General features: G+C 38.0%; 8 protein-coding genes across 8 annotated transcripts in view; 5 read left to right on the forward strand and 3 right to left on the reverse strand.

The window, feature by feature from the left end:
- The window catches only part of gnat2 (guanine nucleotide binding protein (G protein), alpha transducing activity polypeptide 2), a 9,980-nt gene extending 9,710 nt beyond the window's left edge, over positions 1-270 (reverse strand). The window contains exon 1 of the mRNA XM_062998376.1: positions 153-270. Coding sequence (XP_062854446.1) covers positions 153-270 — 118 coding nt within the window. The remainder of the gene's footprint in view (positions 1-152) is intronic.
- An 8,699-nt stretch (positions 271-8,969) lies between these two features.
- On the forward strand, positions 8,970-52,972 carry ampd2b (adenosine monophosphate deaminase 2b). Its single transcript, XM_062998978.1, has 18 exons — positions 8,970-9,115; positions 33,447-33,568; positions 36,998-37,128; positions 37,405-37,473; positions 37,564-37,672; positions 39,031-39,217; positions 39,941-40,082; positions 40,169-40,258; positions 41,371-41,500; positions 42,540-42,734; positions 43,426-43,557; positions 43,698-43,861; positions 47,036-47,162; positions 47,966-48,129; positions 49,774-49,894; positions 50,701-50,874; positions 51,113-51,223; positions 52,021-52,972. Exons 1-18 carry the CDS (start codon positions 9,031-9,033, stop codon positions 52,234-52,236), a joined length of 2,469 nt encoding a protein of 822 aa, XP_062855048.1. The 5' UTR covers positions 8,970-9,030; the 3' UTR covers positions 52,237-52,972.
- A 3,783-nt stretch (positions 52,973-56,755) lies between these two features.
- Positions 56,756-61,086, forward strand: LOC134317661 (glutathione S-transferase Mu 3-like). Its single transcript, XM_062998377.1, has 8 exons — positions 56,756-56,836; positions 58,024-58,099; positions 58,199-58,263; positions 58,768-58,849; positions 58,935-59,032; positions 59,134-59,229; positions 59,357-59,467; positions 60,791-61,086. Exons 1-8 carry the CDS (start codon positions 56,801-56,803, stop codon positions 60,884-60,886), a joined length of 660 nt encoding a protein of 219 aa, XP_062854447.1. The 5' UTR covers positions 56,756-56,800; the 3' UTR covers positions 60,887-61,086.
- Positions 61,087-61,838: 752 nt separating this feature from the next.
- LOC134317662 (glutathione S-transferase Mu 3-like) lies at positions 61,839-67,262 on the forward strand. The gene is made up of 8 exons (XM_062998378.1): positions 61,839-61,932; positions 63,934-64,009; positions 64,100-64,164; positions 64,744-64,825; positions 64,911-65,008; positions 65,110-65,205; positions 65,358-65,468; positions 66,769-67,262. The coding sequence occupies exons 1-8, from the start codon at positions 61,897-61,899 to the stop codon at positions 66,862-66,864; spliced, it is 660 nt and encodes a 219-aa protein (XP_062854448.1). The 5' UTR covers positions 61,839-61,896; the 3' UTR covers positions 66,865-67,262.
- A 1,334-nt stretch (positions 67,263-68,596) lies between these two features.
- eps8l3b (EPS8 signaling adaptor L3b) lies at positions 68,597-87,647 on the reverse strand. Its single transcript, XM_062998379.1, has 19 exons — positions 87,628-87,647; positions 86,670-86,737; positions 86,524-86,588; positions 85,118-85,276; positions 84,706-84,855; positions 83,512-83,603; positions 83,141-83,271; positions 82,461-82,591; positions 82,235-82,358; positions 80,566-80,636; positions 79,322-79,396; positions 79,092-79,237; positions 75,854-76,025; positions 74,416-74,444; positions 74,155-74,248; positions 72,942-73,046; positions 72,716-72,801; positions 70,020-70,152; positions 68,597-68,931 (listed from the first exon to the last, which is right to left on the reverse strand). Exons 2-19 carry the CDS (start codon positions 86,719-86,721, stop codon positions 68,893-68,895), a joined length of 1,854 nt encoding a protein of 617 aa, XP_062854449.1. The 5' UTR covers positions 86,722-86,737; positions 87,628-87,647; the 3' UTR covers positions 68,597-68,892.
- Positions 87,648-92,177: 4,530 nt separating this feature from the next.
- On the reverse strand, positions 92,178-101,491 carry atp5pb (ATP synthase peripheral stalk-membrane subunit b). Its single transcript, XM_062998380.1, has 7 exons — positions 101,367-101,491; positions 99,271-99,307; positions 98,923-99,068; positions 97,991-98,154; positions 96,994-97,119; positions 96,597-96,776; positions 92,178-92,384 (listed from the first exon to the last, which is right to left on the reverse strand). The coding sequence occupies exons 1-7, from the start codon at positions 101,392-101,394 to the stop codon at positions 92,307-92,309; spliced, it is 759 nt and encodes a 252-aa protein (XP_062854450.1). The 5' UTR covers positions 101,395-101,491; the 3' UTR covers positions 92,178-92,306.
- A 3,489-nt stretch (positions 101,492-104,980) lies between these two features.
- Positions 104,981-115,357, forward strand: LOC134317996 (TRAF3-interacting JNK-activating modulator). The gene is made up of 13 exons (XM_062998741.1): positions 104,981-105,298; positions 106,945-107,050; positions 107,151-107,217; positions 107,309-107,336; positions 107,462-107,491; positions 108,952-109,047; positions 110,264-110,335; positions 110,509-110,649; positions 110,744-110,881; positions 112,627-112,762; positions 113,088-113,227; positions 114,503-114,628; positions 115,006-115,357. The coding sequence occupies exons 1-13, from the start codon at positions 104,981-104,983 to the stop codon at positions 115,204-115,206; spliced, it is 1,599 nt and encodes a 532-aa protein (XP_062854811.1). The 3' UTR covers positions 115,207-115,357.
- A 2,718-nt stretch (positions 115,358-118,075) lies between these two features.
- On the forward strand, positions 118,076-121,684 carry dnase1l1l (deoxyribonuclease I-like 1-like). Its single transcript, XM_062998381.1, has 8 exons — positions 118,076-118,216; positions 118,777-118,865; positions 118,946-119,023; positions 119,525-119,655; positions 120,301-120,413; positions 120,484-120,641; positions 121,425-121,521; positions 121,607-121,684. Exons 1-8 carry the CDS (start codon positions 118,076-118,078, stop codon positions 121,682-121,684), a joined length of 885 nt encoding a protein of 294 aa, XP_062854451.1.
- Positions 121,685-127,890: the final 6,206 nt, after the last annotated feature.

Below are 127,890 nucleotides of genomic sequence, written 5' to 3' on the forward strand. Positions count from 1 at the left end.
TTCCAGAAAGCAAATAATGCAAGTAAATTTGGTTTTGGTTGTTATTTAGTTTTATTATTATATAGTCCAAGAGCCATTTGCAAATCAAACACTTAATGGGGTCAAAGTGATAGTCTGCTGATCCTTACTAATTAGAAATGTAGAGCCCTTACCCAGCAGCAGCAGCTTGACCGTCTTTGATTCCTTATCTGCATCTTCCTGGAGTTGCTTCTCCAGCTCTTTGGACCTCTTGGCCATTTCTTTGTCCTCTGCACTTGCTCCGCTACCCATGTCTGGCTTGTTTCCCCTTTCGGTTTAACTCCTAGAGGCCAGAAATTTTGCAGAATGGCCCGGTTTTGCCCTCTGGACCACCTGTCAAAGGGAGAGCTCAGTGAGCTTTTCGTTCACTGCTTTAGGTGTGGTTGCCGTTTCCCTGACTTCTCCTGAGATGGATGATCAGATAGAAGGTAGAAGCCCAAACAGTATGTCTATCCTCTCTAATGCTTCCTGCCAGGCCTAATACTTTAGTTCAGGATTGGGGAGGGTTTTGCTGACCTTCTGATCTCAACCAGCCAATCCAATTAGCTAATAAGGACAGTGGTGAAGTCTTTAAAATAGGAAAAAATATGATTTTGTTTGATGGTTTTTACAGGCCAATGAACTTGATGTCGTTTCAATAAACATTTGTTTTATATAACATCCAATCTGTAGTCTTCAGAACTACAGAGGTCCTAAAAAGGTGCATGTAGGTAAAGGTAGTATCACATCCTGAAGGATTTAAAAGATGGAAGAATTGTCTTTAATATCAGGATTGACCATTATTATTGTAAGGAGAAAATGTCCTGGAAGGCAGTTCAACTTGATTGCCCTCATTAAAAGCCTAAACCATTTTAGCTTAGCTCAGATTCTAAAAGGAGGTAAATTTAAATGTGGCTCATGTGTGCTGCACCTTACTTTTATATCTATTGCAGCTACAGCAAGGAATCAGGGTCAAGTATTATGTGATGAAGTACATGGGAGGTAAAGGATTTACAGGGTGTTAATTTACCAGAACTAAAGGTGCGGCATGGTCACACTAAACTTTGAGATGAGCTGACGTTAGACACACCAATAAATACCCTTTTCTTACCAATGTAAACAAGACAACTTGAAACAATGTTAATTAATTGCTGAAGCAGCATCAGATCTTTTCCCAGAATAGCACTTTTACTGGACTCCAATAAAACCATGCTAAGAAGCCTCATCTATCTTTCTTCCCACTCTCCCTACACTAGCAAGTCTACTCTTACTGAAGAGTGACTTCTTAGGAAATGTTGAGACATGCACTATAAGGACAGGGTATTGGGACACCCCTTCTAATTATTGAATGCATGTGTTACAGCCACAACAATTGCTAATGGGTGTAAAAAATCATTTTTAAAGGAAATTATATGCTTTGCAGCAACAGATTAGAAAGGTTATTTCATGTGTCCAGCATTACAGTGTCACTGTGCACAAAGCAAGGTCTAAAAAGAGGAAAAGCTTGGTTTGAAGAAACCCCAGTGGCCTCAAAGAGCCCTGACCTCAGTCCCACTACACAGCTTTGGACAAAACTGGAACATCAACTAAGGCTTTCCTAACCAGCTTCAATACCCAGTCATAACAATACTCTTTTGACTAAATGGGCACCAGTTCCCAAAGACAAATATTATGATAAGCCTTTCCAGAGGAGTGACTACTGTTGTAGCTAAACAGATCAGATAGAAGTCACTCTGTTGTACTATTTTTTGTTTTTGAAACGGGATGTCTATTGGTCAGGTGTCTAAATACTTTTGGCCAACATAACATTTGGACCACCTTGTTTGGCTAAAAATAGCTGTGACTGTCCTAAAAAGATATAATGGTGTGTTGTGTGAAATGGACTAATGCTGAGGACATCTTTTTAAATAAAAAGTTAAAGATGAGGAGGTTTTTGGAGTAACTCAGAATCCTGAATACAGGATTCATCTTAATGTTGCATGACTCCTGATATACACTGGAGATTCTGGCCATTAAGACAATGGGACTGGCGGTTTACATTTGCTCAGAACCGCTAAGTGGGCCACTGTGCTGCAAACACACCATGTGCGCAATGCCATTCAGCCTACAGTTGATAACTGTCGGAGTCCATCCCCAACTGCCCCCCTGGGAAAGATACCATCATATTTTTTTTTTATTTTGGAAACCAGTGCTGCAATTACTAGCAGCAAGAAAATCCTCCAGGCAGTTAAAATGTGCCAAGTAATCCCATTTAAAAGAGCTGGCATTTATCTTTCTGGACCACCATACGAGTCATCATTGGGGCCTTTTTTCAGGCATCATGGATTGCATTCTTAAACCGTGCCCGTGCAGAAATTGTCAACAAGGCCATGGCTTTTCATTTAAACTTCAGAAATGAATCCAGAGAAAGATGTGGCTTATGTATGTATGCCCTTTGTGATGCCCCTTTATTTCTTTCCAGGCTTGGGACCGGCACTGAGAGTGCAATTGTGTCCCCCAATGGCTAGGCCAGTAGCACCTCTGGAATTTGAACCCTGGATCACCATATCTCAGCAGTAGTGGACTAGCATACTTTACTGCTGTTCTACCCAAGTGATCTATGTATTTTTCAATAATAGTTTATTAATGGTCCATGGCCAGCAGCTGCTTATATCACAATATTAGGTAAGTCTCATGTCTATTAGTGATCACATTTGCTGTTCAAAGTGTGGTATTTTTCAAATTTCAAATGTACTAGGATATACATTTAGTAGTATAGAAATGTTATTTATGATGTAACATCAAATGTGACATATGATGATGGGCAGTGAAACCTAAGGCATCATTTTGTCCTGAACAGAGGGGTAAATACAATAAAGGGCTGATTAAATCTAGTTGCAGCTTTTAACAAATGCATATGAAGTTGAACATATGTTGCCTTCCATTTGATTTCGGAGTCTCTTTACTTTCTTCTTGTGACGGGCAGTTTGGAGGCATTTTCTCTGAGTGTGAGATAAAGCATTGTCACTTTCTATAAGCATTTTCTTATTGCCTAAGGCAGGCTGCTGGGGCTTCAAAACCCTAAATGACTCCAACAGGAACAGAACAAACTAACTATCCTTCTCTCTCACACAATTAATCTCTTTAAGGTCTCTCCACCCCAACCCTGCATCTTGCACCACATCAAGGCTGCTGAGCTGTTGACAAGATTATCCGGCAAGTCCAATGTTGCGAAGAGAGAGCCAAACAGGCTTTGAAGACAGATGGTTTTTGGTACCTTCCTCATTTGAGTTAGTACTTTGAGAGGCCACTTAAACAAAAACATAGAGGAAATATATGTTATAATAATTAAGTTAATTTGACCATATTAACATACCTTAATACTAGTGTGACAAAACATGCTAAATTTACTATGTTACAGTTAGAGTAAGGTTAGTGTTTATGAGGATGAAGTAAAAGAACAGAGAAATGATTTGCTTTATTCTTTTGGATATAATTTTATGTATTATAATTATTACCACACACAGACATCCTATAGTTAAACCAAATAATTGTATGGTAAAATAATGTAATTGCTCTGTAATTTATTTTCTGTTTAAAAAAAATAATTTTACTTCTTTTGTAGAACACTACTATACTAATATTTTGTCAAATTAGTGCACTGCTAACAGTATACTCGCACATTAATTAGAACATAGAATGCACTTTGGGCTGCAGCATGCCCACCTGTTGTAACCAAATGTGAGCTCATATAGCTGGTGTGAAATTATGCCTCTCAAGTGCAAAAACATAGCTTGATAAAATTGCCAAGCTTTGCAATGCAGTTAAAGTAGACTGTAGTGTAACATTAAAGGGAACATTAGCATTCTGCTGTTTACATTCACAGTAAATACTGTATGTGCCATCAAACTGGCAGCTAGTCATGAAAATATGAACACAAGAAATTATTTTAAAGCTAAGCACTGTGGTATCACTTATAAAAAAGGAAACAAACAGGACACCAGATGATTGAAAACAGTGCAGATAACGGAATGCTACATCTGTTTTTGAAGCATTCATGTTTTGCATGTGTTACAGATTAAACTTCTCTGGCATTAAACAGGAGCAGGTTTTTAGAAAGTTTAAGGTATTAGCTGCAATTGTTGCTTTATGATACATCCTTATTGTGATGACCAGCTTATAATTGCTTCCAGTATCTCCTCAAACCAACTTTTTTTTTAATTGTTAATACTTTTCTCACTCAAATTTAAACAACAATTCCGGTTCAGAAAGTAGTAGTTAGAGAAACAGTAGACACTGATTGACCCAGTTACTTTTAAAAGTCTGAAACTAGGCTAAACAGGTCTTTTGCTTTATAGCATTACTGAGTTTCTCCTGCACCAACACTATGTAACATCCAACAGTGACCTCTATTGGCTTCAGCTCTAGCTTACCAACCTTATGGTAGAAATCAAAAACCAAAGAACTGAACATAAGGCATGTAATACACCGATCAGCCATAACATTAAAACCATCTCCTTGTTTCTATACTCACTGTCCATTTTATCAGATCCACTTACCATATAGAAGCACTTTGAAGTTGTCCAATTACTGACTGTAGTCCGTCTATTTCTCTACATACTTTTTAGCCTGCTTTTACCCTGTTCTTCAATGGTCAGGAGCCCCACAGAGCAGGTATTATTTAGATGGTGGTGGTGTGTTGGTGTATGTTGTGCTGGTATGAGTGGATCAGACACAGCAGCGCTGTTGGAGATTTTAAATACTGTGTCCACTTACTGTCCACTGTATTAGACACTCCTACCTAGTTGGTCCACCTCGTAAATGTAAAGTCAGAGACAATCGCTCATCTATTGATATTTTTTAGGTTGGTGGACTATTCTCAGTCCAGCAGTGACAGTGAGGTGTTTAAAAACTCCAGCAGCGCTGCTGTGTCTTATCCACTCATACCAGCACAACACACACTAACACACCACCACCATGTCAGTGTCACTGCAGTGCTGAGAATGATCCACCACCCAAATAATACCTGCTCTGAAGTGGTCCTGGGAGAGTCCTGACCATTGAAGAACAGCATGAAAGAGGGCTAACAAAGCATTCAGAGAAACAGATGGAGTAATTGTAGAACTACAAAGTGCTCCTATATGGTAAGTTGAGCTGATAAAATGGACAGTGAGTGTAGAAACAAGGAGGTGGTTTTAATGTTATGGCTGATCAGTGTATGTACCACACATATACTTAGCTGGCATGGTTTATGTGCACTCCTTCAGAAGATAAGAAAGTTTGCCTGTGGTATTTTATATCAGGATGTTACTAGCAGGACCTTCAATTGTTCTTCCATTACTCTAATATGTAGCGCCAACCCTTAATGAGGTGCTTTCAACGTTGGAGAGGTGTTAGCGACTGGCCTGCTAGTACACAGCTCCATACGCAGAAGGGTCTGGTAACACTGTGTTGTGACACATTTCCCCATTAACATTGTTTAAATTATCTGAAATTTTTGCAACAGTAGTTTATCGGTTGGTCTGTATCAGACAATGTAGCCTTTATTATGGTCAACAATGTCTCTGTGGTGATTTGTAACTCCTCAGATGATCATGATCACCGTCAATAGATAATCGCCACAGCTGCCCTTGTTCCCTTTTTCTCTAAAATTCTTAAATTATTTGTATACGTAATTAGGTTTCGAAGTCTGTTTTTTGACTGTGAAAGCCTAACATTTAATAAAGAAAAAATATACAAAAATTAATAACGAAAACTGTACTTGTGTTACATAAAATGCTACCTAATTGAACTTATTTTCCCAATAAGAAATATGTCGTCAGAATTGGAAAATAATGCACAAAATGTTGATTCCTGGTAAACTAACTAGGTTAAAGTGATACTTAGTATCGAAAAGGCTAAATATCGCATATTATTGTGTGCTATTATAACATGTCCTTATTTTTTTCCTTATTGTATCTTCCACAAGAGGGAGCCACACGTTTACAATCTCAAACATGCCCAGACATGTTATCCAGATCAGTATTCAAAAACTACCAAATACACTGATCAACCATAACATTAAAACCACCTCCTTGTTTCTACACTCACTGTAGAAACATTTTATCAGCCCCACTTATATACACCATATAGGGGTTGGACAATAAAACTGAAACACCTGGTTTTAGACCACAATAATTTATTAGTATGGTGTAGGGCCTCCTTTTGCGGCCAATACAGCGTCAATTCGTCTTGGAAATGACATATACAAGTCCTGCACAGTGGTCAGAGGGATTTTAAGCCATTCTTCTTGCAGGATAGTGGCCAGGTCACTACGTGATGCTGGTGGAGGAAAACGTTTCCTGACTCGCTTCTCCAAAACACCCCAAAGTGGCTCAGTAATATTTAGATCTGGTGACTGTGCAGGCCATGGGAGATGTTCAACTTCACTTTCATGTTCATCAAACCAATCTTTCACCAGTCTTGCTGTGTGTATTGGTGCATTGTCATCCTGATACACGGCACCGCCTTCAGGATACAATGTTTGAACCATTGGATGCACATGGTCCTCCAGAATGGTTCGGTAGTCCTTGGCAGTGACGCGCCCATCTAGCACAAGTATTGGGCCAAGGGAATGCCATGATATGGCAGCCCAAACCATCACTGATCCACCCCCATGCTTCACTCTGGGCATGCAACAGTCTGGGTGGTACGCTTCTTTGGGGCTTCTCCACACCGTAACTCTCCCGGATGTGGGGAAAACAGTAAAGGTGGACTAATCAGAGAACAATACATGTTTCACATTGTCCACAGCCCAAGATTTGCGCTCCTTGCACCATTGAAACCGACATTTGGCATTGGCACGAGTGACCAAAGGTTTGGCTATAGCAGCCCGGCCGTGTATATTGACCCTGTGGAGCTCCCGACGGACAGTTCTGGTGGAAACAGGAGAGTTGAGGTGCACATTTAATTCTGCCATGATTTGGGCAGCCGTGGTTTTATGTTTTTTGGATACAATCCGGGTTAGCACCCGAACATCCCTTTCAGACAGCTTCCTCTTGCGTCCACAGTTAATCCTGTTGGATGTGGTTTGTCCTTCTTGGTGGTATGCTGACATTACCCTGGATACCGTGGCTCTTGATACATCACAAAGACTTGCTGTCTTGGTCACAGATGCGCCAGCAAGACGTGCACCAACAATTTGTCCTCTTTTGAACTGTGGTATGTCACCCATAATGTTGTGTGCATTGCAATATTTTGAGCAAAACTGTGCTCTTACCCTGCTAATTGAACCTTCACACTCTGCTCTTACTGGTGCAATGTGCAATTAATGAAGATTGGCCACCAGACTGGTCCAATTTAGCCATGAAACCTCCCACACTAAAATGACAGGTGTTTCAGTTTCATTGTCCAACCCCTGTAGAAGCACTTTGTAGTTCTACAATTACTGACTGTAGTCCATCTGTTTCTCTGCATGTTTTTAACCTTCTTTCACCCTGTTCTCCATGGGTCAGGATCCCAACAGGACCACCACAGAGCAGGTATTATTTAGGTGGAGGATCATTCTCAGCACTGCAATGACACTGACATGGTGGTGGTGTGTTAGTGTGTGTTGTGCTGGTATGAGTGGATCAGACACAGCAGCGCTGATGGAGTTTTTAAATACCGTGTCCACTCTATCAGACACTCCTACCTAGTTGGTCCACCTTGTAAATGTAAAGTCAGAAACATTTGCTCACCTATTGCTGCTGTTTGAGCTGGTCATCTTCTAGACCTTCATCAGTGGTCACAGGATGCTGCCCACAGGACGCTATTGGCTGGATATTTTTGGTTGGTGGGTTGGTCTCAGTCCAGCAGTGACAGTGAGGTGTTTAAAAACTGCAGCAGCGCTGCTGTGTCTTATCCACTCATACCGGCACAACACACACTAACACACCACCACTATGTCAGCGTCCTGACCATTGAAGAACAGCATGAAAGGGGGCTAACAAAGTATGTACAGAAACAGATGGACTACAGTCAGTAATTGTAGAACTACAAAGTGCTCCTATATGGTAAGTGTAGCTGATAAACAGTTATTGTAGAAACAAGATGGTGGTTTTCATGTTATGGCTGATCGGTGTATATAGCAACATAGTGGCTAAATAGCTATACAAAAACATACTGTACATGTACTATGAAAGTTTGCTTATGTTCAGTCAGTAGCAACAGACTGAACATACATTTTTGAGCAGTGATGGGAAATTTGACACTATTGGCAAAGTCAAGTTCAGTAAACACATTCCTCAACTACCCACTAGAGACCATTTAAAATCAAACCACATTCTGCATGTTTAAGGGAAGTGAAAAGAACCAAGAGAAAACCCACTAAAGCGTGGGGGAAAGACAGAATGGGGATCAAATCTAGGTCTGTAGAACCTATGTTGGTGTGCAACACCGTTCATACTAGCTGTACAATATGTCTACTCTGTCAGATTGTTCATGTGCTAGTTGCCCTGAAGGTCTATAATGAAAGGCTCTGGTTTGACAGAAAGCTTTCTGACCTTATTAGTTTAAATATTAAATCAGAGGGTCACCCATTCCATTTACAGCACCAACATAATAGACCAGTGCGACACTACTAGCTAACAGATATTTGCTTTCAGCCATGAACCAACCTCCCCCTTCCTGTGGCTGCAGTAAGAGCAACGTTCACTGTCATTTCTTTTTTGCGTCACTGCTGCCTTTTCTTGTTGCCGTACTCCACGCATTGCGCCATCATGGAGCATGCTGCTTTCATATGCCACTCTTATTCCTCACAATCAGTAACGTGCCACTCTGACACCACGGTTGTCAAGGAAACAGAGGAGTGACCGTCTGTAACAGGCTTCGATTGGGTAATATAAAAAGGTGGAGCTTGAAGCCCCGTCGCAATTCAGGAATAGGGGAACTCTCTCACTTTGGAACACCCCCTTACCGCCACTACCCTTTTTACTGCACTGCAATTCCCTGCAGACCTCTCACTCTGCCTGTCTTCCTCACCGAGGGTTCCTGTGTCAGCACTTCTTCGTTTCTGCATACAGACAAGGGGGTGAAATGTCGTCCAAGCCACAGGCAGGGAAACAGAAACCCACGTCCCCCTTCAGGAAGAGAGGGAGCCTGCAGTATGCAGCCAGCACAGGTAAGACTTGCTGCTTCTAGCACAGATGAATGGCGCATGCCATGTCTTAAAAATATTTTATAGACGCATTGACACTATTCAGATATACAGACTGGAAGAAAAACAGGAAACTGCATTTATAAGCTTTTTTTCCCCTCAAACTGAGTGTTCTATAATAGACTTCTGCAGCAGATCCTCTCCGGTTTATTATGACAAGTAAAAAACCTGTTGATTGGAGTACAAGCTATTTTATTTGGGATCTACGAGGCAATTGTTTTCTTAGCCAGTATGCATATTTCTTACACTAAATCTACAAAGAAAACTGGAAGTATTTGGTTTCAAATTGAGAGATGAGCACACCTTTGAACTGTAAATCAAAAAAAGAAACAATGCGGTAGAAATTTGCCATTTATTTATTTTTACTAACCACTTCATCCTGATCAGGGTCACTGTCTGATGGGGACAGGGTAGGGACACTCCCTTGATAGGGGGCTCTTCAATCACAGGACGTCATTCACACCTTTGTTTACTCACTCACTTCAGGAGACAGTCGACCGAATGGCATATTTTGACAGGTAGGAGGAATCCTTAAAGAAATATAGACAGAAAAAAAACATCTCACAAACAGTGAGTGAAGGTGAGAATCCAACCCAGTTTTCAGGACCCATGTTACTGTGTGGCCAATCCACAAGCCATTGGTTTGTGTGGAGCATGGCATATTGTCCTTGTGATTGCATACTCCAGTTCCTTCTATTTCAAAGCCATGCCAGTATAGGTTGATTGGCCTGTATATTGCCACCAGATGTGATTGAATGTATATTAGCTTACATTGGACTGGTTTACTGGCAAGGTTCCTGAGTATTTCCAGGATATACGTATATCAACCTTACCAAGAAGAAGAGGGTACTAACGGAACATTTTGGTAGCCCCGTGAGAAACAACACTTTTTTTTGTTTTTAATATGTGATGCTGTTGAGTACTGCTGTGGCAAATCTAGACATTTAATCAACCAGAGAAAACCTTCCTCTTTAATGACTACTTGACAAACGTTTAATTGTTATATTATTGCTATTTTGTATGGGAGCTTGGGTGGTGCAGCAGTAAAACATGCTAGCCCACTATTGCTGAGATCCAGAGCTCGAATCTCAGTGCTGTTCCAAGCCAGATATGCAGACCAGGGCAACTGAAAAAAACTGAGGAAAAAATGGTGCTGTGGATGTGGCATGATGGTCTTATTTTATGTATTTTTAATGACAGAAAAATAGGCAACTCTGGCACTGTTCAAGATCCTTTCAGCCTCAATGGTCACCAAATGCTGCATGGTGCATGACTGATATTTAAAACGTAGTTGACTAATCTCCATTGTTAGTAGTGGAAGCAAAAATTAAGTATAGATATAATAAAATTATTTTCAGAACCACAGTTAATGTCTTCACCTGTTACAGAGTATTTTGACCTGCTGCTCTTAACCGTCGTCCTGAATTTTTTGCTGCTGTTTTTGCCACTAAAATTTGTAAGATTTTCCACAATTGGACATCATCCAGTCAACAGCTTCCCATAGTGGATCATTTCTGACTTATCAGTCTTACTTGTTGAATACTATGTGAACGTTAACAAGAGCAGGTTAAGGAGGAGGGGTGCAAGCTAACATATCTGTTGATGCATGCTCAATAATCCAGGTACACAAATCCACAAAGTTGAATCAGTTCATCTGGACATACAGTGGTGTTAAAAAAAATAGCAGTCCAACACCATTAACCTGATAAATCACTGTTTTTAGTAGAAGTGATATTTCTGCATAGCAAAAAATTTACTTGAAAGTGTAGTAGAGTAATGAAAACAAAACAAACCCAACAATTAGAACATGTATGCCACTCATTATGAGTAATCGAAGCATTGATTGAAAGGGGGTTGTTCAAAATAATAGCAGTGAGGAGTTCAATTGGTGAAGTCATTAATTATGCAGAAGAACGGGTGTCAATTTTGGCCCTTATTTAATGTAGGAGGGTGGCAAATGTTGCACAGGTTGGTCATAGCGCATTTCCTTCTGAAATACTGGGTAAAATGGGTTGTTCCAAGCATTGTTCTGATGAACAGCGTACTTTGATTAAAAAGTTGATTGTAGAGGGAAAAAACATACAGAAAAGTGCAGCAAACTATAGGCTGCTCAGCTAAAATGATCTCAAATGCCTTGAAGTGACAACCAACACCTGAAAGATGCGGAAGGAAGTGTGGAACTACTGTTCAAAAGGATCGAAGAATAGCCAGAATGGCAAAGGTTCAGCCAATGATCACCTCCAGAAAGATCAAGGAACATCTGAAGTTACCAGTGAGTACAGAAGATGATTAAGTGAAGCCAATTTACCAGCAAGAACTCCTTGCAAAGTCCCGTTGTTAAGAAACAGACGTGTCCTGAATGGGTTAAAATTTGCCAAAGAACACATTGACTGGTCCAAAGAGAAATGGCTTAACATTTTGTGGACTGGTGAAAGCAAAATTGTTCTTTATGGGTCTAGTGGCCATAGACAGTATGTCAGACGACCCCCGATCACTGAATTCAAGCCCAAGTTCACTGTGAAGACAGTAAAGCATGGTGGTACAAAATGATGATGGGGATGTTTTTATACCATGGTGTTACGCCTAGTTATCTCATACGAGGGATCATGGATCAGTTTAAATATATCAGAACACTTGAGGAGATCATGTTGCCCTATGTCGAAAAAGAAATGTCCTTAAAATGGGTGTTTCAACATGACAATGACCCAAAACATCTTGATTACTGACAAACAAGATTGAGGTAATAGAGTGGCCAGCCCAATCCCCTGAATTCAATCCCATAGAGAACTTGTCTTCTGACATCTGAAACATGTTTTTTTGAGGCAAAACCCAAAAATGCAGAAGAACTGTGGTACGTAGTCTGATCATCCTGGACTGGAATACCTGTTCAGAGGTGCCAGAAGTTGGTCGACTCCATGCAACACAGATCTTACAAACAATTGTTATATTAAATATTAGTTCAGTAATTTAAAGTAAAGTGAAACCTCAAAAAAATTTTCATGTTATAGATAATTTTTTTTGTTTTTTTAAGAAAAATGCTGGCACTGCTATTTTTTTGAACAACCTAATATTCATTTTTCTTAATTTTCTGTAAAGGATGAACGCAAACTGGCTATATTTTAATAATGTTTTGATTTAGAATTGAAAGTGTAGTATTTTCAATGCATTTGCATTTATGGAAATAAAAGTTATTATAATGATTTTGTGCTTTATTCGGTTTTTTGAAATCACTGCTATTTTTTTGAACACTACTGTAAGTTTGTTGTAGAGATACGTTTCGTCACTCAATCCGAATTACTTCTTCAGTCTGAGCTGGTGTTGAATACCCCAACCTTATATGCAGTTGATTTGCATAACAATGGAACTGGTGATCAGGTCCATATGAAATTCACAATGACCATTAATTACAATGGCCATGTGTGTCTTTCACACATGATTGGGGTAACGCAGATCCGAAATGCTCCCTGCAGAAAACAGTTCTAGAAACACACAATTCTGCCATGCAGGAACTGCTGACCATCATTTTAAGATAAACAAGTAAACATTGCGTAATGTTTACATAAGACACAGCTTCCAGACACCAAAGCAGTTTCTTTTATAACACATCTATTCTTTGCATCTCCTATTGTAGCAATCACAAAAGCAGACTTCTTCTTCTTGACAACACTTGATTTAGGGCGGCACAGTGGCTAAGTAGCACTGTCGCCTCACAGCAAGAAGGTCCTGGGTTCGATCCCCAGGTGGGGCAGTCCGGTCTGTGTGGAGTTTGCATGTTCTCCCCGTGCCTGCGTGGGTTTACTCCAAGTGCTCCGGTTTCCTCCCACAGTCCACAAACATGCAAGTGAGGTGAATTGGAGACACTAAATTGTCCATGACTGTGTTCGATATGACCTTGAGAAGTGATGAACCTTGTGTAACGAGTAACTACCGTGTGTCTGTCATGAATGTAACCAAAGAGTGTAAAACATGACGTTAAAATCCTAATAAACAAACAACACTTGATTTATACATGCTGCATAATGCAGTCAGCTACTGGCCATAAAAAATCTATTCAACAAAAGCCATTCTGCTCCCAGAGGAAACCTAAAAAGCGGATTTATTATTTTAACCAGAGCATCAAGTTTCTGCAGATGAGAATTATCTGACTATTTTGCACTGCTGGTATTGAATTAAAATGATTATCTAAGCCATTAACCAAAGTATGTGGGCTGTTTTTGTTTAACAAGGGAAGTAAAATCTGCTGATTTAATAACTTATTTGATTATAAGGGAAGAAAATGAGACAACATTTCTTTTGTTTTTTTAAAAGTGGAAGTTTTGTAAAGGTTTGTTACAACGAGTTGTCTAAAACAGTGAGTAGAAAACAAGTACACTACATTTTTAAAATATATTTTTACCTCATAATCTAGATTTAATTCAAACGTTCCCACAATTTCTTTTGATTTTAAACTAAATATGAACAAAAGTATGTATGTATATCCATATATATATATATATATATCACCAAAAAAGTTTTACAGACCAGAAATGAAACATGATAATAGTTTGATGTAGGGATGCATCGATACCATTTTTTCCCAACCGAGTACGAGTACAAGTACATGTATTTTTGTACTCGCCGATACCGATACCTAACAGTTGCTTGGGTTGCCATCACTAATTGTAAAAAAAAAAAAACACCGCACAGACATCATTGAGAAAGCTTCTGACAAGCTAACGTTAACGTTCATTAATAAACGCACGTAATTAACGTTGTGTACATCATACATGCGATGCGATTCTGCTGATTGAAATATTTACTTTAAAAGGATAATACAGTCCGATCCCACCTGAGCCGATTCTATCAGCACATACATTCGTGGTTCACCTCGGTAAATCGTAAACGACTCTGAGTCGGCTCCCGCTCTGTGGTAATAACCAGTATAATTAAGCCTGAGCTTTATAATGTAAGTGAGTCACACAAAATGTTCTGTAGTATTTGGTGTTTATTTACAACCGCATCATTCATTATAACAGTAAACACGGAGAGATGACTGAGAAAAGAAACTTACGCTGCGCTTAAAATGAGTCGACTCCTGAATCACTTGTATCGACACTGTGAACAGAGTATTGAACACAAACACGCTGCTTTTGTAACCGGTTATCTTCACTGTTAGCTCTATTTTGAAGGGTTTTTTTTTTCAAACGGAACTAAATAACATTAAACGTGCGTGTGAGCGTGGTCAGTGAGAATAATTCAATCTGTCTCCCGTGGGTGAAAAATGAATTGCTTTAGTTTTAGAAGTAAAAAAAATCTCGCAATGTCACCCCCCCAGACAAGCACTGCCGCCCCACAGGTTGAAAATCCCTGCGTTAACGCAGCAACGTGCACTAGGTACAAGGTATCGGATGTTTAGTATCGGAGCCTCGTTTGCGAGTACGAGTACGAGTTAATGAGCGCGGTATCGGGCTAATACCCGATACTAGTATCGGTACTCATGCATCTCTAGTTTGATGCATTAAAATTTATTACAGAGATTTCTATAATAGAAAGCACAAGCTTCAACTATTTCTATAGCTGCATTTCTACCATTTATACATATACACATTAAAACCACCTCCTTAATTCTACACACTGTAGAGTCTATCAGCTCCACTTAACAAATAGAAGCACTTCGTAGTTCTACAATTACTGACTGTAGTCCATCTGTTTTTCTGCATGCTTTGTTAGCCCCCTTTTATGCTGTTCTTCAATGGTCAGGACCCTACAGAGTAGGTATTATTTGGGTGGTGGATTATTTTCAGCACTGCAGTGACACTGACATAGTGGTGGTGTGTTAGTGTGTGTTGTGCTGGTATGAGTGGATACGTTTTTAAACACCTCACTGTCACTGCTGGACTGAGAATAGTCCACCAACCAAAAATATCCAGCCAACAGCGCCCCGTGGGCAGCATCTTGTGACCACTGATGAAGGTCTAGAAGATGACCAACTCAAACAGCAGCAATAGATGAGCGATTGTCTCTGACTTTACATCTACAAGGTGGACCAACTAACTAGGAGTGTCTAATATAGAGGACAGCGAGTGGATACAGTATTTAAAAACTCCAGCAGCACTGCTGTGTCTGATCCACTCATACCAGCACAACACACACTAACACACCACCACCATGTCAGTGTCACTGCAGTGCTGAGAATCATCCACCACCTAAATAATACCTGCTCTGTGGTGGTCCTGTGGGGGTCCTGACCATTGAAGAACAGCATGAAAGAGGGCTAACAAAGCATGCAGAGAAACAGATGGACTACAGTCAGTAGTTGTAAAACTACAAAGTGCTTCTATATGGTAAGTGGAGCTGATAAAATGGACAGTGAGTGCAGAAACAAGGAGGTGGTTTTAATGTTATGGCTGATTGGTGTATATTGCTATATTGCTTGCCTGATAAGCTAAAAAAAAAAAAAAGCTATTAAACAAAGCAAGTGCATTGTTTTTGTTTTAGATGGAAATAATTTCTGCCAATTTGATACATATTTGATTAAAGTTTTTGTTGAAATACAGTCAGAAAAAACAAGTAATCATCCATTTTCTAGTTGTTTTCCTTTGCTTGTGTGCAGTTTCCACCCACTTCTTTCACACCAGAAAGTGGTTGGTTCTAACAGAGAGCCAAAATGCTACATAAATTGGATTTGAGTCAGGACCTAGAGTGAAGAAAAAATGTTAATCTAAGGCTTTGGGTTTTTCCCATCATTTTTCCCTCATCATTTTGAATTGGAAGTTTCTGGGCACAACCTTTAACATTACAAGAGTCGGTCGTCAAAATTGGGCATCAAGGCAAGAAAGACCTTTAAATCTTTTCTGCAGAGACAGAAGAGCCTGTCGGACAGATAATCATCCCTGCAGCACTACATGAATCAAACGTTTATAGCAAAGTAGCAAGACAGAAGCCACTGCTGAGTAAAAGGCATATGACGGCTTGCTTGGAGTTTGCTAAATGGCATGTAAAGGAAACGTGAGGAAAAAGATTTAGTGGTCTGATGAGATGAAGATTTAACTCTTTTTGGCAGAACAGCAAACACTGTGTCTACCAAAAACAGGCTCTGCATATGACCCGGCTAATACCATCCCTATAGTCAAAGATGGTGGCAGCATCATGCTATTGAGGTGCTTCTCAGTGACGGGGACAGTGGGACTGGTAAGAATTCAGAGATGGGTAAATACAGTTAAGAAAAGTCCAGATTGCAAACTGGGGCAACTGTCTAACAGCCAAAACAACTCTGTGACTTAAAGACAAGTTTCGAAATGGTGTTAAGTGGCCTAACCAAAGCCTAGACTTAAACCCCATTAACATCTGTAGAGAGGCTTGAGGATGGCAGGTCACAGATGGTTGCTATCTAATCTGATGGAGCTTGAAAGGATCTGGCATGAAGAATGGGATAAACTGCCCAAATCCAGATGTGCAGCTGTAGTTGCTGTCAAAGATGCTTCTACCAATGTTTAAATAAAGGGTCTGAATATTTTTGTGAATTAGATTTCAGTTTTTAATTTTATATAATTCATATATAATCCATATATAGTAGATTGAATAAAATGTTGATTATATTTATAAGAGTATTAAATGTACCTAGCTGGTACTGAAACATTTGAACATTTTCATAAAATAACTCTGCACTTAAAGAACTCCAGAAATTTTCAGAAGCTCTTAGTCATACATCGCCCACTTAACAAGCACAAATTATGCAGTGATTGCTTCGTGGGAGGACCCTCCCCGCTGTGTGATAACAGCATGGTTAGCCTGACAGCATAATGGCCTCATTACTGTCTACACAAAATACACAAAGTAGAACACACACTGCAATGAGAAACATTTGGATTTAATAGTGACTCAGACTAAGCAGAGTCCATTAGTCGTGAAAAGTGCATTCAGACTGCTCTCTAATTGCTTAATGTTTTTATTTATTTATTTGTTTATTTTTTTATTTTCACTGCAGACTTTCCAGCTAAATATTAGATTAAATTAATATATTACACAACCTGACTTTTTTTTTGTTGCTTTTTTTCCCAATTTTCCACACCCTGATCAACGCATTATTCCTTGTCTCTGTGCAGGCGCCATCAATAAGCCAGCAGAGGTTGTAATTGCATCAGTTATAAGGTCAGCCAATCGTTGTTCATGTAGGCGCCCAACCTGCCGGATGGCAGAGCTGAGTTTTGAACCGACAAGTTCGAAATGCCAGCTCTGGTGTGCTAGCGTGTCTTACCGCTGCACCACCAGAGCGCCGTCATTTTTTTTCCTTAATTTTTTTTTACTGACCACTTCATCCTGTTTACTGGACGGACACCAAGGCAGTAAACCCTAGACAAAGGGTCAATTCACTAAAGAACACCACACACGTTTACTTACACTCACACTTAGTGATAATTTGGATCAGCCATTTACCTGGATGTTTTCTGGGAAAAACCTAGTAGTACCCAGTGGAAAAAAACCCTAGTAAACATCGGAAAAAATATGCACAAGGAAGACTGAATGCTCAAAATAATAGAGTAAATATCCACAGTGTACTCCTGCCCTGGGCTATTTTATCTTGGTGGTGCCAGACCCACCCCGGCCCCGTTAATGATGAAGTAGTTACAGTATATTACCCTGGTACAATATAGTATTGTAAAATGACATGTCTGAGGAACAACACACACAGGGCTCTTTTGTAAATGTTATAAATCATAGATATGAGGATATACTATGTAGTATAAAAGTGAACTGGTTAATATTTAATAGTTTTACACCCCATTTCCGGGAAAAGTTGGGACGTTTTGTAAAATGCAGCAAAAACAAGAATGTGTGATTTGTTCATTCTCGTGAACCTTTACTCACCTGGCAAATGTACAAAGATTTCCCATGTGTTATTCACCAACTTGATTATACTTTAAATATCAACAAATGTAAAACTTGAATGCCTGCACTTGCAACCCATTCAAACAAAGTTGGGAAAGAATGATATTTACCACAGTTTCTTTTCTATTAATGACAGTTTTTATTTGTTTGAGAACTAAAGATACTAACTGTTGCAGATTTGCAAGTGGAATATGTGCTTGATACAAAACATCAGCTGCTCAACAGCCTGTGATGACTGTTGTCTGATTCTCCTCTTCATACTGCACCAAACATTTTTATTAGGAGAAAGATCTGGGCTGCAGGCAGGCCAGTCAAGCACAAACTCTCTCTGTGTATGAAGCCATGCTGTTGTAGCACATGCAGAATGAGGCCTGGCCTCTTCTTGCTAAACTAATTATGGATTTCTTTAAGGGAGATACACTGATAAGGCATAACATTATGACCTCCTCCTTGTTTCTACACTCACTGTCCATTTTATCAGCTCCACTTACCATGTAGAAGCACTTTGTAGTTCTGCAATTACTGACTGTAGTCCATCTGTTTCTCTACATACTTTTTTAGCCTGCTTTTACCCTGTTCTTCAATGGTCAGGACCCCCACAGGACCACTACAGAGCAGGTATTATTTGAGTGGTGGATCATTCTCAGCACTGCAGTGACACTGACATGGTGGTGGTGTGTTAGTGTGTGTTGTGCTGGTATGAGTGGATAAGACACAGCCATGCTGCTGGAGTTTTTAAACACCTCACTGTCACTGCTGGACTGAGAATAGTCCACCAACCAAAAATATCCAGCCAACAGCGCCCCGTGGGCAGCATCTTGTGACCACTGATGAAGGTCTAGAAGATGACCAACTTAAACAAAATGTTGTCAGCTCATCATCTAAAACTTAATCCCAGCAAGACAGAGATGTTGCTCATTCCCGGAGATCAATCTCCAACCCAGGACCTAGTCATTTCTCTTGATGACTCCCAGATCAGACCATCTAATAAGGTAAGAAGCCTTGGTGTTGTCCTGGATAACCAGCTGACCTTCTCTCCTTATATAGCCAACATGACAAGATCGTGCCGGTTCCTCCTGTACAACATCAGAAAGATTCGGCCATTTCTGTCCAGGAAAGCTACCCAGATTATGGTCCAATCACTTGTAATCTCACGGTTGGACTACTGCAACTCCCTCCTGGCAGGAGCTCCCATGTCCACTATTAAACCCTTGCAGCTCATTCAAAATGCAGCTGCCCGTCTGGTTTTTAACCAGCCCAAACACTGCCACATCACCCCACTGCTGCGTTCTCTTCACTGGCTTCCTGTAGCTGCACGCATTCAGTTTAAAACACTGATGCTCGCCTACAAAGCCAAAAATGGACCAGCCCCAAGCTACCTTCGTGGTCTAATCAAACCCCACTCTGTACCACGCAACCTCCGAGCCACTAGTCTCGCTCGACTTGAGCCTCCACCCAGGACTAAAGGAAGACAAGCATCAAGGCTCTTCTCTGTTCTAGCACCCAAGTGGTGGAATGAACTTCCTCTGTCTGTCCAAACATCTGAGTCTCTTGCTGTCTTTAAAAAACGATTAAAAACCCACCTCTTTACTAAGCACTTAAGCTGACTTGTACTTATTTACTAACATTTTTTCCATTTAAAAAAAAAACTTTAGTTCTAACAGGTTTCAGCAGATTTGTGTTCTTCGACTGTTGTTTACTAAAACTTGAGAAATGAAATGTTTACTATGGAAGCACTTCTGTAAGTCACTCTGGATAAGAGTGTCTGCTAAATGCAGAAAATGTAAAATGTAAATGTAAACAGCAGCAATAGATGAGCGATCGTCTCTGACTTTACATCTACAAGGTGGACCAACCAGGTAGGAGTGTCTAATAGAGTAAACAGTGAGTGGACACGGTATTTAAAACCTCCAGCAGTGCCGCTGTGTCTGATCCACTCATACCAGCACAACACACACTAACACACCACCACCATGTCAGTATCACTGCAGAGCTGAGATTCATCCACCACCTTAATAATACCTGCTCTGTGGTGGTCCTGGGAGAGTCCTGACCATTGAAGAACAGCATGAAAGGGGGCTAACAAAGCATGCAGAGAAACAGATGGACAACAGTCAGTAATTGTAGAACTACAAAGTGCTTCGATATGGTAAGTGGAGCTGATAAAATGGACAGTGAGTGTAGAAACAAGGAGGTGGTTTTAATGTTATGGCTGATCAGTGTATGTCCATTTCAAATCCTAATATACTGTACATATTACCTTCACACATATGCAAGTCACTCATGTCATGTACAGATGTTTACCATGACAGATGTTGGCTTTTGCTGATAAAGTTTTGGATAATCCTTTTTGTCTTTGGCATACAGAAATCAAGCTGAAAAGTGAACGCATCTGACCACAGCACATGGTGACACAGACTGAGACTGTAGATGGTAAAAGCTCAAAATCATTTACAGTCTTGCATTTGAAGTTTCTTTTTTAACTAATTAACAGTTTCTCCACAACGTTTGAAACAAAGTCATGAACAAAGACCCATGTCTTTGGTGGACTTACCTTTTTGTTATCAATTCACCTGCTTATTGTTAAATATTTTAAACCAGTGTAAGTAAAATGTTTAGTGAACTTGGGTTGGGGTAAGGTCTTTTTTGCCCCATCCCAACTTTTAAATGTGTAGCTGGCAAAATATTCAAAACTTCTTAATATTTAAAAAGATGGTCAACTACTTCATTGCTCCACTGTATACTTGTTTGTAGCAGTAAGGCAAACACTTAAACACATATCAGTTTGCACTTAAGACTTTGCACTTTGAACTTGTGTAGTAGAAACCTCTGAGAACATTAAGAACTTGCTCAGTGGCTCATTTGTTCCTGGGGGAGTGGGGGTTCTGGACATCACCCTCTCTGAATCATGGCTCTCTTTCTTCTTCATAACATAATTTAGGCCAATTACTTAAGTCATGATTCATGTGACTCACCAGACCAAAATGTCTCCTATGACACCATAAAGAACCTATAGAGAGCAGTAAAACAAGTATGTATAATATTTAATATACTTTGAGTTCACATATATCACCACAAATAAATGTCACTTGTTCTTTAAGATGTCCATGGTAAGAAATACCAGTAGTTTAGTTTTGATTTGTTACTCTTGGCTGGCAATGCTCATGTGGTGCAGTAAATTGCACTAGCCCTCTACCGCTGAGATCCAGGGTGTGATTTCTCTGCAGTGCTGTGGCTGGTTGGGCATCTACATACAGACATAATTGGCTGTGTCTGTGGGGGGTTGCGGGTAAAGGTTAATTTTATTTTTATGTAGTATAATTGTTTAACTAGGCTTCCATCTCAGATTATGTCTTAATAGCTGTCCTAGTCATCATCTGTTGCACTTTAAAATAGATTAAATGATTTTTATATGAGGTAGACAGGTCAGTGTTCCCATTTCACAGACCAGTGGTTCTCAACATACAGCCTGTGAGTCACGTATTGCCTGCTATGACCCTGAGTTCACACTTACAGGGGCACAGCACCACTAAGTGGCTGAAAGTAATTGCCTTTTTAATGAGAGATCACAATCTACAGTGATTGAGAAAGAAGAGGCCATTAGCAACGCAAAGTGAGCAATGTCATTAACGCTATTCTAGACAAGACTGAGCAAAGATGAACCTTATGCTAATGAGGCCAGTGTGAAACATATTCCCCATTTAATTCCTAATTTAAGTCTGTTTTACAGACGAAAATGTTTGTTTTATTCACGCATGAACAGCCAGTAATGGACCGTAGTTCTCTTAAACCACCATTCTGTGTCTCAAACCGTTCACCATCAGTGGTGTCACATCACAGCTTATGTGAATCTAAACACACGTGATAATACTGAGTAACTCAATACAGTGGTCCCTTGTTACTCAACGTCCCCTAAACGTCCCCTATAATTTGTACCCTTAAACTCAACGTGTTCAGTTTGTTTTAAAAAAAATTATTTATTTAATTTCAAATTAACAATGAAAAGTTGCTTTGTTCAGCGCTCGGCTTGAGCGGTACCGTAATACGTCATCAAAATGTGCATGTGAGACAAAAATGCATATGTGTGGAATAAAAATCAGATTCACTCTGACAGCTCCATGTGTATCTGTGTTTAGCAGGATTTTCCTCACTGTTTCACTTTTAAACTTGTGTTACAGCTCGAGGTTCTGAAAAAATGGTAAGAATAAGCTTTTTATTTCAGTGTTTTTATATTTGTGCATTAACAGGTTTTCCATACATCCTTATGGGAAAAAATACCTTTAAACTCAACGCCTTTTAAACTCAATGCCACTCCCAGAACCAACTGCTGTTGAGTTTCAAGGTACCACTGTACTTCACAGTTTTTGATTTGCTTGGAAATATGTGTTGTTCTTACTGTGTATAGTAAAACAAATTTCTATAGTCTTTAAAGATAAAAGTAATTTGTCTTTCCTAATAGACAAAAAGTTGCAGGTAAAAACAGAGTGGAGTGACAACAGCATTAATTGTCTTGTAGCTATGACTAAGTTTGTGTGTCTAGTTAGCAGATTCAGTGTGGACCACTATGTGAAGATGTTTTTTTTTAATTAATAATAAATAAAGCTACAATAAAGCTGCTGTTGTTTGTAATTTGGCAACCCTGCCAACAGATTTATGCAAGGCTAAACTTAAGGAGTGGAACTCCCTACCAGTGATCAGCAAACAGTTAGTTTTGATGTAAATTTAAATTTACATTTACGGCATTTAGCAGACTCTTTTATCCAAAGCGACTTACAGTACTGTGCCAGTATATTGTCTAAGCAATCAAGGGTTAGGGGCCCTGCTCAAAAGCCCAATACGGGCTTAAACCAGCGACCTTTCGATTATTAGTCCAGTACTTTAACCACTAGGCTACAACTGTATGTATGGTCATATAGAGTCTATGGCCTGTGAGACTTTTTCGACCACTGTTGCAGCCCAGCTAATAAAATAGTTTTGAATAATTAATAAGACCAACAGTGTGGAGGACCTGTGCATCTAGCCATATATTTTCACCCCTTTGTATTATGCCACAGTGCCTTTATAATCATTGCAGATCTTTGTACTTTAACCTTTGTGGTTGTGGCCTAGGCCCCTCCAGAATCGTTTCCACAGTGTAGCAAGGGGTGGTACTTCTTTAAGTGTTTTTTAACATATGTTATATTCTATGTTATATTCATATGTTATATTCTAGCACTAGCTTTCAGATTGTTTCTACTTAAAGTGGTTTTCTTGTGATATTTATGACTTTATCCATTTCTGTTAAACTAAAACTGTTCGATCAACAACAGGTAGGAACAACAAAAAAGCAATTCATTTATCCTCATGTATGATTGTAGATTTTCTGCAAATGATTGTAAAGACGCATCTATGAATGATTTACCCCAAATCAACCTTTGGGGAGAAAACTAGGCTTGTGGTGGGGTGCATTATTAAGTAATATCCACTAGATGGCGATATCAGGTCAAAAGCACAGTATACACTAACGCATAAGCAGAAAACATTGTACTTACTAACATCACTCATTATTTTATAGGCTGCATCAATGCTTGAAGGGGTAATAAAGTATCAGTTCTCTCCTTATTCACATGTTGCCCTGTGTATCAGCCAGTATAATCGAATCATTAAGTAATACATTCTTACTTTACATTACATACATACAATGGGAACAGGTGAGCATTATGTAGTGGCGCCAGGTAATCCAGTTTCAATATGGGTACTGTAAATCACCCAGAACCTGATAATGGAGAGGGAAAAAAGAACAAGTCGTAAACACCAACGTAAAATGTAGGAATGCCAGTATGACACTCCATTTTGAGCACTGGGGTGCATCTACCACACTTGCACATTGTACATGTAGCCTACATGTACAATTTGTAGCCCATGACGACTGTTGAGTATTTGGGTGGTGGACTATGTGGGGTTAGATGTTTGCTTTTAACCACTGAGGACCAAATCACCAGACTGATCCACTGGTTCAATCTTTAACATCTGCTGCATTTTATGTTTCAGTCAGAGATTATTTTGGGCAGATACCGTCTAAGGATAAGCAGACAATCTCCTGAACTCACATTTCCTTACAATTTGTTCACACATATAATTAGTTTCTTCCCCAAAGGCTCATTTGGGGTAAATCATTTGGGGTAAACCATTCATAGATGCGTCTTTACAATAATTTGCAGAAAATCTACAATCATACATGAGGATAAATTAATTACTTTTTGTTGTTCCTACCTGTTGTTGATCATACAGCTTTAGTTGAACAGAAATGGATGAACTCATATATTTGACAAGAAAACCACTTTAAGTAGAAACAATCTGAAAGCTAGTGGTAGATTGTTAAAAAAACACAAAGGTTAAAGTACAAAGATCTGCAATGATTATAAAGGCACGGTGGCATAATACACAGGGGTAAAAATATATAGCTAGATGCACAGGTCCTCCACACTGATGGTCTTATCAATTATTCAAAACCATTTTATTAGCTGGGCTGCAACAGTGGCTGAAAAAGTCTCACAAATGATTAATAATGTTTAATAACTTCTTAACAATGTTTGAACGCATGTAGAGAAGTCATGTTCCTGACACCTTTCTTTGAAGTAATCATTTCCACTCTTAACTTCTCTATAAATTGTCTATTTTTCTAAATTGTGCACTTAGGTACAGTATTTGCATTATTACTAACTTGTTATAGCTAGTATATAACAATTGATACTAACTATGAATAAATATGTAGTTTAGAGACAGACAATGCATTGATCTTATTCATTGTTCAGTCACAGTGAATCTTTTTCCCCAGCAACACAACACAGAGCTTGTTGATTTTCCCCAAGAGTTGGAATTTGAACTGAGCTGTTTGTAAACAAGGTCTATGCATTCTCGTGGCTAATTTGAGAACATATTAGGAGCTGTGTTTATACTACTTCTTCATCGGCTTTGTTGAATGGATCATTAGACGGCTTTCTAAGCTGAAAAGTTGTAAAGTAAATTACACAATTTACATTCTGATGTTATAAATAATCTGTAAATATCTGTTTTGGGTGGGTACAACTTGAGGAACAATGGATTAGCCTTGAAGAGGTTCTGGGGGAACACTACCAATATGGTCACCAAAAGGTGGAATTGACTCTAATTTTTTACAGTCTTTTTTAGAGTCTGTTATGCTAAGAAAAACCTCATCTTCATAAGGTATTCTGTATAAATATCCCAGTTGTATTTTGAATACATGACTTTTCATGTATTTTAACTGAATGTAATACTTACACTGATCAGCAATAACATTAAAACCACCTCCTTGTTTCTACACTCACTGTCCATTTTATCAGCACGACTTACCATAAAGAAGCACTTTGTAGTTCTACAATTATTGACTATAGTCCATCTATTTCTCTACATACTTATTTTTTAGCTTTCAATATTTTTATTCAATGGTCAGGACCCCCACAGGATTACCACAAAGCAGGTATTATTTAGATGGTGGATGATTCTCAGCACTGCAGTTACAATGACATGGTGGTTTGAGTGGAGAAGACACAGCAATGCTGCTGGAGTTTTTAAACACCGTGTCCACTCACTGCTTACTCTATTAAGACACTCCTACCTAGTTGGTCCAGCTTGTAGATGTAAAGTCAGAGACGATCGCTCATCTATTGCTGCTGTTTGAGTTGGTCATCTTCTAGACCTTCATCAGTGGTCACAGGACGCTGCCCACAGGGCGCTGTTGGCTGGATATTTTTGGTTGGTGGACTATTCTCAGTCCAGCAGTGACAGTGAGGTGTTTAAAAACTCCATCAGCATTGCTGTATCTTATCCACTCATACCAGCACAACACACACTAACACACCACCACCACGTCAGTGTCACTGCAGTGCTGAGAATAAACAACAACCCAAATAATACCTACTCTATAGTGGTCCCAGGAGAGTCCTGACCATTGAAGAACAGCATGACAGGGGGCTAACAAAACATGCAGAGAAACAGATGGACTACAGTCAGTAATTGTACAACTACAAATACGTGGACAATACGTGTAGAAACAAGGAGGTGGTTTTAATGTAATGGCTGATCGGTGTAAATCAGAAGAAAGTATATTCTATTTTAAACAGTGAAGTATTTTGCCCAACCATTTTCTGTGCTCAGTACACTAGGAGATTCCCACCCCCATCCTCTCCTCCCTCTCTGAACACCCAAACATCAGCATTTTCACATGCATTGCAGTCCTTACACTGCATCGCAGAGCTGCACTATAGTGGGGGAGTGAAACAGAAACAGAGGCCCTTCTATCTACAACAGCAGCAGGGGTGCTGCCTAGCTTCCCCCGGCCCTGCAGCCAGATGGTACGGCCGGACCTGCGTGTCAGAGATATTTAAATGAGCACAGGAATGACAGAGGCTGCCTTGGACAGCTGGCACAAACCAGGAAGAGAAGAGAGAGGGGGGGAGAGCATCCACTGGTCCCGTCGGCTGAGTTTACTGTATGTATGGATGAGTAATACAAACAGTAACAAGCATGCGTGTGATTGAGTGAATGAATGAGATGGAGCTTTTACTGTAGATGTGTGTCGTTTCAGAGAGTCTGTGTGATGTGGCAGCCCCCACCTCCTTCCCTCCCTCTTCCCTCCCTCTCCTATTTCTCCCTGTCTAGCTCTGTCCTGTTTGGATGTTTTATTTAAGAGGAACAACAGACATCCCAGTAGTAACAGTAATCCATCTCTGTTCCACTGTCTCTGTTCCACTGGATCATCCAGACAATAACACGATGCTTGTTCCCTATCACCTCTCTCCTCTTTTCTGTTTTCCCCCTCTGTTTTTATCTTTCTCTCTATTCCTAAACCCTCAGCTGTTAGGTTACCAGTTTATTCTATTCTTTTTGTGTTGAGTTTGGTGTGTGTATGTGTGTGTGTTATGTGTGTGAGAGTGTGCAGAGAAAAGCTATTTCAGCAGAATGTTTATTGACTATGCAGTACTGCTTTCTGTGAAGGTGCTGAGGGTGAAGTGTGTAGGGTAGAGTGCAGTATTAAAGGCGGCATATTAAAAGGACCTCAGAGAGAAAGGAAATGAGATGGAAAGTGGAGGCGGGGGGAGATTAAGTGCTGTCTTGTTTTACAAAGTGTGTGTGATTCTGCTAAGGACAGGCAGACAGTGCCATATGTTCGGAAATCTCATAACCAAATGTTACTAATTTTATAATGCAAATTTTTCTGGAGTTGGATGTCTGAACATTTTTCATCTACTTGTGTTAGTGTTACTTATGCGTGTATTTGTACCAAAATTGTACAGTTGCGATGAAAAGTTTGCACAAAGTTTGGAATAACCTGGGATAATGCATTACCTGCTTATAAAATTGGGTCAGATCTTTCTTAAAGGCGGCTTTATGATGCTATGGTTCATACAGGCTTCAGATGTCACTCATCTCCTCTCACCTCTGGAGATGTGTAAATGAGGACATCAATGTCAGTCAGTTCAGGAGCTTGTTGGAAGCAGATACAGCAGTCCCAAACCAGAAAATACTGTTTTAAATAGTATACCAGATTACTCACCGGGAGTGTAACTATACTGAAAATCCAGTTAGTTCAGTAGTATGCAGTTTGGAATGATGCCTGTGGTTTAAAATGAGTGTTAAGCAGTAGTAACTGTGTACTTTATGTGGTGGTCATATTTACATTTTATCCACATTTAGCTCTGCAAGTAGCAGTGCAACTTTAATATTTGTTTCATAGTTGTATTAAGCTGCTGTAACTATTACATTTAGTGGTTTTTATCTCCCTCATCATAGATGTTCTGCGAAGATTAAATCAAGAGCACTACATGCAGGAAATAAAGTGAAAATTTAACTTTTAAAAGTAGTAAAACATTTTTACAAATATAAATATATATTGACGGAAAGAATTTTGGTGTTGCTTCGATTCCATGGTAGAGATCCAAGTCTTTCCTAAGAGTGCACAATCATTTTTATGTAACTGAAAATTAGGTTAAGACTGCTGAGGCAGCAGAGACCAGTGTTATAAGGACAGACACTTGATGCAAATGCCATCTATCTACCCTTGCAGTAAATTAATATGCCACATTTAGTTACCAAAGTCACCCGCAGCCATTAATGACTCACCCTGGAGTCAGACTATCCAAGCTTTCCTTCTAAATTAATTAGGAGTTGGGTTAAAGGTATCATTAGCAATTTTGATGAAGTAAGTCTAATGCTTGGCTTGGATAATCAAGCTGAAGTTCCTCTGAGATGTGATATATCCCAACTTTTCACAGGTCTTAAATTATTCATTTAGATATTACAGTGTTATAGGGAGTGTATAATCAATGATCAATGTTTGTTTAAATCTAAAGTGAGGTTTGTTCACAAAAAATACTATAAGTTCTAAGGCTGGGAATTGATGTATGATCTGTAATCTTCAAATTCTGTAATTTGAAGGGGATTTGTGATTTAAGGATTTCCCCCCAAACAAACATAAGTACAATTTGTATTAATATGTTTTCAAAATTGGTTAAGATTGTAAAAAGCTTGTACTGTGCACCAGGCATAAGCTAGCTGTTTTAAAAGCCAAACAAATACAGTCTTGAGTGTTTCTATTCTTTTGTGTAACACCTAAATTCTATTCCTTGTTATAACACCCACAGTCTGGTAGCTTTCCATATCAACAGGCAACCTGACAGCGTACGTATGGTTGGATATTGTCCATTAATGTGTAGATAAATAGTACTTATTAAGTAATCAACAGTGTCAGCAATGTGTCAGCAGTAATCCCACGCTTAACTAAAATTGTGATCCTCAAAAGCATACCATAAAAGTAACCTGTTACAGGCAACAGATTCACTTTCTTGTTCTTCTTTAAAAATGAATAAGTTATGCATATAAACAGTGGTAGGAATAGTAGCAGTAAATCCATTTTAGGTCACAGAGCTGTAATACACATTGGACAAACCCCAATCCATTACAGGCCGTTACTTACTCAATAATTAATTCATGCTTACTTAGTTCTAAGGTCAGTTTGAAGTAGCCAAGTCTGGTGGTAGGTAGAAGGGTTATAGCAGTGATGGACCACTGAGCTGCGCACAGTTCATTTACCCTGTTTCAGAAATGCCCACAAAGCTTGAGATTTTATACTGTAGAAAGGAAAATACCAAGATTTCTTAAACCTTTTGTTGAGGATTGGTAACTTGTAGCATAAGTTAGTCAGCAATAATGCCTAGATATGCTATGCTTTTCAGACATGCCTCAATGGGTATCTGGGACAATTAGATATCATGTACCAAGAACATCCCTGCACATTGCTATCCCAGCCTGTAATGTTGACACTGAATATGATGGCTGCCTGGACCCATGTAACAACCAAATTCTGATCAGCATTATGCAAAGAAACCTACATTTGTTCTACAGTTGTTCCCAGCAGTTGAGTGTTTTTTTTGCTTTTTGTACCATTTTGGTGAACCCTGTAAACAGTCCATGACAGCCAACGGTACACTGGATGCAAAGAATGCACCCTTGATGCCATGGACCCATTCAATCACTCAAACCTAAGAACAATTGAGAATAGCCAATCCACTCTCCAGGTGAAAGAAAGCCTGGCACAAAAAGAAAAGACGTCATGATTCAGACTTCAGAATTAAACCACATGCTCTGCTTTAGTAAGACACCAGTGGTACATGTGTCCATCTGCCAAACATTATACCAAATTCAAACCTCCCAAGATCTCTCAGTTTTCGATGCTAGAAATGCTCGTCTGTATAATTAGTCCCACACACCACAGTTGTGTTGTGCAAAACATGTTAAAATGTATAATTTAGTCCAGACAGCCGGAAAATTGAATCCAAGAACTCTTATTTTCAGGTAAAGACTCAATGTCTGACGCCTCTTGCTAAAATCCTTGATAGATTCCAAACATGTTTATATAGCATGTAAATAGTCAACAATCTGGAGATACTAATTTATAAAATCAGCTCAACATTTGTTAATGCTTAGCATATCATTTGTTTATACACAACCCACATTTTGTTCAGATATTTGCTGGAAGTCTTATGAGTGGGAGTAATAGATGTGTTTATGTGTCTAGACTGGGCTGTAACTGTGTGTATTTTTGCCACTAGGAGAATTTTTTTCCTCTGTGATCATCCCGACTGCAGGTTATAATGAGTCCGACATTCGACCTTGCCCTGCCTTGTTTCAACTGGGCAACTAACATAGAGATCTATTCTGCTGGTACACTGAAAAATAAAAAACTTAATTTACATCAATGTAGATGGTTCATTAGATCTCTTTTCTTAAGCTATGTGATAATGCTGTAGTCCCAATTAAAATTGGCCTTCAGGTCTAACCTGGATACATTGTAAATTCATTCACTCCAAATAGCAGGTCAGTTTATTATTCCTACATGCCTTGCCTTTCACTTTGAACTGTTTTATAGGTTTCTGGTGTGAGAAGTGGATTGTACATAAGCATAGTGGCAGCAGCTCCAAATATAGCAGTTATAAAGAGATTAGACATAACCTAGCAGAGTCGTCAATGTGTCTGTGATTGTGTCCCAACAGTGTGTTGTAGCTGGCACCATCAGTAGCATTTCTGAACATTTATGGGGCCTAAGCAAAAACCTCCCTTAAGCTTCTCCCAAATACCCTCCAGTTGTCAATGCCAGACAACCAACTATTCCATTACCATGAAAGTCATACCTAATTTCTAAGCCATTGCTTATAGTGTGTCTTTGCATCCTTTTACAACACTTTACTCAGTTTTTCTTAATCATTCACCTTAAGTGAGCATTTTGCTTTGTCATTAAACATGAGAGTTACAGGAGCCATAATAGACTGTAGAAATTATTTGCTTTGGTTGTTGGGTGGTGTTTGCATGATTCACCAGTTACAGAATGCATCTGTATCACTGGCCGCAATGCAGTAACACACCCTGGATAGGATGCCAATTCATTGTGTGGACTCTGCCATTTCCCTCAGACACAGCCATACTTTGGTGTCCTTTAGACTAGTGGAAAATTGTCCATTACTCATTTCTAGGACTGATTTCCTGCTGGGTATTAATGTCAAAACTATCAATTGTGACTGAGACCAAAAATCCATAAATGTTCATTAAGAGACCTCTGTAGCCACTTGAGTATGCAGTCTCTACTACTCTGTAGATACATCCTGAAGTAAAAGTGACATTTACATCTGTAAGGTCATGGGTAGGAAATAGCCAGAGGAAAGGCATGATTCATAGGATTCATGTTCTTAGGTTTTCAGTGTTATGGTCACGAGGAAACATGCTACTCAGCAGAAGATTTACAATAAATCTATATGGCTGGCTAAAATCAATACTGGCTGTGTTGACTTACTATTACTTTTGGTTAATTGATTGATTAATCAATAGTACAGTGTTGAATAATTTATCAAAATATAATTATTTGTATAATAACCACTTATCACAAAATCTGTTGTGTTTTTTTTTTTTTTACTTACCTTTGTCTAACATAAGTTATAAGTTAATATGTTATTACTTATAATACACATTGTGTAATTAATGGTCTTAAATCATTCAGTGTGACAATAAAGCAATAAGCCACGAGAGACCGTGCGTTACTGTGATTTTAGCACGGGAATGACGTTGTTTCCCGTGCTAAAATCATAGCAGTAACGCACGGTCTCGAGTGACTTATTGCTTTTATAGAAACGGCGGTCAACATAACATACAATAAATACAACAATGTTTAATTCATAAATGTATTTATTGTGTATAAACTTACAATAAAGCATTCTTCCGCGACGCCAGGTAGTTCGATTAACAGTGTTGCTAGGCAACATGAGGGCGAACATAACATTAACTTTTTCTTTTCAGTGGTGTATTAATATGGAATGATGTGAGGTGGTTATAGATGTGCGTTTATCGGGGATTTTACAACGGCTTCTAACGGCTCAGCCAATCAGATTTTAGGACCGGAACTATCAGTTTTATAAATGTATTTTTATACCACTGCAGAATTCTACAGATATTATTACTTTATACATATTATTATTTTTACCATAGCATTATGTATGTGTGCATGGGGTTGGATCAGATGCTCCAAACACACATTATAAAGCACTTTAGCACTAGCTGGTTCTTACCTGTATAGTAAAACTGTTGTTAGCCCCCTTTCATGCTGTTTTTCAATGGCCAGGACCACTACAGAGTAGGTATTTTTTGGGTGGTGGATCATTCTCAGCACTGCAGTGACACTGACATGGTGGTGGACAGTGAGTGGACACCGTATTTGAAAACTCCAGCAGTGCTGCTGTGTCTGATCCACTCATACCAGCACAACACACACTAACACACCACCACCATGTCAGTGTCACTGCAGTGCGGAGAATGATCCACCACCTAAATAATACCTGTTCTGTGGTGGTCCTGTGGGGGTCCTGACCAACAGGGTGATAGCAGGCTAAAAAGGTATGTAGAGAAATAGATAGACTACAGTCAATAACTGTAGAACTTCAAAGTGCCCTTGTATGGTAAGTGGAGCTAATAAAATGGACAGGATAAAGATTGGATAAAGCTGGTGACTTTTCTGTGCCTTTATAAACAGGAATAGTTTAACTACACACAAAAGTACACAAAACACTGGTCTTATGCCAAGATTAGAAGGAAAATGCCCTAAATGCCATCCTATGCTGAGATGAAATATGCCCTGATGGTCCGATGTAATCTCAAAACCCCCAAAAACAAGCTCTGCCTTAAATTATAAGATGCTGAATCATGGGTGAAACTGCCCACAGTCAAGCAATCTATCATTGCTATGGGCTCTTGAGTGGTTCTTGGATTACACATGACCATTCAGAGTATTTTCCTCTCAGGTCTGCTTATAGGTAAGCAGAAGTTTCAGTGTTTTTACAAAATATGGGCTAGTGTTGGAATGCTTAAATATGCATGAGCCTTGTGATTTTTTTTATTTTTGGTTACATCACACACTTAAAGCCATCACAAAGTCCCAAGCGAAAAAGTTCAGATTAGTGAAAGCACTGTGAGTGCATGCTTTTAAGAAAAAAAAACCTATTAAATATAAAGTGTTCTATGCAAAACCTCCTACAACATTTATTACTAAAGTATAAAATATTTATTTCAGTTGTTTTAAAAACAATCTATGTGGAAATACTCTGATATGTAAAACACCTAAAATTTCAATCTATGTCATCTTAAGACAGGCCATTTGTTTAGAAGCAATGCAGTGACATACACATACTTAACAGAATTAGTCATCCAATGAAGTACTTCTAGCACCAAAGCACCATTGTGTTGGAGACACAAACCTCTGTTGATCTGGCTAGCCTGTATTGTGTAATTCTATTATCCACTGCTGGTGTGGAAAAACAGGAAATACGTTGCTCTTCGGCATGTGTACGGTTTTGCTATAATCACCTTTTTTCTGTTTCTCTGTCAGATTTGCATTGTGGCCGTCATCTATTGACCGTCCAGTATTCCTTGCCTGGTATCCCAGTAGCCAAACACGGACCTATTGACCTGCGCACCTCCATGGATGGAAAATACAAAGAAATCGCAGAGGTGATTGTCACCATTCATGATCACTTTATTAGAATTAGAAAACATATACTGCACCTTTCAGACAGATACTGTGTGTCTTGTTTATGGTGAGTCTAAGAAGTTAAAACCCTGTGAAACTGTGAAATGAATAGTATATTTTTTATGTTTCGTTTTCAGGTACATTTATACTAAAATGTGCAAAACGTATACTTTTTTGTGCAAAAAAACATCTTTTTAAAACCACTGTAAAAAGTGGATAAATCTGAAAACACTTGCCTGTACACTGACCAGCCATAAGATTATGACCACTGACAGGTGAAGTGAATAACACTAATTATCTCTTTATCACGGCACCTGTTAGTGGGTGGGATATATTAGGCAGCAAGTAAACATTTTATCCTCAAAGTTGATGTGTTAGAAGCAGGAAAAATGGACAAGCGTAAGGATTTAAGCAAGTTTGACAAGGGCTAAATTGTGATGGCTAGACGACTGGGTCAGAGCATCTCCAAAACTGCAGCTCTTGTGGGGTGTTCCCAGTCTACAGTGGTCAGTATCTATCAAAAGTGGTCCAAGGAAGGAACAATGGTAAACCGGCGACAGGGTCATGAGCGGCCATAGCTCATTGATGCACGCGGGGAGCGAAGGCTGGCCCGTGTGGTCCGATCCAACAGACCAGCTTCTGTAGCTCAAATTGCTGAAGAAGTTAATGCTGGTTCTGATAGAAAGGTGTCAGAATACACAGTGCATCGCAGTTGCAGGGCTGTTTTGGCAGCAAAAGGGGGGCCAACGCAGTATTAGAAAGGTGGTCATAATGTTATGCCTGATCGGTGTATGTGTTAGTGTTGACTAAGCCCTGAGACTTAAAGCTATACAGTGAATTACAGCCAGACTATTTTGTCTTCTTTGTTCTTTTGGACATTGTGTATCAAACAGTGCTCCACCGCAGCCACTAAGTACTCTGCTCCACCCTGCCTCTGTGTTTTGTTGGTTTGTTTAGGCTAAAAATCAGTAAATAACTTTGGTACTGGAACTAGAGCCATTGAAAAAGGATAAGTGACCAATAGAAAAAGAACAGTTTTAAAAAATATTAAAATACTGGCCATAAAAGAATTTAGCATGGGTTGATTACACAGGTTGTAAGTAAAGCAGTACCATGTCTGCACACCAGAACACTGCCCATTACTGCAAACAAAGCAGCCACAGCCAGATGGCTGCTGGAAAAATTTAAATGAGAGAGTACACTGTTTTGCTTTAAACCAACCTCTTTGTTGCTGCTTTTTCATCAAATTTGCCGAGTAAAATTGCATACAAATAAATTCTTTGTAGATCCAACCAGTTTATCCTGGTTTGCTGCTTCCCAGTGCTGCTTAAACGACAAAAAATGAAAACCTGACAGTTGGAGATGACTTCAAATTTGCTAGTCTTGTTTTTTAAACTAAACAGGTGAAACGAAATGCTAAAATATGCAAACTGTTGCTTTATGTATTTACATTTGTAGTCTATAATGGTTTCATTTTAAATATCATTCTTTATACATTGAGTTAATAAGTGAATAATAATGGAAAACACAACATGTTACCATTTACCTGTCAGTGATTCGCACCGGTCTCAGTCGTGTTCACTTTCCACTTGTTTTCAGTCCCCAGAGTATTTTCTGTACCTGTTTTAAATTATGTTGATTACTTTGATTTGCTGCACATGTTTTGTGTTTGTAAACAGGTGCCTTGTTTTTCCTTACTTAAACCCACTTGTTTCTGGTGACCAGTGTGAGGTATCGGAGTACTACACAAGCCTGTACTGAGCATTGGTTTATGGTCAACTGTTTACATCTGTGAATACTTTGTCTTGATTTCTATGATTACCTGTTTGCAGATTACTTTATTCTTGATTACATCTTTTGGATTGTGATTTTGTACTGTTTGTTCTAACTTTGTCTTGATAAAACACACCTGCATTTCTGTCCCAATGTCTTTGTTACAATACCCAATACCATGTAGCTGTTTATCCAAATTGGTGAAAATGTAAAAAAAAAGTCACAGAGATATTTTTTAAAATGACATGTATTTATGAGGGTGAAACATACACCATCTAAAGCATAACAGCACTGAGTCTTTTGTAGCCTACTGCTTAACAAGAATAGAAAATAAAGAGCAAGACATTTGAGAGTACTCCTGTATACAAAATCTCTCCAGATTTTCCAGGTCCTCTCTAGTAGTCTCTACTTTTCTGCTCAACCACATATTTTCAAGGGGTGTGGATCTGAGAATTCAAGTGGCCATGAAAATGATTATGATAATGTGTGTTTTAGAGTATTCTCCTTTTGAAAGATATATTCTTAAGTGTTTTGGCAAAGGCAGCTGGATTTTCATTTCAAATCTGCAAATACTTCATTGAGACTCTGATGTCTTGTATAATGGCAAGGTTTTCATTGCTTTTAAAGAACCTAAGCTGCAACAGCTTAATCACAAATTGCCAACTGTTGTTGACCGTGGGTTTTTTATATTGACATTGTCTCAATTTAGGTAGATCTGATTCCGCTATGTATTTTGATGACCCTTGCCAATTGCAAAACATCCTCACTTGCTGAGAGGGGTCACATTGAACCATATACATGTAAATAAACCCAACATATATGAAGGATCATACTATGCCCTCTGTATTCATCTTCTGCCTGTGATTGTATTTTAACCAGACAAGAGGAGTTTTGTTGCAGTTAAAAGGAGGTGATTCCCCATCCGGCCCTCCCTCCCTCAGACTTGACCAAATGTGTTTAAGTTTTCCAAGCGTAGTGCCTTTAAATGTGGTGCTAACTGGTGGCTTAAGTGATTTTTTTTGTCCTTTCTAACCGTGCTTCAATCCATGTGTGGAAATTCTACAGTGAAATTATTCTATAGCAAGGCCGCTCAGGTGGCGCAGCGGTAAAAAGAAACGCGCTGTAACCAGGGCTGGATTCTGAGAAGCGTCGTATCGAATCCAGCCTTGCTTTACCGGTTCGAAGCTGAGTGGCTATATGAGCAACGATTGGCCGGTTGCTCATGTGGGGGGTGGGACAAAGAACCGGATGTGGGTCTCTCTCTGTCAGAATGCGATTGCGTTCTCTGCCGGCTGATTGGAGGCGCTTACACAGAGATGGGAGGGGGTGCCCTTAGGGTGTGTCTCTCCGCATGCAACGCTAGGTGGCGCCAAACTCGTCAATGTGTGGGTGGCAAAGATGCATCTGGCTGCTGCTCGTGTTTCGGAGGGGATACGGGTTAGCTTCAATCACCTCCTTCAGGGCAGGGTTCGGCATAGACAGAGAGGAAGCACGATGCTAATTGAACAATTGGATGCGCTAAAAGGGGAGAAAAAGGGGTAAAAATTTAGAAAAATAAAAAATTTAAAATAAAAAAAAAATTTATTCTATAGCAGACTTATGTAAATATGTATGTATGTGTTTGTATGTGTGTGTAGGAGCTGCTGTCACGCAGTCTGGCTGATAGTGAGATGCGCAGTGCTCCGTATGAGTTCCCTGAGGACAGTCCCATTGAGCAGCTAGAGGAGCGCAGACAAAGACTCGAGAGACAGATCAGCCAGGATGTTAAGTAAGATCATCCACCAATTTGCTTTCAAATAACTGCTTTAAATCGGGACGGACAACAAACAAATCAATAATTTCCCTCGGGATAAATAATCTATCTATCTATCTATCTATCTATCTATCTATCTATCTATCTATCTATCTATCTATCTATCTATCTATCTATCTATCTATCTATCTATCTATCTATCTATCTATCTATCTATCTATCTATCTATCTATCTAACTTTAATATCATTTGTGGTCTTTAAAATTGATGGAATTCTCTCACTCCGGTCAGGTTTGAGCCAGACATCCTTTTACGAGCCAAGCAGGACTTTTTGAAGACAGACAGTGCAGCTGACCTCGAGTAAGTCTGAAACTTTGCCAGCATTTATGCTCTACTCTAAACAGTCTTTAAAACCTGTGAAGATTTACTTGTCATCTCATTTTCCTCCAGGTCCCTAAAAGAGCAGAACCAAGAGCAAGCTGATCTGTACCCAGAACGTGAGCTTATACCAGAGAGAGAGTACCAGAGAGTCACCATCTCAGGAGAAGAAAAATGTGGCGTGAGTATGAACAAACAGTCCCTACTTCCTGAGAGTCCATTGTCACGTTACACCTACCTGTCTGGAATAAAAATAGCAAAAATGTGCTTCCTTTGAGAAAAGTGGAGCCAGTCTCTATATTTTTAGCTGTTGCTCATTAAGCGGAAGCCACCGGTAATTTCTGTATGCTCCAGATAACTGTAACTGGCTAGTCTTGGTTTAATTGATAGGGGACACAGAAATGCTGACTGTGCCACCGCAGTTATGTCAGTTATGCCTTTTGTAGTTCTATAAAATGGTCAAGGTTTGAATTTCCAGAAGTTAGACCATGAAGGGTATAGCTGTATTATTTTTGGTCTAAGAACACCAAATGTTTTTTATATAGGCGCATTTACATGAGAAGCATCAAAATCGCTTTTAAGCCGGCTATGCCATTGTTTCCTATGGAGTGAGGCGCTATTTTGCCACGTTTGCGCTCAAGATTTTTGTGCTTGCCGCGGCGCTTAAAGTTTACCTGATTGAACTTTGACCCAGTTTGCAGCTGACGTTTTACAAAGCGCCTCCAATAAGACGAAGTGTTTGAAGTGACGTAGTAAAAGCAGTACAAAAAACGCTTAAAGTAAACAAAACCTAACGTAACTAATTGTATTAAAACAACAAGCGAGTAACTTCATTAGTGGAGAGAACTTATGAGCAGTAAATAATTAAGAGAAGTTTAGTGTTCCAGAGTCATTCTTTTAATACATTCAACCACATTAAGTTTTTTTTAACGATAAGCGTTTTAAACTTTCTCGGAAAAGCTGCTTCTCACAATTTCTCAGAACCCCGAGCTATAATACATGTTTAAAGATGAAACAGTAAGGAATATACAGCTAAACATAGTTGTATTTGGATGCCTAAAGAGTGGATTAGACAGTTATTTCACACAAATGCATATTCATGTCATGGTACACTTTGATGACATTTTACTGCACCGCTCAAGCAAAGCGCTGAGCAAAGCGACTATTTGTGCAGAGGCTTACGGTTTTGCCGCTTTTCATGTGAATGCTCCCCAAGTTTTGAAAATGTGGTGTTTGAACAATGCCTCTGGTCACTGTCTGTTATGACTTTGGCATGTGGTACTCAGGTATTCTCCCACCTCCCAAAAACATGTATCTAAGTTGTGCCTAGTTTGAGTAAGAGTAAGTAAAGGGCAAGTGTTGTGCCCTGTGACTATTTAGTGCCCTCTCCAGGGTGTATCTCTTCTGTTTGCACATTTGTCCAAGCAGTGCTAGACCTGCTTTAATCCAAATAAAAATCAAGTGTTTATTACAGATGAACAAACATATTAATGTCTAATTACCATTGATTAGATCATCTTTCCTGTTTCCTTTCCCCAGGTACCTTTCACAGACCTGCTGGATGCTGCTAAGTGTGTGGTAAAGGCTCTGTTTATCAGAGAGAAGTACATGGCTTTATCCATGCAGGGCTTCTGCACCACCACAGCTCGGTACCTGCAGGAACTTGGGGACCGCAATACAGATCTAAATGCCTACCAGGAGGTGCCTGAGACATCCATAACTACAGGCAAGCAGTGTTTTATACTACTATATAGATAGGGTTATAGCAGGGGCACGTATGGCTACAATTGGAAATGGTTTAAAAGATGTATTTTCAATGCGATGACTGACAAAAACAGCAAGATCAGTTTTGACGTATATAGGGCAATTTTATCAAGATGTCCATTCGAATGAATCTCTGCTGATGGCTACCAGCAAAAGCTAGCAAAGAATTTCTGAAAGCAAAGAAGAGTAATATTCTGCAACATCAATTTCCTGACCTGACTCCAACTGAACATGTATCCAGCTGAGCACCCCAAAAACAGGTAGCTGAAGATGTTTCAAGTAAATGCCTGGAAGATCAGCAAATCAGAACCCCACTGTCTGGGTTCCAGACTTCATGGAGTCATCAACTCCAAAGCATTTGCAACCAAGTATTAAAAAAATAACATTTTATATTATAATTGTTCATGAGTTCAGTGTATTCTGTTTGAAGATTGTATTCAACCATAGTTTGTACATTATTTTTACAAAACCGAAGCTCAAAGTCCATGTTTGCTATCCATTATTGTTATTACTGCATTCCAACTCCAATAGGATGCGATAGACAGCTAAAATTACAACTAAGTAATCAGCATCCAAATATTCATGGACCTGATTAAATATACATAGAAGGTGAAATGCTTATTATATTGTAGTAACAAGTTTAATTGCCAGATTGTTATTTTGTTTGTTAAACATTATTACCTAGGTGCCACAGTTCACCCCCCTGTGTCAGAGAAACACCCCTACGAGGGCCTAGACCCCAAAAGCTTGCCTCCAGACATCGGCTACAGCTGCAAAATGATAGATGGAGTTGTACATGTGTACACTCACAAGAGCAACATGGATAAGTAAGAATTTTTTTAACAGCTACAGTAATAGCAGTTGCTTTAAACAAATCTAAAACCCACTGTTAACCCATGACGTTTTACACCAGGGCCACAGAGCTGGACCTACCGTACCCTGACCTGCAGGAATATATAGCTGATATGAACGTCATGATGGCCCTCATCATCAATGGACCTGTGTAAGTACAACACAGTCATTTTGTCAATGGTTTGATTAATTAGCATCAGTTTTTTTTTTACTGAACTTACTGTACACTAACAACTATGCTAAGCTAATACTAAACAGACTAAAAAAGAACTTGGCAAACAAGAGACAACAGACACAGTAACAATGACACAGATATCAGACGAGAACAAGACATAACCAGGACATGAACCAGCACAGGAGCCAAGAATGCTATCTAGCATGAACCAAATATAAGCTAACTCTCAGACAAACTCTCATAAAGACAAATGCACACGTTCACAATCACAATGACATACAAGGGGGGTGCAAACAGACCTAAATACACTGATTACTAATGAGGACATGAGGAACAGCTGTGGGTGATTATTACAAGGACAAATTAGGGAAAAGATGTGGAGACAATGGGGAGTATGACACAAAACAAACACAATAGTACCATGTGCTGTACAGATGGGCTAATATCATCACACTCTTACCTTGCTAGTTTACAAGCAAAATAAGCTTTAGTTAACACAGTCTTTTAAATATGTGGTAACACTTACTAGCTTTATTAGCGGTAATAAAGTTTGTTTGTTTGTTTGTTAGGATTTTAACGTCATGTTTTACACTTTGGTTACATTCATCACAGGAACGGTAGTTACTCATTACACAAGATTCATCAGTTCACAAGGTTATATCAAACACACAGTCATGGACAATTTTGTATCTCCAATTCACCTTACTTGCATGTCTTTGGACTGTGGGAGGAAACCGGAGCACCCGGAGGAAACCCACGCGGACACGAGGAGAACATGCAAACTCCACACAGAATGGACACGGACCGCCCCACCTGAGGATGGAACCCAGGACCTTCTTGCTGTGAGGTGACAGTGCTACCCACTTTGCCACCGTGCCAGTAATAAAGTAACACAGCTAAGCTATATAGTCAAATATATGTGGACACTGAACCATGAGCTTGTTTTAGATTTAGATCATAGATTATTTGTGTGGTTATTTTGCTAAACTGTATTTTAAACAAAGAAAACATGGAGCTAGACCACCTGGTTTGTATGTTCAGTGTGGCCCTGAGTAGTACGTAATACTAACTATGGGGTTCATCAACAGGAAATCTTTTTGCTATCGCCGGCTGCAGTACCTGAGTTCCAAATTTCAGATGCACATCCTATTAAATGAAATGAAGGAGTTGGCAGCTCAGAAGAAAGTACCTCATCGTGACTTTTACAACATACGCAAGGTAAGCTTTTTAATGATTTATATACAAGGAGCCGATTATCTTTGTTCACGTCCTTTTGTGTCAGAAGGCTTGATTGGCCTGTTGTAAAACAGCTGTTTAAAATGAACTATTTCCAGGAGCTAATCAAACTAATCAAACCACATTTTTCCTCATTACAGCTGCAAATTCATGCTGAGCCTTTGTTTAAACTGTTGCCAAATTGATTGCATTAGACCTGTTAGCAATAGGCATGGCTGATACAGCTCAATTAGTGTCCATGTAGTTTGACCATATACACTGTAGCACTAATGCACCACACCTGAAAATGAGGCTAATTAAGCAAGTCCCAGAGAGCAGTGCAGTGCTGAGTCATTGTCTAAACTCAGTCGGTAAGGTAAGCGTAGAGCAGCGGTATGCGTTTTCTGTTTTTGGCACATATGCAAACATAGCATCTTGCCTCCCCATTCTGGAAGCCATCTTTCATTCTGTTTGAATCACATACTGTTTCAGTTTGCTGAACCGACTCCCCTTTTGCTTTTTAGTTTAGCTTTGGGAGAGAAGCATCAGGATCTTGACCCCGCATCAGCTTACTGGTGGACTGAGTAGCTGGTTGGCTGGGCATGGTTGCGATTCCACCTAGCGCTCTCTCCCATTAACTGTAGTTAGGTAGAAGGGAGAATCGTTTTATGGAAAGAGTTGATTCCTTTACCTCATATTATTATTATACAGTTTGGCCCATACAGTTGTGCAACCTTTTTTAAAGCTTAGCCTCTTCATTTTAAATCCCATCTCGGTCGGCGGCTGTTATTATTGAACTCCTTTTTTGTAGTATTATACTTTTTATATAAACTTTTGCTTATGGGGTTTCCTAATGATTCTGCCCCAGTCTCTGCACGTAAAGCTACGTGTTATCCTCACCACCACCATTACAGTTTTGTAACTTTAAAATAACTAAGCGCACATTCTTTATTCACAATACACTATTACTGACATGTTGTCAACTTTGACTATAAGCTATGATTCTCATGTTAGCCTACCTGTCCTTTCTTTTCTGCCTCAGGTGGACACACACATCCACGCTTCATCTTGTATGAATCAGAAGCACCTACTTCGCTTCATTAAGAGAGCCATGAAGAAGTACCCCAAAGAGATCGTCCATGTGGAGAAAGAAAGGGGACAGACACTGATGGAGGTGTTTGAGAGCATGAACCTCACAGCCTTTGATCTCAGCGTGGACACACTGGACATGCATGCGGTAATGAAGTCTCAAACGTTTTTTTTATATCTATTTAAGGCATGCAGAAAGAATATGCATTAGTAACGCATTCCTGAGCTCATGTGTGCAGAAGTTAGGACCCTCGTGTTGATGATTTGCCCTAATAAGTTACATAAGCTGCCCATTTAAAGAAAATGCCTGGCTTCATGTGTCTCAGAGAAAGCATGATAGGCCTACTGGTCAACTGTCATGTGAGTCATGTGTCTTGTTATTCATTGAGTGTTTTACCACCGCTTTATCCTGGTCAGGGTTGCGGTAGGTCTGATTTATCGGTTGAAAGCCAGGAAACACTCCAGACAGGTTGCCAGTCCACTCACACATAGGACAAATCATAGTAGCTCCAGTTGACCTGACTGCATGTCTTTGAACTTTTTGGAGGAAACCGGAGCACCTGGTGGAAACCAACACAGAAAAGACCCTGGCTGCCCCCATTGGGAAAATCGAATACAGGCCCTTCTTGGTGTGAGGTGACAGAGCTACCCACTGCTCCACTGTGTCACCCGCAATGTTATTAGTGGTTGGGAATTTGCATTTAGTAAACTGGGAGATGATGAACTAAAAAAGTGCTTTTAATATGCATTACTAAAAACATTCAACATTAAAAATAGAGACAGTGTTAGAACAGGCATGACTAATCCAAAATGTTTGCTTCCTCTGTCTTTCTCCTCAGGATCGGAACACTTTTCACCGTTTTGACAAATTCAACTCTAAGTACAACCCCATTGGAGAGTCCATCCTACGGGAGATCTTTATTAAAACCGACAATCATATCGAGGGAAAATACTTTGGACATATTATCAAGGTTTGTTGATGTACTGTGTAGTATCTTCACACTCTGGATCACGTTGTTGTTTTTGTTGACATTAGTAAATGAATGAACATAACATTTTATTAAAATAAATAATATGATGTTTTTTTATGTCATGAACACAACACTTGTAGGAGGTGATGGCTGACCTTGAGGAAAGTAAATATCAGAACGTTGAGCTTCGTCTGTCCATCTACGGTCGTTCGAGAGATGAGTGGGACAAACTGGCACAATGGGCTGTCAAACACAAAGTCTACTCAACCAACGTATGCTGGCTTGTCCAAGTGCCTCGTCTGTTGTAAGTGTAGATGTCATGTTTACGTAGTGCAAGATTAAAATAAATTGTATGGCACAATTGTACAAAAGTACCCTGATTGTGAGCTAATAAAATAAACAGTGAGTGTAGAAACAAGATTAATGTTTTATATATATATATATATATATATATATATATATATATATACAGGGGTTGGACAAAATAACTGAAACACCTGGTTTTAGACCACAATAATTTATTAGTATGGTGTAGGGCCTCCTTTTGCGGCCAATACAGCGTCAATTCGTCTTGGAAATGACATATACAAGTCCTGCACAGTGGTCAGAGGGATTTTAAGCCATTCTTCTTGCAGGATAGTGGCCAGGTCACTACGTGATGCTGGTGGAGGAAAACGTTTCCTGACTCGCTTCTCCAAAACACCCCAAAGTGGCTCAATAATATTTAGATCTGGTGACTGTGCAGGCCATGGGAGATGTTCAACTTCACTTTCATGTTCATCAAACCAATCTTTCACCAGTCTTGCTGTGTGTATTGGTGCATTGTCATCCTGATACACGGCACCGCCATTGGATGCACATGGTCCTCCAGAATGGTTCGGTAGTCCTTGGCAGTGACGCGCCCATCTAGCACAAGTATTGGGCCAAGGGAATGCCATGATATGGCAGCCCAAACCATCACTGATCCACCCCCATGCTTCACTCTGGGCATGCAACAGTCTGGGTGGTACGCTTCTTTGGGGCTTCTCCACACCGTAACTCTCCCGGATGTGGGGAAAACAGTAAAGGTGGACTCATCAGAGAACAATACATGTTTCACATTGTCCACAGCCCAAGATTTGCGCTCCTTGCACCATTGAAACCGACGTTTGGCATTGGCACGAGTGACCAAAGGTTTGGCTATAGCAGCCCGGCCGTGTATATTGACCCTGTGGAGCTCCCGACGGACAGTTCTGGTGGAAACAGGAGAGTTGAGGTGCACATTTAATTCTGCCGTGATTTGGGCAGCCGTGGTTTTATGTTTTTTTGGATACAATCCGGGTTAGCACCCGAACATCCCTTTCAGACAGCTTCCTCTTGCGTCCACAGTTAATCCTGTTGGATGTGTGGATGTGGTTTGTCCTTCTTGGTGGTATGCTGACATTACCCTGGATACCGTGGCTCTTGATAGATCACAAAGACTTGCTGTCTTGGTCACAGATGCGCCAGCAAGACGTGCACCAACAATTTGTCCTCTTTTGAACTCTGGTTTGTCACCCATAATGTTGTGTGCATTGCAATATTTTGAGCAAAACTGTGCTCTTACCCTGCTAATTGAACCTTCACACTCTGCTCTTACTGGTGCAATGTGCAATTAATGAAGATTGGCCACCAGACTGGTCCAATTTAGCCATGAAACCTACCACACTAAAATGACAGGTGTTTCAGTTATTTTGTCCAACCCCTGTATATATATATATATATATATATATATATATATACAGTATATATACAGTGTATCACAAAAGTGAGTACACCCCTCACATTTCTGCAGATATTTAAGTATATCTTTTCATGGGACAACACTTACAAAATGACACTTTGACACAATGAAAAGTACTCTGTGTGCAGCTTATATAACAGTGTAAATTTATTCTTCCCTCAAAATAACTCAATATACAGCCATTAATGTCTAAACCACCGGCAACAAAAGTGAGTACACCCCTAAGAGACTACACCCCTAAATGTCCAAATTGAGCACTGCTTGTCATTTTCCCTCCAAAATGTCATGTGATTTGTTAGTGTTACTAGGTCTCAGGTGTGCATAGGGAGCAGGTGTGTTCAATTTAGTAGTACAGCTCTCACACTCTCTCATACTGGTCACTGAAAGTTCCAACATGGCACCTCATGGCAAAGAACTCTCTAAGGATCTTAAAAGACGAATTGTTGCGCTACATGAAGATGGCCAAGGCTACAAGAAGATTGCCAACACCCTAAAACTGAACTGCAGCACAGTGGCCAAGATTATCCAGCGTTTTAAAAGAGCAGGGTCCACTCAGAACAGACCTCGCATTGGTCGTCCAAAGAAGCTGAGTGCACGTGCTCAGCGTCACATCCAACTGCTGTCTTTGAAAGATAGGCGCAGGAGTGCTGTCAGCATTGCTGCAGAGATTGACAAGGTAGGGGGTCAGCCTGTCAGTGCTCAGACCATACGCCGCACACTACATCAAATTGGTCTGCATGGCTGTCACCCCAGAAGGAAGCCTCTTCTGAAGTCTCTACACAAGAAAGCCCGCAAACAGTTGCTGAAGACATGTCAACAAAGGACATGGATTACTGGAACCATGTCCTATGGTCTGATGAGACCAAGATTAATTTGTTTGGTTCAGATGGTCTCAAGCATGTGTGGCGGCAATCAGGTGAGGAGTACAAAGATAAGTGTGTCATGCCTACAGTCAAGCATGGTGGTGGGAATGCCATGGTCTGGGGCTGTATGAGTGCAGCAGGTGTTGGGGAGTTACATTTCATTGAGGGACACATGAACTCCAATATGTACTGTGAAATACTGAAGCAGAGCATGATCCCCTCCCTCTGGAAACTGGGTCGCAGGGCAGTGTTCCAGCATGATAATGACCCCAAACACACCTCTAACACGACCACTGCTTTATTGAAGAGGCTGAGGGTAAAGGTGATGGACTGGCCAAGCATGTCTCCAGACCTAAACCCAATAGAACATCTTTGGGGCATCCTCAAGCGGAAGGTGGAGGAGCGCAAAGTCTCGAATATCCGCCAGCTCCGTGATGTCGTCATGGAGGAGTGGAAAAGCATTCCAGTGGCAACCTGTGAAGCTCTGGTAAACTCCATGCCCAGGAGAGTTAAGGCAGTTCTGGGAAATAATGGTGGCCACACAAAATATTGACACTTCAGGAACTTTCACTAAGGGGTGTACTCACTTTTGTTGCCGGTGGTTTAGACATTAATGGCTGTATATTGAGTTATTTTGAGGGAAGAATAAATTTACACTGTTATATAAGCTGCACACAGACTACTTTTCATTGTGTCAAAGTGTCATTTTGTAAGTGTTGTCCCATGAAAAGATATACTTAAATATCTGCAGAAATGTGAGGGGTGTACTCACTTTTGTGATACACTGTATATATATATATATAAATATATATATAGATTGTTTAAGAAATATAAAATGGCATCTTCTCTGCAGTGATGTTTACCACACCAAGAAACAGCTTAGCAATTTTCAAGAGATGCTGGAAAACATCTTTCTTCCTCTGTTTGAGGCCACAATCAATCCAAGTAGCCACAAAGACCTGCACTTATTCCTACAGCATGTAAGTATTTCATTACAAACACTGTATACTGCATGACACAACAGATCAAATGATACCCAAGGAGACTGTAATTCACTCACCAGTCTGTTTGTTTTGATGTTGCATTTTATTGTCTGTTATGCAACACAGATGTGTAGAACATCTGTTTTAGCTAAAAGATCCCTAATCTTAAGCAGGTTTATTCCTGACTTTTCTTTGGCCAAAAGCTGCTACATTACAAATAATAGCACAACAAAGCCAGTAAGACTAAAGAAGCTTTTACATTCCATGTAACACAGTAAAAGTAGGCAAACTACACAAAGCATTTATGACCATTTTTTTCTTTCTTAATTTTATGGTATTACTTAATGTGACATGATACATGAAGCGACTGCGTTTATCAGCACCAATTCTCCTCAACACTCTACTCAACACTACTTTAACTCCAATCTATTAGTGTGGTGCTGGGTCTTTTCTGTGGGTTTTGGGGTCTCTCTGGTAGTAGAAGAAGGGTCCAACCCTCTTAAAGTGCACCTTAAAATAAGCACGCTTATCCTTCTACCAGAAATGTAGTTTATTTAGAACTACAATGTGTTACATAGAGATTAGAGTGTTTTTTATGCACTGTGTTCCTACTCTAGTGTTTTAGTAATGGAAAATCTCTAATCATAGGACACTGTTCACTTCATATTTTAGTTGGAGCAATATTCACTTTCCAGGATTGACACTGAGGTGTTTAAAAAAGGAATAATCATGTATAGAAATGTTTATTATACAAAGAACTGCATTAGTGCTGCATGAATACATTTTGCTACGTTCTTTAGGTGGTTGGATTCGACAGCGTGGATGACGAATCTAAACCAGAGCACCACATTTTTAACCTGGACAGTCCTTTGCCTTCAAAATGGATGGAGGAGGACAATCCACCTTACTCCTACTATCTCTATTACATGTTTGTTAATATGACAGTGCTCAACCACCTGCGCAGGTATGTTTCTTACACACTACTTTTCGCATTGGCTGTTAATTCAAGCCATATTCTGTCCACAGCACCTGTAGTATAGAGAAATTATCAGTTTAATAATGTATATTAAATGTATATTAATGCTTTTACCTTATAAAAGTACAAAAAATGCAAAGTTGAATTTCGATATCTGATTTAAAACTCAACTGTTATACTTTAATATTAAATGTATGAGTGAGGCAGATTCTTGGTAACAAAGCTAAACCTGCATTCACTACATAACCAAAGTTATGTTGACGTTTTATTATCACATTAATATATGCATGAAAAACATCTAATTCATTTTGGATGTCATGCATTGTCACCAGAAGAAAAAGGTGTTGAAATTTGCTATATATGACAAAAATTATTGTTTTAACCATATCTTGTTAATTTCAAATTTCTTTTAAATTCTGACATCAACTAGTTTTTAAATTTGCCTGAAGTTTGCAGTTTAGCTAACTAACGACCCCCCACACACCTCTTTTTTTTGTAGTATTAATTACGAAAATGTGCACCATGCCATTACCTTCTCACAAATACCTCCGAGGACCAGATTTGCATGACTACATCTGTAACTCTCTAATTTCTTAAAGTACAAATTATTTTGATTTGTGCTTAACTTACAAATAGTTTTTTTCATTCATTCATTCATTCATTGTCTGTCTGTTTCATTCATTGCCTATTTAATTACCACTTTATCCTGCCTAGGGTCGCAGTGGGTCTGATTGATCGGGCATAAGGCAAGAAACACTCTAGGTTGCCAGTCTATCACAGGGCAGACACACACATTCAGACACACACTCACACTCAGGGCAGTTGGGCAACAGAGACCTCTGGCGGACAGATGGAATAATGCAGGAGGCTAACTTTTTTTTTTTTTTTTTTTTTTTTTTTTTTTTTTTTTGCCCTTTTGTCCAGTTGTTCTAGAGATCAAGCAATGTTTTTGTGTTACACAGAAATCTTACATATTCAGAAATCGGTTGACCTGTGTCGTATTAACAAAATTAGCTTTTAACTATACTCCACTAATAGTTTAATTAATAGGAAATAAACTTAGGGCCTGCTGTTACAAGACAAGACACAGTGATTAGCGGTGTGAGTGGCTCTAAAATAGGGCAAAATGATTAAAGATCTGAAGTTCATTATTTTCTCATAATAGCATGCTATAATAATAATTTAATAGCACCTACCTTATTACAGATTAAGTTTGTTATATGGAAAAATAAAGCAACAAAGACACTGCGGCTTTTTAACACTGTTTGATGCTCTCACTATATATCAGCCATACTCATCTTATGTGGTTTGGGTCTGAAAAGCTACAATCACCTGGTTGATTAAAGGCTCTTACAATTCACTGCTCAGTATTTGAGCTCTGTCTGAATCAAAGTGCAGCTCCAACCAAAAAACACAGCATTTCATTAGACTGGTGCATTCATCTGCATTCAAATGACTGCATTAATATGTACAATACCTGTCAAAGGTTAATATAGACCTAGTCAAAGTTTTTTTTTTTACCTTAATCAGTATTATGAATTTGTAAAATGCTTCAATGTCATAACAAATCAAACACTGTATTTTTTCATTTTGTTAAAGTGATCTGCAACGATCTTTTTTCTTTTCTTACAGGAGCAGGGGTTTCAACACGTTCGTGCTGAGGCCTCACTGTGGCGAGGCAGGACCAATCCATCACCTGGTGTCTGGGTTCATGCTCTCAGAGAATATCTCTCATGGTCTGCTGTTAAGGAAGGTACAACAGGAAGTTAATTTGATAAAACAATTAAAAATAATTATTCCAGGGTGTTAGTTCTGTGTGTCATCTTCTGATAGACATGAACTTGATCTAATTCTTATTATTTTTTATGTCTTAAATTATATTAAATAATATATTCAGTGAATTGTACGTTATATCTTACACATACTTCTGCTTCGTAAAGCTGCACTCAGTGTCCTAGTTAGGGTCAGTAGGTCTGGTTCCACTGGTAAACATTGGACTTGAGGCAGGAATACCCCAGACAGGGTGCCGATCCATCCACAGGCTTCGGCCATCCTCCTCTTTAAACAAAGCCAATCATGTATCATGTCAGCTGATATCAAAGCTGAGATTCGTACACATGCCCCAGTAATAATAAATTATTTTTAAATTGGTGAAACCTCTTGGGTGAAACTTTATTGGGGCCAGCACATGTACTGTATATGACTAAAAGTATGACAACACCTGAACATAAGCCTGCTGTTATCGGTTGGCAGATGAACATGAAGTTAAATATATTCTTTTGTTATTATTTTGTTATATATATTTTTGCATTTTTTAAATCAAATTGAAGAAGGCATGTCAGTTGGTAGATTTAAAAAACTCTTCAAAGGTTAACACCATGCCTAATGTTTTCTGGTGTATCCTATTGTAGTATACACACCGCTCACAGGGAGGCCAGCCCACAGTTTGAATGCCAGTTCTGTAATCAGTGACTTTTATACTGTAATAAATGTCTCTATACATGTCTCTTTGCTGGTGACAAACCCAGGTCTCCTATACATGTGAAATCTTTTCTTTAGGCTCCAGTGCTGCAGTACCTGTATTATCTGGCTCAGATTGGCATCGCCATGTCTCCTCTCAGCAACAACAGCTTGTTTCTCAGCTACCATCGTAACCCACTACCTGAGTATCTGTCCAGAGGCCTCATGGTCTCCTTATCTACTGATGATCCTCTGCAGTTCCACTTCACAAAGGTCAGCTTCTGCATAACAAGCAATGCTTCGATAAAAGAAAGAAGGCTTGGAGAGTTTGTGGAATTTGTCCGTTTAATAGAAAAATAGGTATAAATTTAGGGAAAGAATTGTCCAGCATTCTGCATTAAAAGACCATATAATCTATAATCTGCAACTTATTTACTGATAAATGTCTGGATGTTACCTATGTTTAACTTGCAAACACTATTGTGTATGTATCTGCATGTGTGCTTTCCAGGAGCCGCTGATGGAGGAGTACAGTATAGCTGCTCAGGTGTGGAAGCTGAGCTCGTGTGATATGTGTGAGCTGGCCAGAAACAGTGTTCTCATGAGTGGCTTCTCCCACGAGGTACTCAATCACGCTGACAGTCACATTCACTCTTTCAACATGTTGGTTTTATCCAGTTGGTCTAAACAAAAGGCTAAAACAAGTAAGACTGGATATCTTAGCTGATGTCCAAGTACATTTTAGTTTCAGATCACATGACCCTGTTTGTAACAGTATGTTAAAAACAATGAGTTGCCGCTCAGTTGGCGCAGCGGCAAAAACACGCTAGCACACCAGAGCTGACATTTCAAACTTGTCGGTTCTAAACTCCTCTGTCATTCGGCTGGGCTGGGCAGCTACATGAACAGCGATTGGTTGTTGTTCATACTGGGTGGGAAGCCGGATAGGGACCTCATAACTGATGCAATTACGACCTCTGCTGGCTGGTCGATGGCGCCTGCACAGATTCGAGGGATAATGTGATCAGGGTGTGGCTCTCAATACACAAAGCTGATCCACATATGTCGGCTACTGCACACTTGTCGGAAAGGGCTTGTGTCAGTCTCACTCTCCTCAATCAGCAGTGGGGATCGGCATCAGTAGAGAGGAAGCATAATGTAATCGGGTAATTGGATACAACTAGATTGAGAGGAAAATTGGGGGAAAAAATTTGAGTTACCTAGATATTAGAGCACAAAAATAATATGTATTAAACAAAAATCTTTTAGCATTTAGCTGTCAAATAGGTGCTTGAATGGCACATAAGTCTCATACCCTACTAAACCTTGGCCCAGATAACTCGATATGAAGAAGGGAAAAACTGAAAAGAATAAAATTCTAATGTACATTAACACATTAAACACATAATTTCTATATAGATGAAGAGTTATTGGCTGGGCCCCGACTACATCAAAGAAGGCCAGGAAGGCAATGACATCCGTCGTACCAACGTCCCAGACATCCGTGTAGCATACCGCTACGAAACGATGTGTGAGGAGCTGAATCTAATCACGCAAGCTGTAAGGAGTGAAGAACTGGAGACCATCGACGAGGAAGCAGCTCTTTGCATGAATCCAGTGCAAAGTGCACAGTAGGAACGAGATACATTAACACTGAGTGGGTAATCTGAAGGAGCTGAAGTGAGGAAGGTGGAAATGTTGATGTTGATGCTGATGCTGATGCTAGATAAAGTGAATAAATCAACAGTTTGAGCATGCCACCTTAATCTATCATCAGTACTGCTTGTAGAACCATCATTCCTAATAGTGATGCACCTCACATTGTCAACAACCAGTAGTTAATTTTGCACATCAATAAGTGCCAAAAAAGGCCATGACCCCAGCAAGCATGGCGGTATATTGCTATTTCATGGTATGGTTTTGTAGTAGTGTTGTTTGCTCAAGGCCTTTTTTGCATTATTAAAACAAATCTGGCAGTTCCTGCTCTACCTGAATGAGGATTAAATAGATCAAAAACATCATTTTTGTGCATTGTTAAGTAATGTAATAGAAAAAAACAGGCATGAGTACTGGCATCATGCTGCATGGCTGCTACACTGTATAGTGTATGTGAACTCAAACTGATTTCAAACAAATGTCTTTCATCCTTTGTTTCCAAATGTGTGTCCAATTTTTTGTTTTAGTGACCTGAAACTATTCTACGTGGATTTAATGTATGTTTTGGTGCATTTACAGAGTCAAATTTGTTGTATGTGTGTTTGTCCTTGATTTATTGTGATTAAAATAATTATTTATTGCAAATGATAAAATATATAAAAATGTATATTTTTTCCTTCTTTGTTCTCCATCATAATAAACATATGAATCTTAAGCTGTCTTTATTTATAACTTTATTAAAGTCTGGTGAAATCATTAATGACCATTTATATTCGCTTCACTTAGCATTATCACTTCTTATCAGTATAACTATTATTACTTCATATCAGTGTTTATTTTGGTGGGTCCCATGAGCTGCTGAGTCATTCAGTAACCTCATGAGCTTTGAGCATACAGTTTATATAACAATACTAACAGTCCACAAACTGGGGAGATTTAGTACAAACTAAATTCAAAAAAGTTGGGACAGTGGATCACATTAAGCCATTATTTATGATTACGGCCTTACTAAATTAACGGGAAAATGTGCTTAATTTCACAGACCTCGTTTTTTTAATATAACAGATTTCACAGATTTTTAAACAAAAGTGCCACGGCAGTCATTAAATAACACTTGTAAATTGAATGATAAAATCAATGTAGGCTACAACAGACAGCACAGCCTAACATAATAGCTCTCTCTCAAAGACCAAAATACTCGTCTGTGTTTTCATACACCCCTCTCTGTGTTAACAGAATTTGTTGGAAGTTTTCCAAGTTTCCCGAGTCGTGTTTTTAGCTGCTTTACACTTCGACATCTTGGACATTTTGTCTAACCATTTGCAAGTGTAACCGAACGTCTTGCTTAGTGTATAAAGAAATAAATAAACTTTACATAGTCAAATTATAAAGCATAATATTTTACTGGCTTGTTCTTTTAAGGCACAGCACAGAGATGATCACGTGTGTAGTACATAGACTGTGGAATCCCCAAAGAGACAAAATGCACTCAATAAGTAAACACATAGGCCTACATCAAACATTGTCAGCACACTACACCACAGAAAAGTCTGTTTAACGTAATTGCCGGATGATTGCTAGGACCGCCTCATATTGCGCCTCCTATTTCATAGGCTATGCGAATAAACAATGTTAAATCGCTTAATACAAACCTTAAATTTCAAATTTCACAGCAAATTGCATATTTTACGAGAAACGGCTCATTTACAGATGACTGATGCATAGAGCTGTAATGGAGATCGCATTTCCGGACCTTATGATACACTAGCTGTTGAATGTGCACCGCATGTTTGAGTTCACATGTCTGGACAATTTTAAAAACCTTAGAGATTTTCTCTACGGATTTGCAGTTTGGGTTACATGTTTTTACATGTTTTAGTGTCGAGGTACAATTATTTATGTACATGGCCAGACAAAGTGGCTTTCCAGTTATTAATAGTTACCTAAAACAAGAAGAAAATCATTTAATTTTACATTTAAAATCTTATAAGAAATCTTTATTTATCTTCATCACTTAAAATGTTGCACTCGATTTCTTCTGGATTTTTTCTTCAGAATCAACTTCATAAAAAAATGATCATTTCAACTTTTGTTAATTTTTTATATTGTTGGTGCAAATTTATAATAAATAAATAATAAATAAAATTATTTAAGAAAAAAAGTCAGCTTCTAATTAACTGAATTTTAATTTGTCTGATGTATGGGAGTCTGAAAATACAGCATCCAGTTTTTGAAGCTAGTCTGTGCTAGACTAACAGAGATGGGCGTGTATATGTATGTTTAAGAGCTGCCTATAGAAGAGTACGAAGAGTATTGTTGATAATATCTACCTAAGCCATGCTGAATCATGCTGACTATATGGCACTCCTTATACTTGCAATACAGTGTGATTTTATTAGTTACAGACACCCTAACAATACATTGATTGCTGCATGTATCAGGGACATTCAACAGTTGGATTCACTTTACATCCTAGCTTTCACCCTTCTTCAGTGGTAGCTGTTATGTAATATTGAAGACAATGTTAGGGTGTAAAAACTGCTTATAGCTAGAATAAAAACTGGATTAAAATCTAGCAAATATGTTGGTTGGTTAATTTAACTAAATTTAGATTTTTTTTAGTTAGAATAAAAAGATGTTGGTCCTCATTAAATACAACATGTAATCTTTAAGGACAAACTGTAGACAAATACAAACTGATGTCTCTAATAAGGGAGGAGTACAGTATAGGAATAAAAGCTAAGCTGGGGTGATAAATGTTGTACTGTGATGTGTTATTTACACACAACCCAAAGAGGTGTTCAAGGTGTGTTGAAACCATGGTGAAAACAGAAATACACCTTGAACAAAGTGCCAATCCATTACATGACACATGACACCTTTCAATTTTATAATTTTTTGAATCTAGAAATAAACTAAAACTAACCAAAAAAATAATACAACTTGGACAGAAATCCAATCTATCTCAGGTCATCACTCACTCATCACACGTTTACTCACCTACTCACACCTAAAGCAATTTAAAGCACCTAGCCCAACTAGGTATGTTTTTAGAGGTGAGAGAAAATTAAAGTACCAGGAGTTCAGTTCAGTACAGTTTCAGAGAAACCCTTTGTAGGGGTTTGCAAGGAAATCTGAAAATACAGCCTTCAGTTTTTGAAGCTAGTCTGGGCTAAATGAACAAAGGTGGGTGTGTATTTGTATGTTTAGGAGCTGCCTATAGAGGACTACAGTACTGCTGCATCTACAAGTTGCAAAATCATGCCAATTAATCAACACCTTATACTTGCAATGCAATGTGATTTGATTAGTTACAGATACCACCTACATACATTAACTGATGCATGTATCAGAAACACTCGACATTTGGATTCACTTTGCATGTTAAAAATAAAACCCAAAGCAATATTTTGGTGGGATTGAAAGAAAACAGTTGCTGTAAAGCTTTTGCACAAGAGGATTGGGCAAAGATTCCACAAACATCACATGCTGGCCTGTCCAGTTTGAACGCTTGTGTGTCAGAAGTATGTCGCTGTAGCAGAGTAAATGCAGAATGGAAGGGGGCACTAAAGTGGTTGTTGATTTTCAAATGTGGAGTCTGAAAATCACTGCCATTTTATTGATGCAAAAAAGGCCTGAACGAGATATAAAATTCGTTCTAAAATAGGCCGAACGTAGCTAGTTAGCTAGAAGCTGCTTCTGTAATTAGTGAATTAATGAATTAATTAAGTGGGATTCATTTTAAATAATTAAGAAAATATATTTAAAAAATATTTAAGAAAAATAGTCAGCTTCTAGTACAGCTTCTATCTTTGTATGTGCATTTGAAAATGTTCGTGCAGTTTCAGAATCGGGAAAAGGCTTTTTTTTTTAACACTAAACACTAGAATAAAACTGGAATATGATCTAGTGAACATGGTGGTTGGTTTATTTAACCAAATTTAGAATTGAAGTAATGCATGAATTAAGTGGACTTCATTTTAAATAATTAAGAAAATATATTTTAAAAAATATTTAAGAAAAATAGTCAGCTTCTAGTATAGCTTCTATCTTTGTACGTGCATTTGAAAATGTTCGTGCAGTTTCAGAATCAGGAAAAGGCTTTTTTTAAACACCAAACACTATAATACAACTGGAATATGATCTAGTAAACATAGTGGGTGGTTTATTTAACCAAATTTATAATTGAAGTAATGCATGAATTAAGTGGGATTAATTTGAAATAATTAAGAAAATTTATCAAATACATTGGCTTCTTGTTCTCTTTTAGACGACTTGTAGTTATTTCTTAATTATATTCCACTTATAAAGACTTAAACAATCATGCACAGTCATTACACATGAAATAGTACTTTTCCAGCACAGTCATGCTACCATAGGCCAAATACTACATCGCGCCTACGTCATGCTGTTGCTGCAGAGGTTGGACTGTGATTGGCTGTTCGAAGTTACCTATATAAATATAGAACCTGAGTTGTAGCTGCATTAGGTCAGTCATCTCTCTTCTCCTGTGGTGTGTGCTCCAACATCTCAACTTCTCAACATGACGATGACACTGGCTTACTGGGATGTTCGCGGGGTAAGAACTCAGCACTGGTACATTACTTTTATTTAGAAGTATTCAGCACGAACTGGTCCTGACTAAACTGGAAACTTCGCTTGGCTGTATTATACGTTAGGACAGGGGTTTTCATCTTTCACCCATAGGATGCGTATTTGATTAGTCTGGCTGACCACACACACCACACACACACACACACACACACACACACACGTCTACTGTTATTCCAGCTCAGTGTGGAAATAGAAGCGTTGGCCAGCAAAACAGTACTAAATTCGAGGCATTGATTGGTGCATGTATCAGGGACATTCAACAGTTGGATTCACTTTGCATCCTAGCTTTCACCCTTCTCCAGTGGTAGCTGTTATGTTAGATTAAAATCTAGCAAATAAGGTGGTTGATTTATTTAACTTTATTTAATTTAGATTTATTTAGTTAGAATAGTTGGTCTTCACGGACCTCATTAAATACAACATGTAATCTTTAAGGACAGTCTGTGTTAACTGTGGTGTGTTTAGACAAATGATACATATGTTGTACTGTGATGTGGTATTTACATACAACCCAAAGATGTGTTCAAGGTGTGTTGAATCCATGGTGAAAACCAGCCCAGTTCTAGACTGCATGCTTGGGGTGGACAATGTACTGACATTAGGGGATTGCACCAACATGCATATTTAAATAATTTTTTATTTTATTTTATTTTTTTTACTGTGTAGGACTCAATTCTGTATTACAGGTATAACTAATCGTACATGTGACTGTGTACCTATTACAACATTAAATGCATTTTAATCAGTGTTCTGCTTCATGCACTTTTTAGAGGCTCCTTTGATGAACCTCACATTTAAGAAACAGCTTTAACTAAAAATTAATTTGATTGTTGTTGCTCCTTGTTTACTGCAAAAAGTTAGTTTATGCAATTTTATTCTTTATTGGCCGAGAACAAAGAAATACTATAAAACAAGAGGGACTGCCCTGGAGGGACAAATGCAAAATAAATTACCTCTGCTAGATGTAAACCTTTATTCTAACATTGTAGTTTCATTCATGACTTGATATGTGCATGCCTTTAACTTTTTTATTATTAAATGCCATGAAGTTGATCCTGGCTCCTTGTGACCATATGTATTTTATTTCTCTAGAACATCCTGTTTTCTGTTTGGGTCTTTAGACTTGGCCATTACATTTGTGCTCTGTTTCAGCTTGCTCAGCCCATGCGTCTGCTGTTGGAGTACACTGGCTCTAAGTATGAAGAGAAACGGTACTCCTGTGGTGAAGGTAACTGTTAACTCCTACCACTCAGCTATTTTTATCCTAAAATAGTAAATTTTGTAATAAATTAACATGTAATGTTTTGCTTCTTATTTCTGCTTGCAGCTCCCACTTTTGACAGGAGCAGCTGGATTAACGATAAAGCCAAACTCAATATGCACTTTAGTAATGTAAGAAGTTTAATGTTTAACTTTCTTTGTCTGGTGCATTTGAAGAGTGTGGTTTAATACAGACATTACCTTTGACATTTCTCCCTATAATATAAAAAAACACTGCATGGCTAAAGCATTGAGTTACTGCATCTAGTATAAGTCACAAAGCATCTAAGGCTGCATTTGCATGATGCCGGCAAAACCGCTGTACCACTATTTCCTGTGGAGTCAGGTGGTGCTGCTTACCTTGCAGCTGCGCTGACCAGAATCTGATTGACCAAGTTTGCCTGTTCTTTTCAAAGCTCCACCAATGAGACAAATTGTTTATATGAAAGTCAAAATCTAAGTGCAGACATGATGGGAAGAAAACTGATTCCCAGTACTTCACAGCAGCCTGAACTGTTGTATCCCACTTTAAATTAAAACCATAGCATTTTCATTGTTTTCTTGTGGGGGATAAGCATTGGGTAAAAGCTATTTTGTATTAGAAGATTTTATGGTTACCGCACTTTTTCTCCTCAGCTTCCATATCTTCAGGATGGAGACAGGCAAATAGTACAGAGCAATGCCATACTGAGATATATCGCCCGCAAGCACAACCTCTGTAAGGGTTTATATTTTATATACTTTTAAACTTTTGTGCAATTGAAACTTTTGTGAAATTCAATGCATTTTTATTGCAATGCCAGGTGGAGAGACTGAAGATGAGAAGATCAGAGTGGACATCATGGAAAATCAATCAATGGACTTCCGCAATGGTTTTGTCATGTTGTGCTATGGAGATTATGTACGTTTGGGCTTTCTTGTTATCCTTTACTATTTAACCTTTCTATCTGCATGAGTTGTGTAATTCATACATACTTCTTTTTAATGTGTTCACCTTTTCAGGACAACAAAAAGAAAGGTTACCTGGAGGCACTGCCAGGAGTTCTAAAGCAGTTCTCAGACTTCTTGGGGGAGAGAAAATGGTTTGCTGGTGACAAGGTAAACACAGTTATTAGAGGAAATCTAATGATACTGACTTCAAAGAAACTCTGATTAACTCTGACTTTTGTGAATGACCTATTTGCCAGCCTACACTGTAATTCAGTATTGCCTTCTTGTGCTGTAGATCACATTTCCGGACTTTGTGATGTATGAGCTGTTGGACCAGCACAGAATGTTTGAGCCCAAATGTCTGGATGACTTCAAGAACCTTAAATGTTTTCTGCACAGATTTGAGGTTTGTTTAATATTCTTTCTTATTAAAACAGGTTTGCTGTACAGGGGCCCTATTCAAGACCTTTTACAATTCATTCAGTTTTCTTCTCAGCCAAAGTGGCTCATTTCTTTCATGGGCTAAATAAACACAAACACACCAGCACATTATGAGTACTATCTTTCAGCTGCATGTTCTTTGGTGGATCGTGTTATTCATTAATTTTGCTAGCTGCATAATCATGGTCGAGGGGGGCTCTAGCTCCACCCTGAAACATTCCTGCACAAGGCAGGAATACACTTTGAATGGGTTGCCTCACATGGACACTAGCATTGCTTTGCAGTTCTCAATTTACCAGCTGCACCATTGTGCAGTCCAAAAGTTTTTTAACTAAATGAGCATGTGGCTGTATAGCTTACTTTCACTATTAAACATATCCCTGAGTTCTACTGTAGTTTTTCTACCATTTGATTTCACCAAATGTGTATGTGATCGCCGATCACGATCATTCAGGATTTTTTTCGACCACATTCCTTCCTCGAAGATGATGTTTCCCCACTGTCCTAATGCGTTGGACAGTTCTTAACCCGTTCTTAATAGTTTCAGCAATCTCCTTGTTTTCTCATGTTTGATGTTTTCTCTGCTTGATGCATGCCAATAATTTGACTCTTCCAAAACAGATTAACATCTTTTCCATGACCACAGGATGTCTTTCGACATGGTTGTTTAACAAATGAGAAGCTACTCACTGCATCAGTTAGGGTTAAATAACTTGTTGCCAACTGAAACATAATCACCCATGCAGTAATTATCCAATGGGAGGCGCTTACCTATTTGCTTAGTTAAATCCAGGTGGTGACCTTTTTTTGGCCAGGCAGTGTAATAATAATTAACCAAAATCAAATCAGTTAATCAAACTACATTAACTACAGATAATTGGAGCTGTGGAAAACTAATGCATGGCAGTAACACGTTCATATAAACAAGCATTTGAATTCACACTGTCACACATAAAAACATTAAGTTCTCCAGGCTGCACATCCAGCTGTGTTTGTTATACACACTGTCTTAAAAAGGATAAAGGATTAAATTAAAATATAAAACCTTTGCATTAAAATGACTTGAATGAAGTATCTCAATGCATTAAAATGTTAAATGATTCTGCCTCAAACAGCATGAATTTCTTGAACCAAAATGAACACTATTACATAGTTACAAGTTTCATCTGTATCCACCATTTAGGAACTATTGTTAGACATAAAACGGTTTGTAAATATAGCTCTTGATCTCTGAATACAAGAGAATGAAAGTAATTAATTACTAATTGTTTTGCTTTTATATCCTCAGAAACTTGAGAAGATCTCTGATTACATGAAATCAAGCAGATTCATGAAAACTCCTGTAAACAACAAGATGGCCAAGTGGGGAAACAAGAAGGAGTAAAGACAGAATCACTTTTTGTGATGGTACTTTAACAATGGTGCTCCAAATGATGTAAAACCTAATTATATCAAATTACATAACTTTTTAATATTCTTAAACTCATGTAAGCTAGTATGGCACTTTTTTTTTTATTTGTATTTCCCAAGTGCACTAATGTAAAGCACTAATATTTCATAAATAAACTTTTATTTGGATTCTAATTAACAGACATTTGTGTAAATAATTTTTTAAAGAAATTTTATACACAAAGGTTGTGGCCTTCATCCATTTTTCCATCTAATTAAGGGTGGCACATTCAGTTTAAAATGAAATATAAAAATCAACATTAAGTTTATTACAGGATGTATAGTTTTATTACTGCGATTACTGCGGCTCATATTGCTGATTACTTTGCATCAAACACTTTTGTGTATAGGGATGGTTATTTCAAATACAAATGACAAATGATCTTTATCTATAAAATAAGCTGCACCCTTGCTTAAGCAAAAATATTTAATAAAAATAGTCAACTTCTAGTACAGTTTCTATCTTTGTTCGCGCACTTGAAAATGTTCATGCAGTTTCAGAATCAGGAAAAGGCTTTTTTTTAAACACTAAACACTAGAATAAAACTGGAATACAATCTAGTAAACATGGTGGTTGGTTTATTTAACTACATTTAGAATGTAAGTAATGCATGAATTAAGTGGGATTAATCTGAAATAATTAAGAAAATATATCAAATACATTGGCTTCTTGTTCTTTTTTACATGACATGTAGTTATTTCTCATTTACATTCCATATTAAACACTTAAATGCATTGTCATTACACATTGCAATATTACTTTTCCAGCACAGTCATGCCAGTGTATGCCAAATACTACCAGCGCGGTTACGTCATGAAGTTGCTGCAGTAGCTGGACTGTGATTGGCTGTTTCAAAGTTACATAAATATATAACTTGCGGCCTGAATTGATACAGTCATCACTCTTCTCCTGTGGTGTGCGTTCCAACGATTCAACTGTTCAACATGACGATGACACTGGCTTACTGGGATATTCGCGGGGTAAGAATTCAGTACTGGTACATTATTTTTATGTAGAAGTACTGGGAACTTAGCTGCATTACTAATGTGCGTTAGAAAAGCGAGTCTAAAGCGAACAATGAAACACGACCACTGAGTGAAACTCCTGCAGACTGAAGAAGCTCGAGCTCTTGTGTAAAACTCGTTTAGCACGACGTGTTTATTCATGCTAGCGCGTAATAATTCCCCTCTAAACTTAACAGACATTGTGCATTTGTGCACCTTTTGGTTTTCTACAACAATAAACCTCTTTAGATTTTATTTTTATTGCAGTTTAGGTTTTTGGTTTTGAAAAATTAGGTCTTTTTATTTGCGCCTAGGCCTTACAGCTTTCTAAATAGCATTCTTGCCTGACACTACAGGTAGTTACAGGTTACACAATGTTATCAGTTCATGTTCAATGCCCAACACTCACAGGCAATTTTGTATCTCCAATTCCTCTAACTCTCACGTCTTTGGACTGTGGGTGGAAACCGGATCTCCCACACAGACACAGGGAAACCATTCAAACCCCACACAGAATAGACCCAGACCGCTCCACCTGGGAATCGATCCCAGGACCTTCTTGCTGTGAGGTGACAGTGCAAGCCACCACCCCACCCTAACCTGTAAAGCTGCATTTATCCCTCCCTAAAAATGGGCTTCAACTGCAGGTTCTGTTTGTCTTGTGTTTACATACACAGCCCTGACACTTAAAATTGTTTGTTTGTTGTGGGGCTGCACAATGGCTCAGTGGGTAGCACTGTCGCCTCATAGCAAGAAGGTCCTGGGTTTGATCCCCTCTCCCCAGGAGGGGCGGTCCGGGTCCTTTTTTGTGTGGGGTTTGCATGTTCTCCCCGTGTCTGCGTGGGTTTCCTGCGTGAGCTCCGGTTTCATCCCACAGTCCAAAGATATGCAGTCAGGTTAATTGGAGATACAAAATTGTCCATGACTGTGTTTGACATTAAACTTTGAACTGATGAGTCTTGTGTAAGGAGTAACTACCGCTTCTGCCATGAATGTGACCAAGGTGTGTGAAGCATGACATTAAAATCCTATTAAATAAATTGTTTGTTGTGACCCGTTTCCAATTGCTCAAGGGTACTTCTAAAAATAGATTTTACTGAAGCTGTCTGCATTCTCCATCACATGCTGAGAACAAATATGCCAGGGTAACTTGAGTTTAAGCAATAGCAGTAACCACAACAGGACAGTTGTAGCCTAGTGGTTAAGGTACTCGACTAGTAATTGAAAGTTTGCTGGTTCAAGCCCCACCACTTCCAGCTTGCCACTATTGGGCCCTTGAGCAAGGCCCTTAACTCTCTATTGCTTATACAATATACTGTCACAGTACTGTAAGTCGGTTTGGACAGAAGTGTCTGCTGAATGACTAGAATGTAAATGCAGGATGATTTTCAGTTAGTTTTGTTAATGTTTGTAATTTTTATTAAATTTTTTACGCCCACAGTATTCAATAAAATCTATTGCAATAAGCATTTATATATGGCAATTATATTGTCTGACTCCAGGAGCAATTCTGTTACAATTTCTATTGACCAGTTGATGGTTTGCACTGTTTCTCACTTCACCTGTACAACCCGCTCCGATAACGCTTGGTCCTTGGACAAGAAGGGGAACCAAAGTTAGCACCAGTACTTGGGTATAGTATGACCAACAATAGAAACAGCTGCTTAATGTGGGATCAAGGATTTAAATTTGCAAAGTTTGCTTACAACTGTCCTGGAGGGAAAATTAATTAAACTAGACTGTTCAAATAAATTTTTCTGTATAGCAGGGTTAAGGGTTTTGTTTTTGCATGACACCTTGTGACTATATGTATAGTATTTCTTCAGAACGTTCTGTTTTCTGTTTGGGTCTTTGGGCTCTTTAATGGCTCATTAATTAACTTATTCCTCTAATTGTATCTGTCCATCTTACTGAAGTGGAAATAATCAGTTTGGCCACAGACAAATGTTTAATACTAATGTTTGTGCTCTATTTTAGCTTGCTCAGCCCATACGTCTGCTGTTGGAGTACACTGGCACTAAGTATGAAGATAAACAGTACTCCTGTGGTGAAGGTAACTGTTAACTCCTATCACTCAGCTCTTTTTTGTGCTACAATAGTACATTTTGTAATAAATTAACATGTAATGCATTTCTACTTGCAGCTCCCACTTTTGACAAGAGCAGTTGGATTAACGATAAAGCCAAACTCAAAATGCACTTCTGTAATGTAAGAAGTTTAATGTTTAACTTTCTCTGTCTGATGCGTTAGTAGAGTGTGGTTTAATACAGACATTATCTTTGACATTTATCCCTATAATATAAAAACACTGCACAGCTAAAGCAATGAGTTACTGCATCTAGTTAAAGTCACAAAGCATCTAAGGCTGCATTTGCATGATGCCGGCAAAACCGCTTTTGTGTCGCCTGTTTACCTTGCCGCTGCGCTAGCCAGAATCTGATTGACCCAGTTTGCCACTCTTCTTTTCAAAGTGCCACCAATGAGACAAAGTCAAAAGCTGTCTCATCAAAGTGCAGACATAATGGGAATACTGATTCCCAGTATTTCACAGCAGTCTGAACTGTTGTATCCCACTTTAAATTAGAACCATAGCATTGTGAAAAAATACAGCATGTTTCAGCCAAATTTTATGAGAAATTTTAACGAAAATTAATTTTCATTGTTTTCTTTAATTTGGAGGATAGACATTGGGTCAAAACAGCTGGATTATTACTGTAGATGAGGGTAACACTTAGTTTAGCATTTTGTATTAGAAGATTTTATGGTTACTTCACTTTTTCTCCTCAGCTTCCATACCTTCAGGATGGAGACAGGCAAATAGTACAGAGCAATGCCATACTAAGATATATCGCCCGCAAGCACAACCTCTGTAAGGGTTTATATTTTATATACTTTTAAACTTTTGTGCAATTTAAACTTTTGTGAAATTCAATGCATTTTTATTGCAATGCCAGGTGGAGAGACTGAAGATGAGAAGATCAGAGTGGACATCATGGAAAATCAAGCAATGGATTTCCGCAATGGTTTTGTCATGTTGTGCTATGGAGATTATGTACGTTTGGGCTTTCTTGTTATCCTTTACCATTTAACCTTGCTATCTGCATGAGTTGTGTAATTCATACATACTTCTTTTTAATGTGTTCACCTTTTCAGGACAACAAAAAGAAAGGTTACCTGGAGGCACTGCCAGGAGTTCTAAAGCAGTTCTCAGACTTCTTGGGGGAGAGAAAATGGTTTGCTGGTGACAAGGTAAACACAGTTATTAGAGGAAATCTAATGATAAGGACTAATGTAAGCTCCATGCTGATTAGAGACTCTGGTCAACTCTGACTGTTGTAAATGACTTGTTCTCTAGCCTACCTATAGACCTTGTAATTCAGTATTGCCTTCTTGTGCTGTAGATCACATTTCCGGACTTTGTGATGTATGAGCTGTTGGACCAGCACAGAATGTTTGAGCCCAAATGTCTGGATGACTTCAAAAATCTTAAAGATTTCCTGAACAGATTTGAGGTTTGTTTAATATTCTTTCTTATTAAAACAGGTTTGCTGTACAGGGGCACTATTCAAGACCTTTTACAATTCATTCAGTTTTCTTCTCAGCCAAAGTGGCTGATTTCTATCTTTCAGATGCTACATAAAAGTTTGTTCTTTAGTAGATCATGTTATTCATTAATTGTTACTAGCTGCTTTATCATGGTCTAGCTGGCTCTAGCTCCTTCCTGAAACATTCATGCACAAGGTAGGAATGGACAGAGTGGACACTAGCATTGCTTTGAAGTGCTCGCTCTACCAGCTGCACCATTCATGCATGGCAAGCTTGTTCGAAGTCTAAACTGTTGGTGTAAATTCTAAATTAAAAGCTAGGTACATTACAACATGAGCACAACTATCATGTATATAATGACCAGACATGAAATGGAGATAAAACATGAAAAAGGCAATTCACCTTTTTCCTTTTCCATCAACTGGTTTATTGAGGTCAGGGTTGTGGCAAATCCAATTTCACCAGGATGCACTGGGAGCAAGACAGAAATCCGTGTTCAGTTGATAGCACAGCTGAGATTTGAACTTGGTGGTGGGCCAGCGTAATTGATTGCTAGGCCTCCCAAGCGCCTCAAGACACGATTGTTTCTTTAAAACAATAGTCCTTGTTCTTCTTGCATAAACACAAATCAAAAAATTGTATGCACATCTTAAATAGACATTAATATTGTTTTTGGATCTGTGCAATTGGAATGGCGTGTGTGTAAATTGAACAATTGTTTCAAAATTTTGAGAAATGCATAAATTGCTTCTAAACTCTAATTTTTATTGTGTACATTAATTGTGTAATTTTTTTGTCTAAAATAAACATTACGGTACAGTGATTAAGTGGGTAGCACTGTCGCCTCACAGCAAGAAGGTTCTGGGTTCGATCCCCAGGTGGGGCGGATCGGGTCCTTTCTGTGTGGAGTTTGCATGTTCTCCCCATGACTCCCCATTACTCCGGGTGCTCCGGTTTCCTCTCACAGTCCAAAGACATGCAAGTGAGGTGAATTGGAGATACAAAATTGTCCATGACCTTGTGTGAACTAATGACTCTTGTGTAATGAGAACTACTGTTCCTGTCATGAATGTAACCACAAGTGTAAAATATGATGTTAAAATCCTAATAAACAAACAAAATAAACATTTACATAGATGTTTCATCTGTATCCACCATTTAGGAACTATTGTTGAACTTGAAATGGTTTGTGAATATGGCTTTTGATCTCTAAATAAAAGAGAACGAAAGGAAGCTAAACTAATTGGTTTACTTTTATTTCCTCAGGCACTTGAGAAGATCTCTGCTTACATGAAATCAAGCAGATTTATGAAAACTCCTGTAAACAACAAGATGGCCAAGTGGGGAAACAAGAAGGAATAAAGACAGAATCACTTTTTGTGATGATACTTTAACAATGGTGCTTCAAATGATGTACAACCTAATTTAGCAAATATCATATTACATTACTTTTTAATATTCATAAACTCATGTCAACTAGTGCAACACAATCATTTCAGATACTGCTATTCCAAACATTTTCAAAATAATATGTGTACCTTGCACCAACAAGAATGTAAAGCACTTATGTTTGAACTAATTGTTTATAGGTAAGTACAAAATTGATTTAGATTTTGATTACACATTTGTGTAAAGATTTTGTAAAATAAATTGTATTCGCAGTCAAAAGCTGTGGCCTTCATCCAGTTTTCCATATAATAAACATTCATGGAACATTAAGTTTACAATGAAATATGAAAATAAACATTACGTTTATTGCAGGGTTTGGTTTTATTTCATTTGCCCATTTCAAAAATATCTTGACAAATGAGAAACAAAAATGTCCTGTGACTTGTTAAAAATAAATAAAAAATATTATAAAGTTTAAAAGAGGAATCTAACCACCAGATGCGATAGCTGGATGATTGGATGAATGTAAATATTGTTAAATGTTGTATCAGTTGCAATTCTAGGGGAACTCCCTTTGAGGTATAAAGTAAATTGTAGGGCAGTTGTAGTCTAGTGCCACAAATGTAATGTAAATGTAAGTAAATTGGCTGCAGCAGAAAGTACAGATGACTTGAAGGTAAAAAGTCCAGTGGCTAGACATGGGGTGAAGGCATCGTTTAGCTTCTTCTAAGCATCTAAGTCTATACAAACCATATTTCTTTTTTTATTCCTTAGGAGTTTAACTTTTGTCCTCTGTACACCAAGTTGTGCATCTCTACACATCAGCCTTTGTTTTTCGAAAGTTTATGTAAGTGGTGTATGTAAGTTAAATGTAACATGAATTTGCTTCAAAGACACAAGCAGTGTGTATTCAATAGTAATTATACATTTTTCCAGTGCATCTATCCACCTAAAATTCACATCATGTTACTTATTAATAATTACTGTTGTAATCATAAAGATCACAAACAAAAAAATTATTTACAAATGAATAATACTAGTACTAAATAATTTGATGGCGCATCTGTCCAAGGACAACATGAAGCTTTGTGAACTTTCCACCTGCAGATTAGAAAACCAATTGTACTAACAGGAATTTTACTCTGGTTTCTTCTAATGAGCCAAAACATTACAGCAACCCCCAAAAATGTTCATGTCAGGAATGTTTAAAGGCCAGTAATGTAGTTAATGTAGCGTTAAAATTGTAATGGCTAGATGACAATGTTAAAGTCAGTTTGTCAAACAGTAAGGGGTGCTTTCAGGCAGCTGTGGTGACTACCCATTGACAGCTGTCCAAGAAGGGACAAACAGAGGAGCTACTGTGGCTCATATTGCTGATCACTTTAATAATGATGAGGTGAATGTAGCACACACTGCATCAAACAATTTTGTGTGTAGGGATGCTTATTCACATGTCATTTTAAGTGCCCATGATGATGATTCCTATTTACTGGTAAAAGCACCTAGAATGAGCACACATGCATCACAGCAGTGAAAGAAGGTCAACTGGTAACCAGCTGACTGGTACGTGTGCTTATACATTGCACTCACATTGATTCATAAATCATTCTTTAAATCATCACAACCAGTGACGAACGATCTTTTACAATAAGATGAGATGCAATTTGCATTAGAAAATATTTATTTGCAGCAATATTATGTACATTTTCAATACTGTGACAAAAGAGATCAGACATTTCATAAATATTTGGCATTGTCAAAGAATCTAGCTGGCGTGTGATTATCTGCTTTTAATTATACAGCAATCATTGAAGTTTAAATTACCCTGTTCTGATAGTGATAAATAGGATAGTCATGGATAACACTGATTTCTGCTCATTTCTTCATTTATCTTATGAAACATTTTAAATCATATAGAGACAATAATAGACATGCAATCCTAAAGTAATCGCTGCAGTGGAATCCAACACACCACTGTCACCAAGATCCGAGATGTCTGGTTTACCGTCCATAGCTGTTATATTCATACTCGCTGGCAAGCTGCAAAATACACAGTCATGTTGATGCAAGCTTTGCATATACAGTTACCCCTCCCCCTTATATGTTAGACACCCTTGCGTAAAAAAGGTAGAAGAAACTGGTCAGAGTAAACTGCATGGGTGCTGGTCTAATCTTATAGTAGTCATTCAACAGGTCTTCAAATCTAGCTGCCATACCAATGGGATTTAAAAGTCATACTAGAAAAAAGCATTTGCTGATTAATTGACAGGCAGCAGGATTTTGCTAAGCAGTACTGGAATGTTTACTTTGACCTGACTGTGACAAAAACAGGTTGTTTTCCCAGAAAAAGAATAATTATACACAAACATAAATGCACACTGTCACAATACTTACAATTATGAGCTCCATAAATAGAAGTATGTTTTTTTAAATCGTGACTTTTTACATTATTTTTATTTATTTATTTTTTGGTCGTGAGAAAAGTGAGTGTAGGATTCAAAGATTCCTTCTAAAATTCCAGGTTGCAAAAATCATTTATGAAGCCATTAAAAAATGTCTACATGCATTTTCAGGCCACTGTATCTAAAATAAAGGCAGAACATACAGGCTGACAAGGTTACAAAGTAAATGTAAACATTGGGGTGCTTGGGTGGTTATAGTTTTGCTTGGAAAAGTATCCTTCCAGTATCCTTCCAGCATTATTTATAAATCCCACCAACACAGCTGCACCTGATATACCAGAACAACTCACACCACCATGTCATTACCATGATAATGTCATTGGACAGTGATCCACTGCCCAAGTTTGTTTGTTTGGGTTTATTGCCATATGAGCAACATACTGGCTATATTTATGGCATTGACAGGTATTGAAACTGAATCATTATTTCTTCAGATCATTTGTTTTATATCAAGTCTGTCTAAAAAGTTACGTTTATATGTTTATTTGTAAGGGTTGTAGCACATAATTAAAAGGTTGGTTCCCCCTTGCCCAAGTAACATCTGGTCAGTTGTTAAATGAGATACAAAGCAACAGATTGACCAATCAGTAATTGTATACCGTGTTTATCTGTATGATAGGTGTAGTTTATAAAATGCTAATTGTTTGTATGCAAATTTATACATACTGCAATTGATGATTTAATAGCCTGCAGCTGGAAGAAGACACGTCCTCCTTCTTCTGGAGACAAAGCTCTGATATCTTCTCGTTTCATCCCCAACAGCAACGCCCCATTCATCATCCCCAGACTACGCACCGTCCTACACCAAGAACATTCACAAAGAAAATCAGCTGTGGTACAGAAGTATAGTGCAGGGTTGTTAGTGTTTTATAATGTAACATAATATAATATAATGTAATGTAATGTAACATAATATATAATACAAACATGTTACCCACTCTTTACTAATAGCTTTAATCCTACTGAACAATAGTCTCAATACATTCCATGTCTATAAGTATGCAGTCTTTTAAATATGTAAAGTATTCATCTTTGTGGCTGACTGTTCTCATTGTGAATAAAGTGAGGTCCACAAAGACATTTTTTCCAGTGGCCTGCACAAAGTCCTGACCTTAACACCACTTTGAAATAAACTGGAATGCTGATAGGGCCCTTGAGTGGTGCAAATGTCTATCACAATAATCTGTGCTGTGCTATCAGCCAGCCAGGCGTCTACACAAACTTGATTGGCTACATTTAAGGTGGGATGGCCAAAGCCCTGCAGTGAATTGACTGTTCCTGTTTTGTGCCAATTTTTTGAACTACACCTGAAGCGAATAAAGTTAACTGTGAGCCAGGCCTTCTCATCCAAAATCAGTGCCTGACCTCACAAATGCTCTTTTGACAGAACTGGCACAAATTCCTACAAACACACTCAGATCTTTGTAGTCTCTAAAAGAATGAAAGCTATAATAGATACGAAGTCCATAGATAACATCTATGAAAGTGTGTATACGTCTTTAGTGCCCTCTTATATAAGTATTCATTTTGCATCAACACTTTATCCTGGTCACGATGGGTGGGTCTGGTTCCAATGTTCCAATATGTAATGTCATCAGGAGTGACTTTTTTGCCATTCTGTTATAAACTGAAATGCCAGAAGGGTGGGGACAGCTGTGTACATACATGAGCTATCGGAGCAGACAGTTGTAAAAGCTGCAGATAGAGTGGGACACACCCAAAACACAACTTCAGCTCAGCAGTTTAGCAAGATTTCCCAAACAAAAGGGGATTTGACACCTATTCAAAACAAGTCCACAGATTGATGGATTCAAATGAATAGGTTGCTGTTTCATATCTCTACAGGAAGAAGGACCTACCACAGAGGCTTTGTTAAGTTTTTATGTACCATACTACAAAAACTTCAAGTGTCTTATCTGCTCAGTAAATATGTTGCAACATTAAGATACAGATGCACTCTGTTGTCTTAAAGAAGGATACATTACTAATAAAATACAATCAGGGTTTGTTCTGTTAAACTGTTTCAACAGTGCTAAACGAATAGTTAGATGCTTATACAATACAAACGTATGAGGAAACTCATTCCTACTATTGAGTACAAGCGTTTCAGCCACATCAACTGCTAACAAGTGTATAAAATCAGTTATATAAAATAAATGATATGCTTTCAACTGTGTGGCAATGTCCATAAATATATGGTTTGATGAGTCTGACGTGGAGGAACTCCAATAGCCTGCAACTGAGCACTTTCCGCCAGCAGTGCCTGACCTCACAAATGGAGGGTGTGTTTTCTCACAAATGTCTGTGTTTGGCCGCACTTTCAGAACAAAGGTCAAAATTCCACCTTTTACACAATGTCAGCTCCATGTTGGTCTGTGGCAAATATGAATTATGAATAAGTTAAAATAAAAGTAATATCTTTATACTATATAAACATTAACAGTGCACAGTTGTGGTCTATTGTGTTTTAAATCTACCATTCACTAGTCTGACATTCTCCAGGGAGGCTAAACCCTGTGTAAAGACGAGGCCCAAAAATGTATGCAAAATTTGTCATGTCAAGTCAAGTCAAGTCAACTTTATTTATATAACGCTTTTTACAATAGACATTGACTCAAAGCAACTTTACAAAATCCAGGACCAACAGATACAAAAATTTGTGTGATGTTAAATTTAATATCAATTGCACCCACCATTTTTTGGGGGATTAAATGGAACTGCAACTAGAGTTGGACATTTAAAATCAGTGACCAACCTTTCTATGCTCTTATGAAAAGCAAATGCAGCATAAGAAGAACCTACTGGATGATAATACCAGTGGTTTTGGAAAAGTAACATTATTTATAAATGAATGAATGGATTGGTGGGGGGTGAATTGATTGGGTGAATGCATGGGTGGATGGATGATTGATTGGGTGGATGTGTAGGTGGATGGATGGATTGATTGGGTGGATGTGTAGGTGGATGGATGGATTGATTGGGTGGATGTGTAGGTGGATGGATGGATTGATTGGGTGGATGTGTAGGTGGATGGATGGATTGATTGGGTGGATGTGTAGGTGGATGGATGGATTGATTGAGTGGATGTGTAGGTGGATGGATGGATTGATTGGGTGGATGTGTGGGTGGATGGATGGATGGATGGATGGATGGATGGATGGATTGGATTGGATAGATGTGTGGGTGGATGAATCTGAGTGGATGAATCTGAGTGGATGAATAGAAGGAAGGATGGAAAAAAGGATGGATGGATGAATGAGTGGGCGTGAGAATGGATGGATGGGTGGATGAATAGAAGGAAGGATGGACAAAAGGATGGATGGATGTCTTTTGCCTTCAAAGATCATCAGATAAATTCTTACGTTATACTGAAGCCCTTATACTGTAGCCAGGCTCTGACTTCTTCTGGGCTGGATTTCATATCCAAACTTGGGGGTCGATTTGTTGTCTGACAAAGAACAAACAAGCAATTCACATTAGGTGTCACATTCTAAATCTTAGCAAATAATAAAAGAAGAAATCAATTAATAAAATTCAATTGATTAAAATTAGACTTGAGTAAGTGTTGTAGGCAGCTGGTAAACTTACAGGAGGCTCCTCTCTTCTTATAGCCTCTAGAATATTTGGAGGCACATAACCATCTTCCCCACTATTGTTTCTTACTATCCACCACTGCTTGGACTTGTCTAGCACCTGTGGGGGGAGGGGGGGTAAAAACAGCAGTAAAGTTGCAAAACATTGGTAATCCTTTGGAATCACATTGAGTTTAGCAAAATTCATTAATATAACTGTAAAATGTGGACAGATCCTAATTTAAGTCATAACAATAGAAAAACAATAATTCAATAACAACATATGTAAACTGAATAACTGGTCAAATCTGTTAGCAACATTTATTTACTGTAGCTACTCATCAGATTTGCACAACAGTTAGGAAGAAACCTAAAACACTGTGGGATTTTTTTTATGAACAGTATTCTGTAAAACGTGCCACAGCTTCTCAGTTGGGTAACAGCCTGGACTCTGACTTATACATTTCTAAACACAAATATTCTTCTTTTCTAAACTTTTATTGTGGAATTATTAATGGGTTTCTTGCTGTTGTGTTGTTGCATTATCCAAATTATATTAAGCATTTAGTGCTTACAAGTATTATCCTTATCCGGATCTGAGGCAGCCAAACTATTATACCTCTTGGGGTTAAGGTTGGTGTGCAGTAATTCTTTTCGTTTACACATAGTCCTTTAATTAACATAAACATTATTCCATACTTAGCAGACTCTTATCCTAACCAACTTACAATACTGTGACAGTATATTGTCTAAGCAATTAAGGGTTGAGGGCCTTGCTCGAGGACCAAATAGTGGCAACCTGGCAGTGGTGGGGCTTGAACCAGCAAGGCTTGGATAACTATTCCAGTACCTTAACCACTAGGCTACAACTTTCTTTTATTAGCAGGTTGTACAGATGCATATTTTTTTAAACCTTTTTTAGCACAGCACATTGTGCATAGTACCCAGACCAGCCAGGCATGCCAGACAAACTACCAACCAACAAACAAACAAACACCAGGACTCCCAGATATCACCACCAGTCTCATCTTACTGATGGAAGGACCTGGCCTCCAAAGGTCCACAGGACTTTTTCTAACGAACTGACCGTGAGTTTTATAAATACATGAACAGTACAGCTGCTTGTGTGGTATTGTTTTACATAAAAAGAGGGTGGTGATCATTATGTAATTCATGCAATAATCAAAGTTATTTTAAACAGTTCTTACTAGACCTGCAGTAGATCTTACCTGCACCACATCACCTTTCATCACACTCAGCTCCTGACGATTTCTGGCAGTGAAATTATATATTACTCGCATATAGAGTGCAGGCTCTTCTGACCTATATTAAGGGAAAGAAACAGTTGAAACAGGTGACAAAAGCTTCACAGATGCATTGCTTCAAATAAATGGCTTTAGGTGTACTAGCTCATGTCATGTATGCTTAAAATAATCTGCTAAAACAGCAATAATTTGTTCATACAGCAGTATTATCACATTACAACTTACCATGTGGATGTACCACCAGGCCTGTTATCCTGAAACAGAAATCAAAGTTTTAATACTGTCACTGAATTAGACCTTTGCCATATAAAATATTTAGAATTTAACAAGTTAATAGGAAGACTAAACTATGTTCCATAATGTAGAAGCAATTTGATAACAGTTTACTTATTTATTTAAATGTTTTACAGCTACACAATGGTTATATTTATGGCAGAAAGGGTAAGAAATGTTTATATCAGTCTATAGCCCTTGCCAAGTGTTGTTTTAGTATGTTTTTTTTTATATGCATTCTTTTAGACACATATTTTCAAGAAATTGGGGATTGTTTCTATTTTGGCTTGGTTAAAAATTTCTCATAGTCTTAGGTATTGCCATACATTGTCGTTCAGTCAGTGTCTGTTTGATAGAAACAGGTATTTGGCAAATATCTAGGAGTGGGGTAACTTTAATTCAATAACAGCACATTAATCTTGTAATTACACAATAGGGAGGTATTACTAGTAGTAACAGGCAATGAATTAGAATGTTGATTGACAACCAAGCCTTCTCATTCAAAAATTATTGGCTGACCTCAAAAAGCTCCTTTAATTAAATGAGCAGAAATTACCACAAACACACTCCAAAATCTGGTAAAAAGCCTCAGAAATGTTGAAGTCACAACTCCACAGTAATGCTCATTGTTTTTGGGATGTCCCACAAGCTGGTCAAGTGTCCACAGACTTTCCGCAATACCCAGTGGCTTGCACTCTGGAGCTATTTATGATGTATACGGAAAGTATTTTTTATAATCCCCCAATCCACCTCAGCAACATTATATAATTCGTATTGGAATCATATATAAGCCTTTACATAAAACTTGGTAGATCTTTATCACCGAAATAGACGCCTGCTGTCATGTGCGCCTCCCACTACCACTAAGCATTAGTGTGAAAGACCCACTGGGATAACAAGTATTTTGTGTTTTATTTGCTAATGCTGTATGAAGTACATACTGTAGATCCAAAATCAGGTGACATCAAAGGGTTAAAGAGGGAGGGAATATATTGCTGCTCAAACACTAGAAACGTGTTCAGCTGTGTTCACTTAAGGTTTTACATTCTTATGTATACAGAGGGGCCCCAAAATGTATACACGCTTCACTGTGCTTATCTATGGCCTTTTTAAAATCTGAAATGTAAAAGCTTTTTGTGGACATTTTTTCATGTTGAAGTGTGTATGCATTTTTGGGCCCCTCTGTATATGTATCTGGACAGAGAGAGAGAGAAAAAGAGGGAGAGAAAGATAGAGAGAGAGAGAGATTACATGCATGGATAAATGTTGATAGAACCAGAAGTATAGAAAAGAGTCCCGCAAATTTGGCCCAAGACAACACCCTCCAAGCTCACAACAGCATACAAAATCCTCCACAGTTTTCATGGTGACAGATTCTAAAAACAGCTACCTGATGTCGCGGTGCTTGTATGCCATTCCTGTCAGGAAACCGCTGACTGTTACTTCGTGAAGGCGGGTGGCTTGTGGGAGGTGACTGGGTACGAACTGGTACAGGAGGCTGCGAGCCATCATAAAAGACTGGAACATATGGTGGGATCTGATCTGCATTTGGCCAGGAGGATCTAAGAACAAAGAAAGAGAGGATCTTTACTAAATAAGCAGGGAACTACTAGGTCTGAGCAGTATGATATTAAAATAGTAAAATAGCATCAGCTTTCTAAGAATATGGCAGATGTGTTATGTATAAAATTATAATAAAAGTAACAAGTAGCTGATTCTTTGATTTTGTTTGCATTTTCTAGACAGTAGAGGTACTCAGTGACATTTTCTGCAAGATAATGCATATAAAGGCCTTAAGGAAACTGACTTTCGGGTTAAATTTGTGAATGTAAAACATGTTTATTGTAAAACTACAGTGTTTTTAAGTTGTGTAATATTAATTTAATTTATTGGAGTCTGTTACAGAATATATAAATATATATACTGGTGCTGGTCATAAAATTAGAATATCATGAAAAAGTTGATTTATTTCAGTAATTCCATTCAAAAAGTGAAACTTGTATATTATATTCATTCATTACACACAGACTGATATATTTCAAATGTTTATTTCTTTTAATGTTGATGATTATAACTGACAACTAATGAAAACCCCAAATTCAGTATCTCAGAAAATTAGAATATTACTTAAGACCAATATAAAAAAAGGATTTTTTGAAATGTTGGCCAACTGAAAAGTATGAAGATGAAAAGTATGAGCATGTACAGCACTCAATACTTAGTTGGGGCTCCTTTTGCCTGGATTACTGCAGCAATGCGGCGTGGCATGGAGTCCATCAGTCTGTGGCACTGCTCAGGTGTTATGAGAGCCCAGGTTGCTCTGATAGTGGCCTTCAGCTCTTCTGAATTGTTGGGTCTGGCGTATCGCATCTTCCTCTTCACAATACCCCATAGATTTTCTATGGGGTTAAGGTCAGGCGAGTTTGCTGGCCAATTAAGAACAGGGATACCATGGTCCTTAAACCAGGTACTGGTAGCTTTGGCACTGTGTGCAGGTGCCAAGTCCTGTTGGAAAATGAAATCTGCATCTCCATAAAGTTGGTGAGCAGCAGGAAGCATGAAGTGCTCTAAAACTTCCTGGTAGACGGCTGCGTTGACCTTGGACCTCAGAAAACACAGTGGACAAACACCAGCAGATGACATGGCACTCCAAACCATCACTGACTGTGGAAACTTTACACTGGACCTCAAGCAACGTGGATTCTGTGCCTCTCCTCTCTTCCTCCAGACTCTGGGACCTTGATTTCCAAAGGTAATGCAAAATTTACGTTCATCAGAGAACATAACTTTGGACCACTCAGCAGTCCGTTTTGTCTTTAGCCCAGGCGAGATGCTTCTGACGCTGTCTCTTGTTCAAGAGTGGCTTGACACAAGGAATGCGACAGCTGAAACCCATGTCTTGCATACGTCTGTGCGTGGTGGTTCTTGAAGCACTGACTCCAGCTACAGTCCACTCTTTGTGAATCTCCCCCACATTTTTGAATGGGTTTTGTTTCACAATCCTCTCCAGGGTGCGTTATCCCTATTGCTTGTACACTTTTTTCTACCACATCTTTTCCTTCCCTTCGCCTCTCTACTAATGTGCTTGGACACAGAGCTCTGTGAACAGCCAGCCTCTTTAGCAATGACCTTTTGTGTCTTGCCCTCCTTGTGCAAGGGGTCAATGGTCGTCTTTTGGACAACTGTCAAGTCAGCAGTCTTCCCCATGATTGTGTAGCCTACAGAACTAGACTGAGAGACCATTTAAAGGCATTTGCAGGTGGTTTGAGTTAATTAGCTGATTAGTGTGGCACCAGGTGTCTTCAATATTGTACCTTGTCACAATATTCTAATTTTCTGATACTGAATTTCATTAGTTGTCAGTTATAATCATCAACATTAAAAGAAATAAACATTTGAAATATATCAGTCTGTGTGTAATGAATGAATATAATATACAAGTTTCACTTTTTGAATAGAATTACTGAAATAAATAAACTTTTTCATGATATTCTAATTTTATGACCAGCACCAGTATATATATATATATATATATATATATATATATATATATATATATATATATATATATATATATACATACATATATATATATATAGATCGGCTTATATATCGGCTTCACTTACCATATAGCAGCACTTTGTAGTTTTACAATTACTGACTGTAGTCCATCTGTTTCTCTGCATGCTTTGTTACCCCCCTTTCATGCTGTTCTTCAATGGTCAGGACTTTCACAGGACCACTACAGAGTAGGTATTATTTAGGTGGTGGGTCATTCTCAGCACTGCAGTGACAATGACATGGTGGTGGTGTGTTAGTGTGTGTTGTGCTGGTATGAGTGGATCAGACACAGCAGCACTGATGGAGTTTTTAAACACCTGACTGTGACTGCTGGACTGAGAATAGTCTACCAACCAAAAATATCCAGCCAACAGCGCCCCATGGGCAGCATCCTGTGACCACTGATAAAGGTCTAGAAGATGACCAACTCAAACAACAGCATTAGATGAGTGATCGTCTCTGACTTTACATCTATAAGGTTGGAGAACTAGGTAGGAGTATCTAACAGAGTGGACAGTGTGTGGACACAGTATTTAAAAACTTCAGCAGTGCTGCTGTGTCTGATCCACTCATACCAGCACAACACACACTAACACACCACCACCATGTCATTGTCACTGCAGTGCTGAGAATGATCCACCACCTAAATGATACCTACTCTGTGGTCCTGTGGTGGTCCTGACCATTGAAGAACAGGGTGAAAGCTAGCTAAAAAAGTATTTAGAGAAATAGATGGACTACAGTCAGTAATTGTAGAACTACAAAGTGCTTCTATATGGTAAATGGAGCTGATAAAATGGACAGTGAGTGTAGAAACAAGGAGGTGGTTTGAATCTTATGTGTTATGGCTGATCAGTGTGTGTGTGTGTGTGTGTGTGTATATATATATATATATATATATATATATATATATAACATCTAAATAAATAAAATCCTTTTGTAGTAAATCTGTGTTGTCATTTTTATATACAGGTCTTTAATAATTAAAGAAAATTTCTTGAAGCTATTTCATGATCACAACACAAGCAACGGTGTATTAAATAGAAAATAATATAGGGTGTTCAGACCTAGGGAAAATCCAGGCATCTCCTAAGCCGTTCCAGGACTGATCCTCCTGTGGCGTCACCACCTGGCTTATAAGCTGCAGCGCTTGTTCTGTAAGGAGTGGGCTTACAACTGTGGGAGCCACATTTGGTGGGTACTGCATCGTCAGCTAAAGCATTAGATAAACAAAAAAAATCCCATTTAATACTTTTAATCCTTATGTACAAAGGCAACAGTAATGGTAGATACTTACAAATCCAAGAGCTGAGAAAAGACTGTGAACAAATTCAGAAGCATCAGGGTTGATTAAGTGTTCATTAAGATCCCCCTATAACAACCAAAAACATTCACATTACACACCCATTTACAGCATTTGTTTCAATCTCTTTAAAGGCTTTTAGGTCTCACTCATTGTCAGTTATCAGCATATCAAAGATTATTGTTCCCTTCACTAATCTTGAATAGTCAATCATCTTCTTCCAGTCCTACTTTTTGGAATGGTAACAGAATGCAGCCTTGTTTAACTCATTTGCCAATCTGAATCTGTTCATTTTCAGTCATGATTCAGCATTACAACAGTGAAATTCTCTGGTATTCCCATCTTTCTGGAGACATTCCACAATTTTGTGAAAGACACAGTCAAAAGCTTTGCTGTTGTCAATAAAGCACATTGGCCATCTTCTTAAATTCCCTGGCTCTTTCTATAATCCAGCAAACATCTGCAGTAATAACTCTTGTTCCTCTGCTTTTTCTGAATCCTGCTTGCATCTTACATTTCTCTTTCAATGTAAGACTCTACTCTGTGTTTAATATAAGTAAGATTGTATGCTAGTTTGCACACTCCTATCTGTGGTATTGGGATATAAACTGACCTCCTCCAATCTGCCAACCATTGAGTGGTTTTCCAGATTCATAGGAATGATTTGGTCGGCACCTAAATCTTCTTTAGAATCTCTGAATATTTCCATTGGAATGTTACATATTCCTGTGGCTTTCTTTTTTGGCAGTGATCTTAGAGCCTTGGCAACTGATGTCTTGTTTGTAGAGACCTTGCAGTATTTTCCTTCCATTGTTGTTTAACCATTGTTTGGTTACTTATGAACTGTCCATTGACATCCCTTATTAAATAATGTCAACAAAGTATTAAATAAAGGATCTGAATAATTTTGTGAATAAGAGATGTCAGTTTTTGATTTTTAATTCATTTTTGAAATTTTACTTCATTGTAGATGATTAGGTGTAAAATGGCAATTTAATCCATTCCATTTAAAATCAACGCAACAAAGTGTACAAAAAGTCACAGGGTGTAAATTCTTTCTGAATTCACTCCATATATACACACTGTATTTTAAATAATGCCATTAAAGTCCAGTTTGGAAGAGTTATTGAGTTACACCTGGTAAATAATTTGTTTATTTATTCACATTCAATAACAGCTTAGATACATTAATGATTTTAAATATTTAAAAGACACAAAATGAGAAGTTTTTGACTTACCAGGATATTGAAAGCATATTTTATTTTCTGAAGACAGGCAACATACTCTTCTATGGAGGGAAAGTTTTGGCCTGCACCGGAAATAAAAGGTAAAACAATAAGAGTTTCTAACAGTGTAAAATACAGTATGTGCATGAGTTAAAATCATAGGTTGATACTGTAGCAATGTATTGCTTTGCTAAATTAACAGTCAAAAAGACCATTATAAAACGGTCCTAAAATCTGATTGGCTGAGCCGCGTTCGAAGCCGTTGTAAAATCCCCGATAAACGCACACCTAGGACCACCTCACATCATTCCATATTAATACGCCACTGAATAGAAAAAGTTAATGTTATTTTCGCCCTCATGTTGCCTAGCAACACTGTTAATCGAACTATTTTGCGTCGCGGAAGAATGCTTTATTGTAAGTTCATACACAATAAATACATTTATGAATTAAACATTGTTGTATTTATTATATTTTATGTTGACCACCGTTTTATAAAAGCAATAAGCCACTCGAGACCGTGCATTACTGTTATGATTTTAGCACGGGGAAAGAAGTTTTAGGCACTCCGCTTCGCGTCGTGCCAAAAACGTCATCCCCGTGCTAAAATCACAGTAATGCACGGCCTCTCGTGGCTTATTGCTTTATTATTTACAACAAAAGATGCACAACACCACATATATAATAACACAAGAACAAACTCAATAACTCAATAGAAAAGGAAAATTTTATTATTATAAACAGTAATTTGAGTAGGATTATGGATTAGAGAAAATGTGGTCCTAAAACTTGGCAGTTGTCTTGGTCTTGTGTTTTTAGAGTCTGTCTCTTTACCCATTACAAACCCAACCTTTACTATTATTCAAAACTTATTTTATAAGCATTTGTGCATGTATGTATTCCATCTTTCCTTTTATACTTTTGTTGTGTGAAACAACTGGGACTTAAAATAATAATAATAATTTATGTTTTTTTTTTTTTTTTATTATTACTGATGTATGTGACCCCTTGTCACCACTGAGTGGAATAAATGTTTATTCATAATTTTTACATCAGTATATGGGGAAGAGGGGCATTTTGAGCAAATCTGAATATTAGGGTTACACCCTTATGTGTATTTAAGCTTCAATAAGAAAGAGTTGTGCATTAGTAATGGGGCAATAACTATAAGGAAATAATTATGAGCTTTGGTTATTGTTGCCAGGTGTCAGTCTATTTGGTCTGATGTCCAGTGTTCACTGGTGTTGGTTAACGTATTTTAAAAATGCCTCTTTGACATACATTTGATACACTCTGTTGTATGTATTGACTAAATTCTGTAAATTAATGACCTCAAAAAGCAATGTTCAGTTCATTTACAATGTAGTTAATGACATAGGGTTGCCAGATTTCAAATTGGCAGTAACCATATGTCATGTCTTTATTTCTTATCCCTTAGAAAACGTGTCTATTCTTTTATTAAAATGTGTTGTGTAGAAGATTTTATGTTTGTGAAAAGTTGTTGGATTTTGTTTTGTGATTCACTCGGCCACAGTTCTGAACTAACAGAGCTATGATTACTTTACACAAATAAACAACAATCTAAATGTGGCCTTGGCAAATTGACTTTTGACTTGGCTTTTGACTACTCGTGCAGCACAGGTAATAAAAGATTGATAATAATTAAAATCTACATGCTCACCATATATTATTTGGCTTTGGCTTCCTTTCTTTTTCGATTTTTTTTTTTGATCCTCTTCAGCTGTACACAAAGCAACTTTACTCATGAAGAACTCAATATCGTCCACTAAATGATTCAGAATTTTCTAGAAAAAAGGAAGCGTTTTATAAACAAAAATGAACAAAGATGGAGTTGGACATGTTATGCTTTTAAAACAGCACTTAAAGTGATTAAAAGATATACTGACCACATTAGTGTTAAAGTCAGTGTAGACTGGGTTTGTAGATGGCTGCTGGTTTGTTTGGTTGTGCTGTTTGTGCATGTCTGGACTGTAGGGGACTTCATCTCTGCGTGAAAACATTGGAGACCGCAAATCCTCTAAATACATAGATTCAAAAGTCAAAAGGTTACATGCAGTTTAAGGGACAGATATTGTCTATTAACTATTATTATTATTGTTTTCTGTGACTGAATGACTAACATACTTCTTTGTTAAAACATTCCCACATTCTTTTAGGTTTATTCTGGGTTTTTAGAAAATATGCAGGGTCAAAAAATACATACAGCAACTCATTTTTAATTTAGTGGTGTATAGGTGTATAGGGTAAATAAGTGGTAAATAGGGCTAGTTAGACTGTATCCATTAACATGAACATGGAACAGTGGTCTCCAAACTGTAAACTAAAACAGAACAAGTCTTGTCTTGAATTAGAAGGTGCTGAAACATTATATTGCAATGGGCTAGTAAGCTGCTGCGCAAAAAAAAACACCCGTATTTGTTTGTCCATGTGATCAGCAAAAAATTTCAGGTCAAGCTCTAAAGCACCAATACATTTAATGTTATGATTTAAAGCGTAGTTAAGGTTATGAACAATTGGTAATGCTAAGGCTTAAATCTAAGGATTCCAGTGGGTAATATTTCTTTACCATAGTCTTGGTAGGCAGTGTGTTGCGGAGGTTGATACTCAGTTGGAGGGGGTGAAGAAGGCTGTAAAGGGGGGCCAGGTCTGTGTAAACCCTTCTGATACCCTTGTCCTATGATGTGTTCCAGATTTGTCCTGTAGAAGAAAGAACACATTAATACAGTCGAGGCTGTGATTGCAATATGTATACATGATGTGAGGATAAGTGTATGCAGGCTAATGCTGCAGAAACATAAACCTTTTTGAGACATTTAATAAAATGCAAAAATAAAAATTAGTGAATTCTGTGAACTGACAAAAGTAAATATAAACAAATTCAAAATTGGATGCTGCAACAACTCATGACCCAGGTGTATTGTGTTCCCAGCAGCCTACTTGATGTCAAACGGTGGTTCTCTTGGTAGGAATTCTGGCTCCTCTGCTCTGTTCTGGATAGCTTTGTTTAAATCAGCTGTCATCTCTTCTGCCTGTGAAAAACAGCAGTGAGCTAAAAATACACAGCTGCATTCAGAAATATTTATGGTGACGTGTATATAACTGAAAAAAATATGCGTTTCAGTAAACAAACAAAAAAAAACATCTAGCTCTCTTGACAAATGTCCACATGCACTGTTATTCAACACCCAACCTCAGTACTTGGTGGCTTAATAACATCTAATAAGTGATTTCGGTAAGTTCTAAGAAGCTTCTGACACCTATCTTGTGGAATCTTTGCCTATTCTTATTATGCAAAAGCTTTCAGCTTGTTGAGGTTTTATGACTTTCTTGCTGCAACTGCTTTCTTTAAATGCCAAAAAATATTTTTTATTGGATTTAAATCTGGACCCTGAGAAGGCCACATCATGATATTCCAGGACTGATACCCTAAATCAAGCTTTGGTTGACTTTAATGTGTACCTGGGATTGCTGGAAAGTCCAGTTATCACCAAGGTTCAATTTAATCACAGAAGACATAAGATTCCTTTTAAAATGCCTTAGTGATTTAGTATTTATGTGAATCTATGCTGCTCCTAAAGTGAAAAACCATCTCACATCACTGACCCACTTTCATGCTTGACCACAGGGATAGTTTTCCTCTGGTCATAAGCCTTATTTTACCAGACAAACTGCTGAGCCATGTGGCCATGGTTATTTGACTAGCCACCAAGATTCATATTACGCTTGTTATGGTGTAAAATTATGTTAGATACTGATGCTGATACTGAGACTTTATTACCATTCATGGAATTAACAAAAAGGTACAATATTGTAGTGCAAAAATTGTCAACTTAAACGTAACTACACTTTAAACAGCTTTTGCTGTTTGTAGCTCATAACTAAAACAATTAATCTGGAACCTAATCATATATTAATACTTCAAATTCAGGAAATACCATGTGACAAAAATACATCTTTAGACTTTTATTGATTTACTTTCTGAGAAGCCTGTATTAAAAGTCTAACAAATCAAACTATAAGGTCCTATGAGTTTATAATAAAACAGTCAGACTGTATATCACTGGATAGTCACTGTTTCCACAGTGAGCTTTAGTTTACAGCAATAGTGACAAAAACAAAACAGTTTCCTACCCCAATTTCTTCACACTGGAACAAATAAACAGTAGGAGCCCTTCGGACATTTTCCTGAACTGTGACAGTCAGGAGGGAGTCGTAAGAACAGCTGTATAGTATGGCTTTAGTTTGCGAGATGCTCTTGAGAGGGAAAGAATCCAGCACCTCCTGCAAAAGTATTATAATTATTTATATTATTATTATCTGAATATAATACAATGTTGCAATCAGAATGTTTTTTTAATAAGAGCTCAGGTGGTGCAGTGGTCAATTAGGCTGATCCACCACTGGGTTTGAATCCCAGCGGTGCTATTGGCTGGACAAGCGTCTACACAGACATGACTGGCTAACATGACATGATAGACTAACATTTCGTTTTATATCATTTCTACAAATGAAATTAAATACTAACTGTAAAGTAACTACTGACCTTTGTTTCGATGTCACACAGTTGCAGAGAGCCACCCTGCACCTGCAGGATCATATCCTGACCCCACACCTTCCCTCGGCTGTCTAAATTTTTCAGCTTCTCCACACAGTCCTCAATTTTGCTCAACCCACTCTGATTTAACTCACATGTGAACAGGTGCTAAGGAGGCAAGGCAAAACATAATAATAGCAATAATAATAATAATATTAAAAAAGTAAATTATTACGTTTTTACTGTAATCACTGTCATTCAAATCAAAACACGATTACAATAAAGGAAGCAGGTCGATTATGATGTTGTAAATTAGAAATATGAGCAGGTCTAGTCCTAGGGTTTTATTTTTGCATATGCTGTGGTCTGATAATGCAGCTTTATGGGACAGTGCATAGTGCTGTTGCTTCACAACAAGAAGGACCTGGGTTTGATTCCCTTGCTGGGTAGCCAGGGTCCTTTCTGTTGGAGTTTGCATGTTCTCCCTGTGTAAGCGTGGGTTCCTCCAGGTGCTCCAAAGACATGCAGTCAGGTCAAGTGAGACTATTAAAAATGCCCCATTGTGTGTGTGAATGTGATGAACTGGTATAAAAATAAAACTACTACAACTACTATACTACTATAAACCTCTATAAAATTGAACTAGTATACTGTATCTGCTCTGAACAAAGTGATCGTCTATAGTAAATTCTGTGTGTGATGAAACAATTCCTTTATCATTTTAAAGTATGTAAAACAAAATTTGATGGCATGAAGCATGACTTTAATAAATGATTATCTACTATTATTGGCATAGACTACATTCATTATGCCCAGGGTACCATTTGGAATGCAGCCAGAAATGTTCTGGCACGTGCTGTGTAAACAATGTTTATTACAGCAATTGGTAAACAGTTAAACATAAAATAAACAAAATAACAAAATAAAAGGTTGTTTCTATAACATTTATATAAAATTGTTCACCAAAGTTGGAGACATTATGTTAAGGATTAAACTCTTCTAAGGTTCATATGGATATAATATTTAGATATTTTAGAAAGCCTGTGGGCAAAGCCTCACTCACTTTGAGCACTGTTTATAACCAGTGGCGTAACTAGGAGCTCATGGGCCCCAGTGCAAAAAAAATGTTGGGCCCCCTCAACAAATTTCAAATATATAAAAGCAATGTGCAGCAATTGGGGGGCAGTGCGGTGGGGGGTTGAGTTCATGTCGTGGAGGGCCCTTCTTCACCAAGGGCCCCAGTGCACCTGCCCCCCCCGGTAGTTACGCCCCATTTATAACCAACATATAACCACAGACTTTCCTCAGACATCAGTCCTTTAAAAGATCTTAGCTGGACCTGCAGCACTAGCTCAAGTATTAAAAATGCATATAAGACTATAGCCAGTGATGTTATAAACTTGAATTAAGCTTACCTCCACTCGGTAATGAAAACTTTCTGCTTGTTTATTAATGGACTCTGAATATTCCTTTCTTTGCACTATAAAACAAAAACATCATTAGTTGAGACATAACTTTTATTCTGTGATTTAGAAAAAAATATCTTTGTTTTTACACTTACTGTAGATGGATTTTGCACTGGGCCGAGACATGTCAAACTTCTGAGGGGGCATTTCGAATGAGAAACCTCTAGAGTATAAACACAACAATTGGTTTTAATAACCACAGTCATAGTGATGAGTTTTTTACAACTGCTATATCGACGCCATGTAAATAGACAGACTTTACAAGGTTTTGTCAAATCACGTTAGCAAGTTTGGTCTACTTACAGCATGTTACATGACAATTTTAGCAAACTGTAATCTTATATCTGAAATATTATTATAGCTGAAATCTTGTCTGCCTTGTCAGAATGCTTACGCTAGAATAATGCTTACGTTAAAATAATCGACCAAAACATTAGAACCACTTAAAGACATGCTTGGTAATGCCTGTTTTATAACAACTGTGCATGTCCCAGTCAGGGATACATATAATGTTGAGCTGATGGTAGCTAGTCATAGTATGTGTTGAATGTTGCAAATATGGGCAACACAAATATCTGAGTAATTTTGACAGAGGCCAAATCTTTATGGCCAAATGACTGGGTTGAATGACCTCCAAAACAGCAAGTGGTGCAGCTGTGGTGAGTACCCACCAACAGTGGTTTAAGGAGGGACAAACCAGTGACAGTTTGGGCAGCCAGGACTCATTAATGCCAGAGAACATTAAAGCTAAAGTAAGGACCAAGAGAATTGCTACTGTGGCTCAAAATACACATAAAGGCAACTGTAAGCAAAGGCTGTCCACATTTCTTTTAGGCTCATTCGTATAGTCGTAGTATAGGTTCCTGAAATTTGACAGAAACGCTCCAGTTTTTTCACACTGGATTGTATGAAGATAATCTCAATACAAAGCTTCTTTATGGATGGGACAAATGATCTTAGCATAACTGCCAATATTAAAAAACAAACGCTTGAACAAAACCTCTTACATAACAGTGGGGTTACAAATCGTCAAATATGCCCCTAATTAAATACCTGGACTGGACAGGTGAGGTGTACATTCTTCTCTCGTGATGACACAAGTATTAAAAGCATATATGCTTCCTGGAACAACATATAAAGACAATCAAAAATACTACAGCTGACAGTGTTAATCTTGAAAAATTAAAGAATCTTTACTTATCTGACATAACATCTCTGTCTACAGTCCTGGACAAAGAAATATGGTCAAAACCAACATTTTCTGAACTCCCCGGTTTGAATCTTAGAACTGCTACCGGTGGGCTGGGTGCCCTCTAGCGGGAACAATTGGCAGTGCCTGCAGGCTATCGGTCTTCTAGGTGGAAAAGATCGGACTAATAAGTGGGTGGGATCTTCAAACGCTGTGCAAGGACCCTGGTTAGCAGCCCTGAGGCACCTATACAGCAGTGGCCTTGCGGGTCCGTCAGAGTATTTATGAATAAGAAGGGGTTGAGTGACTGCACACGCGGCAGAGGGGGCACGGGACAGGCGAATATACCCACCTCGAATGCAATCAGGATCCCCAGTAGAAGAAGAATAATTGACTACGCTAAAAATCGAGAGAAAAGGGGAGAAAATGCATAAAGAAATACAAAAAATATTTAGGTGACTTTTCATCTTTACCAAGTGGACCCCCACCCTAACAGTTCACTACAGCATCAAACAAATTATGGCACTGAAGTGCATTTTTAGTCCTTGCTAAATTTCTAATCTCTAGTGACCACATTGTTGTTAAGGAATTTATTTTAACCAATTCTTTGTTGCTGATACCATTCAAAGGAATTTTGGCTTTGGGTAATTCTTTTTGCCCAGGAATGTACAGTAAAATTTACTCTCAAAAGGTATTTAGTAAAGCAGAAGCAGGTGAAAAAGTAAACACAAAAAAACACTATTTACCATTTATAATGGATGTATTGTATGTGCTATTTATAATTGTAGTTCATAATGATAATGCAGACCTGTTGTTTATTTTAAGCATTTCCATTATTCTACCTCATACAGTGTTTCTCCAAAAATCTGTGTGAACTGTGAGCCTGCTTTTGGCTGTCGAGACAGTCTACGCCAGGTTCCATGTTTGTTACTGCCAGTCAAAATAGGTAATAAGTGTTGATCAGTGCGTCTGGATGTGGTTGGAGATTTAAGGTGTTTTAACTTCGAAAAAGTCATTTTGAGTTTATGTTTTCTTGAGATTGGGGTAGCTCACAATGGAAAGAGAGATAAAAATTCAACAATGTGCTTTGTTTTGCTTTTGGACCGGATTAACGCGTTGATTTCTAAAACATTTCAAAACTCGCCCCCGACTCAGCCAGCGGATCTTAGAGTAGTAAAGCACATTTTTATGAGCAGCAATGACCTATGGATAAGCATGTAGGGAGCGCCCCCTGCTGGCCAAAAGATTGCAACTTTTTAGTCAGTTGGTTTTTTTTATTAGGATTTTAACGTCATGTTTTACACTTTGGTTACATTCAAGACAGGAACAGTAGTTACTTATTACACAAGGTTCTTCAGTTCACAAGGTTATATCAAACACAGACATGGACAATTTCGTATCTCCATTTCACCTCGCTTGCATGTCTTTGGACTGTGGGAGGAAACACACCCGGAGGAAACCCACGCAGACACGGGGAGAACATGCAATCTCCACACAGAGAGGATCCAGACCGCCCCACCTGGGGATCGAATCCAGGACCTTCTTGCTGTGAGGCGACAGTGGTACCCACTTAGCCACCGTGCCGCCCTTTTAGTCCGTAAGGCCATAAGATAGAAAAATGTTAAAATAAAATAGCCCTATATTTAGCTCCAAAAGATATAGAACCGATACTAAATGCAGGGATTTAAAGCATAAATCATTAATTCCAAATGAAAAAAAAAAAAGAAAACCAGAGGAAAAAGTTAACACAACCTGGTCTTTACACTTTGCGAAAGGCAGTGTATCAAATCAGCCTAGCAGATTAATTTAGCAGGGATAGAAGTCATGTAGCAGGGTTATGTATAAAATGCTAAATATATATATAAAAAATCTAACTTAGAAACAATACAATTGGAAAATTAAGAATGTGCCAGCCACATACAGTAAGGTAAACAGAGAACCATATTACATTTTATTAATGAATATTTGTATCATCATGTTTATAGTAAGGACTTAAACCAACTTTTAACTTCTAAACATTTAGTCTGCTGGGCAATTGCATCAGTTTCAAAAAGGTATGAAACTGCATGTATTTAGCAGTGTTAATCACCAACCTGTTATAACATACAGTGGGGGAAATAAGTATTTTATCCCCTGCTGATTTTGTAAATTTACCCCCTTACAAAGACTTGAACAGTCTATAATTTTTATGGAAGGTTTATTTTAACAGAGAGAGACAGAATATCAACAAAAAATCCAGAAAAAAAAACATTAAATAAAAGTTATAAATTAATTTGTATTTAATTAAGGGAAATAAGTATTTGATCCCCTACCAACCAGCAAGAATTCTGACCCCCACAGACCGGTTATGTGCCCATGAGGCACACAAATTAGTCCTGTCCCTGTATAAAAGACTCCTGTCACAGAATCAGTTTCTTCCATTCAAATCTCTCGACCACCATGGGCAAGACCAAAGAGCTATCAAAGGACGTCAGGGACAAGATTGTAGACCTGCACAAGGCTGGAATGGGCTACAAGACCATCAGCAAGAAGCTTGGTAAGAAAGAGACCACTGTTGGTGCGATAATTCGAAAATGGAAGAAATACAAGATCATAGTCAATCACCCTCACTCTGGAGCTCCATGCAAGATCTCACCTGGTGGGGTAAGAATGATTCTGAGAAAGGTGAGGTCAGTCCAGAATTACACGGGAGGAGCTTGTCAATGATCTCAAGGGAGCTGGGAGCACAGTCACCAAGAAAACCATTAGTAACACACTTCGCCGTAATGGATTGAGATCCTGCAGTGCCCGCGAAGTCCCTTTGTTTAAGAAGGCTCATGTACAGGCCCATCTGAAGTTTGCCAATGCGATGATTCCGAGAAAGCTTGGGAGAATGTGATATGGTCAGATGAGACCAAAATTGAGCTCTTTGGCATTAACTCCACTCGCCGTGTTTGGAGGCAGAGAAATGCCCGGTGGGGATGGTGTTCTTGGGGTCATATCCAGCATTTCTCTGCTCCCAGCTCCCTTGAGATCATTGACGAGCTCCTCCCGTGTAATTCTGGACTGACCTCACCTTTCTCAGAATCATTCTTACCCCACCAGGTGAGATCTTGCATGGAGCTCCAGAGTGAGGGTGATTGACTGTGATCTTGTATTTCTTCCATTTTCGAATTATCGCACCAACAGTGGTCTCTTTCTCACCAAGTTTCTTGCTGATGGTCTTGTAGCCCATTCCAGCCTTGTGCAGGTCTACAATCTTGTCCCTGACGTCCTTTGATAGCTCTTTAATCTTGCCCATGGTGGTCGAGAGATTTGAACGGAAGAAACTGATTCTGTGACAGGAATCTTTTATACAGGGACAGGACTAATTTGTGTGCCTTTTGTGCACATGACCGGTCTGTGGGGGTCAGAATTCTTTTATAACTTTTATTTAATGTTTTTTTCTGGATTTTTCTTTGATATTCTGTCTCTCTGTTAAAATAAACCTTCCATAAAAATTAGACTGTTCAAGTCTTTGTAACGGGGTAAACTTACAAAATCAGCAGGGGATCAAATACTTATTTTCCTCACTGTACATCTGATATTGTCAGAGCAGTTCTCCAACGTGACTTCACTGCTTTTTACAAAATCATCAATGTTTAACCTAGTTTTAATCTGGAGTGTAAATTATAAACTATTATCTATCTCAATAAATAAACACATTTTAACAGTATGCCAAGTCATTTAACCCCTACTGTACAGGTCTTTAATACAGATGTATTCCTCAATATGACATACAAGCCAACATTTTTAATGTCACAGAGATGAAAATATCCATCTTTCCAAAATTAACATACAATTCTAAAAGATACCATATTGCTAAAAATGCTTTTTTTTTTTTTTTTTTTAAATAAACAAACCACTAATATACCAATATACTGATATATTCCAACAAAAACCCTTTACCTGAGACAACTTTTCAGCTTCAAATTTTCAGCCTAGAGATTCCTTCCTAAACTGGTAACCAGCATTTACAGAGCAGCATACAAGCGATACTGCATCCAGCCTGAACTTCACTGCTTAGCTTAGCATAAAACCCTGTGCAAAGTCCAGCTGCACCTGTAACAACTCAGCAAACAGGAAGTGAGCTCACGCAGGTATTATCTCTCTCAATTACAAGCAAGTATACTGGAAAATCTTCTTTATATCCCCAGTTCAAAGGTTGGAAGCACCAGTAATAAGCTAAGATTATGCATGAATCACAAACGTCTAGAACTTCAACCTTAGGATTCAGGCTTTTATTCAGCATTTATGACCAGCTTAGGTGGAGAGAACCAACCCTACCTCGTCATGACCATAAATGTTACGAAAACAAATCTAATCCAATTAAAAAAAGAAGTGACAGTTGTTCTGAAATTAAAAAGAAAAAAAAAAAAAAAACAGGAGCCATATAGTGTGTATAACCAAATATTTTATTCAATCGGTTTATGTACACTTCGACAGTCAGACTATCTTTACAAGGACAGTTTATTAAAGGAAAAGCAGGTGGCTCCAATATGGGAGAGGCTCCATCAGCAGAGGTTTACACTGTGGCCTTGGCCTGAGTGGCCTTAGCCAACACTTTCAGATCGGAGATGCACTTAGCGATACTCTCCTTCTCCTGAAAACGAACCAGAGGCAAAAATGTAAATATGTGAAGACATGTGAATCTTGAAAGAAGACCCTGTCTATGAGCTGCATCTTAGTAATCAAGCTGAGACTTCTGCATTTATAGTCTGGATATTGGTATGAAGTGATGTAATAAAATTCTAAATAACCTGCTACCACCATCCAGCAGAGTGACACAGACTAGCCATGGCAGATAGTAGCAGGCCGGTACTAATGAGTACTTTTACGTTTTCCTCAAATGGTAAATCATAACTTTTCTTGCATACCAGCACTGCCGGTTCTCTGTTCTGCCCCTTCTATAGGTTCTGGGTGATTCATAACGACAGTGGGGCCAAAGAGTATTTAGTCAGCCACTGATTGTGCAAGTTCTCCTACTTAGAAAGATGAGAGAGGTCTGTAATTTTCATCATAGGTACACTTCAACTATGAGAGACAAAATGAGAAAAAAAAAATCCAGGAAATCTCATTGTAGGATTTTTAAAGAATTTATTTGTAAATTATGGTGGAAAATAAGTATTTGGTCAATAACAAAAGTTCAACTCAATACTTTGTAACATAACCTTTGTTGGCAATGACAGAGGTCAAACGTTTCCTGTAAGTCTTCACCAGGTTTGCACACACTGTAGCTGGTATTTTGGCCCATTCCTCCATGCAGATCTCCTCTAGAGCAGTGATGTTTTGGGGCTGTCGCTGGGCAACACGGACTCCACAAATTTTCTATGGGGTTGAGGTCTGGAGACTGGCTAGGCCACTCCAGGACCTTGAAATGATTTTTACGGAGCCACTCCTTCGTTGCTCGAGCGGTGTGTTTGGGATCATTGTCATGCTTGAAGACCCAGCCACGTTCCATCTTCAATGCTCTCACTGATGGAAGGAGGTTTTGGCTTAAAATCTCACGATACAAGACCCCGTTCATTCTTCCCTTAACACGGATCAGTCGTCCTGTCCCCTTTGCAGAAAAACAGCCCCAAAGCATGATGTTTCCACCCCCATGCTTCACAGTAGGTATGGTGTTCTTGGGTTCTTCTTCTTCCTCCAAATATGACGAGTTGAGTTTTTACCAAAAAGTTCCATTTTGGTTTCTTCTGACCACATGATATTCTCCCAATCCTCTTCTGGATCATCCATATGCTCTCTGGTAAACTTCAGACGGGCCTGGACATGTACTGGCTTAAGCAGGGGGACACGCCTGGCACTGCAGGATTTGAGTCCCTCTCGGCGTAGTGTGTATACTGATGGTAGTAGGGCTGTCGCGCTAACCGCAATTTTGAAATATCGCGGTATAGACCAGCCAACCGCAGGGCATGCCAAGCAACCGCAACACCGCGGTGTTCACGTTTTTTCTTTCTTTCTTCTATTTTTTTTTGTTCATATTGTTGCAGGTCCATCTTCTTTTATACGCTTACATTCGGGCGTAATAAATGTTAAATGAATTCATAATGAAAATGAGCTAGGAGCGTCATTTTCCCGCAACCTGTTCTCATGCGTTGCTGCTGAGTGTCAGGCTTTGTGTTTTAAAATGTAAACAATCGCAACAGGAATTATAGGCAAGTTTATTAATGATCAAATTGAGTTCACACTCAATAAATACTTGTAATTTAGACTATATTCAAACAGCCTTGGTGAACTAAAACACTTAATGACGGTTAATATGGCATTGCAGCCTGCAAATATTCTCTTTCTGGTCTTGCTGGAATGATTTAAATGTATTTTTTCGTTGAATAAAAATGTATTGAAACGAATAATAACTTGAAATGTAGTATATATTGTTATGTTAATTATACCTACTAAATAGATAGTTTGTCGCATTGTAAAGTCGCATGCAGGTACAGTACACGTGTATTAGTGTAACGAGCCCCATCAGAGAGAGTTTTAGTACCGAGGGGAACATCGCTACCCCACTCAGATTCTCTCTAAACCACATCAGATGAACGTGTTGGTTCTTCTAGCGCGCATAATAACGCAGGTTTAAACTCTTACAGACTTTATTATATTTCTTTTTTACCATATTTTGATTAGATGTGTATTTACAATATTTAGCCTAAACACTTTTTTTCGTTTCACACTGTATATCTAGCCTAGGAGCTAAATTTAAACCTTTTTTTAATAGAGAAAAGACGCGCATCCCTGCTCTGTTCTGTATTTAACATTAAACACGCATTTCATTGGTCTTAAAGCCGTCTCATCTTTGTCATTATAAAGCAATAATATACCGAATCATAGCCTAACAATAAAGCTTGTTTATATAGCTCTAAAATCCAGATAAATTAAGTAATTTTCAAAAACAAAAAAAAATGGCGATATTACCGCGTACCGCGATATTGAGACAGGTTGAATATCGCAAGGGGAAATTCTTTCACCGCGACAGCCCTAGATGGTAGCCTTTGTTACTTTGGTCCCAGCTCTCTGCAGGTCATTCATCAGGTCCCTCCGTGTAGTTCTGGGATTTTTGCTCACCGTTCTCATGATCATTTTGACCCCACGGGATGAGATCTTGACCCCAAGGGAGATAATCAATGGTCTTGTATGTCTTCCATTTTCTTACAATTGCTCCCACAGTTGATTTATTCACACCAACCTGCTTGCCTATTGTAGATTCACTCTTCCCAGCCTGGTGCAGGTCTACAATTTTCTTCCTGGTGTCCTTCGACAGCTCTTTGGTCTTGGCCATGGTTGAGTTTGGAGTCTGACTGTTTGAGGCTGTGGACAGGTGTCTTTTATACAGATAACGAGGTCAAACAGGTGCCATTAATACAGGTAACGAGTGGAGGACAGAAAAGCTTCTTAAAGAAGAAGTTACAGGTCTGTGAGAGCCAGAAATCTTGCTTGTTTGTGGGTGACCAAATACTTATTTTCCACCATAATTTACAAATAAATTCTTTAAAAATCCTACAATGTGATTTCCTGGATTTTTTTTTCTAATTTTGTCTCTCATAGTTGAAGTGTACCTATGATGAAAATTACAGACCTCTCTCATCTTTCTAAGTAGGAGAACTTGCACAATCAGTGGCTGACTAAATACTTTTTGACCCCACTGTATATCATGAATCGATATCATCAAGGGAGCATTATCTCACCTGTTCCTGTTCTCTCAACAAGTCTAACAAGTAAGTTGCTAAGTAACGTTAATTCTGAATAAAATACTTAATGATTTGCTAATACACATGAAAACAAGTGAATAACAGAAGTGCTAGCACTTTTTCCACACTTCAAGCACCGATATAAATGATTATCAGAATGATTATGTTGTAAAATTAGTACTTAAAGCTAGCAGTTAGTCAAAAAGCAAATAATATTAAAAGATTATTTGATATATTAGATCATGAGGTCATTAGCTGAATTTAATTTAATTTAAAAAAACCTTGTACGCGAACGCCCCCTTGTAAAGGTTTTATGTTACATCTTTTATAGCCAAAGAGAGAGTAAGATGCATTGCTTGTGTTGCCTGGGTCACGTGAAAAATCATGGACAAAATGTGAGTTGCCTGAAAAAAAGTTTGAAAGGCCCTGCTCTAGAGAACCCCTTAAGCTTTTTAAGAAAATTACAGTACTTCTTCTACATTCATTATTTTATAAGATACACCTACCACACAGATAAACTTTGCATGTACAGTATACAAATACTGACTATAGCCAATCTGATGTTTTGTAGAATTCATCAACCCCCTTTGTCTGGTTCCTTTTAAGGTTTTTTCCTATAATTTTAAGGGAGTTTTTCCTTGCCACTGTTGCCCTCGGTTCGCTCAACAAGGGTTTTTGGTCTGTGGGATTTTGTAAAGTTGCTTTGAGACAATGTCCACTTTAAAAAGCGCTATACAAATAAATTTGACTGGACTCCTTGTACCCCATTTATCAACTGAAAGGGACCCTATAGGACAACCGCTGACCAAATGTTAATTGGGGGTGGACCATTATTAGCACTGCAATGATACTGATATAGTAGTTTGTGTACTGGTGGGAGTATGAGGTGGAGCAGTGATTTTAAACATCTTGACATCAATACTGGAAGGAAAATAGTGCTTCAACCAAAAATATAAAAGCCAGCAGTGTGCTGTGATCAGAAAACAGGGGAATTACATCATACAGCAGCAAATAAGCTACAGTCAGTAATTGAATAATTGAATAGACAAGGGTTATCTGTATGGTAGGTACTGCTTGTGCAGGCACCTCATAATCATCTGGAAAGACAGATGTGGCTCATGTACCTGCTGTGGCGTGATGCTCTTAATGACGTTCTGTTCCACCCAGTTGACCATGTGCTCCTGCTCCAGGCGCCGCTGCAGATTTTGAAACTCCACCTGATATTCTAGCCTCTTCTTTACCTCGTTGGTCACCATGTGCAGACGCTCCCTGTAGTTGGTCTCCAAAAGCATGGCAATGTTGTTCTGTAAGCGAGAGGAATTTAGTATGCTCTAACATCAGCAGGGCTTGCACAACTATTCAGGTATATAATGTTCAAATCTCACAACTGCATTATAATTAGAATCCCAGTACCAATGACACCAACACTTAATACAATACATCTAATACAAATTGTAAACGTGGTCAACTTTTGTTTTGCAGAATATCAACAACATGTAAATTAAGCAATATTTGTCTCACCCTCTTGGCATCAAAGAGCATGTGTCTTCCCTCCACTCTCCACTGCTCCTTCTTTTCATGCTCAATAGCTTCAACCATGCTATTCATGCCCACGCCCTTAACCTCCTGGGCCTTGGCCACTTTCTCCTGTAGGAAGATGAAATCAAACCATCCGATAAATATTGTTTATTTTAGGGTTGCATTTTGGCAACTTACTTTGCACAATGCCTGTATGTACCAACAGTCATTATATATTGGGACACATACACGTTACACATATAGAAGCTGTAAACTCAAGAGCGTTTTAGGCAAAATACAACTAAACACAGAATTGAGACTAAACAGCTGTGTTGCTAATTTGAGGACAAATGCTTCAATTTCCTAGGGAGTAAAAAGACTAGACTCTAGAGCACAAAAAGGTCCTGTTGTCTGAATCGAGATTTACACTATTCCAGAAGTATAAATCTAGGCAAATCTAGTCTTTGAGGCATGCTTTATAGAGTGGTTTGATTCTCCAATCATCAACACAAGACTAAAAATGAATGCATCTCTGAAGGGAACAGCGAACGTATGCCATAAAAAGCTCAAGATGGTGCAATTAAATTAGAGTTTGCAACTTTTGGCCAGGCTGTGTGTGTGCATGTACGTGTCTGTGTAAAAATATATCTATAAATTTAAGGCACACATGCACAAATTGAGCAGTCTACTTACAGTCTATAGCAGGAAGGGTTACATTAACACAAAGACAATGTGCATTCAGAATGCATGTTTAATTAACAATACAAAAATACAAAATCATTTTTTTTTTTAAGTTTTAGATTTATGTGAGCAGAATTCTCACTGAGTAGTAGTGGTCTCTTCTTAATGTTCTGCTAAAGTGTAAACAGTCTAATGACATAAAAGCTGAAATATCTCCAGCAAAAGTCGCCTTTAGCAAGTCAAGGAATAACATTTGCCTGACTGCATCTCTATCAATCTCTACAGCCGCCACATACACAATGCAGCCCAATAAACCCACCTCATTCAATTTATCAGCAAAAGCTGCCACTTGTGGACCAAACTTCTTGACTCCATAAATAATAACTGCACCAATTGAGGCAGCGGCAAAGGTCTCGTGGTTGATGACGTAGATCTCCTTAGAGAGAAAGTACAGGAGCAGACCAGTTCCAAGCATGTAAGGCCCTGAAAAAAACAGTTACATTAGCATGAGGCAGACTGGTAGTTACACCTTAGCAAAGCCAATTCAAAAATAATGCTACCTGCCACATAAAAAAAAATCAAACATTAAACTTAAAAATCAAATGGACAGTTGAACATATTGGGAGTGTCCTCTGCTAAACTAAAAAGTAATATTATAGCCCATTTGTTTTGCACAGCGTGCTGTAGTACAGTTCAATTTTAAATCCATGATGCCACATTTATTGGTTATTTACATTGGCAAGTGACACTATACTATGCCTGCAGCAAACCTGGTTACTCCTCTTGGCCAGTGACCCAGTGTATAGCTGTAGGCCATATGGGTGGAGCAAGAAACAAAACAGGGCATTGATTGGTCAAAGGCAGCCATTACAGAACTGCCATTGCAGTGTGACAATACAAGTGCCAAAGCTTTAACAAAACTGCAATATAGTTTAAAAATCACAGTGGGGTAAAGCTCTTAACTGTTACCACTGTGGTTTACAGTTACCCTGGTGTTTCAGCTCTTAGTGTCTAGAGATAAATGCAATCACAGCCTCACCTGCTCCTGCTTTTACAGGTATTCTTGTGCAATTGGAAACAGACAATAGCACATTAGGTACAGTATGGATAGTTCTTAATTTGGGTGTACCAGATTGTACTTTAGGGTTGTGTGCAATGTCCTAAATGTGTCTAAAAAAACAACATTATGCAAAGACCAAACATGTTCTGCACATTATAAAATGTTTTTAGTAATACTGACTCAAAGAGTACCTGTGACCCCAGTCTTTGGGTAAAGTAGTGTAAAGAGCTCCTCTGGAAAGATTCCATGGCGAACTTTTCCTCCCTTTTCTGGCAGAGGGGGTACAGGTGCCAGACTCTGGGGGGATGAGTGGAGGGAACGAGAGGCCTGAACCACACTAAAATGGGTGAGAGCAATATTAATACATGACATCACAAAACAAGGTGGAACAATACATGACAACAATGCTCATAGTATGGATTACAAAAATACTTTAATAGACAATTCACAATTATATTTACTGAATGTTACAAGTGTAATATGTTGGTCTTTATGCAAAAACATAGCAAAAAGAAACACAACATAACAAACTTGCATACCATGGTCCAAAGGAGCCACTGTTCTTCAGGGCAGAACCTGCAAACAATAAACAAATGAATCAAATCAGTATCCCATCACCAGTGCCTGTATGTAGGCAGATCATTTTGCTCAGTATACCTAAACTGGCAGAGTTTTATGTTGTATGCCCTCCCTGACACAACCTTACTTATTTTATTTGGGGCTAAGCTTTAGACCTGACAAGTGCACATCTCAGTGGCTAGGCTGTTTATCCAGCCTTCTAACCCCAGACATAGGCAATCAAGTCTGTGTAGACACTGACCGGCCAATAACACACTGAAATTCTAGGGTGCGTCATTAGAGCACCCTTAAAACACTTAGGGTTAAACAGGGCTTGGGAATGTACGTCATGCCACAGTGTGAATTCTAAATGTCAAAAGCATTAGTTGGTTTGTTTACATAAGTGGACGTTTTAAGTAAGTCTGCATAAAAAAAGTGTCAAACATAAACAACATACTAAATCAATCTGCCAAGAACGCAAAACAACAGGAAATTAATTAGTTATATTAAATAATGGCAATAAAAAATAAATGAAAAATACAGTTGGCTCAGCTGTAATCCAACAGTGATATAAACAATCTATAAAACTTCACTTATAAAACGGATAGTTCCGGTCCTAAAATCTGATTGGCTGAGCCGCGTTCGGAGCCGTTGTAAAATCCCCGATAAACTCACACCTATGACCACCTCACATCATTCCATATTAATACGCCACTGAAAAGAAAAGTTAATGTTATTTTCGCCCTCACGTTGCCTAGCAACACTGTTAATCGGATTACCTTGCGTCGCGGAAGAATGCTTTATTGTAAGTTTATACACAATAAATACATTTATGGTTAAACATTGTTGTATTTATTATATTTTATGTTGACCGCCGTTTTATAAAAGCAATAAGCCACTCGAGACCGTGCATTACTGTTACGATTTTAGCACGGGGAAAGAAGTTTTAGGCACTCCGCTTCGCGTCGTGCCAAAAACGTCATCCCCGTGCTAAAATCACAGTAACGCACGGTCTCTCGTGGCTTATTGCTTTAATATGACATACAGCAAAACATATTTGGACAGCTGTTCATTTTTCTGGACAGGCTTTCCATAGGATTTTGCAGTATGTCTACGGGAATTTGTGGCTATTCAGTCAAAAGAGCATTTGTAAGGTCAGACACTGATGTTAGAATAGAGCGCCTGGCTCATAATGAAGGTTCATCCCAAAGGTGTTTAATGGGGTTGAGGTCAGAACTCCAAACTCGAAAGTCATGCTGGAAGAGGGGCCTTCCCCAAACTGTTGAAAGCACATCATTTATTTTATACACCTCCAGTTAACAAAGGATAAGGCTAGAACACCGGTACTCAGTAATTAGGAGCTATTATCATTTCATTCAGGTCACAAATCCTACTTAAAACTTACAGCATTCGTTGAAAACAGTATGACGTCCACGATGAAAATAATTTATAATATAATAAAAATTATATTCAGGAAGATTTATATAAATTGCACTCACTAAATTGCCTCGAGAATACCGAATTTGTGCATTAAATGACATTCAGGTTAATATTAGTTCAACTGTCACATCAACACCGCTGGAAAAGTCAAGTTCGCTCAATGCTAAAGCTGCAGACCAAAACTAAAGCATGCTAGCAAACTGCACACTACCGTACTAGATAGTATGTGTACATAGTACACCAGTATCCAGTATCGTACTATACTATTTAGTAAGATAGTACACAGTTTAGGACGTATGTTACATGAAGGACGTCAGTCTAGACAGCCGGTGCTAGTTTGCATGGCTATGGCTAAAGCTAATCGCTACTACTACATAATATATACATTCCCAAATACCAGTAAAAAATAAAGTTACCTGAAATAGTATAATTATAAACAGGTCCAACATTATTTACTAAAAAAATCCCATTTACTGTTGTCACAGACACTGTGGGAAATAAATTCTGTTAGCTTAGCAAGCTGTATCAGGCTGTTCATTTTACCCTTCAACTTCACACTTGCGCTATACTCCTGGTGGGAAAAATTTAAAACACATAAAACAACAATACTGACTATTTTGGTTTAAGATAGACCAACCTGAAACAAGCACAAGTCTGGAGAGCATATCTGGAGGAAGAATGGGCAATAATACAGGCCGAAACTTCTCACACAGCAGACACAGTGCTAGCTCTGCTCGGCCTCACCGTGCCCTTCTGCAAAGACCAAGGGTGGTAAAGAATCTCACACCAGATATCGCGACATCTCCAAAACCACGCTAGTTCGAAACCGGAGTTGTCGCAATACACCATATTGTCCAGCAGATGGCGTTTGTTCTCATGACTGAGTTTCAGTTCAAGGACACACCTGCAGCACGGGTTGTAAAAAAAAGTGTGAACACTTTTGAATTACATACATTTATTCACTTATTTCTTTGTTCATCTTCATTCTAAACAGGAACGTGGTGGGTCTGAAACCTACACTGAAACACTAGCTGCACAGACTACTAATCAAACTCGAGGAATCACACTCATGCATTCACTTATTTATTCACACCTAGGGTATGACAGTGACAGGATATCAGATAGCAAGAGGTAACCCACAAGGTAAAAAAACAAAACAATCCAAATGATTCAAACCCATGCACCCCAGAACACTGGTTCCTCTCAAGGTTTCTTCCTCTAATTTTAAGGGAGTTCTTCATTGCCACTGACGCCCTCGGCTTGCTCAACAGGGGTTTTTGTATCTGTTGGTCCTGGATTCTGTAAAGTTGCTTTGAGACAATGTCTATTGTAAAAAGCGCTATATAAATAAATTTGACTTGACTTGACTTGACTGAAGCTGTGCACAACCCACACTTCCAGCTGTGCCACCAAAAGCTGCTCGTAAAATGCAGTCTGGTTATAATAAGACACAAACACTTTCTCCCGAACGAACACACAAACAATAGTAATCATTTGCGCTAACAACTTCTTTAGCTAGTTAACATCTAAAGAACTGCAGGCCTCACTTGCCTTAGTTATGGTCAATGCACATAATTCCACAACAAGAACGACACTTGGCAAAAATGGCATCCTGGAGAACTTTTCCTCTGGAATGTTGACCATCAGTTTGTGATCTAAAGCTCAGGAGCAGTTAGGTTATGCGGCAGGACAATGATCCAAGCAGACAAGCAAATCCTTCTCTTAAAGGCTCAAAAGAATTAGGGGTTCTGAAGTGGCCGAAGCAAAGTCCTGACTTAAATCCCAGTGCTGTGACTTTAAGACTTTAAATGGGCAGTTAATGCTCAAAAAATGTCCAGCGTAGCCAAAGTAATATAATTCTGCAAAGAAGAGTGGGTCAAAATTCCTCCTCAGCGATAAAACAGACTCATTGCAAGTCATCACAAACATTGATTGCAATTGTTACTGCAGGGTGTCACAACCAGTTATTAGGTTTATTAGCAATTACTTAGGTGATATATGTTTTTTAAAATCTATATCTTCAGTAAATAGAATGATAATTGAGCTAATTTTGTGTTTACTTATGTTGTCATGAAACATGAACATTTAAATGTGACAAATTCTCAAAAATATAAACTGATGTTATGATCCCTCCTGACCTACAACGTTCCTCCTCCCCTGCACCTAGAGTTCAGTTGAGTAGCCAATGCCATGTGAAAGCATCAGCCATGTCTAATCTCAGGGCCCATCCGTGTGCAACACCGCTTTCAGTATGGGTGGCTGTAGAGATAGAGGCACTCATGAAAGCTGTGTGGTTCCTCTTACTTCCTGTAAACTAGCAAGCCTAAAGAAATAGACCGCGCTTTATTGTTCAAACTCGTTTTCACTTTGTCAGTTGCAGTGTTTTTTAGCTTCATCTTTTAGCACAATTCTCATCTTTTAGCACGGGACTCAGATGAAACAGGTATTTTAAATAAATGTAGTGATTCTGAAGGTTTATGCAATCTGAAGTTTGTGTTTGCTCTTTCTGTGCTCTAGTAGGTGTACTAGCTTCATGCAGGTTTTCAGTTATTGTTTATATCTCAGTTATAGTTGTTCTAGGAAGATGTGAATTATACATTGTTGCCTGTTGAATCAATACATTCTTAGAAAAGTTATAGATAAATAGCAAACTTAATGAATCCATACAGACTTTACACATTGTTAATTACTGCTTGGAAGTGGCTTGGGATTCTTCCATTTTCTAATATGTTTAAATATTAAGCTTATTATTTCTATTATCTAGACATTAGTGTACACTCTTTAAATAAATATACTTGTGTTTATTGAATAAAGCTTAAATGTTTCTGTTCTGTGTTTGTAGCTGTGTGAAGATCAGCGAGTGGCTGCTCTTAGACCAGAACACCACCACAGGTGAATAACAGTCGTAAACTGATTCTGCTTGTATTTTGGGTGAAGAAGCTCAGGTTATAACTTTTTATTGTTTTTTAATAATAAATATAGACATATATTCTTTTAATGAAAAATAAAAGGTCTCCTAAAACTAGTCAGAACTTAAGTTAGCCAGTCTTTTAGCTGCAGGCCATTATGTTGTGTGCTACCTTTACTAACCTAAACAAAATGATTATAATGATACAGATGAGTTACAAAAATACAGTGTTTTAGTCAGGTGTTTGGCTGTCACAAGTCATCAATATGATATTTAATATGCTTTCATTGTACAAGTCTTAGAACCTGTACTGAATTAATGGAACACCACTAATTCCAAAAGATATCTAAATATCTAGATATTCCAAAACTCTAGCCCACCAAATATCAGCTGGCCAGGTATCTAAACAGACATAATAGGCTATTGGGGGGATGGCCGAAATCCTGCAATGGCTTGCCACCCTGTCCAGACCATGCGACCAGTGTTTCCCAGGGTTACCAGACCTGCCGTGACCCTTACCAGGATGAAGCAGTTGATTAAAATAAATGAATAAATTAAGCTTTTGTAAAGGCAAAGGCCAAATCATGTTACTCCTTTAACATACCTAATGTATTTTGATTCTGTGCCAGTAAATTTAAACACACAGTTTGTGTTTATAATATAAAGAAAATAGGTTTACATTTACATTTTCAGCATTTAGCAGACGCTTTTATCCAAAGCGACTTACACAATGAGCGGAACACAATGAGCAATTGAGGGTTAAGGGCCTTGCTCAGGGACCCAACAGTGGCAACTTGGTGGTGGCGGGGCTTGAACCGGCAACCTTCTGTTTACTAGTCCAGTACCTTAACCACTGAGCTACAATAAGTTTTAAAAAGAGAAAAAAATAACATACAACACTAATAACATTAGTAATTTGTTAAAGAACTGTTATTGACAGTTATAGTAATTGTTTAGTTTGGCATTTCTCCTTGCAAACCATGGAGTGGCAAACAACCCGCTCAGGTGTCCACATACTTTTGACCATACAGTGTATTTCTCAGTACGTTGCTCCATTTATGTTTTCCTAAGTGATATGTAATGTCTAAGTAGCATTTGCAGAGAAGCAGCCTCATATCATGATGCTCCCACCGCTATACATCAACGTGTTTGTGGGATTATAAATGCTTATTGCCATAGCAAACAAAAATATTTTTTAGGTTAATCTGTTTATTCTTTAGATAATCTGCCGTTGTCCGGTACTTTGTTGTTTTAGTCGTTTAATTATAAATTTAAACTGACAGCATAACTGTTTGTGTTTTATAAAGCTTCCATCAAAGACTCCTCCATCCAACTAGGACACAATGGCGTCTCCTGACAGGAATGGTTATGATAAAAAACTAGAAGAACGTGCTGTGAAGCATCGAAATCTTGTGGATCGAAACAATGTAACAGTGTGCAGAAGTCCACCCAGAGAGCTGGATACAAAACTGATGAAAAATGAACAGCAGCGCAAACGACACGAGGAATTTTTAAAGAGGCGACCAGCTGACTGTGGCCTGAGCGTTGTGTTATCTACACCAACAAGACACATTTATTCACAGGAAGAACGTGTGACACAAATGTCCACGTCACACAGAAAGCATTTATTTAAAAGTCCAGGAATCAACCCAATTAAACAGGTAAATAAAACATACTAACCTAAAGCTAAGTGCAGAAGTGTGCATACGCTTTAAACATAACATTAGCTATTGTTTGAAAATATTACAAAAATGACACAAGTATGTTAAAGATATCAAAAAGTACTCTTTATTGTTCAAGTCTCTGAACCTATACTGGAGGATGGAACACCACTATTCCAAAGCATGTCTAGATATCTAGATATTCCAAAAGTCCAGCCCACCAGATATCAGCTGGACAAATATCTAAAAAGACATTATTGTCTATTGGGGAATGGACTGTCATCTATTTATTTTCTTTTTGAAATTAAAATTCTATTTTCAATGTTTGTTGAAGTATTTAATTAATAGGTCACACTCTAGGTTCTGGTTTTAAACATGGTGGTTTAAGATAATATACTGCTCAAACCAATTAAGTGAACATTTAATCATCACTGTATAACACCAAGTCAGTTGAACTTCAGGGATTCAGTCTGTCCAGTTAGGAAGGATAAGTGATTGTGAATCAGTTTCACCTGCTTTGGTGCAAAAAAGTGACAACAGGTGCATTGGAGAAGCAACAGCAAGACAACCACCAAAAGGAAATGGTTCTGCTGGTCGCCACAGACAGTTATTGTCTCAATGAATAAATGATGAATAAATCATTTGTTTGTAACGACTCACAAATATGACTCACAAGTGTTTAGTTGGTTTTGCAGAAATTCGAATAAATTCAAATCTGGTGAGGTAGAAACTTTTGTGGTTTGACTGTGTGGTTTGACCTTTTAATTCCTTGCTATTAATAATTAACAGCTGGTTAATCATCTGTGCCCATATAAATAGGTCCAGTTTGACTGTATGCATTAGACTAAGCTGTAAGTATTACAGTAGGAAAGTCATTGCAGATCTCAAAAAACAATTCAAATCTCATATCAGTGCTGCAAATCTCAAAATGATTGCACAGAGCTTCTGTTCAAGTTTGCTCTTTAAGTTTAATGGCACAGATAGACAGCAGAGGGGAGAGATTTCATTTACACATGTAATTTACCAGTACACTATATGGCCAAAGGTATTTGGACACCTGACCATAAGCTTTAAGACATCTCATTTTAAAAACAAATGGAATCGAAATAAAGTGACCTCTATGTGATCTTTTCAGCTAGAAGGCTTCTTACAAGACTAAAGTATGTCTGTGGGAATTTGTGCCCATTCAGTTAGAAGAGCATTTGTATGGCTGGGCACTGATGTTGATCAGGAAAGCCTCAATTGATGTTTTAGTTCATTCCAGAGCTGTTCAGTGGGGCTGAGATCAGGGGTCTGTGCAGGCCACTAGAGTTTCCTTAAACCTAGCTTTTCTTCATGTCTTTATAGAGCTTGCTTTGTGCATGGGGGATAGTCATGCTGGAACAGAAAAGGGCCTTCCTAAACTGTTGGAAGCACAACATTTCCTTATATAATTGATTTATTACACCAGTAAGGAATTGTTGTAGCTGGATCTCATTAATTCCATTTAGAAGTGGATTAACAATGCTTTTGTCCATATATTGTAAATACAAATTGTGTCACCCTTCAAGGTATAACCTTATAAACAAGCAAAGGTACAGTTTAGTGCTCTTTTTTGACAATGTAACACTGCATTTAATTAAAGCGTATCTCTCTATACCCCACAGCCAGTGTCCACACCCTTAATGAATGATGAGAACAGACTGAAGCATGAACGTGTCACAGTTGTTCTTAGTTCACTTCACAAAAGAGAGAAAGCAAACAAAGAACGAGGCAAGCAAACCTTTTTGTAAATGACGTTTTTACAATAAAAATGAATGCTAACAAAACTCATTTAGACCTGGCTAATGTGAATGTATTTTCCTTCCTCCAGCCTTTCAAGACATTACCCATCTCACAAACAACCAGCGGACACTACATAGTGCTAGTGCACAGACAGAGTAAGTACACTCTATACATGCAGTCCAGTAGTCATGTTTTATTACTTTAATAAACAGTTTTTGTACCTTTTTAACTTTTCTTTTTTAACAGGTTGGGCATTGCTACAGTCAATGAGGCGGTAAGGAGGTTCCTACACTGTAGACATAATTATTACGCAATTATTCATTTATAAATTGTGCTTTTTTTCTACAATCAGTGTAGCAATAGATAATTCATATTTTGATTTCTTTTGTAATTTTGTAGGATGTTCAGCAGCTGGGCATTTATCTGGAGGTAATTATATCAAAATCAGAATTATTTCATTGGTCAGGTGCACTTGCATGCATTATATTTACATCAACATTTACATCAACAATAGATTTACATCAATAAACAACTTCATAAGTCAAAAGTCATAAAATTCTACACAATTACATTTCTAATGCAGAAAAGAAAGTTTATAATGCTTAAAACAATGTACCTTTATAGTCATATTTAAGATTTTTTTATCTTAAGATTTAATTGTGTAATTTTAAGTGTAAAGTGTAAAACTCTAAATTCAGTTTTAAAAGTCTGAAGATACACGTATTATACTGACTATTGTAGCAGCACACCTGAACACACTTTCTGGGTCATTCCTGGGATTAGATGCCTTTTGGACCTTAAAACTTTTTGAAAATGAAACACAGTTTTAATTTGTTTTTCATGTTTTATTAAAAAAGGACATGTTATACTTTTCCAAACTAATATTGGTTAGGCTAAATTACACATGCACCTCATATACACTGTGACGTCCACCCTGTTACGTATTAGGTCGTAACAGGGTGGACCATAACAGGGTGGACATTCTGACATAAAATTAGCCATTAGCTAGCAAGTGAGAAAAACCATGCTAGCATAAAAGTGAATTCAGACAAAGAATTCTCTGCTTTTTAGTATGATTACTTTTAAAATGATCAAATCGTATTGCTTTTTCTCATACATCCCATAACAGGGTGGACATGTTATGGTTGACCATATAAGACTTTTAGGATGAAATGTGGAAAAAAACAACATTAAAATGAGGAGTTAGCCACTCATCTTCCACAGTTGTTTTCCCTCCAAAAAGATCATGTGAGCTCCAGGAAATGATGTCAGTATGTAAATCAGCTCTTCATTTTAAGAGACAGTAGTAAGAGATAACAGGGTGGACAGCAACTTGAGGGACGTGTGAAAAACCCTCATAATCAACAATAAAATAAAACTCATTGAGAAAAAAAAATCCAAGGTTTAGAGGGACTTAAACAAAACCTTTTAAACAGTATTGAGAGACTGAGATATTTTCATGATTAAACCTCATATATCCATCACTAAATCAGAATGTACAGCACTGGGGACATGAGAGATAAAAACAGTATGTATACAGTCATTTTATTGGGGGGGGGGTAGAAAACATTGTGTTTATTATTTGAAAGTGTTAATTATTTCAGTAAGATGTTTAGAAATTGTATTGTTTAAAATGTACTAATAAATACAATGATCAGTACTGGGGACACAAAAGGCACCGAATTGTAGGAATGACCCTTATAATGATCCTCTAACCCAGTACCTTTGTCACAGTTATGATAATGGGCAGCAGGTTAGGGTCTGCAAATATGGTCACAAAACTACCATTAATGTCTAATATAAACACAATATAAGAATATATAACAATGTGTACTAATACCACAATCACAAAAATGGGCCCAAGTATGGTAAAAGTTTTTTTTCTACAGGAGGCATTGTACAGAGAGGGGGTTTTAAAAAAGAAGCTGGCAGCTCTACAGATGAGCAATGCAACTCTAATCCGTTCTACTGAGATGTTGTGGAAGGTAAACGTCTTTTAAAATCTGCAATCAAAATTTGCTGCTCATGAGTTGTCACTAGACAGCAAAGCACACATTATAGAAATGCAAATACTTTACTGTTGTGTCACTCATGATTCTAAGTTGTATGGTGATGTTTTGTACCTGTATGTATTTTGGTTTAAAAAATTTTTTTTGTAATTTGGGGCTGGGCAGTATGAGAATACACACTGTCCAAAGACAGTAATGCTTAACACCATAGCTTTTTTCAATGCTTTACTAATTAAAAAAGTAATTACCCCTTAACCAATAAATAGCCATAGCCTAGTGGTTAAGGTTGATTGTTCAAGCCCCACCACTGCCAGGTTGCTGCTGTTGGGCCCTTGAGCAAGGCCCTTAACCCTCAATTGCTCAGACTGTATACTGTAACTGTAATGTAAGTCGCTTTGGATAAAGGCGTCTGATAAATGCTGAAAATGTAAATGTAAAATGTAAATGTAAATAATAGGCTTAACTAGATTAGACACACCCAATAGTATATGATCTGTCTCGCCTTGAACATCACTCAAGAATATCACACAACTTTTTCCTTTTTGTGTGAGATTAAGCTAATACACCAAAAGATGATTTTTTATAACCCTTTTTACTCATCTTTACCAAAGGTACCAAAAATTGTGAATTGATCAAATACTTTTTTGGCTCTTTACATTGGAAAGTTACAGCAATTCATCAATATCGCTGTCTTTCCTGGTGTGTGTTAGAAATGTAAGTAAAAAAGAGGGTTCTGTGGTCGTGAGTATCCGGCTGTTTTAGCATAAAAAAAGAGAACAACAGGCACTCACAACGGAAAGCGCGTTAGGCGGCAAATACATGTTTTTTCCCCTTACAGACAGCTTTTTCTGCGTCATAATTTTTTTTTCTTAATGCTAAAGCACTCCAGGTGTTAAAAGTCAGTTTTCTATTAGAAGGCATGTGTAATAGGCAAGAGTAAGCATGCTGATGTCTTTTGGAGCAGATATAATAGGGAGAGACTTATTTTACATTTCGTGTTCAGCTCTAGTATTTCTGTACACAGACCCATCGTCTGTCCATTCGTCAACCTAGACGAGCATATTGTACTGCGTAACTACACTGTAATACAGCAAAACAAGTATGCTTGATTGCATTTATACATAGTTTCAGTGGAAGCTGTTTCCGTTCTAGCTGTGCCTCTGTCACACCACATTTCCTTTTCCTCCCACAGACCCGCTGTGATGAAGATCTGCTGAAGAACAAGATCAAGGCACTGGAGGATCAGCTGCAGTTGTTCATAAAGGTAAGGCCTAACATAACATTAATAATATTTATGATAATATAAAGTATAAAAAGCAAAATAAATATATTATTATATAGACACAGAAGCCCACCATCTTTTTTCACTACAGTTCTTAATTAAAATGAATGAATATTAATAACAATAATATTTTTTGATTGTCACATGTTCCTTAGAAAACCCCCCAGGATGGATTAAAGAAGGTGGTTTTACAGATAGAGAAACAGAAGATGGAGTATGAACAGAAGGCTTTGCAGGCCATTCAGAAAGCCACAGAGGAAAATTCAGAGGCACAAAGCAAAATGCTCAACCTGCAAGTAAGCTTCATACCACCTCTGACTAATATTATGTTAAAAAAAATAGACCAACCTTTGCTAGTATTTTGACAACATCATGGCACCTTTCCACCAGGAGGCACTACAGACAGCCCAGGCAGAGTCAGTAAGGTGGCAGAAGCTGTATGAGGAGCAGATAGAGTTTGCTGATCTCCTGAAGAAGAATCAGGCGCTGTGTAGCGACCAGCTGCTTCAGCTACAGAATCAGCTGGAGGTGAGAACACATGGTTTAAGAAAAGATGCAGTGGGCATTACCGGCAACTAAGCACAAAATAATGATGTCACATTGCCTTGATTTTGACAGTACTGTAGAGTACAAATTCTTTTACTAAACAAAATTTTAAACTACACAGAAACAATGCTCGTGACCAGAACTGCCACTTAAACAAAAATTCAAGCTGGGCATTTGGATTACTTTGAATGGGCATACTTTTCACTAACAATACAAAATGGATGCACCATTTTGTAAAAAAAGGTGCCGCAGCGGGATATTCCGCTCACGCACCAGCACCAAGTTTCTGAACTCCCAGGTTCGAGGCTCAGTGTTGCCACCGGTCGGCTGGGCGCCATCTGGCGGGCATAATTGGCAGTGCCTGCTGCAGATACTAATTGGCCACTGCAGGGTGGGGACCGGACTATATGTGGGTGGGTCTTCACACGCTGTGTAAGGACCCTGATTGGCAGAAGAGACGCCCGTGCAGGAAGCGCGGGCGAGAAGAGGAGGGCTGTACACGTGTAAAGAAGGCGTGGGCAGCGGCGTGCTCTCCTTGGATGCAAATCTGCAGTCTGTCAGCAGCGGAAGACAATTTCTGTGTGGACTTTGAATGTTCTTTCCCCAAGACATGCAGTCAGAAAAATTGGAGACACAATGTGTGTATGTGAGAGAGAGTTTGCCCTGTGATGGACTGGCGACCTGTCTAGGGTGTTTCCTACTTTTTGCCCAGTGAATTGCACCCACCATGTGCGTGGATAAAGTGGTGGTAAAACAGACAGTGAGTGATAGAATGAATTAATTAAATAATGCCAGCTACTCCAATACACCATTCATAGTATCAAGCAGTTTGTTTGTTTATTAGGATTTTAACGTCATGTTTTACACTTTGGTTACATTCATGACAGGAACGGTAGTTACTCATTACACAAGATTCATCAGTTCACAAGGTTATATCGAACACAGTCATGGACAATTTACTATCTCCAGTTTACCTCACTTGCATGTCTTTGAACTGTGGGAGGAAACCGGAGCACCCGGAGGAAACCCACGCGAACACAGGGAGAACATGCAGAAAGGACACAGAAAGGACCCGGCCCTCCCCACCTGGGGATTGAACCCAGGACCTTCTCGCTGTGAGGCGACAGTGCTACCCACTTAGCCACCGTGCCGCCCTTATCAAGCAGTTTAACCACTAACATATATCACTGTGTTTCATACATTTTCATACATCATTAATCTATACAGTTCAACTTTATCATTAAAGTGTTTTTTTTATTTAAATATTTAGGTTTTTAAAACCAATAAATACTAACATTTGCTCCTTTTGTTCCTTAAATCTTAAAATTTAAAACCAACTATTTAAAAAACTGTCGTTTTTATAAAGTCAGTAAAGTTTAACACAGTGTTTCATGTAAAGTATAGCCGGGTGAGGTGTTCTTAGCACATATATTGCATATTTTCAATTAAAAATGCATGGTATTAAAAAGTAATAATCCAAGCCCTAGTTTATATTGAAGGCACTGCTTCAAAACTGTCTGTATGTACATGCCCAACATAATCACTGGGATTCAAACCCTGGATCCCAGTGGTAGAAGGCTTGCACAATTTACCGCTATGCCACCCTAATGCATTTTAATCATTTAGTTATAGAAAAAAACATCAATCCCAACTTTCCCAAGACTTCCCTTACAGCAATATGAAACTGTAAGTTTTATCTAATTACGTGTTAATAATGTGTTTTGCAGCACTCCAGAGGGCAGGAAGAGTCACTGAGGAAGCAGTGTGATAATCTGCAGCAGGATGGGTTAGAACTACGCTCCACTATCACTCTGCTGGAAGAGGACAACCAGATTCTGAAGGAACAGCTAAAGGAACTTACAGGTACACATTGACCATGTACTAGTTACATAATGATTTCTGACCTAGTGACTTTTTGGTGGACTAAATTTGACCTATTTGACTATTTTTAGCAAGAGGATCTGTGTAATTCTAGAACTTTCTCAAAAGCATTTATGGAATAAAGCTAAAGAAACTGGATAACTGGACATGATTGGCTATATCTGGAATCTTGGCTATATCTGGGCCTTGCGATGAATTGGTCTGCTGTCTGGGGTGTGCCATTGCATTGCACCCAGTGATTCTGGGGAAACCAAACACACTGTGACACTAAAATTAAGTAAATACATGCATTTTTTTTCTCTGACAGAAAATACTCATGAATCATGGAATAATATCACAGAAGTAAACAAGCTGGAACAATTTTCACATCAGGTTTTTGGGACGGACAACAACATAGCTAAGCAGCTCTGCCAGGCTGAACAGAGACTCAGTCTGAAGGAGAAAGAGGTATGGAATATTTTTCAGATGGTTCTGCTTAACTTAAGCAGCAATGGTTGACCCAGGCTACTTATTTAATGTTTGAATTAATTGTTTAATATATAGTTTGTTGTGCAATGATACACTGAATTAAGCTTAATTTAAATAAATATAAATAGGAATATTATCACTAATTGGCTTCCAAATTGATAGTCTATAGTTGGGTATGGTTTGAAGGGTTAGTGGGGGTTTGGGGGTGATGCAGAAGGCATAATGATCCTGGCTACTGATTTAACATTGTGCATGGGAATACATAAATACAGTGGTACTGTGGTAGTCCAGAGGGTAGAGCTTTGGGCTATCAGTTGAAAGTCTTCCAAACAAGCTGGAGTATTTCAGTAAAATTTCATTGTACTGGACATGTGAATATGTAAATATGACAAATAAAGATGTCTTCTAAATCAACTGTACTATTTTTGCTCATGTGATTTCTGGTACTGCACAACACAGACTGGTCTGTTTATTGAAATGGAAAATGTAATGCTTTTAATAGGCGTATCTGCTATTTTAAAGGTAACATCATTATCTTTTATCTAAAACGATTTTCCTGTGTTTAAATGCAAATTCATACATTAGCAGAAACTTAAAGTGGGTTCTCTATTGGTGCAACATGAAAACATTAGCTTCAGAAAATTGCCAGTTTAAATGTCAGGGGTGCCATAACCATTCATATTGAGGAGTTTGTGCAAGCATAATTAGGAGCTACGCTTTCCTCCCTGTAATAAGAGTGACACTAACCAACCTGAAGTCGTATACAGAATTAGACAGCACCTCCATCTAGGTGCCTTTACTTGCTCAATGATTAGTGTTAGCCTTTAGCCTCTCCACTGTTTAGCTGAGTTGAAATTTCAAATAATGAGAAATATACTGTAAAAATAAATAGTTACTATTATTAATACTACAGACTAAAAATCTACCCAATAATTTTGTGTCTTGGTAGAGACAAGTGTTAGCCTTTAGCCACCGTATCCACCGTTAAGCTGGGTGGAAATGTAAAAAAATTAGAAATATACTCTAATAATACTACTGCTGCTACAAATAACAACACTATCTGGAAATCAGCCAGTTCAGGTGCGGAAAAAATTGCTGTATCCAAAGAAAACCCTCGCCCACTCTGGAAAAATATGCAATAACAAAAAAAACACTAAAGGCACTGGTTAAAAAGTTGATAAGCCTTTTTTAAGACACTTAATGTGAATGTGAATGTTAGTGACAGGCTTCTTGTCTTGTTAATCTGTATGGTAGTGTGTGGAGCTAAAGACTGAGCTTGAGATTCTGGAACAGGAGTGCTACAGTTCTCAGACCCGCCTGGCCAAGTGTCGGGAAGAACTGAACACTCTAACTGCCCGAAACAGCCGCAGCACAAAAAAGGTAGGAAACAAAATATTAATTTGCATTTAAAAACATTTAACTGTACATCTTTTTGGCTGATACTTGTAGTCAGTTCTTTAATTTTGTACTTTTTCATTTTTCAGGGAACGTTTTCTAAAAGACCAAATTTTTTCTAATGTAACTAATTTACTGTATTTTGAGTGAATCTACATTTGCAGCCACAATGACAATACTAGGGATTGCAGCACATTCACTTGGTTTACTTATAATAAAGGTTTATATACAGTTGCTTAAATTATGTGATTGACAAGAGACCACTGTTCCATGTTCTTTGTAAGCGGTGCAGGTATGAATACAAAGAAATGTATTTATTTACCTTACATTCTCATTATTATTTTTCTTTACTCTCTTCACAGAGATGCTCCTGCGGTGCCATTTTCTGCTTCTTTCTGTTCTTCTTACTAATGCTGGTCGCTGTATTGTCCACCATCTGTATCTACAGCCCTTCTGTCATGGACCAGTTCCAGGATTTTTGCTCTGCAGTGTTAGAAAAAGTAGAGGATTACTTATTGCTAGCAGCCTCTCCTCAGCATTCAGGTCACTTTAAACCAATCTGAGAAAAAGACAACATTACGTTAACATTTAGGCTTTGGGTTTTATTTATTTAGTTGCTTAAATATATAGCATATATTTATGGTTATATAAACCAATTAATAATGCAAGTGAAAACATAAATACACAATATAAAATATTGTACATGTACAACAAATTATAGAACGAGTTTTTTATTCTTTGATAAAACAATAATTTTAATGTTTTGCCATGATAATTTGATGATATATGATTTGGTTATATTTATGTATTACAATGGTACAATGTTGCCCAAGAGCACCAGATTATATAAGAATTGTGACTTTTTATTAAATATGAAATGTGTAACACACTGAAACTAGACAGATCTGTTTGTTCAAGTGCGTGGTTTTGGAATTTATGTTTTCAATAAATAAATGTTTTCATTAAAAATATCAAATATTTAAAATTGTCCATTATGGTACAATGTTGCCTTGAGGCAGCAAACATTAGAAAAAAAACTTTGATATAATACAATCTTAAGTTATATTGTTACATGTCCTTATTGATATCGTAATGTGTACCATAGAGGGTTAAAGAAAAAAGCTCACACAGTCAAAAAAGTCCTTTGATCAATTGTCCACACTTCTCAGAATAATTCAGACAAAAATTATATTAGTTTTAATACATTTGGGCTGTTTTATTATGGATGCTAAAATGTATGACTTTTTAAATTACATAGCCTGCATTTTTTATGTTCTTCGCCAGTGCATTGTTTCTTAAAAGATCACTCATATTCATAAAGTCATAATGAGAATTGCTGGTCACAACATCCATGTAGCATACTAATCATAGCTAATTTATAATCACAATGTTTGCTTAAGAAGATATAAGAAAGGTCTTTTGCAAATAAAGATATATTTGGTACATCTGTGATGTTAAACTGCATTAGAATAAAATTCCATGTGGACAGAATTTATATAGTTATATATTCAGTCTCACTGACATCACTGGCCTGCTGTTTCCAGCTTTTTTAAATAATAAGAAAATGTATAGGATCGAGAGTAAACAATGCATTTTTAGCTCTGGCATGGATTGTTAGGGTTTTTCTCAAGGTTATGAACAGTCAAATGAGATCCTTAAATTTTTTAAAGTTGTGTACTTCAAAATGTTGTACCTTATTTTTAAGGCTAACACTGCATTGTGTTTTCCATCCTTTTGTACCATCTAGAAACAATGAACCCATTGTCAAAGTTTCATTGTTCTGTTTATTGTTTGTATAACCCAGTTATTTTTGTATTTACATATGTACAAACTATGATTGATACTTGAATAAACATCATGTACATATAGTTTGTATAGTTAATTGATTTCAGATATACATTTTGAAAAGCAAAGCATGATTCCAGCTGAATTATCAAACTTAGCCAGAAATACAATAAGCACCTGCTGGTTCTGAATGACCATTGTGGAACTCTGCCACTCTCTTCAGCTTTCCAGACTGTCCTCCTCTGTGATGGACCACTGACACAGCTCATTTTAAAAAGGGATACACACACAACACACATTTAAACATGGCCCCTCCCAAAGGCCTTTCACCCCTTCCTGTGTGATCTACCCAGAGTCCATTAAGCCCCAAAAGCCCAACAGCCCAGCCATTAGAATATCTAGTGACCTGTCGTTTAGGGTAAGTGCTCAATTTCTCTAATATGTCTTTGTAATATGTCTATTACAGTCTGTAATCTGCGATTGAATTTCATGGTAATTGTTTTACCATAAATTAACAGACAGTATGATGTGAACCTAGGGACTCAACATTATAGTGTTGTAACGGAGGTGACACCATTAATTTCCTGCTAAATTAGTGACAAATGACAACGGTGTGAGGTATTAGATTAGATTTTTCCCTGACTAAATGTGTTCTTAGTGTTATTTAAAGTATCATAGTACAGCAAATTTTAGATTAAGATGTTCTTTGGTAAAATTTCTTAATAATGTTTCTCTTAATGACAACTGTCCTGACCAGAGTCAGTAAACTGTTCCAGCTCCAGAGTCAGTAAAAAGAGCAGTGGTAGCTCAGTTGTTAGGGACCGGATTAGTAATCAAAAGATTGTTGGCTTAAGCCCCTTCACTACCAAGGTGCATTGTTGGGTTCCAGAGCAAGGCCCTTAACCCTCAATTGTGTGAATAATAATCAGTAATAATTTGGATAAAAGCATCTGCTTAATGCTGCAAATGTAAATGTAAGATCCAAACAATGTTGCTCCCTTCACCATGCTATGCAGAATAGGTTTTTGTTTTACCTATTAATTGGGCATTGGGCCAAAATAAATGGTGTTCCTCCATCAACACTATTCATGTTCAATGTTTTCCTTCTAGTGAACAAAGACTGTAGACTGTAGTATGTTCTAGACATTTCTGCAGGTTTACTGCTGTTACCATTTGATTTCTTTTCACCTCCTTTTGCATAGTATTTAGCATTGTACTTTGGGTGTGCCCTTTGCAAGACACAAACTCATAGGTAGCAGCATTGTAGACACTTCGTCTTATTTAGAAATGTTGGTCTTTAGAAATGTATTCTTAGCAATTACAGTTTCATTGCATCTCTAAAATTCAGGGTGTTGGTAAAAGAATCAGATTTTCCTTAAGAACTGCACTAACCCTTTATGCACTTTTTCATAGAGAAAGACACAACTACAATCCACACCTTATACATGATCTTAGTATTGGGAGCACCTAAAGTTATCAGCCTGTAGGTTCACATACTATTTCTGGCCTGGACTGTAAATGATAAATCAATGTGTTCAATAAATACATGAATAGTTCAGTTCTTTGTATGTTGTTTGTTCTTTTTACTTAAACACATTGATGATAATATGACTAATTGTTTGCTATTTGATACTAGGTGCCAAGAAAATGAGATCACTTGTCTTGCTGATAGGAATTGTGGGAATTTGTTTATCGACAGCATTTTCCCTAAAAATGTGTGCCTTTAATGTCCAGAGCTTTGGAGAAGCAAAAGCCAAGAACAAAAAAGTTATGGGAATTTTGACCAAGGTAAAAGACATATTATATAAAATATACGTATAAGAATGTTCATGAAAAGTCGATAATCTACAGTATATGGTTAAAATAAATGTAAACCTCTAAATTTTTGTGGACATTTATTACATGTCCAAGTGTCTGAGGACACCCTAAAACCTTAATCTCACTTCTAAAACCATGGACATTATTATTTGCCTCTTTGCTACTGTAACAACCTTAATACATGAAGGCTTTTCACAACAAATCGGAACTAGAAGAATCTCTGCATCAGAGTTCAGTAATGCCTGGCATTTCTATGATAATCCTTGGCTTGTGAGTGGCTGCTTAGCCATCAAAACCCAGACAAATGGTTCTAGTACTGCGAAGCTGCAACAGTGCCAAGTTTAAAATCATTAGTCATTGAGATCTTTATACAGCCCACTGTACTGTCATGTTGCAAAGTTACAAATGAGTGTGGCTGAAACATTCAAACCCACTTATTATTAGGGATGTCCACGTAGTTAAGGTCATGCAGCAAAACAACTCGTATATTACTCCTGTAATTATAATGGTAATATAATGATTACCTTTAGATCATCTCCCGCTGTGATTTAAGTTTAATTCAGGAGGTACGAGACTCCAAAGGTGAAGCTGTCCCAAAACTTTTAAAACTCCTAAACAGGTACTACTGTTTTATTCTATTATCCTGCATTAAATATCTAAAACTGTATCGTTTGATAATATTTCATTTATTCTGTCTAGGTTTGACAAATCACAAATGTACTCTTATTTAGAGAGCAAAAGACTGGGAAGAAGCACATACAAGGAGCAGTATGTCTAAGGTAAAGGTTAAGTAAAGGTGCAAATACTTAACATGATCTACTAAAATTGAAGTATAATAGCATACATGTAAAAATAGAAAGCACAGAATTATCCTTACCAACAAAGCTCACTGTAGGAGTAACTCGGTTCAATGGGTTCAGTAAACAGACACTTAATCCTACTATACAGCTAAACATTCAAATCCAGACTATGGTGAACCAAATTTGGCACTTACTTTTTACCTGGATAGAAGCTGTGAAAAGAATGGTAGCAGCAATGTACCGAGGTAAAATAAAAGCTAAAAACTGAAAAATACACCAGTAATTTAATTTGATTAGGTTAAAACTTCTCCCCTCCATAATAATTATACTTCATTACTTCTATCCTCAGTAATGAATTCTATTCTATAGTGTAGCATCATTTGCAGACATTTCATTACTACCATAACACTATAGTGTTACACATTTTGTACAACCAAACATAGACTAACTGGCTAAATCTGTCTAAACCGTGTTGCTTTGACTCTAGAAAAGATATGTTGCAGGTGCACGAGCAAGTTCACTATCGTGAACTGAACCAGAAAGAGTCGAATGACACTGAAATGTTCTCCAGAGAGCCATTTATTATACGAATCTACTCACCCAAAACCTGTAAGTGAAGCAGACTTTTAACAGCTGAATTTAATGTAATTTAGATATAATTATACACAGCACTTTACATTGATTGATTACAAATACAATTATGACTGTGTGGAATGGATATTAACCTTTTAGGCTTGACACAAATCTGGCTCTTTTTATGTGCCTGAAAACAAAAGGCATTACTTTGTAAGTGATATGGCATAACAGCCACTTTAGTCTAAATTTACATGAAGTGGTTACCCTATTTATAAATGCCAATCAATGCCACTCCTATATACTCAAATTCTATTAATAGTAAAAAATTTGCTTACACCTATAAGAGGCAGTAAGTCCATCGCATAGCAGTCCTGGGATTTTTTGCTGCTATTTCAGCACAAATTATATTTTTTCATATATTTTTTCCAGAGTTTTATAAACATATGGCTTTGGGGCATTACCTTATAATTTTCTGACAGTGATTATGATGAACTAAAGTAGGTGATTATGGCTGGTGGTCTGATCAGGGTGTATTCCCACCATGTAGATAATGTTTATGGAATAGGCTGTAAACCCCACCATAACTGTGACTAGTAAATAATAAACTTTGGGGGGACTTTGGGGGAACTTGTAACTTTAAATTAATTTTTTCTGTGTTATGTGATATTTCTTTTACAGTAGTCAAACATTTGGTCATCATTGGTCACCACACTAGTCCCAAGAATGCCCTAAAAGAGATGGATGAACTCTTTAGAGTCTTTCAAGCTGTTCATGAGAAGTGGAAAACTGAGGTGGGGCATCACTTTCATTAATCTATTTTTAATTTATTTTCAATAATTTTAACAATGCTGTATCATTTAGAATATGATGTTGCTGGGCGATTTAAATGCTGACTGTGGCTACGTGACCATTAAAGGCATAAAGAACCTCAGATTAAGGAATGACCCGAAGTTCCACTGGTTAATTACAGAAGAACAGGACACCACAGTCCGGGAGAAAATACACTGCGCTTATGACAGGCAAGAACAAAAACATTATAAGTACACATTCATTTCCACTAAATTATTTCAAATCATTAAAAAGTTTATTAAACATAATTTAATTTAAGATCATCCAAAATAATCCAATGCCCCTATTACCAATTTGCACTGCCTTTAGCATCATTTAGTGCAAATAAAAGCTTTGCATAGTTTGGTGTTTGTCTTTTCATAATTGTATTCATTTTTTTAAAACTGACATATTGCAAGGTTTTCTGTTGGGCAGGGCCAGGAACCACTGTTAAATACAGTATGTCTGACCTTTCAGCCCTCAGATGGCACTGCATGAGAAACCATCATGGTACTTTGATAAATATGCCACATGAGCCACACGAGTACTTTGGAAAAACATTATCAATTAACACAGTCCCCCACATTATAAATGTATGATGGATCATGAAAAGGAGAATCAGAAAATAGTAACCACCTTTGAGCAGATGAAAATTCTGCAACAATTAGCCCCCAAACCAATAAAAAGTGTAATAAATGGTGTAATAAATAGAAAAGGTATACAAGGTGATGTAACAATGGTACACATGATGCTTGTAACACACCAAACTTTGTTCAAATTCTAAATTTGTTTATATGTTATACATTACATTTACAAAATAGAATTGAGTAGGTCAGTGAAAACATTGGAAATCATATCTTCATGTGTTTGTCAGTTAAATAAAGGTTAAAAAATAAGCAAATTATAAATTCTTGTTTTATTGCATTAACACAAATTAAGAATGTCTGTTTTTATTTTTTATTCTTTTACCCCAGGATCATTGTACATGGCAACACTTTGATTTCAGGAATTGTGCCAGGATCTGCTCAACCCTTTAACTTTAAAAAGGAGTTTCTTTTAAGCGAGCAAGAGGTACCATGTTCATGGAATGCAACAAATTAAATAAATGAATTAACAAGTATATAACTTATACTTACTTATATCTCTTTATTTTAAGGCATTGGAAGTCAGTGATCACTATCCAGTAGAGGTTGACCTAAAGCCAAGCCACTATCATCTCCGCAATGAGCTCTGAACCAGAAACTGATATACTTACTCATAAACATCTTTGATCTGTTGTTTTGGGAATGTTTTAAATAAAATGTGAATTTGACTTATTTTAATGCGAGATTTATATACACTGCACACACAGAGAAGGTTTGATAAAGAATTAAGAATTTTTAAAAATATCTCAATATGCCACCTAAAGCAAATCCATTTTTCTCATCTTGTTAAAAACTTTTAAAAAAAAGCATTCAATTTTTAAAAACTAAATGTGATTTAAATGAGCAAATATTATATTGCAAAAAATACCATTCTTTATATTTTAGTAATACAACCCCAAATCAGAAAAAGTTGGGACAGCATGGAAAATGTAAATAATACATTGAAAGTCAGAGAGTTAAATTTAACACCTTTTATATGGTAACCACCAGTATTAAAGTATTAAATTAACACTTTACAAAGTGTTGGTATAATTAACACCAACAAAGTGTTATTAAAGCAACACTGTAAGTGTAAATTATTAACACTGGTAAAGACTCCATTCACTCCACTGCAGTGTTTATACTAAAGTGTTAGAAATGAACACTGTGTTGTTTAAAGTACACTATTAATGTGAACAAAGTAATACAGTACATTAATAACACTGTGGGAGTTAAATAACTACAGAGACCTGGTTTTAGAAAAACACTAAACACACTGATGTTGAAATCAGTTCAACATTACTGTTACTGATTTACTGCTGTTTCAAAATGTAAAAAATCCTTACACAAGAGTTTTCTACTTTATTCTACTTTATACAAAAAAGTTGGGACAATAAAGCATTTACCACTTTGTAATCTTTGCTCATGAAAGACTCTTCCTGGATGCTGCTTTTGTACCAAACCATGATTAAAATCACCTGTTGACATCACCTGTTTGGAATCACATAATTATTTAGTATTTTCACCTCATTACTAGCCCTAAATTGCACCCATCCCAATTTTTTTTGGAATGTGTTGCAGGCCTGAAATGCAGGAATGGATGTTTATTAATAAATGAAATGAAGTTGACCAGACAAAACATGAAATATATCAAGTTCATCCTATCTGCAATCAAATAAAAGTCAAAGTAAATGTAAGGAACTCTGCATTTTTATTTTATTTGCATTTTCTATACTGTCCCAACTTTTTTCTGATTTGGGGTTGTAAAATAATGGCAAAATGATATTTCAGCCTTTAAGCATTTACAAATTGAGGTTAACATTTGGTGCTTATCACTTCTTAATACAGAGCAGGTTAAATAAGCAGCAGTGTTTGGTGAAGCCTGTAACACTGTTTCTGGTACTATAAGAGGAGGATGTACCTTCTCTGTGGTAATGGGTAGTGTCAGCTAGAAACCACAACTCGTCTGATTTTACTGAAGCAACAAAAACAAACAGCCAAATTCACGGTAAGTGTTTATTTCAAGTGGATCAAACCTTTAAACTTACAGTTGTTATAATCAGTTCAGTTTTTTTTATTACTAATGACATTTCTTTCTCTCTAAGTATTACATTTTAAAAGAGGATGAAAGATGAGCTTTTGCATGACCTGATTTTAACAGGAAGCGACTCTGAAACAAAGAAGCAGTGCACCCGCGCATTTTCTCTTTTCAAGTTTGAACACGGTGTTTTGATAATCAAATGCACAAATGAAATGAGAATCTCCACTTTTTAACTGAGAAGATGGACCAAATGATGTCTGATTTACTGAAGGATGAATTTTCAGGTATGAATTATTTATTTTAATCAAATTGTATTTTGTATAAGAGTTTCTCTTTATATATTTTTTTCATTTCAATACTGACTTGTGTATTTGTTGTGCATTCCGGTGTCATGTTTAGAAGTTGATATAGACTTTGAGCATCTACAGTTGGACGAGGGCGGTAATGCATCTCAGACACCACAAGAAATGGATGATGACATGGATTGTTATGCCAGTGAACTCTGGACAACATCTGACCCAGGTTCAGTGATGCTACCTACTGATGTTTATGAACAGGAGGACAATACATATGAAGACGAAGATGAAGAGAATGATGAAGATGAAGACAGAAATGAACTTGATGAAAGTGAAGATGTAAATGATAAAGATGACTCTGCTAGTGAGGATTCTCTATCAAGTGATGAGTTTAGCACCAACACTGAGAGCACAGTTTGCCATTCTTTTGGAACTGATGATCCGTTGGAAGAAAAGATGACAGAAGAGCAACTAAACATAACGGTTGATGAGTGCATCGCAGAGGAAGGAAGCATGCAAAAAGACCAAGAAGCAGGTGTTTCAATGCCTGAACCAGTCTCTGGTGTTGGCACGATAAGAGAAGAGGAACTTTCATTTGACTCTGTTGATGATCTGGAAAGTCTAGGAAACCAGTTACTGATAGAACATGCATCACATATTACATCTTTTGAGACTCAGACACCAGAAGAAACATCATCAGAATCAGATGATGATGAGCCAGATGACGACAGCACAAGAAATCAACCCTCTCAGAGTAAATCTGATAGTGATATGTATGTACCGTTTGTCGACATAAGTCCAAATGTATTAGCTGAGTACCATGCCAGAGATGACTTGAGAGAGTTCACAGAGGAGGACCAGGAACAGGTAGAAGAAAGTCTTGCAGATTATCCATCAGATTTATCCCATAGTGAAAGTGAAGAGTGTGGTGAAAGTGAAAGTGGTCATCTGTCCATTGTGATTGATACTGACTTTAGCGACAATCTTACCACCACTGAGATAAATAACTTTTCCACTGAAGAAGAATTGCATGATCAAGAAGAACTAATAGATTGTGCTACTATGGAGAGTACTGAGAAGAATGACTTGGAGGATGAAGCAATTTCAGAGCATGAATTTGATCAGAAGAATGAAATTATATCAGAAAAAGAAGATGAAGATCTGTCCTTTCAGAAGGAGAATATGAATGAAGAGGACATCCAAGAATTTCAACCAAATGACAGCATCCCAGAGGAGTATACCTCCATTAAGGAGAACACTGAAGATCTAAATAATGCCACTGAGCAAGCAGACCAAGACAGTAACACAAGTCAAGATGAAACTGCCATCTTTTCTGAAATGCAGCCAAAAGATGCCAACACCTTGATAAAAGAGATGTTAAGTTCCTCTGATTTTTTAATTGATGAAGACGATCTGCATTTAGATAAATATGACTGGAACCTGACTGAAGAAGAGCTCAATATTAATTTTGAAAATGAAGAAAACCTAGAAGACCTAGAAACTTATAAAGAGAATGAGCGAGACTGGGAACAAGATAAGGCAAGAATTGAGGCATATTACAGATTCTTTGGAGACCAGGATGAGACAGAAGACCAAATAAGTAAGTGATAACTTACTGGTTACTTTCCAGCAATGATGCATGCATGATGTTAGCACTCAAGTAGATACACTATCTCAGACCTGTACCATGCAATTCTATTTTTATTATATAAATACAGTAACATTTATAGCACTCAAAAATGTCAGCCAGTGTCCATATTAGTGCCTTGTAGGTTCATCAGAAAACAAATTGGCAACAGTCAGCCATCGCTCTAAAAGAGCTCCAAAAGTCTTGTGCAGAGACCAAATGAGGCCGAGTTTGGTGCCAGTTGGTAGCACTGTCGCCTCACAGGAAGAAAGTTCTGGGTTTGATTCCCAGGTGGAGCGGTCCGGGTCCTTTCTCTGTGGAGTTTGCATGTTCTCCCTGTGTCTGCGTGGGTTTCCTCCGGGAGCTCCGGTTTCCTCCCACAGTCCAAAGACATGCAAGTGAAGTAAATTGAAGACACAAAATTGTCCAAGACTGTGTTTGACATCGAAGACTTGAACTGATGTAACCAGTAACTACCTGTCCTGTCATAGATGAAACCCAAAGCGTGTAAAACATGACATTGGCACCCAGGTGACGCAGCGGGATATTCCGCTAGCACACCAGCGCCGAGTTTCTGATCTCCTCGGTTCGAAACTCGGCATTGCCACCGGCCAGCTGGGCGCCATCTGGAGGGCATAATTGGCCATTGTATCTGCAGGGTGGGGGCCGGACTATGTGTGGGTGCGATTTTCATACGCTGTGTAAGGACCCTGATTGGCAGAAGAGCCACCTGTGCAGAATGCAGGGGCGAGAAGAGGAGGGCTGTATACGTGTCGAAAGAGGTGTGTACAGCGACGTGCTCTCCTCGGATGCAAACGGGTATCCCTCAGCAGCGGAAGACAAATTGACTGCGCTAAATGGGGAGGAAAATGGGGAGAAAATGCATTAAAAAAATCCTAATAAATAATAATAATAATAAACATATGACAATCTAGACACATTTTCTCCCAGCATAATGAGAAAGCCTGGGTTTTCTTACAAATCTTGGCAAAGGGACCACTGTTCGACTGTACTTTGTATATGGACATCTGTTTGTACAGATGAACTTAGAACCTAAATTGATTAGAACTGGCTACAGGTGAGATTACAGACTTGTGAGCTCTGTAGAAGTTTCTGATGTACATAGTTTGTAGTCTAATAGTTGCAGTCAAACAAGAAATTAAAACACTGTGCTGAAAAGTTATATGAAATTTCTAGACAATCAAATTAAACTTTCTGCACCATCAAATTATTGATTATATAGAAAAGCTTTCACAGTAAACATTTTACTACTCTAGTTCAAGTAGACAACAGTCCAATGATACAAATCCTAAAACCCTGTGAGAACAGATTGACAGATAGTATAGAAGATTAGTAAGTGCATGTTAGTTCTTAAGTGCTAAGTAAAAAGGTGGGTCTTTAATCATCTTTTTAAAACAATGAGAGAAGATGTTCAATCAGACAGGGGAACAGCTTGTGTGCTAGTACAGGTAATGGTCTTGATGCATGTCTTCTTTGAGTTCTGGGTGGAGGAACAAAATGAGCGAGACCTGGTTCAGAGGTTGCGTGGTACAGAGCAGGGTTTTATGGGTTCTCTAAGGTAACTTAAGGCTGGTCCATTTTTGGCTGTGTAGGCGAGCAGCATTGTTTTAAACTGAACGCAGGCAGCTACAGGAAGCCAGTGAAGAGAAGGTAGTAATCAAATGTCTGAAAGTTTGGTTATGTGCAAAAAATATTTGTTCCAGTTTCTTAGTGACAAAAAAGAACAGTTGCAGGAATCATTAAAATCTCATCTCATCTCTCTAATGCTATATACTGTATATGCTTTATGCACATGTACACAAACTTTTGACTGAGACTGAAAGTGCCATTTACAAATTCAGATTCTAGCCTCTTTGGTTTCTATAAATAATTTCTTCCTGGTATGAAGCAGCCACCTGGTCCTATCAGGGTTGCTAGTAGTGTAAGTGATGGGCTTACACATTGTACATGTACACTATATGAGCAAACATATGTGGACACCTGACTGTGAATACTTGAGTGTTAATACAAATAAGTTTTTTTTTGAAAATTGTAAGTAATTTTCATCTATTTGATCCCACAGACAGGAACCATAAGGTTAGATTTCTTTTGGATCATGAATCTTATGAATATGACGAGGAAGAGGATTCTGACAGGTATGTATTTCTATTCAGTCAGCCATTGGGATGTCCAAATACTAAATTCTTACCACTTCTGATCCATATGCTTAACATTCCATGTCCTATAGTTCTGATCAAACAGACGAGGACCCTACAGAACCTGCTTCAACATTAAAATCAGAGGTAGGAGCATCATGAATGATGGGTTAGTTCCAATAAAATAAGGAAACATTAACAGTATTGATAATTTTGTAGTACCATAGTGAGTCTGACGAACCACAGGAGAAAACTTTGTGTCTTGAGAAGTCAAAGACAAAACCAAAGGAGCAACAATATGAAGAGGAAGAGGATTCTGACAGGTATGTATTTCTATTCAGTCAGTCATTGTGATGTCCAAATACTAAATTCTTACCACTTCTGACCCACATACTTAACATTCCATGTCCTTTAGTTCTGATCAAACAGACGAGGACCCTACAGAACCTGCTTCAACATTAATACCAGAGGTAGGAGCATCATGAATGATGGGTTAGTTCCAATAAAATAAGGAAACATTAACAGTATTGATAATTTTGTAGTACCATAGTGAGTCTGACGAACCACAGGAGAAAACTTTGTGTCTTGAGAAGTCAAAGACAAAACCAAAGGAGCAACAATATGAAGGGGAAGAGGATTCTGACAGGTATGTATTTCTATTCAGTCAGTCATTGTGATGTCCAAATACTAAATTCTT

The sequence above is a fragment of the Trichomycterus rosablanca genome, chromosome 7, assembly GCF_030014385.1.
Source record: "Trichomycterus rosablanca isolate fTriRos1 chromosome 7, fTriRos1.hap1, whole genome shotgun sequence".
NCBI classification, from domain to species: domain Eukaryota; kingdom Metazoa; phylum Chordata; class Actinopteri; order Siluriformes; family Trichomycteridae; genus Trichomycterus; species Trichomycterus rosablanca.

Excerpts from the sequence above, each read along its gene's own strand:
- ampd2b (XM_062998978.1), top strand. The coding sequence starts at position 9,031 with ATGTCGTCCAAGCCACAGGCAGGGAAACAGAAACCCACGTCCCCCTTC. Across the intron at positions 40,259-41,370 it reads CTCATCATCAATGGACCTGT|GAAATCTTTTTGCTATCGCC; the intron begins GTAAGTACAACA and ends GTTCATCAACAG. Across the intron at positions 47,163-47,965 it reads TGCACTTATTCCTACAGCAT|GTGGTTGGATTCGACAGCGT; the intron begins GTAAGTATTTCA and ends TACGTTCTTTAG.
- LOC134317661 (XM_062998377.1), top strand. The coding sequence starts at position 56,801 with ATGACGATGACACTGGCTTACTGGGATGTTCGCGGG. Across the intron at positions 56,837-58,023 it reads CTTACTGGGATGTTCGCGGG|CTTGCTCAGCCCATGCGTCT; the intron begins GTAAGAACTCAG and ends GCTCTGTTTCAG. Across the intron at positions 59,033-59,133 it reads TGTTGTGCTATGGAGATTAT|GACAACAAAAAGAAAGGTTA; the intron begins GTACGTTTGGGC and ends TCACCTTTTCAG.
- LOC134317662 (XM_062998378.1), top strand. The coding sequence starts at position 61,897 with ATGACGATGACACTGGCTTACTGGGATATTCGCGGG. Across the intron at positions 64,165-64,743 it reads TCAAAATGCACTTCTGTAAT|CTTCCATACCTTCAGGATGG; the intron begins GTAAGAAGTTTA and ends TTTTCTCCTCAG. Across the intron at positions 64,826-64,910 it reads CGCCCGCAAGCACAACCTCT|GTGGAGAGACTGAAGATGAG; the intron begins GTAAGGGTTTAT and ends TTGCAATGCCAG.
- eps8l3b (XM_062998379.1), bottom strand. The coding sequence starts at position 86,721 with ATGCCCCCTCAGAAGTTTGACATGTCTCGGCCCAGTGCAAAATCCATC. Across the intron at positions 79,397-80,565 it reads AATATGCTTTCAATATCCTG|GGGGATCTTAATGAACACTT; the intron begins GTAAGTCAAAAA and ends TGGTTGTTATAG. Across the intron at positions 68,932-70,019 it reads CTATTAAATCATCAATTGCA|CTTGCCAGCGAGTATGAATA; the intron begins GTATGTATAAAT and ends TGTATTTTGCAG.
- atp5pb (XM_062998380.1), bottom strand. The coding sequence starts at position 101,394 with ATGCTCTCCAGACTTGTGCTTGTTTCAG. Across the intron at positions 96,777-96,993 it reads TGCTCTTTGATGCCAAGAGG|AACAACATTGCCATGCTTTT; the intron begins GTGAGACAAATA and ends TCTCGCTTACAG. Across the intron at positions 92,385-96,596 it reads AGAGCATCACGCCACAGCAG|GAGAAGGAGAGTATCGCTAA; the intron begins GTACATGAGCCA and ends GTTCGTTTTCAG.
- LOC134317996 (XM_062998741.1), top strand. The coding sequence starts at position 104,981 with ATGGCGTCTCCTGACAGGAATGGTTATGATAAAAAACTAGAAGAACGT. Across the intron at positions 107,492-108,951 it reads AGCTGGGCATTTATCTGGAG|GAGGCATTGTACAGAGAGGG; the intron begins GTAATTATATCA and ends TTTTTTCTACAG. Across the intron at positions 110,882-112,626 it reads AGCTACAGAATCAGCTGGAG|CACTCCAGAGGGCAGGAAGA; the intron begins GTGAGAACACAT and ends TGTGTTTTGCAG.
- dnase1l1l (XM_062998381.1), top strand. The coding sequence starts at position 118,076 with ATGAGATCACTTGTCTTGCTGATAGGAATTGTGGGAATTTGTTTATCG. Across the intron at positions 120,414-120,483 it reads ATGAGAAGTGGAAAACTGAG|AATATGATGTTGCTGGGCGA; the intron begins GTGGGGCATCAC and ends TGTATCATTTAG. Across the intron at positions 120,642-121,424 it reads ATACACTGCGCTTATGACAG|GATCATTGTACATGGCAACA; the intron begins GCAAGAACAAAA and ends CTTTTACCCCAG.